Source organism: Mangifera indica, chromosome 11 (assembly GCF_011075055.1).
Source record: "Mangifera indica cultivar Alphonso chromosome 11, CATAS_Mindica_2.1, whole genome shotgun sequence".
Classification (NCBI taxonomy): domain Eukaryota; kingdom Viridiplantae; phylum Streptophyta; class Magnoliopsida; order Sapindales; family Anacardiaceae; genus Mangifera; species Mangifera indica.
This window is the reverse complement of record NC_058147.1, coordinates 10,717,166-10,861,344: the sequence shown is the minus strand read 5'-3', so window position 1 is coordinate 10,861,344 and position 144,179 is coordinate 10,717,166. Positions and strand designations below refer to the sequence as shown.

General features: G+C 32.5%; 7 protein-coding genes and 1 long non-coding RNA gene across 23 annotated transcripts in view; 1 reads left to right on the top strand and 7 right to left on the bottom strand.

Annotated features, from left to right (window-relative positions):
* The window catches only part of LOC123229593 (protein ABHD11), a 10,993-nt gene extending 7,579 nt beyond the window's left edge, over positions 1-3,414 (bottom strand). For all 3 annotated transcript variants that reach the window (XM_044655516.1, XM_044655515.1, XM_044655514.1), the window contains exons 1-6: positions 3,108-3,414; positions 2,339-2,473; positions 2,094-2,120; positions 1,145-1,235; positions 313-356; positions 1-19 (exon numbers count right to left, since the gene is read on the bottom strand). The exon at positions 1-19 is cut by the window's left edge and continues 80 nt beyond it. In XM_044655516.1, coding sequence (XP_044511451.1) covers positions 1-19; positions 313-356; positions 1,145-1,235; positions 2,094-2,120; positions 2,339-2,473; positions 3,108-3,221 — 430 coding nt within the window. In that variant the 5' untranslated portion in view covers positions 3,222-3,414. The remainder of the gene's footprint in view (positions 20-312; positions 357-1,144; positions 1,236-2,093; positions 2,121-2,338; positions 2,474-3,107) is intronic.
* Positions 3,415-16,185: 12,771 nt separating this feature from the next.
* Positions 16,186-18,218, bottom strand: LOC123228704 (probably inactive leucine-rich repeat receptor-like protein kinase At5g48380). Its single transcript, XM_044654175.1, has 3 exons — positions 17,418-18,218; positions 16,950-17,081; positions 16,186-16,857 (listed from the first exon to the last, which is right to left on the bottom strand). Exons 1-3 carry the CDS (start codon positions 18,216-18,218, stop codon positions 16,186-16,188), a joined length of 1,605 nt encoding a protein of 534 aa, XP_044510110.1.
* Positions 18,219-60,791: 42,573 nt separating this feature from the next.
* LOC123229013 lies at positions 60,792-63,145 on the bottom strand. Of its 2 annotated transcripts, none has more exons than XM_044654566.1 (5): positions 62,693-63,145; positions 61,797-61,911; positions 61,419-61,500; positions 61,185-61,236; positions 60,792-61,087 (listed from the first exon to the last, which is right to left on the bottom strand). In XM_044654566.1, exons 1-5 carry the CDS (start codon positions 63,014-63,016, stop codon positions 60,989-60,991), a joined length of 672 nt encoding a protein of 223 aa, XP_044510501.1. In that variant the 5' UTR covers positions 63,017-63,145; the 3' UTR covers positions 60,792-60,988. The 2 variants fall into 2 exon arrangements, with proteins under 2 accessions (XP_044510501.1, XP_044510502.1); XM_044654567.1 differs by having other exon boundaries at positions 60,792-61,051; positions 62,693-63,143.
* An 8,415-nt stretch (positions 63,146-71,560) lies between these two features.
* Positions 71,561-73,008, bottom strand: LOC123230207. Of its 2 annotated transcripts, XR_006505029.1 has the most exons (3): positions 72,571-73,008; positions 71,949-72,113; positions 71,561-71,810 (listed from the first exon to the last, which is right to left on the bottom strand). It is a non-coding gene; the product is annotated as an uncharacterized LOC123230207 (long non-coding RNA). The 2 variants fall into 2 exon arrangements; XR_006505030.1 differs by having other exon boundaries at positions 71,561-72,113.
* A 2,689-nt stretch (positions 73,009-75,697) lies between these two features.
* Positions 75,698-80,626, bottom strand: LOC123228820 (pentatricopeptide repeat-containing protein At1g71490-like). 6 transcript variants are annotated; one of them, XM_044654277.1, is made up of 4 exons: positions 80,506-80,626; positions 76,744-79,465; positions 76,225-76,313; positions 75,698-76,144 (listed from the first exon to the last, which is right to left on the bottom strand). In XM_044654277.1, the coding sequence occupies exon 2, from the start codon at positions 79,190-79,192 to the stop codon at positions 77,018-77,020; it is 2,175 nt and encodes a 724-aa protein (XP_044510212.1). In that variant the 5' UTR covers positions 79,193-79,465; positions 80,506-80,626; the 3' UTR covers positions 75,698-76,144; positions 76,225-76,313; positions 76,744-77,017. The 6 variants fall into 6 exon arrangements, with proteins under 6 accessions (XP_044510212.1, XP_044510211.1, XP_044510213.1 ...); XM_044654276.1 differs by having other exon boundaries at positions 75,698-75,976; XM_044654278.1 differs by having other exon boundaries at positions 75,698-75,953.
* A 640-nt stretch (positions 80,627-81,266) lies between these two features.
* On the bottom strand, positions 81,267-95,361 carry LOC123228819 (phospholipase SGR2). Of its 5 annotated transcripts, XR_006504755.1 has the most exons (22): positions 94,991-95,358; positions 93,839-93,939; positions 93,335-93,526; positions 92,835-92,990; positions 91,673-91,744; positions 91,431-91,583; positions 91,089-91,139; positions 89,994-90,164; positions 89,558-89,707; positions 88,823-88,888; positions 88,210-88,752; positions 87,990-88,044; positions 87,749-87,870; positions 87,594-87,666; positions 86,860-86,962; positions 85,574-85,667; positions 85,391-85,453; positions 84,807-84,855; positions 84,488-84,588; positions 83,680-83,726; positions 82,223-82,527; positions 81,267-81,535 (listed from the first exon to the last, which is right to left on the bottom strand). XR_006504755.1 is itself a non-coding variant. In XM_044654272.1 (21 exons), the coding sequence occupies exons 1-21, from the start codon at positions 95,172-95,174 to the stop codon at positions 82,287-82,289; spliced, it is 2,787 nt and encodes a 928-aa protein (XP_044510207.1). In that variant the 5' UTR covers positions 95,175-95,358; the 3' UTR covers positions 81,918-82,286. The 5 variants fall into 5 exon arrangements, 4 of the variants coding, with proteins under 4 accessions (XP_044510207.1, XP_044510208.1, XP_044510209.1 ...); XM_044654272.1 differs by lacking the exon at positions 81,267-81,535 and having other exon boundaries at positions 81,918-82,527; XM_044654273.1 differs by lacking the exon at positions 81,267-81,535 and having other exon boundaries at positions 81,918-82,527; positions 87,996-88,044.
* A 10,525-nt stretch (positions 95,362-105,886) lies between these two features.
* LOC123229353 (far upstream element-binding protein 2) lies at positions 105,887-111,895 on the top strand. Of its 2 annotated transcripts, none has more exons than XM_044655121.1 (7): positions 105,887-106,316; positions 106,627-107,015; positions 107,165-107,350; positions 107,519-107,620; positions 107,701-107,775; positions 107,890-108,006; positions 110,378-111,895. In XM_044655121.1, exons 1-7 carry the CDS (start codon positions 106,106-106,108, stop codon positions 111,656-111,658), a joined length of 2,361 nt encoding a protein of 786 aa, XP_044511056.1. In that variant the 5' UTR covers positions 105,887-106,105; the 3' UTR covers positions 111,659-111,895. The 2 variants fall into 2 exon arrangements, with proteins under 2 accessions (XP_044511056.1, XP_044511057.1); XM_044655122.1 differs by having other exon boundaries at positions 105,888-106,316; positions 107,701-107,772.
* A 3,038-nt stretch (positions 111,896-114,933) lies between these two features.
* LOC123228913 (non-lysosomal glucosylceramidase-like) lies at positions 114,934-123,266 on the bottom strand. Of its 2 annotated transcripts, XM_044654406.1 has the most exons (21): positions 123,161-123,234; positions 122,577-122,740; positions 122,018-122,076; positions 121,455-121,559; positions 120,341-120,397; positions 120,160-120,230; positions 119,937-120,036; positions 119,710-119,780; positions 119,498-119,598; positions 119,308-119,411; positions 119,159-119,212; positions 118,791-118,846; positions 118,632-118,670; positions 118,395-118,539; positions 117,964-118,139; positions 117,803-117,870; positions 117,631-117,703; positions 117,488-117,549; positions 116,476-117,403; positions 115,509-115,799; positions 114,934-115,402 (listed from the first exon to the last, which is right to left on the bottom strand). In XM_044654406.1, the coding sequence occupies exons 3-21, from the start codon at positions 122,069-122,071 to the stop codon at positions 115,120-115,122; spliced, it is 2,838 nt and encodes a 945-aa protein (XP_044510341.1). In that variant the 5' UTR covers positions 122,072-122,076; positions 122,577-122,740; positions 123,161-123,234; the 3' UTR covers positions 114,934-115,119. The 2 variants fall into 2 exon arrangements, with proteins under 2 accessions (XP_044510341.1, XP_044510340.1); XM_044654405.1 differs by lacking the exon at positions 122,577-122,740 and having other exon boundaries at positions 123,161-123,266.
* Positions 123,267-144,179: the final 20,913 nt, after the last annotated feature.

Below are 144,179 nucleotides of genomic sequence, written 5' to 3'. Positions count from 1 at the left end.
TCAGGTCCACCAGGAGGAACTGTGTCGATTAAGTCCATAAGGAACAGTTAGGATTATCAACATGTTCTAAAGTCTAAATTCTTTTATGTAATTCCGATGAAATAATAACTCCACAAGACGTTACACATTAAAAATAACACAATATATTCAAACTAAGGTATAAAAGCAGTTTTAGAAGTTGACAAAAAGACTATCCTGCAAAGGAGAGAGTAATACAGAATATAATTTTTTATTCATACAAAAACACACAAATATTCAAAATAAGCAGAAGTACTATAATTTAGAAAGAAAAAGATGTTCAACCAGGAATACCTGCCATGTTGGAAAAGCCTGGGCCAGTCTTCGAGCAAAAGTTCCTGTACTTTCAATATTCATAAATAATATTCAAACCAGCTATTCACAAACAAATGCACACTAACATACAATCTTCTAGCTATTTATTATGAGAAATATTGTAGAACAGATCATGAACAAAGATGAAAAAGGAAAGAACACATTGCTCCATCAGGACCAAGGAAAGAATGCAGTATATTCAAATTAGCACAACCAATTTCGACTACTGGATAAATGTTTAAGACAAACTACAGCACACCCAAAATATGGTCTGCACATTTTTTTACTTTATTTTATTTTTTGTAATAAACAGAAGAAAAAAATTATTAATTGGAGAAATTAAATCACTGCTAAAATGAATGAAAGGTCCAGTAAAACAAATAGAAAAACAGAAACAGCCTAACATCTAGGCTAGTAGAAAACAAAAAAAAAAAAAGTCACTTGGGCATCTAAAATCAAGAAGAATTTAACACATACTTTCCCAGAAAAAAGGGACTTTAAAAAAAGATACTTCAGATCTTAGAATAAGGTGGACTGCAACATCAAAGAGTTAAGGAACTGCATTTGTTGTTCACAACTAGTGAAATTACAACCAAGTGTGTAAAAACTGATAATCATTGCTGCCTTTATATGTTGGATGACCCAGAATGACATTGTGCAATGACATTTCAAAGTATTAACCAAATTAAACATCCTAAGAAAAGGATCCCTTCTTCCATTAATCCACAAAACAACTATCATGCAATTTATGTTTCCAAATTTCATATAAGTACATGAAACCAACAGTGCTCATACAGATCATATTACATACCCCAGTTCTTCCTGCTACCTAGAATGCCATGAAGGAGAATGGCAGTTGGTGGTTCAGGTACTGATTTGTCCATCATAGAACTCCATTTTACCTATGGACAACATTATATTAAATACATAAGTCTGTCTGATAAAAAGAACGAAATAGAAATTTTTTCTTTTAAATTATTCAGCAGTGTATCACTCCATGAGTAGTCATATCTTAAGTAAAAAATCTTCAGTCTAGACAGCTACACTGGAAATTACATGATATGGACTCATAAAGTACAAAGTTAAAATAATGAGCACTCTGTCAGCAGGAGAGACCAGATTTCAAAGCAAGTTAAGCAAGAATTAAGGGAAAAAAATATTCTACATATTATTCACACTTTGCTTCATCTGTGACCTAAAACTAGAAATTAACTCTGTGTGTGTGTGTGTATTAGTTCAACAGTTCTACTTGAACAAGTAAACGATTACAGTGAGGTAAATTCACCCCACGATATCAATTAGCATGATAAATTAACAATCAAAACTTGATGAAATCACAAGTATTGCTTTTCAACTTCACAAAATAGTAACAAATTCTTCATTGAAGGACACCATATGTTGATGAAATTTGATGAAATTAAATTCCAAGAAATAAGACATGATAATAACTTTCATGAGCTACAGTTTGCAAATTGTTCAGCATCCATTATTTCTAACCACTAAAGCTAAAAGGAAATTACGGAGTAAATAATTGTTGGTCGTTTCATATGGATAAAAATGACCAAGTCACCCTATTTTACTGTTTAAGACATTAAATGTGGAGAATTTAAGTTCCTTATACAAGAACTCTTTGTCAAATAAACCCTAGTACTGATTGAGTAACCCTAGTTCCAAATGCTTAAACTCCTAGGGAGGGGAACCAATAATATCATAAACTCTAAAATATCTAATTAGCAGATTGACAGATTTATAGAACTTACAAGTGCACCTTGAACAAGCTCATATGCCTGCAAATAAAAATCACAATAATCAGTCATCATGTTCCAAACTAGGATGCTCTACTCCTACCTGAATGCAAAACATTTTTTGTTTACCACTTTTGATCATTTAGGGTAAGGTTTATCAAAAAGTCTATGAAAAGAATTAATCACTAAGCAATTGAGAAAAAAATTCCTTATGTCCCACAATTCATTGATCTTTTATCAAACTATAGCAGGGGTCTTACCAGGACTCCTGATGGATCAGCTGTGCCTCTGCCACGAGCAAGCCTCTCGTCCACTAATGCCATACGTACACTTGGATATTTAGCAGCTCGACTTGATTGACCAACAGCTAATTTAGAGACACTAAATGCACCATTCTAAAACCAAGGAAAAATAAAAATAAGTTACCAAATGTCTGAACCTGTGATGTCCTCTTCTCCTAAACACATAACAAGCAAAACACCCATGCTCAGAAAATATTAACATGAATTTGCATCCAAGCAACCATAAATTATGAAATACAGTAAAAAAAACCAACCCAAAAACTTTAACATCATCACTCAACAATTAATATTCTATAATTGCAAATGTTATTTAATTACATATTTTGCATAATAAACAATCTCCACTGATCAAACTGAAAAGTTTTACGTTAATACGGACCCCCATAAACTTATCTTAGATGACTAAAACAATTTTAGAAACAAAACAAGAAGAAACTTAAAAAAAAATTGATAGCTTTTCCGAAAACAGGAAAGCATCACGTCACGTGTAATAAATATAATTCCGGAGCAATTTACATTAAAAAAAAAAAAATTCAAACTTCAACTTCCTCTTCCGACCGTAAGTCGACATTATGCATGGTAGACCATCTCTACAAATGAAATTGGATGCTTAACCTCCCTTAATGGCCACGTAACGTTACTCCGGTAACATTAACGTAATTGCAACATAAAATACGTTTATAACAGGTTGGCTAATGGTACTGAGCAATTACTTAGTGCTGGTTACCTGGTAAGGCCTAGGAATCTTCAAATTAGCTCTATTCATCAAATTGAACTTAAGCTTCCTTTCGGCAAAAGTAACGGCAGTGTGGCTCGCCGTGAGATTCGAGATGACCGACATTCTGATTCAAATACGGAAAACAAGACGACAGCGAAAAAGAATTTAAGGAGGTGGTCCGAACTGTTATATTATGAGATAGATCGGTAGAAATGGGAGGCGGAGACACCAAGGAATGCGGTGTCTCAGAGCCTCCCTTCGTGTAATTCAATGACAAAAGAGTTCTCTCTCACGCCAGGTACTGGGGCGTGGGAGAGCCCTACATATTTAGTGACAAATAACTTTGAACCCCCCAAAGATTTAGTGTCGTACTGGATTTGAAACTTTTATAATGAATCTCATAATTTGCTAAGAATGACCCTTTAACCCAATATAAATGAGCACAACATAATATTTTGATAATGTCATTTAGCTAATTTATGGTATTTCTTCATTAAAATTACAACAATCTTGCATTTATAGCTCACATGTTGAGTTTCTTTAGTTAAATTATATGATTTGAATTAATAAAATTTGATAAATACTGTTATATATACATACTTTTAAATATATAAATAGATATATATATATATAATATGTTTTTATATAATTAAGTATTCTTTTATTTTTAATTGTTTGTTAAATCATAAAGGGTAATTTTAATACTATTAGAACTTGAAGGGATGAATGAGAAATAAAGCTATTATGTATACAGGACATAGGAAGCCACGTCACGTGAAGAAACATGTGGTTTGCGTGATATTGATGGTGTGGACAAGTTGGCGGGCGGGTTCGGTGACGCGGATTGAGTGGTTCACCGTCCACCTAACTTTAATGGACACATTCTTTTTTTGAATTTTTTTTGTAAATAGAAAAGTTGAGAGAGATTGAAATATGAATGGTTGGATTAAGTGGTAATTGCTTTGAAGTTTTACAATGAAAAAGGAAGAGATATGTCTCTCTCAAACAACGGGCAAGGGATATTTATAGTGTGAAGCCAGTATCTAGTCATAAATGTGTTGTCTAACTATTAGAGTGGTTACATTATTTTCATTTGGTGAAAAACCTATCATTATGCTTTCATTAATTCATATTATCATCTAAGTCCTTAAACCATGGCCAGCCACCCAAGCATTTATTGATTACATTTGATAGAAAGCTATCAAATACATAATTCTCTTTTGAATTTTCACTATTTATAAATAATTATATTAATCATGCTAAGAAAAATTCTAATAGGATGAAAAACCAAAACAAATAAACTTAATTATTTAATATCATATAAAGTGGAATTGAATGTGCTTAAACTATCTCATTAAAAACTTTACTAAAAAAACCCTGTGAAACAAAATCCAATGAAGAAGAAAAGTATACAGTGCACATTTTGTCTAATATATTACACACTTCAAAAATTTGTTCATCTTAATAAATGTTCTCCTTGATGAATGCTCCCCCTATTTATAGTAAAATTGGTTTTAGTAAATTTCGTTGCATGTTAAACCACTACATACTGATGTTGTATATTAACTTTTCAAATATTGATGTTGATAGTGTTTTGGTGAATAAGTCTACAAAGTTGTCATTAGATCGTATTTATTTGACATCAATATTTTAGCTCTTTTGAGTGTAAAAGAACTTTGATGAGATATATTTTATTTTGTTTTATTTAATGCATTCACCTTTAATTTTGGTAATATAGATTGTATTGTCTTCATATAATATGAAAGAAGTTGTATGTATTTCAAATCTGATGGATAACAGATCATAACTATATGCATTTTAGGCTAGCTTCATGGAAAGCTAAAATCTCTAAATAATTTGATGTTGCAATCAAGGTTTATTTGGTGGAGCAACATGATATTATTGTATCATTATAAATAAAAACATATCTCATCTATGAGCAGGTCTTATGAAGGTTAAAAAGATAACTGCATCTGCATATACAGCTAAATTAGGATTTTTAAGGGATTTGACAAACTAGAATAATCTCAAATCTCTGGTTTCACATAAGTAATGAAATATATGTTTGATTTCATTCTAACGGCAACGAGTTGGTGTAGAGTTAAATAGAGTCAATAAATTCGTTGTAAAGGATAGATTTAATTTAGTGTATTAGGTCAAATATTATAGGGCACAAATGACATTAAAATAAGGTACTTCGAGACCAAACATCTTTTCACCTTCTTCTTTAAGATGAAATGGATTTTTTTTAAGATTAAGAAACTGAATAGTTATTGGGGTACTCAAAAGAAAAGTCTTATCCATATTAAAGCATTTTAACAATTTTTCAATATATACTAATTGATAAATAAGTATTTTATTTGAATTATACTCAATCTACAAGGTGAGACAATATTTTGTTTTTTCTAAATCTTTCATCTCAAATTCTTTTTTCAAGTATTCAACAGTTTTTTAAAGTTTTTCAAAAGTTTCAATTAAATTAATGTCATCAACATGTATTGTTATGATAACAAATCCTGATTCTGACTTTTTTATAAAAACATGTGAGCATATAAGGTCATTCACATAGCCATTTTTCATCAAGTATTCACTAAAATAATTGTACCACATTCTTTCTTATTGTTTCAATTTGTACAATGATCTTTTTAATTTGATTGAGCACGTCTCTTGATTGATTTTTTTTCTTTTAGGTAATTTAAATTCTTTTGGGAAATTTCATATAGATTTCAGTATTTAAATTTTCATACAAGTAAATAGTAGCTATATTTATTAGACGCATATCAAGTCTTTTAAAGACTGTTAAACTAATCAAATATCTGAATATAATTATATTTATCATAGGTGCGTATGTTTTATCAAAATCTATATCCAACCTTTGGGAAAAGCCTTTGGTCATAAGTCTTACTTTATATCTAGCAATCTTATTTTTCTCACAAATATTAATTTGTATCCAGCGGGTTGTACAAGTCCAAATACTTGATATTTTACCAGAAAAACTAATTTTGCCTAAATTGTTTCTTCTCATTTAGGTCTTTCATATCTTTGTATGTATTCGTCCATAATGCGTGGTTTAAAATCATCACCATTCATAATTTTGATAGCAACTATGAATGAGAATATATCATTAATGTTAACCATTTCATGGTTCCACTTCTCTCTTATATAAGCATAATTTATAGAGGTTTATGTATTCTTATTTTCCTATATTTTGGGAGTTTTTTCTAATTCAGAAGCTTTAGTCTCTTCAGAGACCATAATTTTTTTTGGAGATATATTAACAAGTGTAGATTTTTTAGTTGTTTTAGGATCATTATAATTGATATATGTTTGATTTTTTGTCTTTCATTTTTGAGAAACAACGCTATTTGATCTAATAAGTCTACCACGTTTTTAGCATGTACTGGATTGATCAATCACAACTTAAATAGACTGTTCAGTAGTCACATTAATTCTTGTTAATGCATTGGTAGATGATATATATGATCTTATCACTTTTGTCATATCCACAAAAGCATCGACACTTGGTTGACAATAAATTGAGAATGAACTATCTTTTGCATTTCAGTTTCACCTTGAGACGTGGGAAGATTTAGATGAGACATAATAGGTATTTGCCAAATAAGTTTATGTCTAACTTCAGGAGACATTTTCTTTTCCCTAGAGGTGGGAATATGGTCTTATCAAAGTGACAATATGCAAAGTATACAATAAAAAGATCACATATCAATAGTTTAAGAAATCGATAATAGATGATAAATTATATTCAACATAAATTCCCAAACGATATTGGGTTTCATTTTTATGTGTTAAGGAGATGCAATAGAGAGATATATAACATAACAAAATATTCTCAAATGGGATATATTAGGGTTATGATCAAGAATCAATTATAGAAAAGAATATTGATGATAATAAGAAGGTCATAAGCGAATTATTGTTATAACATTTAATATACCATGTCCCCACATAAAAATTGGTAATTGAGTTCTCAGTAATAAAGTATATACAATTACTTAAAATCATTTGATAAGAGACTTAGCTCATCCATTCTAAGTATAGACATGCATGACTGGATATTCAACATCAATTTTTATAGACATGTAATAATCATTATCTTGGATATAAATTCACAGGCATTATACAGTCGCATTTTAATATTCTTCTCCAGGTACAAACCTTCTATAGAATATAATCCAAAGAGATGTGTACTACTTGATTGCTTAATTAAAAATAGTAGAAATTAAATGCATGATATTTAATATTTATCTGTATAAAAAGGTGTAAACTAGATAAATACTTTAAAAGTAATAAAATTCTTCATTATTACAATTCAAATGTTTGGAAGTAATTGAGAATCCATGTAGTGCATAAATGAAAACAAATACATGAACAACATAGAAAAATCTTGAAATGATAGTCTTACCCCTTACCTTTATGTAGTTGGTTGATTGAACTACTAGTTCCGCCACATACTTTGTTACTCACCTTTACATATAAACAATAGAAAAAGAATGCATGAGTGAAAACACTCAGTAAGATAATGCCTTTAATCACCTTGCACAAAACATAAAACTGGAAATCTAGCGTTTCTTTAATGAAAGTCAATATGGTCACAACTTGGCACTCTCGTGACCTAACATAGGCCATCCACAAAGGTACTAAGGTCAAAGTTGATCTTTGCATATTTGATGCCCTGGTGAACGCATATGACACCTTGCACATTTACTCATTATCATGTCTTGTGCACATGGCATACGGTTTATTAAACTAGCTAACTATAATACTTTGGTCACACAAGAAAAATCTAGTCATATTCCCTCCCTTACCACATATGCTATTTATGGAACTATTATCTGAAAACCATCATTGGATAACCCCTACCACAAGTGCATATGTGATGTATCTCGCTTACCACATGAGAAACTAGCAAAAAAAAAACTGTTTCCTTTACCGTGCACACCTAAATTGAGTTGAACTGTATGGCTAATACGTCTTGGCATCAAGTGCATGATGCATCTCATAGGCAATTATCTCTCATATAGCCCTATTATTTTGACATGTCTAGCCATTTATACACACAATTGATAGTTATCTAGATGTATATCATTTTTCTCAATTTTAATGATTTTTTACCTAAATTAAACTCAGTTAGGGTTTGTGTTGTCATCCATATAATTTGGCACATTTTCTATGTTTGATTAACTTATCTTATTTTTCTAATTACCTTTAATTTCTTTATTTCTCTTTCCTCTTCCTTGCACTTAGCCTAGCAACAAAATAGTTTTTTTTCTAATTCTTAGTGTCTACACGGGAGTGTACTAAAGTTGCACTTCCATGTACTTTTATATAATCATACACAGGTGTGTCGCATTGGTTACACCCATTTGTAGTTGTTAACACTAATACACAAGTGTGTTAAATCATAAACACAACATCCACTTTTGGAAAGCCACACATGGCGTGTATCCCATAGCTGCATATATCCCATACCAAACAGGTGTGTGTGCCTCTCCTCAAGACAAATGTGAAAAGAAGAAATTGCCTATTTTATGCAAATGAAACACAGATGTTATGATGCCATACACAACCATGCATTGTAATTTGGAGAACGCAAACCTTTTGGTTCTATGTCTTTTTTGGCTATCTTCTAGCAATTCAATCAATCAACACATATACAACAGTTTCTAAACATCCTAATATCTTCATACATTTGCCAAACAATAATAATGACTGATCAAACAAATCATGACAATTATCCATATGAATTCTTATTCTAATCACAAACAACATAACCATTAACACATATTTAGATTAATCTTAAGGCATCAACATTGATGATTTTATTATCATAATCATCCTAGAACATTTAACAATCATAGTTTAAGAATACAGACCATAGAAAAATATGTTATCCATTAACTGAAATCTAAAGAGGACACTATACTTGTCTTCCAATGTTCAAGTGATCCTTCACATGGCTATAAAAATTTTTAGCAATCGATAACTTTCTTCGATGACCAAAATTTCTCCTCACTCTTTTCTCTCTTTTGGTGTGCAGTTGGATGCATAAAAAAAATATTGAAAATTAGGTTTACACCTCTTTTTCATTTTTCCTTCTAGACATGACACACGCCCATGTGTCATAGCGTCCAACTAAAGCACCGTCTGATTTTGCCATCGTGTGTAGGCTACATTCCGAGTTGATAATAAACAAATATGAGACCATCATACAAATGCATTAATTAAAACTATAAAATAATGAAATAACCTACTTGGTAGATGAATGAGTTCACATATATCCCCTTGGATTCTATGTAGGAATAATAGGGATTTGACTCCAATTTTAAAGGGAGATAGTTTTATTACTAATTTACCTTTTGAATAAGTAGTACATAATTTCTTATTAGACAATAAAATCTTATGATTATTTAATGTATATCCATGTAAATTTCCAATAATCCTACGCATCATTGTAGATATTGAGTGACCTAGATGGTTATGGCAAACCATAAAAATCTTTGGGATGACGAAGAATCAAACAATGAAGGATTAAGTTCCACAGTCGATTTTGCCCAAAACAATGAGGATGACTATTCTGGAATCCTCTAATATTTTCAAAATGGTGTAATCAAGACAAATAACCTCAAAAGCCAATGGTTCAAGATCTTGGTGCAATGTAAAATCTCTCTCCAGTTATATATCCTTACACAGAAATGCACTCAAAGAGACGTGTCCAGTTAAAACTTTGTTTGCACAAAATTTATACCAAAAACATGCATTAATAAATTACAACCCATAATCTCAAAAGTGTATTTATGATTTAATAAATCAAAATTGAAGAGTCTAGAAACCTAAGTTAAAAATCCAATGTGCAAAAAGAAATGTAAACAACTCAAAATACATCAACAAGTCTAATAATGAAAAATATCGTTACTCTTATGCGTTGCCACAAGCTAACTTGTTGACTCCCTTACTACCACTTCACTACTCTTTAACCTTACCTGCAACACCATATAAAAAAACACGAGTGAAACACACTCAATAAGTGAGTGCTCTCATCACACCTAAAAAATATATATACATCACAATTAATTAGATAGTCGTATGTCTTTTACTAATCTCCATGTGATATTACGGATGTTTTTCTAATATCTCAGATGTCTATTTAGATTACATCGACACCCAATGCTCTATCCCTAATAACGGTATCATCCCAAATGACTAGTGCCAATAATATATGTCGACATTCCAAACATATGATGAAAGTATGAGACATTTTATATATCAATCATAAAATACACAGAGTGCACATATTAGTCAGGTTTTGGGCTAAAGATACCATATCGTGAAAGCAATGAGACCATGAGCCTCTTTCGCTATCACATATGCATCCCAAATGCTAAGACACCCAATGTCAATGCATACTTAGCCAAAGGTATCACAGTCACACAAACTGATCTATTGCTTTCATGATCATATTGTATATAACTCAATGGTTCAAACTAATATGATACATTGTTTTTAATATTTGACATGAAATTGTTTTGGTTAGGGTTTGTATTGTCATCCTCATAGTTAGACACACTCATACTGATTTTCATCAACTATTGCCTTCATTAGGGCCTTATCCATTTTCCTTCTCATATCGCCTCATAATCTTCTCTTATAGGGGTAAAATGATCATTTTCATACCTATATACAAATGTTGAAACTTTATGTACTCTTTGTATACCCCATACGTCTTTATTCCTAAGTTTCTCTAAATGTACACAAATGTGTATCCCTCATACATAGGGGTGCATTACTTAATCCACACAACATATAACCTAGGCACACAAGTGTGCAACTTTAAGGAAAGGCACACAGTTTTACATCTCATACCATATGAGTGTGTATCTATTCCCAAATTCACACTCTTATGGCTTCATCTTAGTATAGGAAAAATTTTGCCCAAAAGTACATGGGTGTGTGTCATGGGACACATAGGTGTGTAGTGTAATTTGCTACATTTTAAATTGAACTTTACTCATATTTTCCAACCCTCTAACCTTAATCCAACAAATCCAAAATACACTACTATAGTCATAAATATATGAGATGTGTTTCTACATCACCAATAAGACTTGTAATGATCATGAATCACCTATGGCATATGTAACATCCCTCTCTAAAAACACTACCCATCAAAGGAGAAATGTTACGAATTAATATCCGGAGCATCTATATATATATATTTTTTAAATACTTTAAAATAAACACATCACTAAAAGTGTTTAGAAAATATTCTAAGAAAACTAAAAGTCTGGAAGCGAACAAAAAATATATATACTCATATGAAAACTCATCTGGAAACATATGAAAATGTGAAGTAATCATATATAATTGTACTATCATCTCAAAAAGGTCTAAAAGCAACAAGAACATGTGACTGTATGCATGTAATACAAAACAAAGATAACTTGCTCCAGTTAGATCTATCTTCGCTGACCTGACCCTGCCTCGTAGCTACCTCGATCACCTATACCTGCAATCATAAAAGAAAATGAAGTGAGTGATAAGAACACTCAATAAGGGGAAATAATTTAGTAAATTATCTCATTTCTTGTTCTAACTCACTCTCGAGACTCAACCTCCCTAAGAAATCGAGAGGATAATTTAGTTCATTTTTTACTATTTGAGTCATACTTTGTCCCATCTGGTGTCTATTTAATACTTTCTGAAAACTGACTATAGGGATTTGGCACTTTTCTAAGCTCGAACTCTTTTTCTTTCTCTCACTACACCATTTTTGAATCTGAATTGTGTTCTACTACGAGCATGCTCTACTACGAACAAACCTTACTGTGGGTTTATGTCCTACTACGGACATGCCCTACTACGAGTAGTGTAGTGTAAAGTGCCCCCTCATAGTTTATAGCATGCATGCGGACCTTATATCTTACTAATTTTGCTTTCATCTAAATTTATTCATAACTCACTAGACTATACTCTTGGGACAACCCCTGAATCTTGAGCCTCAAATTCTTTTTCTTGCTTTTCTTTCTTTTTTTCTTTTTTTCTTTTTTTCTCTCATTTCTTTCCTTTCCTTTCCTTTCCTTTCCTTTCCTTTCTTTTCTTTCTTTTCCTTTCCAAAACTGCAAAACACTGTTCACAACCCTGTTCATTTGACAGAGTAGCCTTATTTTTCATAAAGTTTCATAGTCCAAATGGTTTCTAATTCATACAAGCTATATATCATTGAAAAGAGTATTCAAAGAGCTTTCCAATAAGCTATAATAGCACTTATAATTCATTAGATAAGATAGTCAAAACGTGAGATGAAATCAATAGAAAAAAATTGACTCCTTTGTTTATTTGGTAAAATAGCCCTTGTGGTTCATATAATATTTAATAGTCCAAATGATCCCCAATTTATACAAGTTATATATCACTGAACAGAGAATTCAAAGAGCTTTCCAAAACGATATAATAGCACTCATAACTTATTAGATAATGCAGTCAAAATGTGAGATGAAATCAGTGGCAAAACTTGTCTCCTCTGTTAATTTGGTAAAGCAGTCTTTATGGTTCATACCATATTTATCAGTCCAAATGATCTCTAATTTATACAAGTTATATATCATTGGAAAGAGAATTCAAAGAGCTTTCCAACAAGATATAATAGCACTCATAATTCATCAGGTAAGGCTGCCTAAACGAGGGACGAATTCACTGGTAAAATTGTAAATATTATGTAACTTTCTGCCATAGACAAAATCACACATATAGACATTCCAAATGGCAAAACAACATTTCTCAACTTCAAAATCATTATTTATAACATAGATCCAAGGAACCAAAAGCCTAAAACATACAACATATCAAGGATGATACCCCTTATCTTTTTTCAAGTCAAATCTTTGCAAGTTGGCTTCCTTCTCTTTGTTTGGTTTCCTTTAACACCAAAATCACCTTAAATCAACACCAAAACATACTAACATATTCATATAACATACATCCAATATATATATAAACATAGGAAAAGGGAAAAAGAAAGAGATCTTTTGGTTACCAAGCTCCAAAAGTGTTTCCTCTTCTTTTCTTTCCTTACTCTTCTTTCAAACTTTTCCAGGCATCCAATTTCCTTCTAAAAAATGAAGAAAACAAGCATGAAGGGGCTGATTTTTCTGGAAGGGTGGAGGAGACGATGGAAAAATGGAATTGCCTTTTTGGTTTTTGACTTTTCTCTTTTTATAAATATCTTTATCTTTTTCTCTTTATTTTTTTATTTTTTTTCTTTTATATATATCTATATATATATATAAACACACACATATATGTTATTATATATATCTATATTTAAAATTGGAAATATCTCCAAACATGGTCAAAAGATGTAATTGCCCCTAGAACATACCTGATGATATTACAACATATCTTTCTATAAACCATGTTTATATAAATTTGTACATAGCCATTTAAGTCTGTTTTAACCTTTCTAACAACACAAATTATTAACCAACATCCAATACCATCTCTATGAAGCTATTAAAGAATTTTAACAATCAATTTAACCAAGTTACAATCACTAGTCATTACCACATCAAACTGTAGCATACAACATAATTTTTATAAAGTTATCGTCAATCCATCAATCCTTTTATCAATATACTATCACCAATCCATCATTCCTCATACATAATCACAAAATCATTCATTTATAAATGATCATATTAATATATAATAGACACAACATATTTTCATGGAAAAACATGTTTAAGTAATCATCTCAAATCATCAATTACATCATCAGGCATAAATCGACTGAAGACATAATCAATCATCATACATATACATAGATTCTTACATAAAAACACTTCATCAGCTACTAGGAATAATAATCTCAATAGGAAAATGTTCAAGATCAATAAAGAAAGAAAACATCATACTTCTCCCTCGTTCAACAATAAACTAGTCTTCTTGTTGGAAGAATTTCCTCCGTTAATGCTTCTTCTTGTGTCCAAGGCTCCAAGTCACCTCAAAACTCTCTCTTCTCTTTGTTTTCTCTAGAAATATTTGTGTAAAATATCTTAGCCAATGTGTTTGCAACTCTTTTTATTTTTCAAAAGTAACTTCACACGATGGTGTATAGTATTCATACATGAGTGTGCATACTAATACACATTAATAGCAGTTTTCGAAATCATTGCAAAATTGCTCCTTATCTAAAATTCAAATGCACTAATCATGCACGGATGTGCATACCTTCATACATGAGCGTGCATGTCATTCAAACTTAGACAATTATCATGCATCAAGCAAAAAAAATACTATTTTACCCTTTTTTATCACATACAAGGCATGCGGTCTTCCCACATGGTTGTGCATCTCCAATTTCACACATAATAATAATAATTAATCAAAAACAAAGCCAAAAGATCAAAATAACCTTGGACATACATACAAGTGTTATATGCAAGCAATTGCTCAAACAAAATATCAAGTTCGGAATCCTTATAAATTTTCAAAGATTTGATGAATATTTAGCATTAAGAGAATTGTCCAAAAATCCATCGCCATTTGAACTTATCCAAATGATACCCATTGTGTCAAAATCATTATCAAAATCACTCAAAGAATGTGACATCAAGAGAGATAAGAAAAAAGGACAAGATTCCTTGAAAAAAAAAACATATTTCATGAAAGAAAGCAAGATGCAAAATAAAGCATTCTTATTGCCATAGTTAAATCAAAGCAAGTTGATGAAATGAATTCTCCTGCAAAGCTCTTGTAGTGACCACAAAATGTCAAAAGATTCTCTGGCATAAGAGGCCAATTTTCAAAGGCAAGACTTGCAAAGTTGAAGATTCCTAGCAAAACCAAAGATTTTTCTACAAAATCAATGATTTTTTGCAAATATTCATTTGCAAAGTTACACAAAAGGATTCTTTATTTCAAGATCCCCTGCAAATCTGCAAAATTTATGCAATAATTCTTACAAAGAAATCAAAAATTATAATAACCATGTTTCAAAACTAGTTCAAACGTTGGAGACAGTGTGTGTGTGTATATATATTCAGAGTCATTAAATGTCAGTTGACCCCTCAGTCCATTGCGATGATTTCCCTTGTCCAACCTATAACCAAAATCAACAAAAAGAATACTCTCAAAAAATTATTAGTTTTATTATTATTATTGGGGTTTAGGAATACAACTAGAAGATTGAGCTACAAAAATGATACAACTTGCAAAGGCTTGTTGTGAGTGTTTTAGATTTGAATGTGAGTTTGTTAATAATTTATCTTTACCTGTAATAGATTTTGCTTTGATTCCATGGCCACATAAATCAGTCAAATATCATAGATTTTGTTTTGTTTTCATAGCTGCATAAATCAAGCTAATATCTTTACCTGACATATTTCAAACAATAAAACTATGTGTACCCATTTTTGGTACACAAATATATACACATTTATATGTATCATCATGTGATTGGATGATTTTGAATTAAGAATAAAACAATAACCAATCATATGATGACACATATAAGTGTGTATACATTTATGTACCCAAGATGGGTACTCATAGTATTACTCTATGTCAAAATCTAAACTTGTATACAATGCAATGGGGACATTTGATTCAAGAATTCAAAAATTACTCTGTAATCTATCATTTATTATTGATAATATTTTTTATTATGGATAATCTGACATTCATCTCTATCTTAAGTGTTAAAATATTAACAAAATAATCTTAATTTTATTATAATTATATCACTTCTTATTAATTTCAAAAATACATTCATTTGTAATTAATATAACAATTATAACATGAAGAATACTTTTTAATAATAATACTTAAGTACATTTAAATAAAATAATAATTTGATATTATTTAATTACATATAATCGAATACAAAAATTATTTTTATATATCAGTTTTTTATTAAATATAATAATAATTATTAGTTAACAATTTTTTAAGTAATTTAACTTTATAATAGTATTTATTTTTAGTAATAGAAGATTAACATTCAATTTTTATAAAATAAGAAAGTTCATGGTGTCATTGTATTAATACATAGATACTTTTTGGTCCTCCATTTTCAGTATGGCACTTCTGTTATTTCATTCACTTCAACGCATTCATCTCCAGCGGCTGGTGCAGTAATTTCAGCTGGCATAATCATTATCTCTGGAGTATCAACAAGGCCATAACTTTTGGCAACGCCACAAAGTTTTTTGTACACTTGAAGCATTGTTGGCCTCTGATCCGACGATTCCTGAACACACTGACATGCAACTCTAAGGAACAGAAAGATCTCTCCATCAAATCCTTTACCAATTAGAGACTTATCGATGGTATCATCAGAATACATAGAAAATCTCTCTGATAAATGAGATATCTCAATTGTACTTGGCTCCTTACCACTGATGAGCTCAAGAAGCACTACTCCAAAGCTGTAGACATCCTCCTTATTAAAAGCCGACTGCATGGCCTGCTTCAAATTTGATAACTTGGGCTCCAAATTATGATCAATTAAGATGCACTTGGAGCTTATGTCAAAATGGAATATTCCAAAGTTGTTGAGAGAAACCAAAGCTCTTGCCACTCCTGTTGCGATTTTCACCCTCGAGGGCCACTCCAGTCTATGACTTGGCCCATCATCTGTTGGATGAAGCCATTCATAAAGGTTTCCATTTGATAAATATTCGTATACAAGAAATCTTTCCATTGATTCCACACAGAAACCCCGGAGTCCAACTATGTTGATTTGCTGTCTCAGTTTAACCAGAGTCTTTAATTCAAACATAAATTGCTCTCCTAATGATCTGACGTAATGAAACTTCTTCACTGCAACAAACTCACCATTGGGGAGTGTTGCTTGTGCACTGTCCCTGTTTGTCCCGTCCCAATTACATTATTTTGGCTAAAATTGTTGGTTGCCTTTTTGATATCTTCTAATTTCAGGCTTGTAATCTGTTCCTCCCAAGGATGAATCTGGACATGTATAAAGAAAATTGATTGAGTATGCACCTTGAGGCTTCAATCAAGTAAACATATTTTTGAAGAATATGAGAGATAGCGGTTTGCGGAAATAAGTTATGATTTGGGTAAATAGAATCAATACGGGCTTTTTAAGGTTTATTATCCATGGTAAGTTTACGTCCTAAAATCCTAACCCAACAATTTTACCTATTGAAAGTCTTCAACGGATCACTGTAATATAGATTAATTTCAGAAAATTTATGGATTCAAATCGTAAGGCTCATCAAGTATTCCTGCAATCCAAGTTATTTTATGACATATAAAAATAAATATACAAAGAATACCTACCTTTTTGCACTTATCCTGAAGCGACGGGAGACGTGGTGGTGACTTGCTTACCCTATCAGCAACTGTTCTCTTGCTTTGAGTCCTCCATCTACTTATTATAATCTTCTTTACATGTAGCCAAGGGACACAATAGGACAAGAAAATAGTGATAACTGAAACTACAGAAGTCACATAACCAAGCACGAAACCACTTGTGAAAGAAAGGTCAAATTTCAATGGATTCCCGTGATTTCCACAAGGTTTAAGCGGCCCTCCGCAAAGTCCCTTGTTGTTGGTGTAGCTTTCCTTCGGTACAACTGCAACGGCAAAATCTGGCACGGGTCCTGACAACATATTGTTAGAGACACTAAATTTCCGGAGCCGTCGAAGCCAGCTAATTCTTGGGGGAATTTGACCCGTTAGCTGATTATTGTCTAGTAAAAGGATATTCAGATAACTGAGATCAGCAATGGCTGACGGGATTTCACCAGAAAAGCTGTTATTGGACAGGTCAAGTTCAACCAGATATGGTGATATTTGCTCAATATCCTGTGGGATTGGTCCGCTAAGGTGGTTACCTGAGAGGTCTAGACTCACTAAACTAGAGCAATCCTTGAGTCCCCGAGGAAACTGGCCTTTGAGCTCCATGTTCGTTAGATTAATATTTAGTATCTTGATTGTGCTTCCATCTATGCTCCAGCAAGTAACCCCAACAAAGCTACAAACAGAACTCGCTGTAATGGCATCAAAGCTCCACTTTAAGCGTTTTAGTGGGTCTTCCAGGGAAGTTTTAATAGATCTCAGGCAGTGAGTTTCTGCCATTTCATCATTGGTTAAGCCAAAAGTAGTCCTGCAAACAAGACTGTAGAAGAATATGAAGAAAATTAAGAGAACGAAAACTTTTGAACTCAAAACCATTTGCAGGTTTTTCTTTGAAGCAAACCGGCACAAAAAGAAAACTGATCTATGGTTTCCTTTCTTATCTGAAAAGCAATTTGAAGACGAGCATAAAGAGAGAGCCAAGTTTCTACAAATGAGGCTTATAAACTACACAGCTTTTGTAACTTGGCTTTCTACTCTTTTGATCTGGTGAACTTCTCTTCCACAAATTCTTGTGTGCTATTTTTCTTGTGGTTGTTTTGTCTTGTTGCCATTCACATAAATTTCTCAGCAGACTTGCTTAGAAATAAATTTCCAAGTCAAGGCCGTAAAGGAAACGCCATTTGAAGGCAAGCATGGAATGGAGTGACAACCAAGTTTTTGCCAGGACATCGATGCATGCATGCCTACAGCTCTCTAAAGTCAAGTCCTCGTAAACAGAGTATTAAGGATGGCTCGGCAACTTTCTAAGTCAAGTCTTCCGTAGATAACCAGTATGATATTCTAAAGCAAGAAAATATTTTAAAAAATGCCATAAAAAAAAAAAATCATACACGGTTACAAAGGTAGATTTTCCACCACGTGAGAAGAAATTTTGGCCAAAAGAGTGTGAAAGCGTTAAATTGTTTTTGCTTGACTTGAGTGTGAAAGCCATTTCTTTGACTTGAGGACGGTAAAGGTTCATAAATACGCCCCCTCCCTTTGTAATGGAAATATCCGGAAATCATATTTCCCTCAATTGCTTTTGCTCTCTTCTTCTCCTTTCTTCCCCTCAATTCTTCTTTAATCTATTTATCTTTTTATATTTATATATTATATTTATAACATATTATTAGTATGATCAGTTCAAGTATATCATAATTTTTCTATTATATTGTTATATTGTTTATCTATTATAAATACAGATATCCCAGTTGTGATGTCTCAATTATCTTTTAATTTTTGTTATGCTTTTATTTAATGTTTCATTTATAATTGTATCATATTTACAACCTGAAGTTTGCAAAATTGTAAATCTAGATCTGAAGTCCTGAAACCCTTGAATCTAGACTTGAAGTCTGGAATATCAAAAATCTAGACCCGAAGTCTTGGACATTATTTTTAACTTGAAGTTTACAAAATTATAAAGCTGGACCTACAGTCTTGGATATCATGAATCTGGATCTGAAATTCTGAATATCATTAGTAACCTGAAGTTTACAAAATCATTAATTTGTACCTGAAGCCCTGAATCTTATTTATAAGGGAAATTATTAAAAATAGGCAAAATTAAAGGGGTCCAAGCAAAATTGCCTAAAAAATTCAGGTTTAAGCAAAAATGCCCAGGTTTTGTGAAATGACGAAACTGCCCCCATATATAAACACAGCAAATTTTCACTGTGCAATTCAAAGAAAACCCCACCTCCCACGGCAATCCCGCGGCGAACGTCATTTCGGCCGATTTTCTTGCTTTCCGGCAACCGAAAATGGCAAAGAAGGTTAGTATATCTCCCGTAATCTTGTTTGGATCAAGTTATTGCTCATATTATTGAGATTTGATTGAGATTTTTGGGTTTGAAATTTTGGGGTTTACGATTTGAATAATGCTTAAAATGTTTTGATTTTTGGTTGTTTTCGTTGAATTGATTGAGGGGTTTTGTGTTATACAACGTGTAGATTTGATTTTCGTGAAAATCGGAGGCCGAAACGACCAAAATTTGGCTGAAAATGGCTGCCGAAAGGATCGGCAGTCTTGCCGTGGGAACAGCGTTTCCCACGGCAAACGATTTATCCCATGGCCGCTGCATTGACCATGAGTTTGGGGGGGTAAAGTGGCTTTTTTAAAATATTGGGGTGTCGGGGAAATCATTAGCCCACATCGGGTTTTTATGAAATTTCCCACGTGGTCGTGGGAAAGGCAAAATGATGAAACTGCCCCTCTTTATAAGCACAGCAAAAAATTCATTTCTTCCCACGACAATTTTAATTTTCACTGTGCATTTCTACTGAAAATTCCAAAGCTTCCCACCTCCCACATCAATCCCACGGCAAACGTCATTTCCGCCGATTTTCTTGCTTTCCGGCAATCGCAAATGGCAAAGAAGGTTAGTATATCTCCCGTAATCTTGTTTAGATCAAGTTATTACTCATATTATTGAGATTTGGTTGAGATTTTTGGGTTTGAAATTTTAGTGTTTCGGTTTGAACAATGCTTAAAATGTTTCGATTTTTAGTTATTTTTGTTGAATTGATTGAGGGGTTTTGTGTTATACAACGTGTAGATTTGATTTATGTGAAAATCGGAGATCGAAACGACCAAAATTTGGCCGAAAATGGCTGTCGAATGGATCGACAGTCTTGCAGTGGGAACAGCGTTTCCCACGACAAACGATTTATCCCACGTCAGCGTATTGAGCATGGGTTAGTGGGGGGGTAAAGTGGCTTTTTTAAAATTTTGGGGAGCCGGATGAGATTCGTTAGAACACAACAGTTTTTTTGGAAATTTGTCATATAACAGTGGACCTTTTCAATTAAGGAATATTCATGAGGGGATAAATTGAGAATTTTTTTATCTAGGGTTTCTGATCGTGTTTTTTTTGAATTTTATATCCGTTTTTTCTGTTTTAGGGTTTTTCCATATGTATTTTTCAAATTTGAAATTCGAGTTTTCGAATTTTGATGCGTTTTGACACAATTTATGATGTAATGACGTAATTACAACTTAATTTTTTGATTTTTTCGTTTATAGGATATATTGATTCGTGTTTTTGAATTTCAGTTGCGTTTTTCCATATTTTGTCTTTTGATGATATATCGATTCGTTTTTTCAAATGATTTTTTGGTTAGTGACATTCATAGGTATTTCAACTGATAGAGTTAGAATTTCAAATCCAGTTTTTCGAGTTTCCCCGTGTTAGGATAAATCGAGTCTTCTTTTCAAATTATCTAATGAGTTTTTGATTGTTCACATTCTATGTTATTTTATCGTATAGATTTCGAATTTCATTTTCGTTTTATCAAATTTCGCCGTTTCAACTTCTAAAATTCGAATTTCAGTTCTGTTTTTTCGAATTTCACAATTTCAGGATATATCTATTCGTATTTTCAAGATTTCCGAACGATTTTTCGATTACCGTCACTTTAAAGTATTTCAACATATAGAATTTGAATTTCAGTTCCGTTTTTTCGAATTTCACCATTTTAGGATATATCGATTTGTATTTTTAAAATTTTCGAATGATTTTCCGATTATCGTCACTTTAAGGTATTTCAACTTCTTGAATTCGAATTTCAGTTCCATTTTTTTAAATTTCACAATTTCAGGATATATCGATTCGTATTTTCAAGATTTTCGATCGATTTTTCGATTATCATCACTTTAAGGTATTTCAATGTATAGAATTCAAATTTCAGTTCCGTTTTTCCGAATTTCACCATTTTAGGATATATCGATTCGTATTTTTAAGATTTTCGAACGATTTTCTGATTATCCTCATTTTAAGGTATTTCAACTTCTTGAATTCGAATTTCAGTTCCGTTTTTTCGAATTTCACAATTTCAGGATATATCGATTCGTATTTTCAAGATTTTCGATCGATTTTTCGATTATCGTCACTTTAAGGTATTTCAACGTATAGAATTCGAATTTCAGTTTTGTTTTTCCGAATTTCACCATTTTAGGATATATCGATTCGTATTTTTAAGATTTCCAAATGATTTTTCGATTATCGTCACTTTAAGGTATTTCAACTTCTAGAATTCGAATTTCAGTTCCGTTTTTTTGAATTTCACAATTTCAGGATATATCGATTCATATGTTCAAGATTTTCAATCGATTTTTCGATTATCGTCACTTTAAGGTATTTCAACTTCTTGAATTCGAATTTCAGTTCCGTTTTTCCTAATTTCACCATTTGAGGATATATCAATTCGTATTTTTAAGATTTCTGAATGATTTTTCAATTATCGTGACTTTAAGGTATTTCAACATATAGAATTTGAATTTCAGTTCTGTTTTTTCGAATTTCACCATTTTAGGATATATCAATTCGTATTTTCAAGATTTCTGAATGATTTTTGGATTATCGTGACTTTAAGGTATTTCAACGTATAGAATTCAAATTTCAATTCCGTTTTTCCGAATTTCACCATTTTAGGATATATCAATTCGTATTTTCAAGATTTCTGAATGATTTTTCGATTATCGTGACTTTAAGGTATTTCAACGTATAGAATTCAAATTTTAATTCCGTTTTTTCGAATTTCACTATTTTAGGATATATCGATTCGTATTTTCAAGATCTCCTAACGATTTTTCAATTATCGTCACTTTAAGGTATTTCACCGTATAGAATTCGAATTTCAATTTCGTTTTTTCTAATTTCACCATTTTAGGATATATCGATTCGTATTTTCAAGATTTTCGAATGATTTTTTGATTATCGTGACTTTAAGGTATTTCAACGTATAGAATTCGAATTTCAATTCTGTTTTTCTGAATTTCACCATTTCAGGATATATCGATTCGTATTTTCAAGATTTTCGAACGATTTTTTGATTATCGTCACTTTAAGGTATTTTAACATATAGAATTCGAATTTCGATTTCGTTTTTTCGAATTTCACCCTTTTAGGATATATTGATTCATATTTTCAGGATTTTTGAACGATTTTTTGATTATCGTTACTTTAAGGTATTTCAACGTATTGATTTGAATTTCAGTTCAATTTTTCTGAATTTTTCGAATTTCATCATTTCAAGATATATCGATTCGTATTTTCAAGATTTTCATTCGATTTTTTGATTATCGTCACTTTAAGGTGTTTCAACGTATAGAATTTGAATTTCAGTTCAATTTTTCTGAATTTTACCATTTCAGGATATATCGATTCGTATTTTCAAGATTTCCATTCGATTTTTCGATTATCGTCACTTTAAGGTGTTTCAATGTATAGAATTCGAATTTTAATTCCGTTTTTCCGAATTTCACAATTTTAGGATATATCGATTCATATTTTCATGATTTCCATAAGGGATTTTCCGATTATCGTCAATTTAAGATATTTCAACGTATAAAATTCAAATTTCAGTTCTGTTTTTTTAAATTTCACCATTTTAGGATATATCGATTCATATTTTCAAGATTTTCAAACAATTTTTCGAGTATCGTCACTTTAAGGTATTTCAACGTATAAATTTCGAATTTCAGTTTGGTTTTTCCTATTTTTCGTCATTTCAGGATAACTTGATTCATATTTTGTTAACATTCTAGGGTATTTGAACGTATAGAACTCGAATTTCAGTTCTTATTTGTTAAGTTTTGTCATTTTCTTTTTGATTATTTGGTATTTCTCATCTTTTTATGTTTTTTCCACTAATATATTTGTTTACATATTTATTTTTATGAATGTCTAACAAATTTTTAAAATTATTACTGGATATTTCTCGCAAAAGAAGACGGGTTGACAGCGAGCTATGCATTCCCGATGAGTCCAGACACTTCTGGGCAGATGTGATATCTCGTGCACAGCGTACTGCATTATCTCAGATTTCTTCTACATTGACCCTGGGTCAGCTGCGACTATTTGAGAGGACATGTTTCAGGTCTCTCCTTCGTTTACCCAAAACCAAATTCGTCAGGATATTGGTTCATGCATTTCTACTATGACAGCTACATCCATCCTTTGCCAGAGACGAGTTTTGGTTTAGGGTTAGCGGGGTTGATGTGAGATTTAGCCCGTTTGAGTTTGCGTTGGTGACAGGGCTTTCGTTTAGCCGACGGACTGATGTTTCTTCATATATTCCTCACTCCTTCGACATAGGATCAGGGATACGTACTTTCACGATTGTCCGAAGGTGTAGTATCACGACATAGAGCGTGTCTTCTTGTCGAGGCCATGGGGGGATGACGATATTGACGCTGTCAAGATGGCCTTGTTGTATATTCTTCACATGGTTTTGTTGAGGAATGATCGACGAAAGAAGGTGTCCACGGATTACTTACAGTTAGTTGATCATTTGGACGGGTTTAATTCCTACATCTAGGGCATTGTTGTGTGGTAGATGACATACGATTCTATGTCACAGGCGAGTGAGAGTCTGTTCTGGACGAATGCCTGAAATCCGTAAATACGACCTTTACGGATTTCCTTTCGCATTTCAGGTAAGTTTTATATTATTATTTATATTTATTAATTGACAAAAATATAAATTGATTTATTTACATCGTAAATGATTATATTACAGTACTGGATATATGAGACTCTAGAGACGTTACACGATTGGATTGACCTTGTCCATCCCTATTCGTCCCCACGGATGTTAAGGTGGCATACGCGAGACGTCCCTAGTTGGACTCATATAGGTCGTATTTTCACTGGTGATCCGGTATGTACTAATTAATTAATAAGTCGATTAATTCATTATATGTTACAATTATTTTGACTTATATATCTTCATCATTAGGAGGATGTCACATTCCCTCTGCGTCCATCATCGATCGAGGAGGGTTTATCGTGGTACACTAAGATTCGTGAGTACACCGGTTTACCCAATACTGATTCCTCCTCATCTTCTTCGATTTCGATCGCAACTAGAGACGGGGCTTATCCATCCTCAGGACCTTCAAATGTACCCGTCGAGACTTTTGAGACATATGAAGAGCCTATTCAGCCTCCTGTTATGGACCATCCTGGAGTGGAAGACCACCCTAGCGTGGAGGAGCACCTTGGAGGGGAGGATTGCACTACCTATCATGCCACCAAGCAGTGTCCCCCATTCGTATCACCTAGTATTTCTACATCAGATGCTACATTAGCGCACTGGGGTGCTACGATTTTACGTGAGATATCGAGTTTTCATGACGATATCTCTTCTCAGATGTCTCAATTACGTGATGATATCTCTTTCCAGATGACTCAATTAGAGGATCGTATGACTCGTTTGGAGGACATCATCACGCGTACATATCCAGCCCCTGTCGCTGAGGTTGTAAAACTACTTCTAATTTATTACTTATATAAAATATCTACAATGTTATTATTCTGACAACTATTATTACATTCGTACAAGAGAGGGACGACGTTATTGGGATGACCTCCCCTATTGATACCGCAATACCATCCCATCAGTCACATGAGGTACGTATGTAATATCGTTATATATAAAATGTCACTGAATAGATTTAATATTACTATTATCTTAGGGTAGTCGACAGGATGGGGCACCGGTTGACCCTTCGGTGACTTCACCGATCCGATCTGAGGTATGTCACTTATCATTATAACTTAATTTTTAATACTATTTTGTTATCGATTAATTCATGGTATATATTTGTATAGGGTCTTCGTCATGAAGGTCAACCGATCGGATCTCCTATCGCTTTAGATCATCCACTGGAGGTATGAAAATTATTGTTCATATGATATTTTATATTAAATATCATTAACCATTTTTTCCTTTTGATGCATATAGGGACTCAACATTGATATATTATCAATCGAGGGTTATCTCTGAACACCTTCCCCAGAAGTTCAAGTTATGGGGATTTACGAAATATCATTAATCAATTTGTCTTTAATATTATATTTTTTTTTAAATGATGTTTTGTCTCTTTTTCAGGACGAGCGACTATGGTTACTTGCTGATATCCCGAGCTCGACCAAAAAGCTTGTGGATATTAGTTCACAAGAGGAGGACTTCCAAGAGGATGTTTTTAAGACCGTTCACATTGAGGTTTGTCAATTATAATTACTAAATAAATATAATTGATAAATATATGTCACTAAGATATTTTAATATATAATTATGCAATCTGTCGATGGAGCACGCGCTGTTGACTTGACCGTGATTCAGGATTCTCCGGTTAAACCTCCTCCCACATACATAGAGAAGGTAACATAAATCGAATAATGTGTATGTTTTTGTTGAATGAAATAATGAATTAATAGTTTTTTGTAACATGCAGTTGGTTCGTACAGCACGTGGTCAGATCGTCCGGAAGGGTCCACTAATTCGCACCCCGTATACAAATCCACTCAGAGGGAGGGTGAAATGGTAACTCACAACGATTCCATCCTCTACGTCAGACCGTGAGGAATCTTTCCTTACATGGTATACCAGAGCTGCGGCTTCTGACACACATGATGTGTACTTCATAGGATCAAAGTCGAAGGACAACTTTTGGAGGCTTGTTGTAGAGTTGTGCGAGTGGTTGACCGACGATGTAAGTTGACTATACTATATAATTTGGTAAAAAGTTAGATATATTTATTAATAACTAACACGTGAACTTGTTTATACAATTTTAGCATGTGGATTCTTTTTTGGCTTTATTACGTCAGCAGCAGGACGATCATCAGTCGACTATCTCACAGTGTTGGACGACTACCCACACATTCTTTGGAGGCCATATTGAGATGGCCTGGAAGAGTTGGTAGACCACACCGATTGGCGAGTTTGAGTTTTCGGGGCTCTTCACGAGGATGGTTGATGCAGCGTACACCCCGGGATTGTTGTACAAACCATGGGGGATGGTCGATCAGGTAGAGTTTATATATATTTCTATTACATTCAATTGGTTAATGACAACGATAAGTAACTAAAATGTCTCACTGTTTATAGGTTTTCATCCCTATAAACTTCGAGAACGCACATTGGGTCGCCGGAGTTATAGATTTCTGTGAGTGGTCGATTACGGTATACGATTCAGAGATTTCATATTCAGGGAATATAGGGGCTCTGGAGCAGCGCATGCGACCGTACATGACCTTTATTCCCGCGTTATTAGAGGCGACAAGTTTTTGGACAGCTTCTAGGAGGACTCCACGACGTGATCCCCTCACTTTGCATCGAGCGTCGGATGTCCCTTAGCAGGGATTAGGCTCCGGTGACTGTGGCGTGTTTATGTTACAATTTTTTGAGTGTTTGGCATTGTCACGGAGCTACGTTTTTTCTCAAGAGTCGTCTACTGCTATGCGTTGACGATTAGCGACGCAGTTGTATTTTCACTGTATCGAGTAGCTCACGGATGTATATTTATCGTTATTCCTATGTTTAGATGTATATATTTATTGTATGTGCATATGTGTATGATATACTTTATTTGTGGTTATATATGGATATGTATCGTATTTGATTTCATTTTTTAAATAATCTTGTCATGAAAAAACAATAAAAACGTATGATTACTCAAACATTTACTCACTTGAAACAATTACAGGAAATAAAGTAATACTGAAATAACTCATACGAAACACTAAATTTATTACATCAAATGACAATACAATTACACGTTTGAAACAATAATAAAAATACATCGGTTACATAAAACTGAAGTACAACAATGAAGAATCATATAACAAACAAAATTGAGTATAAACATGTCAAGATCTCGTTCCTTTGCCTTTTGTAGATGAACGCTGCGGGGCAGAGCTCAGGACCGGTGTTGGGGATTTACATTGGGTTCGTGTATGCCCCGGTTCATGGCAACGACTGCAAATCCTCGGTGTAACAATTTTTCCTTGTGATGGACGTCGATTTCTGTTGGATGGATGACCTGGACGACGACTGTCGAGGACGAGGGGCAACATAACTTTGTCTTCTAGTGAGTGTAACCAATCACATTGATTTTCAAGAGGATTGATCGGTTCCTGATATATTGCACAGTAAATGTCAGTGCAGAAGAATGGATGAACCCATGTATGCACATTCGTGAGTCTCATATGTCGTGCAATGGTAATGACATGCATGCATGGAATACGTCAAAGCTGAAACTTTCTACACATGCAAGACATGTCACCAAAGTCCACAATACCCATGAATCCACCAAATCCAACAACCTGATACCGAGTAGGTGTAATCGGTCGAACATCCAAACTTGCAAACTTTGATTGACGATTGCTGATCTTATCTTCCGCCCAAGGGGTGAGAAAGTTATGACATTCATCTGTAATTTGAAAAAAATATTAAGAACACATTTGGTAATATGATTAACAAAGTGGAAAAAAGTACATGAGACAACTTTTAATTAATATCGATTTGATACTTACTTGCATGGGTTCTCCTCTCGTAAAGCCATCGTTGCATGGTACCACGAATAAACTCCAAGAGCATGGTTATAGAGAGGCCCCGTGCATGTCTGACAAGGGCATTAAATGACTCAGCAATATTTGTGGTCATGATGTTGTATCGATGTCCTAGAAAGTATGCTCTACTCCAACGCTCAAATTCGACATCCCGTAGATAAGCTCCAGCTTAGGGGTTCATTGAGTCAAGGGATTGCATTATCGAACAAAATTCAGATTCTGTGTATGATTTTGCGGCTTTCCAATATGCACCCGTAACCTGTAAAATGGTAAAAAATATGAAAACTCAGTATAAGCAAAATGTATGAAAAGGATAAACTATTATAAATTTAAATACTTATTTACACTATACCTTTGAGTCTCGTTTATACTTTGCCCGCATGTTACACAGAAGATGATGACAACAACATCCATGGTGGACATCTGGAAAGACTTCAGCCATTGTCGAGTAGATAGCATGATGTCGATCTAAGATTATTGCAAGCTCAGAGAGATTAGGGATGCATTCTTTAATTCTCATAAGAAACCAACACCACGTGTGGTGATCTTCTTTTTTGTCGACACTGAAACCAATAGGATATATCTAATTATTACCATCAAAAGCCACCGCAATAAATAAATGCCCCAGATATCGACCTTTAAGGAAAGCAGCGTCAATGCAAATAATAGGGCGAAGATATTCTCTGAATGCATGAACGGAACATCCTAACGCCATGAAAAAATTCGTAAACCGATGGTCATCATCTGTTTCAATAGCAGTAACGGTGCCCGGATTAGTACGTTGTAGATTGTAGCAATAATCTGGTAAAAGCATAAATGATTCCTCCGGTGAACCCCTCAATGAATTGATAGCCCAATTTCTTGCTCGCTAAGCCTGTGAGTAGGAAATATCAATTTTATATTGATCAGCGATGTCTACAATTATTTCTTTAGGCCGATAAATTCGATTAATCATCACAAACTTTGATCTCATTAATTGACCTAAAGCTCGGGCCCCAGCTTGTCTATGATGTGACATGATTTGATCAACTAAACATATGTAGGTAGGATTCATATAGTTGATCCCCCACACATCACCGACAGTGGACTTGGTTGCATGTATATACCACTTACAATTTTCAGTCTTGCACTTAATTTCCCACCGTTTCTTGTCAAACTTTTTGACACCAAATTGAAATCCTTTAAGTAAAGCGAATTGCGTCACGGCATCTTTCAATTGGACTTTATTATGAAAAATATCACCAATCTTGACATCATTCTCCTCTCGGATTGATCTGGAACCATTTGATGATGCTGATGGCTGTGGAGGAAAATCAGGAAGCCACCAAAATGGATCAATGGGGACATTGTCAAAAAATGGCCCAAAATAATTTCCATCACCTGAAATAGGATCTTCAAGCTGCAAACTATCCATACCCTCGGTAACTGATGCCATATACTTAGGCTCTACATCTTCTGAAGGAATGTCAGACATATCATTTTCATCAAAGTCACCCCAATAGGGAACTATATCGTTTTCTCCATGAGCCCATGAGTTTGCAATATACAACAGGTCATTACTAAAATCAATCAACTTTTCCAAATCGTATTCATTTTTGACCCAACTACTTTCTTTTTCATCTTCTTCCTTCTGCCCTTCAATTGGGGTACATGTAACAAAAACAGGAATACATTCCTGAAAGTACTGGGACATATCAAGAAGACCCTGGACATCTTCATCATTTTGGATCTGGATGGGGCAGTCGAGCTCAATTTTTCTTGGCTTCATTGATACTTGAATGTAGTTTTTCATTGGATCAATACTGCAAGACTCCGTCAAAAGCTCAATAAATCCCTCGAATGTTATTCTATAAGGGATTTTAATCAATTGTTTGGCTCCTCCAACATATTTCATTGTGTTGTTGCGACCTTGAATCCATTCTCCCTAGTAATGAACCGATGCATAACCATCCATTTTAATTATCAATCCTGCAATGACAAGTTTTTGAAGATAATTATTCATTTATAATAAAAAAAATCAATAATAACTATGTAAAACAGTCGTACAATTATTAATAATTAAAAAAACTCCTCATATTTTTTTAATATTTTATTTATCCCCCTATAATTATTTAACAATTTATATAACACTTTCGTATGTTATCTTATATCAAAATGCATCTATCTGTTTGTAATGTTCCATTTAAAACGTTTTTATAATATCTATACTTTGAAATAGATATTCAAATTCTATACTTTGAAATACTTTAAAATGTCAATAATAAAAAATTTCTCCAAAAATCTGGAAAATACTAGTGGATATATCCTAAAACGATAAAATTCAAAAAAACAGAACTGAAATTCGAATTCTAAAAGTTGAAATACCCTAGAATGGTAATAATCGAACAATTCTACGAAAATCTGAAAAATACGAGTTGATATATCCTAAAACGGTGAAATTCAAAAAAATAGAACTGAAATTTGAATCCTAAAAGTTGAAATACCATAGAATGACAATAATCAAAAAATTCTTCAGAAATCTGAAAAATATGAATCAATATATCCTAAAGCGATGAAATTCGAAATAACGGAACTGAAATTCGGAATCTAAAAGTTGAAATACCTAGTATGGCAATAATCGAAAAATTCTTCAGAAATCTGGAAAATGTGCATTGATATATCCTAAAGCGGTGAAACTCGAAAAAACCTATAATTTCAATTATAATGCGCCTACAATGTTTAATATGAAAATGCACCCTAATTTTAATAACATTTCATTTGACCCTTGTATGTTATCTTGTATCAAAGCAATACCTATCTATTTTTAACATGTTATATAAATCCTGTATATATTGTAAAATATCCAAAACCCTCCATATTTATCTAAAATATCCAAAACCCCCCATATTTACCCTAAATTACTTTAAACCCCATACTTGTCAATCATTACATTTAACCCCCATATTATGACATAAAAACTAGACTTAATAAATAAAATTAAGTTTTAGGCTAAGATTGACATAAATACCTTTTTTTGATAAATAGTATTTTTTCGAGTCGAATTCAAAAATACGAACTTCTTTTGTCCGAACGAATCCCTACTAATTGATGTTGAATAAAAATGAAAGTGAGAGTGAGTGTTTGAGTGATATGAGAAGTGTGTGTAAATAAAATGAGTGAGGAAGGTTTATATAGATGAGAGGAAGGGTAATTTTGACATTTTAGAAAAAGTAATGAAATAAATAAATAAATATCAAAATGCCTTTACAATGTAAAATATCCAAAAACCCCCTATATTTACCCTAAATTAATTTAACCCCTCATACTTGTCAAACATTGCATTTAACCCCTATATTATGAATAAAAACTAAACTTAACAAATAAAATTAAGTTTTAGGCTAAGATTGACATAAATACCTTTTTTCGATAAATAGTATTTTTTCGAGTCGAATTCAGAAATATGAACTTCTTCCGTCTGAACGAATCCCTACTAATTGATGTTGAATAAAAATAAAAGTGAGAGTGAGTGTAAATAAAGTGAGTGAGGAGGGTTTATATAGATGCAGGGAAGGGTAATTTTGACATTTTAGAAAAAGTTTGAAATAAATAAATAAATATCAAAATGCCTTTACAATGTAAAATATCCAAAAACCCTCTATATTTATCTAAAATTACATTTAACCCCATAGTGAGTGAGGAGAGTTATATAAATGAGGGGAAGGGTAATTTTGATATTTTAGAAAAAGTTTGAAATAAATAAATAAATATCAAAATGTCTTTATAATGTAAAATATCCAAAAACCCCCCATATTTATCTAAAATTATATTTAACCCCCATAATGAGTGAGGAGAGTTATATAAATATGAGGGGAAGGGTAATTTTGGTATTCTGAAAAAAGTCATGGGCATTTTTGCTTAGGAATAGTGAATTTGGGCATTTTGGCTTGGAAATAGTGATTTTGGACATTTTTGCTTAATGGGAGGGCATTTTGGCCATTTTTTAAAATTTCCCTATTTATAACCTGAAGTTTATAAAAACATAAATCTGGACCAGAAATCATGAGTATTATCTGAATTTTTATTTATTTAGATCTTTATTTTTATTATAATAATTGTATCCGATTTACAACCTGAATAGTGTAAAATCGTGTGAATATATATATATATATATGAGCCCGAAGTCCCAAGTTTCATCAAAGTCTTTTTTTTAGAATAATTATATCACCTTTACAACCTGAAGTTTGCATAAAGTGTGAAAAATATGGATTTGAAGTCCAAAAATATAATCAGAATACATATTAGAATATTCTGAATACTAATTACAAAATCAGAAGTTTTGTAAATATGGAATAACATATGAACTTGAAGTTTCTAAAAATCAGTTCCAATATTTCTCCTATAAAATTAGTTATTTTGTAAATATGAGATAATATTTGAACCTAAAGTTTTAAAGAGTAACTCATATATATTGTCTATGAAACCAGAAGTTTCATAAATATGATAATATTTGGATCTGAAGTTCCTAAAATTGGATGGATAATATTAAATGGATTTAAAAATTGAAGTGTTGACTTCAAAAGCAGATGAGGGAGACATATGTTTGGTGGATAGTGCAACAACGCACACAATTCTCAAGGAAAAACAGTTTTTCTTGACTTTAACATTGATTAAAGCTAAAATAAATATTATATCATGATCAATCAATCTGATTGAAGGCTCCAGAAGAGCTACAATTGTATTGAAAAATGGGACCAATTTAAGCATCAATGATGCATTATATTCAAATAAATCAAGAAGAAATCTACTAAGTTTTAAAGATATAAGAAAAAATGGTTATCATCTTGAAACCATGAGTGAAAATGGTACAGAATTCATCTGTATAACTAGTCATGCCTCTAGACAAAGGGTTATACTAGAAAAATTGTTTGTTTTATCATCTGGATTGTATTATACAATCATAAAGGCAATTGAAACCTACACAGTATCGAACTAGAAGTTTGTTGATCCAAAATCATTTATGCTTTGGCATGATCGTTTAGGCCACCCAGGATCTACAATGATGCATAAGATTATTGAAAATTCACATGGACATGCATTAAAGAATCATAAAATTTTATTATCCAATGAAAAATTCTACACCGCCTATTCTCAAAGCAAATTAGTGATAAGACCATCTCCCTCCAAAATTGGAGGTGAATCTCCATCATTCCTGCAAAGGATTCAAAGGGATATATGTGGACCTATTCATCTACCAAATAGGTCATTTCGTTATTTTATGGTCTTAATTGATGCATTTGCATGATGGTCTCATGTTTGTTTATTATCTACTCGAAATATTGCATTTTCTAAATTGTTAGCACAAATTATCAAATTAAAGACATATTTCACAGATTATTCGATCAAGTCAATACAGTTTGAAGATGCTGGTGAATTTACATCCAAAACATTTGATGATTATTGCATATCTATAGGGATTGAGGTTAAACATCCAGTCTCGCGTGTCCACACACAAAATGGATTAGTTGAGTCTCTTATAAAACGACTCCAAGTAATTATACGTACCTTATTACTAAAAAGTCAATTACCTACTTCTATATGGGGACATGTTATATTACATGTTGCAACGATAATTCGCTTACGACCTTCTTCTTATCATCAATATTCTCCCCTACAATTGGTCCTTAGTTACTAACCTGATGTATCTTATTTGAGAATATTTGGTTGTGTTATATATGTCCCTACTGTATCTCTTTAACGCATAAAAATGGGATCACAACATCGTTTGGGAATATATATTGAATATAATTCACCATCCATTATCAAGTACTTGAAACCATTAATAGGGGATATTTTTACTGCACGATTTATAAATTGTCACTTTGATGAGACAATTTTCCCATCTTTAAGGGAAAAAAAATGCCCCCTAAAGTTAGACATAAACTTACTTTGTATGTACCTACCATGTCTCATTTAGATCCTTGCACATCCCAAAGTGAAACTAAAGTGCAAAAGATAGTGCGTTTACAAATTATTGTCAACCAAATGTCTGATGCATTTATAGATATAGCAAAAGTGACAAGATCACATGTTCCAGCTACTAATGCACCAATAAGAATCAATGTGACTGCTGAACAGTGCATTCGTGTAGTAACTGATCAATCTACTGCACGTCAGAAGTGTGGTAGACCTATTGGATCAAAAGACACAATTCCTAGAAAAAAAAAGGAAAATAATCAAACAAATACCAATCATAATGATCATAAGATAAATGAAAAATCTACACTCTCTAATATTCCTCCAGAAGAGGTTATAGTTCCTGAAGAGACTCAAACCCCTGAAGTGACACAAAATCCTAAAGAATAGAAAAATGAGAATATTGAAATATCTTTAAATTATACTCATACATGAGAGATGTGGAATCGTGAAACAATTATAATTAATTATATATTCTCATTTGCAGTAGCTACTGAAATTTTGAATGATGATTTTGAACCACATACTGTGGTTGAGCGTGAATAAAGACATGTTGGCCTAAATGGGAAGAAGCAATTCGAACAGAATTAGCCTCTCTAGCAAAACGTCAAGTGTTTGGGTCTGTAATTCCAATACCTCAAGATGTATAACCCGTTGGATATAAATGAGTATTTGTGAGAAAAAAATAAAAAAAATGAAATTGTTAGATATAAAGTCAGGCTTGTAGCCCAAGGCTTTTCCCAAATGCTCGGTATAGACTTTGATAAAACATATACACCTGTGATGGATATAATTATATTCAGATATTCAATCAGTTTAACAGTCTCTAAAGGACTGGATATGCGTCTAATGGATGCAGTTATTGTCTATTTGTATAGAAATTTAGACACTGAAATTTATATGAAACTCCATGAAGGATATAAATTGCCTAAAGTAAAAATGGTCAATTTAAGAGGCATGTACTCAATTAAATTGCAATGATCATTGTACGGATTAAAATAATTCGGATGTTTGTGATACAATCATCTAAGTGAATATTTGAAAAATAGGGCTATGTGAATGACCCTATATATCCATGTGTCTTTATCAAAAGGTCAGAATCAGGATTTGCTATTGTAACAGTTTATGTTGATGACATGAATTTAATTGGGTTTCTTAAAGAGCTCTCAAAAACTGTTGAATATCTGAAAAAAGAATTTGAAATGAAGGATTAAGGGAAAACAAAATATTGTCTCAGCTTGTAGATTGAGCACAATTCAAATGGAATACTTATCCATCAATCTGCGTATATTGAAAAATTATTAAAACGCTTTAATATGGACAAGGCTTATCCTTTGAGCACACCAATGGCTGTTCGGTCTTTTGATCCGAAAAAAAACCTATTTCATCCTAAAGAAGTAGATAAAAAAATATTTGATCCTAAAGTACCACATATTAATGTCATTGGGGTTTTATTGTATTTGGCCCAATGCACGAGACTGAATATATCCTTCGCAGTTAATTTATTGACCCGATTCAGCTCTGCACCAACCCCTCATCACTGGAACGGAATCAAACATATACTTATTTACCTATGTGGAACTAGAAATTTGAGATTATTCTATTCTGTCAAATCCCCTAAAATCCTAGTTTAGTTGGATATGCAGATGCTGATTATCTTTCTGATCTCCATAAGGTCCGTTCACAGACGGGACATGTTTTCACTTATAATGACACAACAATATCATGACGCTTCACTAAACAGACCTTGATTGCAATTTCTTCAAATCATTCAGAAATTTTAGCTCTCCATAAAGCCAACTGAGAATGCATATGGTTATAGTCTGTTATCCATCATATCCGGAATGCATATAGTCTTCCTTCTACAACGAATACTCTTTCCATATTATATGAAGACAATGCAACATGCATTGACCAAATTAGAGGTGGATACATAAAAGGAGACAAAACCAAACATATCTCACCGAAGTTCTTTTACACTCATGAGCTTCAGCAGAGCAAAAAGATTAATGTCAAGCAAATAAGATTTAATGAGAATCTTACAGATTTGTTCACTTAGACAATACCGACATCAACATTTGAGAAATTAATATATAACATCGGTATGCGACAGCTCAACAAGCAACCAAATTAATCCTACTACAAAAAGGGGGAGTATTTGTGAGGCAAATATTTAAAGTTTATCACATATTAGACAAAAGATGTGCAGTACTCTTTTTTCCTTCACTAGGTTTTGTCCCACTGGGTTTTCCTAGTAAGGTTTTTAATGAGGTAGTTCAAGCACATCCAACACCAACTTACAAGACATTAAATAATTATATTCCTTTGCTTTGGTTTTTATCCTACTAGGTTTTCCTTAACAAAGTTAATATAATTATATATAAATGATGAAAATTCAAGAGGGAGTGTTACAGAAAGTAGATTTTCCACCATGTGAGAAGAAACTTTGGCCAAAAGAGTGTGAAAGCATTAAATTGCTTTTGCTTGACTTGAGTGTGAAAGCCATTTTCCTTGACTTGAGGGAGGTGAAGGTTTATAAATACACCCCCCTCCCTTTGTTATGGAAATATCCGGAAATCATATTTCTCTCAATTGTTTTTACTCTCTTTTTCTCCTTTCTTCTCAATTCTTCTTTAATCTATTTATCTTCTTTATATTTGTGTATTATATTTACAACATATACTACAGATGTCATGGCACAAAGGAAAAACAAACAAACAATGTAATGCATAAATACTCTCAACAAAAACAAAAGATTTATAGAAAAATGCCATGGTATAAAAATGAAGGAAATTTCATTATGAATGAACATTACACGAAAAATAAAAGATTGTTGTTATTATTATTATTGCTCTTTTGATTCCGGCCCTTTCAATCACACACTTCATATACAATTTAATACAACTTTTATATACAAATCTCATTTGATAGATACTAGACATATATCCGTAAAAAATAACAACTTAATTCTAGAATAACTCGACTTATATATTCATATCAATTTAAACTAGGCTTATTTTATGAAAACAAACCTTATCATTAGCTCGTATTCAGTTTGTTCAATCAAAGTTTGAATTCTAGTTCGGACATCTTATATCAAATTCAACCCCAAATTAATTAATAGTTGACCTTTCAACCACTATGATACTAAAGAATAAATTGAAATTATATCTCATAAAAGTTTTGAATTCCTTGTAACAGACTAGAGATAAGACTTACGAATGTTGAATAAAAATATAATAAAGGAAGATCAATGAAAAAGTAACGAAATTTAAAAGGGGTCAATAGCAAATTTATCATGTTGTATTGATATTTTTTACATATATATAACTAACAAATTTTCGAAGTCAATGGGTTAGATGACCCCTTTTAGCCCGCCATTGCATTTTCACTTATCAACCCATGATCAAAATGAACAATAAGAATGCTATCAAAAAATCGTTAGTTTTATTATTATTGCTAATAGAAGTGGAATACAACACAAAGACTAGGAAAAAAAAATGACAATGATATATGTACCTTGTTTTGAATATTTAATAAGGTATCCAGATGATGTATTATTATATGATTAAATCATGTGAATACCAAACTAAGTACTGAACTAGATAAACATAGTTTTATTGTAAAATTATTCCTTGGAAACTAAAACTACTTGTTTTTGCAACAACAGTAGGAACCTCTTCAATGCTTGTAAAAATGTCTTTAACATAAATAATCTTCTCTTCTCAAATCAGAGGCAACACATCATCTAAAATCAATAACACGAATCCTTACATATAAATCTACTTATGATCGATTAATCTCATATTCTAGACACATTTAGGCTCTTTAAGATTGTGCCCTATGCTCATTCCACAAACAACGATTCGATTATTAAGTCTCACATTTAGAAGCACTGCATCCTATATTTTTCCCCTAACATTTTCAACGTAAATGGCAATGCCTTCATGAAAGCACTTGGAAAAAAATGGAAGTTTCATACGAGTGTATAGTTTGAAGGGCAATTAAAAGTGGATGTTAGTCAAGCCAAGTCCATCGCATTGTAGTTGAGTTTTAAGATGGATGAGCTTGAGTTCAAGCTCGTCAAGATAGAGGAAGTTTAAGCTTGTCTACCATGATCTTATTTCGAGTTTGAACTAGCTTAATTCTAATTCACCCTAAAGGACAGTGACGCTACTTGCATATCTTTTATTCTTAAATCTTACCTTTTCAAAGTTGCATCCAAATCTTTTTCCTTCTTAGAGTTGAAAGCATCATTAAATCCTAACTTATTCTTCAAAATTTCAACCTAAATATTTTGTAAGAGAAAAAATTAAATACAGGGATAAATTAGATTACAAGGTATTATGAAACTTAAAAAGGCAAAACTAAAATCTAAAACATAGGAACATAAGTTTTTATATGGAAAATTTTGGGAAAAACCACAAACGATGGAGAATAATTCTACCATGAATGAATAAGATTATAAATGAAGAAATATATTTTATCCATTTTGTCTACGCTCTTAAGCTTAGCTTATTCTAATTTTTTATAACCGTACTCACCCTCTTTATACATTCAAGTTAACACATCCTTTTTATACAAACCCTAGTAGATAGATACTTAACACATGTATTCACTTGTCGTATGCGCACAACAAGCCATACTTGCACTACAACAAGTTGGTTTAGTTCATAAGTCGTATGCATTTTATTCAACTAAATGAACGAGAAGTAGAGTCCTAATTGTTGTATTTACTCGAGTGACTATAAGAGTAAAACTCCTATACACTATATGAGATTAGTGGTAAGCAATGAGATTAGGCATATCTCCTCTATCATAATAGATTTCCTTGAAAATTCCAAATTTGGGTAATCCCTTATAGAATATAGGTCACTGTTATACAATAAATAGAATCACAAGTGTTCTAGAACTTAAAGAGACATGACAACTTAAATTCATGAAACAATCCCCATGATGATTTGAGTTCCTATGTGCTCTTGAACTTTCTCCTTCTAATCAACTCACAAAGTTGGTTTGTGAAATCACCTTTGTGTTAAAGATTAAATCTACCAATTAACTTTTTGATTTCATCCTTCAAATCTTTCATCAATTCTTGCTATCATCATTCGGAATCTGTAACTTAAAAGAATTATAAAGTAGGCTGCAAACTAAATGAGTATTATTGATAAAATAATGTACAATTTATATTATTATAGTGCAGTATAAAAAAAAGGGAAAAGGACTATTTCCCGCCCAACTTTTGATGCGTTCTCAAAATGCCACCCACGACAGATGGAAATCCACTTTTCCTACCCATGACCAAACTGTCGTCCAATTTTTCAGTTAGCGACAAGGGCAAAATCGTTATTTTACTTTTAAAACCTTAAAACTTTAAAATTTTCCCGTTTTCCCCCCCCCCCAGGTTTTAAAAATTAATAACTAACCCATCCTCAAAGTTTGAAAAGTTTAGATTTCACCCCTAGGGTTTGCTTCCTTCTTCGGCCACCACCGACGGCCTACTCATTCGATTGATCTCTCATCTCCAACTATAAAGGATGATGAAGGATGACCCTTCGTAGCCCAAATCTGGACGACAAAGCATCGTCCAGATCTAGAAAAACAGATGAAGGACGACGCTTCATCGTCCTTCGTCGTCGCATCTGGATGACGCGACGAGCGACGAAGGACAGCGAAGCGTCATCCTTCATCGTTTGGGTGAAGCAATGAAGAGAGTCACACGGTGGTGCGACGAAGAGATCTTCGTCTCTTCGTCGCACTGTGCAAAGAGGCGATGAAGATCTCTTCATCGCACCACTGTGCGACGAAGAGGTCTTTCTTCGTCGTTCCACCGCCGTTGCACCAAGAGAAGGAGGAGGTCGGTGATGACGTTGGAGACGACGTCAGGAGATGAAGTTAAAGAATGAGGGTGAAACTTCTAGTTTTGAAAGTTATGGAAGGTGGCTGCATTTTGAAAAATATAGAAACCCTAGGTTTGGGGGTGAAAATGTTAGTTTTCAAAGTTTAAAAACTTTATATAAGGTGAAATGTTAGTTTCTAAAACCTAAGGAGGGTGAATGGTAAAATCTTTATGTCAATTTTAGGAAGAATTTGGTAGATTAAATGAGGTGTATTTTTGTCATTTCATCTAACAAGGGTAAAATGGATATTTTACCCTTATGCAAATGGATATCATCTATATTAACGGCTTATGGATGGGAAAAGTGAATTTTCATCTGTCGTGGGTGGGATTTTGAGAACGCATCAAAAGTTAGGTGGGAAATAGTCCCTCTCCCAAAAAAAAAAATCTAATCCTAGACAACAGGAAAAACAATATACACCAAATTAAAATAATATCAAATTAGAATCAAATCGAATTGAATCAAATCAATCAAAATTAAATCTAATCAAAATCAAACCAAATGGGAAAGTATATATTATTTTACATAGCTTATGAATCTACAATTGAAAACACAAGGAGAAAACGCTCACAAGATAATCTTTTGGTAAAGATATCAGCACACTTAAAAATTATAGGGTCATTTCAGAGTCGAATAACCCTATAAGAAATTAACCTGCAGATGAAGTGGAGGTTAATGTCGATATATCAAGTGCGAGCATGAAACACTATATTAGCAGTCATGTGTAAAGTAGACTGATTCTCACAAAGCACAAGTAGAGATGAATGTAGTGGAATGTCAAACTCTCGTAAAAGATAACAAAACCACCGAACATCAACAATCACATATGCGAGTGCCCAGTACTCTTAACTCTGCACTAGAGCAAAATATAGCAGCTTGTTTCTTAGCAGTCCAACAAACAAGGTTGTGGCCTAAAAAAACACAATTACTAGTGATAGAGCATCATATAAAAACATCACAAGCCTAATTAGCATCTAAATAAGAAATGAGATGAGAATTAAAGTCACGATGAAATGTGAGGCCATGAAATAAAGTGCCTTTTATACAGTGAAAAATGTGTTTGACTACATACATCTCTGAGTAAAAACAGATAGGCACTAACTGACTTAATTCATAATAAAGGCAAAATCAGGCTAAGTGAGTGTAAGATACTGGAGGCCATTTACCATGCTATAGTAAAGTGTAGTGTCTAAAAATGGAATATCATCAACAGATGGTGATGTCTTGGATGAACAAAAAGGGTAACACAATGAGTACATGAGTCAAATGAGAAGTGTCGAAGTAGATTGCATCAAAACTAATAATAACCAAATCATCTACATAAACAAGCAAAAGCATAACTAAGGTAAATATACAATGAATGAACAATGAAAGATTAGATCGATTATTGACAAACCCAAAGTCAAGTAGATTTGCATACAATCAATGATACCACACTCGAGATTTCTGTTTAAGGTCATATATAGCCTTAACAAGGTGATAAACATGAGATGGGCGAACAAGGTCTAAAACTGGGAGGTTGCTTCGTAAATACTTCGTCAAAAAGATATCCTTGAAAAAAAGGTATTCTTAACATCAAATTGATATAATGATTAATCATACATGGTGGCGAGAGTAAGAATCATACAGATAATGATTGACTTGATAACAAAACTGAATGTTTATATAGAATCCATACCAACCTACTAGTGAAAACCCTTAGCAACCAAACGAGCCTTATATTTAACTTAATTGACCTATCAACATGATGTTTGACCTTGTAGATTCACCAACAACCCATCGAATTCTATTGAGGAAATGGTGGAACAAAAACCCAAGTGTTATTTCTTATAAAGACATCATATTCCTCTTTCATTGTCTAACACCAATATGGAAAGAACAAGGCCTTCTTGAATATGGTTGGCTCATAGAATACAGGACTGAGTGCTTTGACAGTAAGAGCTTGAGGAATCATATAAGGAGAGGAAATCATAATCTCATTGATGCTTCAAAAAAGGTGGTGTTTCAAATCTAGTAGAAATAGAGGTATCCAAAGAGACAAGAGCAACTAAGTGTGAACTATAAGAACCAACAATCTTTGGTAGTCATTGAGAATTGTTGTTAGGCTACACAAACTCAGATGGTCCAATAAGCAGACGAGAGAGATGTGGGTTGATCATATTAGAAATCTAAAAAGTGGCAAAAGGAACAAAGAACAAGTGAAACCTTAAAGGAGGCTTCAAGGAAAGAGGATCAATAACATATCCAAGAAATATAGTCTCATGAAATAGCACATGGTGGGAGACATAAACACAACCAATCAGTATATAGAGACACTAATACCTATGATATGAAGCATTATACCTAAAAATAAATAAAAATTAGACTAATGAGATAGTTTATGTAGAGTCATAGAGTGAATAGGGGATAGTAAACATAGTTACAAGTCTGTAAAACACCAATCTTAGGAGAACTAAAGAAAAACTTCAAAGGGACTTATATTCTTAAGAAGTGGTATGGGCAACCTATTAATAAAAAACACAACAGTAGAAAATACCTCCACCCAAAAGGTAAAGGGTAGGTTAGCTTGTAATAAAAGACAACGACCTTTTTCCACAATGTCATGGTATTTCCTTTCAACAACACCATTTTGGGTAGAAGTGTAACGACAAGACAATTGATGTGTAATACTGTATGACTCAAGGAATGAACATAATAATTTGTTATCAAATTCACCACCACCATTAGAACGAATAATTTGAATAAGACAAGAAAAAAGTCTTTTTATCATTAATTTAAATTTTGCAAATATAACAATAACATCAGACTTCCTAAACATAGTATATAACCATGTATACAGCTAAAATCATTAACAATAGACAAATAATACTGAAAAGATGACAATGATGAGACAAGAACAAGACCCTCGACATCGAGGTGAAGAAGCTTAAAAGGGCGACAAGCAATATAGTATATTTAGTAAAAGAGAGGTAATGACCTTTACTAAGAAGACATACTTTACAAATAGATGAGGGATCATACAAATGACAAACTAGATTAGACACGAGGGTAAGTACTATTTTGATGGATGACAAAGACAACAATGATAAAGACATCAAACAAGACACAAATAAATGATAAGCGACAACGATAAGAGGAAACAACTAAGAGAGGTTGTTACTACTACGACAAGAGAGAAGAATTTGTCTTGTCTGTTTGTCCTTAATTACAAAGGTAGATGAGTCAAGAAGATAAACATAATTAGTATTAGAGGTAAACTTGTAGATTGACCTCAAATTTATATACAGTACAGAAACACACAAGACATCAAATAAGATAACCGAAGAATGAAGAGATTTAGATGACAAACTAATCCATGATATGAAATTGATAATGAATGACCTAACAACAATCACAGAAGACATACCAGTGCGAGGTTGAGGAAAAGACAAGACCGAAGTATTAGTATAATACCCCCAGGTATGTTCAAGTTTATTGTTCATCTTTTCGCTTAGGATGCATGTAATTAATGTGTGAAACTATCAACACACAACTGTATGGGTAGGCTACACACTCATATGTTGTTAAAAGGGCAAACTCATGTTTTTTTGGTGGCTTTATGAGGTTTGGCAAAGTTTAGTGATCTACATACCCATGTATGATAGTATACATGCCCCGTGTGGTGAACGCATTTAAATTTTGGATAAGGATATGTTTCATAGGAATTTCAAAACGTGCCTTTAATGCGTAACGACACACACACCCATGTGCCTTAAGTACATGCCCATATACTACTGCATGGTGAGAAAATAAAAAAGGATCGAAAACACATTTGGCTAAAAAATTTTACCTTACTTTTTACAAAGAATTCAAAGAGGAAAGGTGAGATTTAAGTGCTTTAAAGGTAAAGGATGCATAAGAAGATTGGAAGGGACTACTCAAAGCTACGTGAAGACCTTTGTAGGTAGTCTTTTGACTCCGTTAGTTTATTTAAATTATCTCTTGATACTTTATGTGTGAAAGTTAGCTAATGAACAATATGTTTAATGAACTTGAGGTGTTTTCATGCATAAATAAGAGAATATTTATGTTAATAATGATCTAGAATGTGTTTGATATATGCATAATGGTGTGACGAAGAGTTTAGATTATTGATTATTCTGATTTGTTATGAGAATAGACTGATCATGCAAGAAAATTTCCTCTGATATGCATTAGAATCCTATTTTGCAGTTAAATATGCAATATGATGATTTAGGGTTAGTATGAGGGTAAGAGGATTAATTAATTGTTAATAACCTTGCATGAATTGGAGTTATATCATGAATTAAAGTATGATCTATCTTGGAGTAACTTCTTGGTTAAATTAATCAATTGAGTTCCCTTAATCAACATAAGAGTAATGTTGAAAAGTTTAGGCAATGATATTACTGTTATTAAAAGAAGTAAATAAGGAGAAGAGAGTTAAGTCAAAAACCTTGTGAACATGACTTAGAGATAGGGTATTGGGTGCGATTTATGTTGTTTTTATGTGTATTGTTGTTGAATGATGGTTGTATTGTATGGCTAGAATGTGGTATTGTATGTTGGAAACATTGGTAGAGGGTTAGAAGGTTGAGAAGATATAGAGAAGGATTACTAAATTATAGAGATAAAGATGCCACACTCCCGTGTGTCAATTGACACACTCTCGTGTGTCTCTAAAAAGGATTTTCCCCATATTAGAGTAAGCCATAAAAGTATGGATTTGGGAACAGGTACATGCCCGTGTGGTATAAGACACATGACCCTATGTTTTACCCAAAGATACATACCCATGTGAATAAGTTTAAAACTGTGTGAATTAAAGATATATACACTCGTGTAATGGATACATATCCATGTACAATTAAAGAAAATTGGGAATAAAGGTATAATGAGCTAGTAAGAGTTTATAGAGTTTTGAACTAGATGCATAACTTAAAAATGACTATTCTACCTCTATAAGGGAAGATTTTGAAGCATTAAGGTACAAGACCCTAACAAAGACTATTATGGGCTTGTTTGATTGTGTGGACAATAGCATAGACCCCAATCATAGTGGTTTCAAGTCGAAACCTAAAAATGATGTATTGCATGTTTAGAACCACCAAGCTAAGTGCAGTGTGGTAGTGAAAACATCGAAACAAGTTTATGTGACGATGATACCTTTGGATGATTTTACACCAATGATAAGCGTGTAAAACCCTTTTTTTAGATACATACCATTAGATGGAATAAGGACCTGAAAAGACATGGTGGATTAAAACTTTCGCACATAAACAATCAATTCAAACATGCAATAATACTAAACATTATCCCACATCCCAAAAGTGTATTCATCATTATTCAAATCTACATGATAAAAGTTTGTATCATGATGATAATTTATACATAATAAAAAACTGATGTATATAAATACCAAATACATCATAAAATAAATGAAATAAAAGTCAATCATACTAAATGACAATAATGCCTTTGTCCTTATACGCCTCTACGAGTTGACCTATTAGCTTCCTTACTACTACCTTGTTGTTTCATGACTTAACCTACAGAACCATAAAAACAAAACATGAGTATAACACACTCAGTAAGTAGACAATCTTATATATCATTATCTAATTATCAAGTGTCTTGTGTTTAACGTTCTTGTGTTATAACGTATGTTTTTCTAGCATCCCCAATGCCTATCCTAAATATCACGATGTCTAGTGCCTAATCCCATAATAGTGGTCTCATCCTAGATGACTAATACCATACGAGTTATACTAGTATCTCGAATGTTTGGTGAAGGTATAAGACATCTTAGATATTGATCATAAAGTATACCTATTACATATGTTGGTTGGACTTAACACTATGGATACGATATCATGAGGTAGTGAGACCCCAGGCCTCCTCTACTATCACACATGCATTCCAGATGCTTCGACGTCTATCATCAGTGTTATATCATATAAAGGTATCAATGTCATACAAACTCACCCTGATGCTTTTACCATCAGACTACATACAGCTCGGTATTTTTAAATATGTGATACATTATTTCTAATTTCGACTCAAAACCATTTTAGTTGGGGCCTATGTTGTTGTATACAAAGTCAAGTACACCCAAATTAGCCTTATAAGGGTAGAATAGTCATTTCTAAACTTATACTCTTTACTTTAAAACTCTATAAACTCGTTACTAATTCTTTATATCATTATTCTCAATTTTTCCCAAATGCACACGGGTGTATATCATTCACACACAGGTGTGTATATCTTTAATTCACATGGCTTGAAATCTACACACATGGACGTGTACCTTTAAGGTGGGGCACATGCTTGTATGTCTTATACCACACGAGCATGTACTTATTCTCAAATCCATACTCTCTTGACTTGCTCTAACATGGAGAGAAAAATCTCTGATTATACATAGCTTTGTGTCATATGACATGTGGGTATGTAGTACTAAATTTCAAGAATGTTGTCGCACCTCTCATGAGTTCCTAGTATTCTAATCTCAACCTAATCATTCCAAAGCACACAAACACACTTCTAACTACACATTATAGACTTTAACATCACCAACAACGCATTATCGAACTCAAAATCATGATATAACAAAATATGACATACAATTCTATAAAATGCATTCATCCAACAACGTTCATCAACATTTTATCCTTACAATGACATACAAGAGCAATCATATTAATTTGACTAATGCGAATCCTTTATATTCATCACTCTATCAATAAATGATACTTCATGGCTAATACAACAATAACATAAAATCTTTGCTTCAAAGCATCAAAATAAAGTCAAGCATGCATGCATACATTTATACATGTAATATATATAAATTAACTTCAAATGATTTTAGTGAATCAATAAATACATCTTTTCAGTTTTCTAATATATCCACGTAAAAATTTCATAATCATAAGATCAAACAATTACAAATTATACATGATACCTAAAAATGGGAATAAGGTTCGCCTACTTACCTTTCTCCGAAGGAACAAGAGTTCTTCTCATAGATTGATTGTTTTTCCTCAACTTCCTTTCCACATCCTAGGCTCCAAGACTCACTAAAATCCTTTCACATACTCTAATATTTCCAAAAATAATCAGGTAAAAGTGAGTCAAACATGTCTGTGATTATTTTTATTTTCACTCTATATAGTGATACTGATATGTGTATGAAATACATATAAATAGGGTTATAATAGTATGTTTTTAAAGTAAATTTTGATACATTTTGTCAAATTCTTTAAGTTTTATTTATTTTTTATAGTTTAATCTGATTTTACATTTTGAATTATATTTTTAGATGTTTTAGAGATATTCAAACTCTTTCGGAGTGAAAATGAAAGCTTAAGGAAACAAATTAAGAGACTTTATATCAGAAGGCAAAGTGCAACTATGGGTAGTCTTATGGCCATATTTGGTGCCCATAATTGCTGGGCATAAATAATATTTAAAAAAATATAAAATAAGGTTAAATAGTAGATATAAAAAGAAAGTTTTATCTTCTCCACTTTTCTATCACCAAGATACAATAGTCTAAATGATTTTTAGAGAGATAAAGTTCCAGGAAACAAGCAGAAGAGTGAAAATTCAAGATTAAAGATAGAAAACCCAAGAGAATCAAAATTTGAAGACCTTAGAGTTTTTCTTATCTCTTTTATTATCTTCTTTTATTGATTCAAAATGTCTTTCTCTTCAACTTTATCTTATAATTTGAACTTTATAGTCATGAATAGCTAATTTCTTTTGTTAGGGTTTATGATGAATCTATAAATTCTCAAAAATTATGTAATGAGTTTTGATTTTTAATTAATTATGATAAATGTTTGATTTAGTAATTGTGATTTTAGTTTCTTGCTTGGTATTAGGGCCCAATACCATGCTTGCTTGTAGATTAGAATGTGATATTGAGAAATACATACCAATTAATTCATGTATTTGCTAAACCTAGAGTTTATATTTATAGATAAATATAAATTCTTTGTGGGTAAATTAATTTAATGGGTTTTGATTAATATCATACCACAAAAGTAGGTAAACTTTTAATCTTAACACTCCTAATTAACCATGAGAGGGGAATTGGGTAAAATAGGATAATCAACTATCAACAATTCATCTTATCATTGATTTTAATTGGATTCTTTACTAGTTTTCGAGTAATTGATAGTGAAATCGTAACCTCTAGGCTTATTTATATTGGTATTTCACTTTTAATTTGTTAGATGTTTATTTTCTTTCATTAATTTCGACTTAATTAGTTTGCATTTTAATTCATTTTAATTCAATTTTCATCCATAGTATTTCATTTTTCTAGCTAATTTAAATTACAAAACAAACTAGTACTCGACAATCAATCATTGTGGGACCGACAGCTTTCTATATTACTTGATTGAATTGTATACTTACGAGCTATTGGCAACAAATATACAGGTATGTCTGCCATTATGCAATTAAAGCCATATTTTGAAATCCCCACGAAATGCATCTTTGTCCTCGAATTCAAACTAACCGATGATATAAGGTGTGCATATGTCATGCACGAGTGTGTATCGTGTCTAGACTTGGTCAAATAAGATGTATCTTCTAGAAAAGACCATTTTACCCTTTGTCATGACGCATATGGCGTGTAGCCTCCCTTTACAACTGTGCATAACCTTAGCATACCTTGAGTGAAATGACAAAAATAACCTTGAACATACCTACGGGTGTTACATTTCTTCCCTCCTTAAAAAGATTTCGTCTCTGAAATTCACTCAAACAACCATAGAAACCTTTTTTCTCATGTCCTACTCCACCTCCAGGTGGTTTCCTTAATCAGATGATTCCGCTATAGTACTTTAACTAGTGATTTTTAGCTACTTTACTAGTCTATCTAATATCTGAACTGCGCACTCCTCATAAACCAAATTATTTGTGAGCTTCATATCCATCATTAACAATACATGAGTCGAGCACTGATATACTTATGCAATAATGACACATTGAACAAATTATGAATCCAATCCATTCTTATTGGCAACGCAAGTCTATAAGTAATCTTACTCATATGCTCTAAAATTTTGAATGGTCCTATAAATCTCGAAGTCAATTTACCATTTTGTCCAAATCTCATCACATGATGGTAAGGGGCAACTCTAACAAAAACTTATATCACTCATATCAAACTCTAAGTCTCATCTCTTTTGATCAACATAACTTTTTTGACAATCCTAGGCTTGTTTCATCCTCTCCCTAATTACTCATATCCTCAATCATTTTCTAGGTCATTTCTAACCCTAAAGTCTATGTCAAGACATCTCTCTTGCCTATCTCATCTCAATGAAGCAGTTATATCTATTTTATCCCATAAATTGCCTCACAAGGAGTTATCTAAATAGTTGTCTAATAACTGTTATTATAAACAAATTCCATAAGTAGCAACACCTCTAACTAATTTGCTTCCTGATCCCAGCAACATGCCTTCAATATATCATCAATCACCTAGTTTAACCTTTCAGTCTATCTATCAGTCTGAGGATGATAAGCAATGCTAAAAGCTAACCTCGTACCCATAGATCTCTATAAACTCTGTCAAAATGCTAAAACAAATCACATGTCCCTATCTGACATAATCTTCTTGAGTACTTTATGGAGCCTCATTACCACTTTAACATGTACCTGACCCAACTTATTGGTACTCGTATAGTCGTACTATCTTTAACCAAGATAAAGTATGTCAACTTTATCAATTTATCGACTATAACCCACAAAGCATGATAACACCCTTTAACTCTTAACAAGCCAACCAAAAAATCTTTTGAAATGTGCTCTTTTTCCATTCAGGAATAGTTAGTAGCTGCAATAACCCGATGGCCTCTGATTTTTAACCTTAACTTGCTAATACACCAAACACTTGACAATAAAATCTATCACACCCTTCTTCATACCAAGCCACCAAAAAGATATCCTCAAAAATTGGTACATCTTTACACTTTTTAAGGTGGGCAGTGTAAAAGGAACTGTAATTCTCTACTAAAATATTATTTCTCAACTTAACCATATCAAGAACACAAACTTGGCTTCTAAATCTCAAAACATCATCAGTAACCCTGAAGTTTGACTCAACTCCTTTGAAAACTTTTTACCTTATCTAAACATACCAATCATTGGATGACTACGCTACATGAATTTAATCCAGTAGAGTTAACAGAATCTTCAACCTAGCTAATAATCCAAAAATCAATTCTATTTGATTTTTCTCCATTCCCCATTGTAACTCTTGACAAGTTATGGTCTAAGACAACATCACTATTCTATTCAAGGTGTCAGCTACTATGTTAACCACATTTTCTATCTCATATTTAATTCTTTTTGGGTGAAGAAATATTTTAAACTCTTATGATCTGTGTTGATGTTACACTTAACTCTATATAGATGGTGTGACCAGATTTTTAAAGCAAAGCCAACCACAATCAACTCTATATCATAGGTAGGGTATCTCTTCTTATAATCCTTGTCTATCAAGAAACATATGTAATCACCTTTCCTTTCTATATCAATATAACTCCCAAATTCTAGTGGGAAGTATTTATATATAGATTATAATCTTCACCTTCAGTCGACAATGCTAAAATTGGTGTCGAAGTCAATCTCTCGTTTAGCTTCTAAAAACCCCTCTCATAGTCATCCAACCATCTAAAAGGAATATTATTTCGAGTCAACTCAATCAATGGTCGAGCTAATTTAGTAAATTGCTCCATAAATCATCTATAATATCCTACTAATCCTAAAAAACTTTGTATCTCTTTAACTATCTTAGGCCTCTACCACTCTATCATTGCCTCTATCTTACTTAGATTTATCGAGATACCATCAACTGGCATAACATGTCCCAGAAAAGCCACACAGTCTAACAACAACTCACATTTATAAAATTTGGCATACAATTATTAGTCTCTTAGCCTTTGCAACATAAATCTCAAATACTGCTTATGTTACTTTCGAGCCTTGGAATACACCAAAGTGCATTCATCATTATTCAAATTTAAATAATAAAAATTTGTATCAAGATAATAATTCATACATAATCAAAAACCAATACGCATAAATAACAAATACATCATAAAATAGATTAAATAAAAGTCAATCATAAGAAATGACAATAATGTCCCTACCCTTATGCATCTTTGAGAGCTAACTCGTTGGCTCTCTCACTGTCACCCTGTTGCTTTATGACTCTACTAGCAAAACCACAAGAACAAAATATGTGAGTCAAACATACTCAGTAAATAAATACTCTCATAAATTATTACCCAATTATCAGTGTCCTTTGTTTAATGTTCTTATGTCAGTATGGATATTAATCTAGTATCTTTGATGCCCAACCTTAATATCATAATGCCTAGCGCCTAATCCCATAGTAATTGTGTCATCCCATATGACTAATACCATATAAGGTATAAGACATCCCAAATGTCAATTATAAAATGCATCTATTGCACATGTCAATCGAATTTGGGGCTATGGATACCATATCATAAAGAAATGAGACCCCGAGCTTCTCCTGTTATAGTACATGCATATTAAATACTTCAACGCCCATCGTTGGTCCTAGATTATCTAAAGGTATCAATGTCACACAAACTCACCCTAATGTTTTCACCACCACACTACACATAGTTTGGTGGTTCTAAATATATAATACATCATTTTTTGATTTTAACTCAGAACCACTCTAGTTGGCGTCCATATCGTTGTCCATATAGTTAAGCACACCTAGATTAGCCTTTATTAGGGCATTGAATAATCTTTCAATGAAATCCTTCCTTATAAGGGTAGAATAGTCATTTCTAAGCTCATATGCTTACTTTGAAACTCTATAAAATCTTCACTAAATCTTTATATCTTTATTCCTAATTTTCCTCGAGTACCCGCAAATGTGTATCATTCACACATAGGTTTGTATACCTTTAAATTCACACAGCTTGAAACCTAAGCAAATGAGTGTGCACCTATTCCCAAATCCATATAATCATGGCTTGCTCTAACACGATAATAAAAATCCACAATTATACACAATCGTGTGTCATATGACAGATAGGAGTTTAGCACTAAATTTCCAAAATTTTGTCGCAACTCTCCAATGTTCCTAATATTCTAATATCAACTCGATCATTCCAGAGCATATAAACAAATTCTTGTCTACACACCATAGGCTTCAACATCACCAACAGTGCATTACCAAACTCAAAATCATGATATAACAAAATATCACATGCAATTCTATAAGATGTATTCATCTAACAACACTCATCAACATTTCATCCTTACAATCACATACAAGAATGACCATATTAATTTGACTAATGCGAATCCTTTATATTCATCATTCCATTAATAAACAATACTTCATGGCTAATGCAACAGTAACAGAAAATCTTTTCTTCAAACCATCAAAATAAAGTCAAGCATGCAAACATACACTTATACATGTAATATATATAAATCAACTTCAAATGATTTTATTGAATCAATAAATACATCTTTTCAATTCTCTAACATACCCATATAAAAATTTCATCATCACAAGATCAATCAATCACAAATTATACATGAAATACCTAAAGATAGTAATAGGGTTCACCTATTTACCTTTCTCTAGAGGAATAAGAGTTCTTCTCGTAGCTTGATTATTTTCGCTTGACTTCCTTTCGTATCTTAAGCTCTAAGACTCACCAAAATCCTTTCAGACGCTTTGATCTTTCTAAAAATATTTGGGTAAAAGTGAGTCAAACACGTTTGCAATTGTTTTTATTTCCACTCTAGATAGTGATACACGGGTGTGTACTTAAGACATACAGACATGTATACTGTTGCACAATTAAAGTCACATTCAAAAATCCTTGTGAAACGCATCCATATTCTCATATTCAAACTTGCTAACGATACACGACTATGCATACCCTATGCATGGGCATGTATTATGTCTAGACTTGGTCAAATAACATGCATATCCTTAAAAAGACCATTTTACGATTTTCCATGGCACGCATAAGTGTGTAGCCTCCCTACATGAGCGTGCATCTCATATTTCATGTGTAATAAATAAATTTCACACATAATTACTTAATTTATGTAAAAAGACAAAAATAACTTTAAGCATACCTAAGGGTGTTACAGGGCATCGAAGCATCTAGGATGCATGTACGATAGTAGAAGAGACCCAGGGTCTCTCTACCTTTATGATGTGGTTTTTATAGCCTTAAGTCTGGCGACATGTGTATTTGATGTACTTTATAAGTGACACCTAAGATGTCTAATACTTTCACCAAGTATCTGAGACACTGATATACATCATATGACATAAGTCATCTGAGATGATATTGTCACCATGGATTAGAAACTGGGCACTAAGATGTTTCGGATGGGCATTAAGGATGCAAGTAAACATTTGTACAATGGATTGAAAAATCAAATTAAACTAGTCGGTTCATCTGATCAGACCATAAACTGACATTGTAGACAGGTACTGTAGAAGGTAGAACTGCTTTAAGTTTGAAATTAGATTGAACCACGGTCAAACCATCCTGGTTTGCTAGGTTCTCGATTCAAGGTTTCATATAAAATAAATTTTATTTTGTTTGTCTGGGCAATCTGAAATCTTTCTCCTGTCAAATCAAGCATTAAATTGCACCAATAAAGTTTTTCTTTGGGTTAAAGGTTTATTTAATAGATCTTTAATATTGTTTCTTCTTCCTTGCTCCAAACGTAGAGGGAGATTTGCTACAGGCGATAATTTATTTTGCTGCTTAGAAGTTCAAAGTATGTTCACTGATCTTTTATCGACGATGGTTTATAGACATCCATCGACGACGACGCCGTCAAAGGTATTGGTTTCAATTGCAAGCTCACAATTTGCACCAATAAAAAACCCAATTCGTAGTGAAAAGAAGAGGTATACTGACAGAGAGGGAGAGTACCTTTTGTGAAAATTTTGAAGTAGAATTATATAGGTTCAGAGAAGAAGTTTAATTGGTAACAAGTCTCAGAGTGAAAGTGATGGTCTGATCACATTAATTTTGATAGAATTCTCATAAACCCTAACTTTACCGGTTTAACCTTTTAAATTAACAACAACTACAACAATAACCATGGATTGAAAATAATAATTATATAATATAATAAAGGTATACACATTTATTTGTATAGGCGATATTTATTATTTATTTTGTTCATATACACAGATATTTTATTTCGCAATTCAAACATTACAAATACGAATTATTAAAATTTTTTATTTTTAATGCTTAGTATATATTTAATGAATATATATATACATAAATATATATATTAATTAATCAGTATTCTGATTTTATTGTTATTTTTATATGCAACAGATAGATAAAGTGGAAGTATGTCATCATCTAGATCCAAGGCTTCTTTAACACCATGTCAAGTGAAAGGTGATATTACTTAAACACATGTTTCTAAGAGTGGAGATGAGAATGAGAGGAAGATGTTGAATTGTTTATATTGTGATAAAACAACTAGAAGAGATGGTATATATCGAATGAAGCAACATTTGGCCAGGAAAAAAGGGGATGCTAGTCTATGCACTCAAATTCCTCAAGATGTTAGATATCAAATGGTGAATATATTAGATGAGATTACAGTAAAAAAAAAAAAGAAAGACAAGAATTTCGTAGGCATGCAACTTCTTTTGGTGCTACTATACCTCCAGCTGAGGGTGATATTACAGTTGAAGAATTTGAAGAGTTGTTTCCTCTTATGAACATAACTGAAGACAATACTAGCATTAAGTCTTCTAAAAAACAAATTAGACTTACAAATGATTTAAAAAGAAAAAAATCGATTGGGATTGGTGATTTTTTTGCTCCAAGGACTACTAGTGGGGCCCAACCTTTAATAATGAGTGTTTTGGTTAGAAAAAAAGCCAAATGGAAAGTTGGCATGGCCGTTGTGAGGTTTTTATATGATGTTTGCATACCTTTTAATGCATTAAATTTTATTTATTTTCAACCTATGCTAGATGCCATAACTGCAATTGGGTCTAGATATAAGCACTCGACATATTATGAAGCATGAGTGAATTTGTTAAACAATTCAAAGAAGGAAGTTCAATTACTTATTGATAGTTATAGAAAATATTATGGGTTGAGCCTAAGAGCATTGCCATTTTGTGACTGATAATGGAGTTAATTATAAAGTAACTGGAGGATTATTGTTTGAAAAATATAAACATATTACTTGGTCACCTTGTGCAGCACACTGTATCAATTTGATTTTGAAAGATATTAGTGAAATAGATCACATTGTTAGAATTTCCAAATGCACATCTCTTGTGACAAAATTTATTTATAATCATACATTATTGATAGCTTGGCTGAGAAAGAGAGAAGGATGGAGAGAAATTATACGCCTGGTACAACCTGGTTTGCGACGACTTTCATTGCATTGCAAAGTCTTTTTGAGCATAAGCATGACTAACAAGCGATGGTCACTGACAAGTTTTTTATTGATTCCAGATATGCAAAGAGTAATTACGGCAAAGAGGTTGTGACCATAATTCTGAATAATGATTTTTGGAACGAAATGGGTGTAATTGTAAAAGTCGTGGGTCTTCTAATGCATTTGTTTCGTATTGTGGACTCGGATGAGAAACCTTTATTAGGATATGTCTATGATGGAATGTATAGAGCTAGGTTGGGGATAAAGAAGTTGTTCAAGAATAAAAATAAATTTTATAAGCCTTATACTCAAATAATCAAGTTGAGGTGGGATAGGACATTATGTCAAGGTATTCATACAGCTACGTATTACTTGAATCCTGCCTTTCAGTATGAGCATGAATCTTTTTGCACAAAACCAAAGGCACTGCAGGGTTTTCTAGATGTTGTTGAGAGTAAAACACGTATGTTTAATGTTAGTAAAGCAAAGTTAGTGGAAGAGAGTCGAATGTTTTACGATCGTGAGGGGAGTTTCTCACGTCAGCTTGCTATTGAAACATGCAAAACCACACTACCTGGTATGAATTTAATTTATATGTTTTTTATGTCTCAATTCCTTTTTTAATTTATGAAATTCTATTACATAATTATTTATTACATGTTATATTGTATCAGATGAATGGTGGAGAATATATGGATACAGTACTCCCAATTTACAAAAGTTTACAATCAAAATTCTCAGTCAAACTTCAACATCTTCAGGCTATGAGCGTAATTAGAGTGTTTTTGAACACATACATACTGAGAAGAGAAATATATTAGAGTATCAATGTGTAAATGATTTTGTTTTTATTTATTATAACTTACGATTAGAAAATAGGTAACACAATTGTTATTTATGCATCGTTACATTTTTTAATGTTTTTATTACAAGTATTTTATCACGTTGATTGATTATTATTTACAAATTTATATATGATTTACTTTGTTTAATAGCTAGTGGTATATTGTTTTTTAATATTTTAATTTTTTACTTCTTCTCATTTTACTATTTAGGTTATGTTACAAGAAATCAAATTTTGATCCAACTGATTATAAAAGTATCGATAAAACCCACTTCTAGATAGTAGACGAGAAAGAGGAGTTCAGTGGACTTAATGCAAATGAATTGGATCAAATGTTTTATGGACAGGGATCTATTCCCATCAATAATGATCAAACAATTTATGATTTTTCATATAATTTTTTAGGTAAAAACATTTTTTTTGGCACTTATACAAATATTTACATACTTGCATAAATGATTAATTTTTAAGGTGAAAGAAAATAAAAAATTCAACTATAAATTTTGTAGATAATGCTATTGAAAAAGATGTTGTAGAAGTTGCACACATGATGAAGGGTGCAACAGGAGCGATGACAAAATCTTTTACCATTAGTGATGATGAAGAATAATCAATTACTTATTTATTAAACTTTATGTTAGACGAATTATATTTTTTATATGTTTTGTTAAATGTTAAATTTAATATTATTTGTTCAATAATTTTTATATTGGTTGATTGGTGTTATATTTTATTTAATGCATATATTAGATTTGTATTTTGTTTGGGTGTTCAATAATAAATATGTTTGTTGAATTGAATTTTGTTAATGCATATTTTTTGTTTTGATGCAAAGTTAATGGTATTACTTATTAAATTAATGTTCAATAATATATATATTTTGTTAATTGTGAAAAGTATGCATAACATAAAATTTAGTATATAATGCACATGTAATTAGATATAATTTTTATATGTTATTACATAATAAAACTAGAATTCCGGTCGATCCAAACGGTTCGACCAAAACCAGTACTTAAAATGGTTTTTACTCCGGTCCGGTTTTAAAAACCTTGATTTGTACTGATATGTGGATTATGAAAGCCAGACATGATTTTTATGATTATTCGAATATATATATTGGGACATTATAAGATTTTCTACTTACTAAGTATGTTTCACTTGTTCTATTCATGTGGTTTTGCAAGTAGAATCATAAAGTAGCGGGGTGCCAATAAGAGAGCGAGTAGGTTAGCTTATGAAGGCACATGAGGATAGGGGCAATAATGTTATTTTCCTTGATTGAATTTTTAATAATTCTAAATGAAAGTTTTAATTTGATACATCTTTTTATGTGCATATTCCATGTAAGGATATGTATCTAGAGACAGATGTTACAATTAGGTGAAATATGATTATAGCACCAAAGTCCATAATCCAGTTTGAGTCAAAGAGATCACACTTGGACATAACGGTAAAAGGAGTAGTTACTAAATCAACTGTGTAGATAAAATTTGCTCGTTGTAGGCAAACACAAGTAAAGTGCCCTTGTTTATCATAAATCTGGCAAACACCTTGAGGAAGAACATTAGTCGAAGTCAGAAGCGAAGGAAGTTGATATGAAGGTTGTGATTGTTGGCAAGGAGTAAAATGACCAGCACTCCCTCAACCACACCTTTTTTTTTTTAACCATGAAAGTAGTACTTGTCAGAAGATTTGGACCAACTCGATAATTATGGGGAGGATCGAGCAGCAGCCATAGCTACAACAAGAGTAAACATACCAGAGTGTTCTTTTTTTTTTTTAAGTGCTCTTCTAGAAGGAAAAGATCATACAATTCATCAAAACAATGAATGGAGGAAAATGTAGTAAAGTGATGAAAGATTGGTACTCGAGACTTAAGCCATCAACAATACACTCCACAAAATCAAAGTCCAAAATAGAAACCTGACTATAGCAAGTAAGTCAAATATAGACTTAGCATCAACTTCTCATGGATGGATCAAAGATGAACCTAGAAACTGGATTGACATGTCGATCAAGCAGAGACCAAGCTTCAACAACTGTGACACAGGGCAACAAGAAAGCCTAAACAATCGTCAGAGAAATTGTCGATTTAATCTAAGTCCAAATTAATTTGTCAACTCATAACCAATGTGAATGAGTCAAATTAGGAGTATCATGGGGAAAGAAGGGCAGTGGAGAACGCGCATCACTAACAATTATATTTTGTATATCATGAATGGCAAGAACATCTAGAAATTAGAACTTACACGTTCGATAAGTATTATGCACCATGAGAGAGGAAAAATAACTGCCAATGTTGACCGTTGTAGGCAGTGGAGGGAACAAAGAAGAGGACCCTATAATGAAAGAATTAGCCACCATGGTAGGAAAGCATGATGGTGTCATAACTGGTGGAGATCCAAAAGTGGTGGTCATTAGCAATGGAAATCCAAGAGGTGGACTATTAGAAGCTACTATAATGGGAGGAGTTTGGGAATATGCCATTAGAAGAGCAAGACACGTTGCTCAAAGAGCTAGTTGTGTCAACGGAGAAGGAGTAATAGGAAAAGAAACTCAACCACTTGAGAGGGAAGGCAAAACTACAATGTAACAAGAAGAAAGACTTGTGTCAGCAACGATGAGTACAAACGAATGCTCGATCTCAAAGGAAAGGCCTATGACTCTTGGGAGGAGAAGAAAGTCATGGCGATGACGACAAAAATGAAGGAAGGATCACATCATGAGGAAGTTGTCAAGAAGAGAAAGCATCGATGACGAAGGGAAGGATCAATTTTAGCTTGATCTCAAGCGTAAAGAGTTGTCGAAGATGAAGGAAGAAAATAGCCAGACATGAGTAGCAATCTAAGGAAAAGAAGGGCGTTGTAAAGCTACAAATATGGGGGTGGCAATTAGGAGTTTGAAAAATATGAGGGGTCAACTTAAATTTGCCAAAAGTGTAAAGAGAAAACCCTAAAACAAGGGCTGGTGTAGGGGGGGGGGGGGGGGGAGAGAGAGGGTGGGAGGATGCAAATTTTAAAATTGAACATTATGGGAGAATTTTAGCCGTTTTGATACCATGAAAGAGTTATAAAGTAGAATGCAAACTGATGAATGTTACTGACAAAATAATGTACAATTTGTAGTATTATAATGTTGTCTGAAAGAGAGATCTAATCTTACGAAACAAGAAAAACAATATTTACCAAATCAGAATCAGATTGAATTCAAGGGCCGGTGTAGGGGGGGGGGGGGGGGGGGGGGGGAGAGAGGGTGGGGGGATGCAAATTTTAAAATTGAACATTATGGGAGAATTTTAGCCGTTTTGATACCATGAAAGAGTTATAAAGTAGAATGTAAACTAATGAATGTTACTGACAAAATAATGTACAATTTGTAGTATTATAATGTTGTCTGAAAGAGAGATCTAATCTTACGAAACAAGAAAAACAATATATACCAAATCAGAATCAGATTGAATTCAATTAATCATAATCAGATCCAATCAAACTCAAACTAAATGGAAAAATATATATTATTTAATATAACCAATTGCAAAACCATCTGAGTCAATTCCTATCGCAACTCCTGAGCACAAGTTTCCTCTTTCATGTCAAAAGATTATTGCTTTGTACCACCTATGTGTTGCTTAATTAAATTGATTGATTAAATCAGTAAACGAGGATTTAGAGTAATGAAAAAACAATAACATATTAGAGAAAAGATGAGAGAATGTGTGTAATTAATTAATAAAACTTTTCCCGTTTTATCTTTTAAACAAAAATTTGACCAATTCCTTGACTACTATATATCAGCCATTTAAATTCAGCGTAACTGATACAAAACATCGCCATTTAGGTATAGCCTTCCTTTTTATACTATTTCAATTTAGCTAAACAAGGATGTAATACTCTAATTATTTACATAAAACGCGCGTTTTATGTAAACCGCTCAAATTCATCAGCTTCACCTCTGTTTCCAGTTCATATCACATTTATATATAGATAATAACTTGTTCATTAAATTGGATTTCTCTGAAATATAATCCTTAAATTTTCACATCAGAATAGGGAGAGGATTAATTGAAAGTAAATTCTCTAAGCTTATGAATTGAGGATATTTCCAACATAGACTGGATTGACTTGACCTTTTTGTTCACAACATTATAAAGCAAGACAAGGATAATTTCATTGATTCTTCTCTTGTTCATCTTCTTCAAAGAGATGAGATCACAAGGTTTCACATTACACATTTATTATTTCTGCTTAAAATTATACAAATATGCTAATATCTTAATGACGAGTAGAAATTCACAATATGATCTAAATTAGCTGAATTCAGTATTAATACAAACTGAAATTAAGGAACGTTAGATGCACTATACTACTATATATATAAACAATATGAAATGTAGATTTAGTCTTTCAGGACTTCACAATCTATTGATTCAAGAATTTAGCAATTTTTCCTTTGAAATTTACTTCATCTGATGCACAGCCTTTTTCATCAAAGCCTGTCTGCTAGTTGAGGAAATTGTTGCAGCAACCAAGTTACTGCCCTGATAATACCCTGAATACTCCCGAAGAAATTTTGAATGATCAAGACCTTATATGTGCAAGTAAAATGATTATATTGTTATATTGGCGAGACAGATATCATATGGTGAGATTACAACAATAAAATGAAGGGGTGATGTACATACTAATGCTGATTTCCCAGGCTTAATTGCAGGCTCAACAATGTCTCTTCCATATCTGTTCATGGAACACAATATTAATGTCAGTTTCAACTTGGAATAGATTCAAGTTGACAAAACTTAAATTATTAATAAGAAGATTCCTATTACATTCTCTATATAAGAAAAGCAAATTAAGAACTCATACTACTAAGATGTTCAACACAATCGATGGTTAACAAAATTAGAAACCTCACTTACATTATCTGTTTCTTGCCATTCACACCCTCCAGCTGATAAAAGCTGCAACCTTTGCTGAAGGGAAATTGCTTTCCTTTCCATTCTGTCAGAATGTCCATTGATAATTAGATTCTTTAGGGAAAAAGTAACAGCAAAGGAGGAAAATGGTATCCACTTAGAAGGGCTGAAATCGAAACCAGAAAACGAATAAATTTCAAGAGTAAATTATATGTGAACGTTCACGTAGTCACAAACCTGGAGTTGAAACTCTATGCATACAGAATTGTTAAAAGAGAACTAAATATTCAACTGTCACATATATTATAGAGCTTCTGATATGAATTTTGAAGAAATGCAGATGTTCGAATCGAGGTAAGGATTCATTACACTTCACTGTACCTAAATGCCATGTAACACCAACTGCAGAGGAATCTTCAGTAGAGATGTCATCAATAACAAACTGGAGATCAGTGCTAATGGAATCACTGAAATTCTTAAAGAACTCTAGGATTGCCTGCATATGGATTGAAGATCAAATACATTGTGATTAGTCAGAAAGAACAAATACACTACCAAGCCATTCTACTTATGCTTATTGCATTCTGCTTTTGAGCCTTATATATTGAATTTTTACACTTTCAACTTCAATTTCTTTTCTTATTTACCTTCGCTATTGATATTCCTCATTATTGCTATGTCAACGTTAACTAATTTTGTTTTAGTAAACAACACCCAAAAAAAAAAAAATCAAAAACTCTGTTAGAACTTCAAGGCACATCAGGATTTAAGAAGTATTATAAATCCCTTCATCATTGTGTAAAAAGTATACATTTAAGATTATCAAAATCTGTTATTGACTGTCATATTCTACTAGAAAAAAAAAGGAAATGTGAAAGTGTTCTAAGTTCAAATGATGAAAGATGGTTGCTTGAGTTTAACGACAAAAGTCCCTAGCTTTCAAGTGGGATCTTGCAGCCATAAACAAACAATGAGAGAGGGAGTGTGCGTAATCAGATGGAGGGAATAGAATAAAAGTGAAGAAAGAAGTCTAGCTCTTTCTCTCTTTCTGCCTTTCAGACTCTTTCAACTCCAATAATTCCTCTTAGACTGCTAATTAGCTTTAAAAAAAACAGCTAACTTGTGCCAGATTTGATCTAAACTTCAATTACACATCTTTTAATTAAACAAATGTTCTAGTTTTTGTGCTTACCGTCTGAACCCAGCCGAACCATAAGGGCCTCTTGGCGGGCTAAATTTCATAAGGATCATAAGGCGAGAGGATAAGATAACGTTACCTTACGACCAGTAAAGGGTTGAGGAAAGATGAGGTCCTCGTACACACAATTATCCGCAATGAGCTTCTCCACCGAGCCAAAATCACGGCTGTTGATTCCTTGGTAAAACCTTCTCACAACATCCGCTGCACCGCCTCCATTTGTTTCCGGTGTTGAAGCAACGTCCACCACTGTCTTATAGCTCTCTGATGATGAGACCCTCAGCCGTGTTTTTCTACCGATTGGTATCGCCGCTGCAGGAATAAACTGAAATGTTTCATTGAAGTGAAGGGGAGGGAGACGAGGCGGCAGAGATAGTGATGATGTGGTGGAGATCTTCAGCATGGTTGATGATAGTATGGCGCTGACGATTAATGAGAAATGGATATTGTTAATAGGCCAAAAGACTTAATCCTACCCGAGTTATGGTGAAATACCAAACTCCTCTCTTCCCTCAACCCTCAACCCCGCCCTCATCCCCCCTCGCCTCACCCCCTCCCTATCTCTCAAATTTTCAAAAACTTAAACACTTATTCATTAATAAATTTTCGATAAAATTATAAATTAAAAATAGAAGTAAAACCATCATTTACTAAAAATATTAATATTTTATCATATTTTTTATTTCATATTTAAAAATCTTATATTTCCCTTAGTTCAAAGTTTAAAAAGTGACAGATACCGTTGTAAGGTTTGTTCCTCTTTCTCTGGCTCCAATTTCTCTATCTTTCGTCATCGATTGTCCTTCCTCCCCCTTTATCTCTCCCTTATCCCTTTGACTATCTTTGATCAAAGACAAAAACGATGAGGCTTTGTTTGAGAGATAAAGACAACATGTCTTTGTCTTAGAGGAAGACCGTTCATCTTCATCTTCATCTCTAACCGAAGATAGTCAGAGAGGTAAGGGGGAGAGAATAGTGCAACTCGGTTGAATAGTGCCTTGGGTGAATAATACAAATAAGTATTTTGGCTTTGTGCAAATAATATTGGGTATTTTTATTTTTGGCATATGAATTTACGTCATTTAATTTATTTTTTCTTTTTAAAATATCATCCATATTAATAATATATTAGGATTTTGTTTATACTATTAAATTATTTTTTAATTGTCATTTTATTTTAAAATATTTTTCATATTAATTATTATTTTATTTAAAAATTCAAGTTATTTTTTCTTAAATTTTTAATAAGATAAAATAATAATAAAATCAAAATTTCTTTAATAATCTTATATAGATAATAATCGTATTATCTTCTATATAATATATCACATCATTATTAATAATAAAATATTATTAAAATTATAAATATAGTAATAAAAGATAAATTATTAAGATAATCATATATTATTAAGGGAAATTAAAATAATTACCCTTTTTTTGGGTAATAAACAAATTTACCTCTAATTTTGGAGTTTAAACTAAAATACCCATACTTTAAAGGATTTAAATGAAAATACCCTAAATATCCAAAAAATACCAAAACGACCCTTTCTTTATTTTATATTTAGGAAAATTAATTAAATTACCCTTTGTTTAAAGGTAATAAAAAATTTACCTCTAATTTTGGGGTTTAAACAAAATAGTCATATTTTAAAGGATTTAAACAAAAATGTCCCAAAATAATACTAAAACTATCATTTCTTTATTTTTGTATAAACGATATCTCTTCTTTTATCTTTAACATATACAATTTTATTCATTATTTGAGAGAGATTTTTGGAGAGAGAGAAAAAGTTCGTGATCAGGAGTTCGAGCAAAAGAAAAAAGTTTGTGATATTGAGGTATTTATATTTGCTATAACTTCAGTCATTATTGTTTTATTAATAATGCAATTATATGTGGTGTTTTATATAATAAATTAGAGTTGTGTGTAAAAAATAAATTAATAAAAATTATAGGCGGTACTTTGTAATTATTATAGTAGTATGAGGTGAAATGATATTTTACAATAAATGATGTTAGAGGATTAGATTAGATAATATTTTAGGGTAAAATGATATTTTACAATGAAGGGTGTTAGAGATATATTAGATAATATTTAAGGGTAAAATGATAATTTATAATATAGGGGTAAAGTGATATTTTCACAAATTATTATCACATTAATTAAAGTATATTAATAGTCACAATATGCAATCGAATTATGGAATAGGTATAATTATGCAATAGAAATAAAAACACGAAATTCAAACTTAATAATAAAATGATGTAAAATAAATTTGTAAATAGTATTTTTGTTCATATTATTTATGTTGATTATATATTTTATTGTAAGACTAATCTAAATGGTTGGATATGCTTCAATTAGATACAGGGGGAAATGGAAAGAAATAGGTGACAACGTAATAAAATATGTTGAAGGTAACAGGAAATTGATTAAAATTCCAGAACACATGATATTCAAGAGATTAATCTAAATGGTGAGTGATAAATGTATCGAAGGATATTTAATATTCAGATAAGCACAAAACCAAAGCATCTTGACGATAACATCCTTGTTGAAATTTCAAATGATGAAGATGTTGAGGTTTTTAATAGTTTGTCTAACCTCTTTAAAGAATATGTTTTAGTTTTTGTAACAATTACAATTAATGATGATAATTATGAAGTTTAACAAGCAAATGAGAGTTTACAAGTTGATGAGCCGAGTAGTTATCCAAAAGATCAAGAGATTGGTTTAGGAGGGATTCAAAATATTGGGATCAATCCAAAACAAGAATTTTATGAGGAAGACTTTGCATACTTAAATGATATTGATGTTGATGTACTGTATAGTGCAAAAGAATTTCTTCCTGGTGACGAAGAAAATTTTCCAGATTAGAGTGAATTTGAAGGGAAGATTATGCATGATATTCCTATCAAGAAATCGGAAGTTGAAGAGAAAACATATGTTAATGAAGATATTGGAGGTACAAGTAGTTTTCCACAAACAAATTCTGATGGTGGGAATGTTAGTATTGATATATTTCACTAGTTACCACATGTTCCTGGTCAACCATCTATATCTAAAACCCTAGGAGTGCAAAAAGTTAGTGATTCTCTACAAATTGATACATTATTTTCAAATAAAAAACATGTTATTAATGTAATAAGTCAAGATGCTCTAGAGAAAGAATATCAATCGAGATGCTTTTCTCATATGATAGAGTGATTTGACATTCATATATATAGCCATTTTAAGTAGAGATTTTTAACTTTTTTCAGTTTAAGATAGAGATTTTTCCCAATTTCCTTGGTCAAACTTCCAAGACTTTTGGAGCTTCTCCTTTTTTTTTTTTTTCAAATATGAAAAATTAATTAAATATATTAATTTTAATATGTACAAATATGTCTTTTTCCTTTGTTGGGTATCTAAATATTTAACGAATTGAACATAAAGCACAGTGTCATGAAACAAAGTAAACAATACAATTTATAATTCAAAGGTGATGGACCAATAGACCAAAATTAAAATAAGAAGTGGAATTAGATGTAGAAGATCTCAATTTTGCCGCAACAAATTCCTTAGCAGCGTAAAGTAAACGAAATATTGCATTTGGCAGGTAGCTTCAAGGCCAATTTCCAATCCGTATTAAGATATTTAAGTCACCTGGCCGAGTCCTTGAAGTCGCAAAAGCTCCTTCGAAAGGGCCAAGCAACAATAAAGAAAATGAATCATTTAAAAATTTTTAAGGTAATATGTATAATAAAAAAGCTATCATAGCCATTTTTCAAGTGTTCATCAATGAAACAAATGTGTATGTTTATGTCAAACATCAGTGAGATTGCAAGGAACCAAAAAATCCCAGATCACTATAAATGAATGCAATAAAATTACATGTATAAATAATATATATAAATAATAATATATTATTATGTAATTGAGTATTATTTTATCTCGGTGTTCTGCGAATGAAAAAAGAGGCTGGTATTCTCTTGTCAAGAGAGGGCTGGCAACCTCTCCAGGCTAAAGAAGTTGTTGGGAATGACCTTGTTAAGTGTAATTGGAGGCTGTCTGCATTTTTTATGACCCCTGAAGCTGCTGCTGGTGTCTGGTTTCCAGGCGCCCTGTTTTCTCTTACTGTGTGCTGTTTTGCAGGGTTTTCTGGTGCTCCTTGCTGTCTGTTATGGTCCTGGTTTGTTCCTTTCCGGATTGGCTGCTGGGTGCTGTGTCTGGGCCTCCTTTTCTTGTCTCGGAAATTTTTACTCCTGGTGGCTTTTCATTCCTAGGCTTCTTGTTTTCTGTCCCCAGATTTCTGCTGCTATGTTCTTCCTTTCTGGCTGCTGGATGCTTCTGCTGGCGCTGGTTGTGTTGGTGAGCCCTGATGTGGTTGCCTGTATCTGCTCCTGGTGCTGCTGCTCCCCCTGGCTTCCTTTCCTTTCTTCTTGCTGTCTTCTCTGATTCCTGGAACCTGACAGATCTGTGTCTGCTTCCTTGCTTTGGAATTTTCCTTCTGCTGGTGCTGGAGTCGCCTGGTGTTCCTTGCTGCGGTGTTCCTGATGTGCTGCTGGAGTAGCTTGCTTCCTTGGCTTTTCTCTACTATCTGCCTTTAGTCGTGGATGTGGATTGGGTTGTGTGCTCCTCCATTTGGTTCCTCTGTTGTTGCTTTGTTGCTTCTTTTCTTCTTAGAATGTTTTGGTTTCCTTTTCCTTTTCCCGTCTTACGTTTTCTTGAACTCTATCTTTGGGTTTTTTAATAGTTTCCAAGAAAATAGCAAGTCTAAAAGACTTGTCCTATGATACTACTTTTGTTTAGTTATTGTTACTTTTACTGGTTGTGACTTAAACGAATTTTAGTTGTGCAGGTCGGTTCGACTTTTTTTGTTGTCTATTTATGCTTACCAAAAAAATAAAAAATAAAAATTATCAAATCACATAATTACATATTATTGTTTATGCATGTAACACAACTCAAATAAATATGACAATGTCACTCTCTGCACAGAAAGAAGAAATGTGGCTCTTTTTTTCAGATATCCTGCAGTGAGTAAAAAGCCCACCTGATTGGCTTATACTGTCATCTTTGATGGATTCTATCCTGAGCCTGTCACTTCACAATTGGTTTCACCAAGGATCCATCAGTAAAACCTACATAGGAATGAAAAATGAAGCCATTGTTCAGAACAACAGACCAAAAGCTTAAAAGCTGCAAGAAATTGAGAAGCTCATGACATGAGGGCCATCAAATTAAAGTGGTTTGGCAAAAAATAGAGTTGATTGTTTCAGCTTCAGCCGACATCCTGTTATCTACCACGGATGAATCAAGTATGAAGGATATAAAAAGAGGACATAATAAGTTAGACAAACATGAAAGAAAATTTTATTCAAAAGTTCACTTCCACAATATTTCCAATGCGATGAATCAGGCCTCTAAAAGAAATTAAAATCAAATTTCTTCAAAGAAAGGGCTTTTGTCAATACAAATAGAAAAATATCAGTAAAAGTTTCAGGTTTAGTTTCCACAAGAAATTTGGATGAAAATTTTAGCTTTTGAATAAAATCAAATGAAATAACCCATCCCTACTAGATAAAATGGTGTACACATGAAAGAGTATCCTCACAAGAATTTATAGTTTATTTCAGATTGTAAAGGTCAAAAATAAGTTGTACTGACAAATATAGATGCCTTGTAAAAGTGATTTCAAGGATAGCAAAAGAAGCATGTGCATACAGAATAGAATTGGCAACAGATCCAAGACAAAGAAGTGTCAGCTCACATTTTCTCCAAAGTCGAAGCAACAATGAGCACCTACTCAGTGCCAAGATATCCCACTGATGAGCACCAAGGTTTCTGTAAACATGTATTCTTTGATGCCAAATAATTCACTCTGGCCCCCCAAGAACATTTAACAACGATAAACATGGTGAGTGAGTTGCCGATCCAGAGAATCATACAACTCACAATATTAAAGAACAACAATCTTGGAATTCGAATATCCATTTTCATCCTGTTCTTTCAATAACTTCATCATCAGAACTCAGTTCCTCTCCAGAATATCCAGCGCCTTTCATTAGCTCAGTCAATCCATCTAATAAAGGATAAATCTTTTTTGCCTAGAGGTTTGATGTATCCCCCAACAAAAAGGAAGAAAAACCAGAGCCCACATCAACCCAAGGACAGCCTGGAGCTTTTCTCACACCCAAGTCCCTCATGAAAGTCCTCACTTTTGCAAGCTTGTTCCAACTACCAGGAGCAGCATACATATGTGCAATCAATACATAATAGCCTGAATATTCTGTCCTTGTTTCTAACAGTTTCTCAGCTGCACATTCTCCAATATTTGTATTTCCATGTATACAATAATTTGGATATGGTTTGATGCTTTCACTATTTTAGTTCATCATGTATAATAATTTTATCCGGGCATAATAATTTTTACGGGTATACGTGGAAAGATCCGACCTGTTCGCATAACCATTTTCTAAGCAAATGCCCACAAGTATTGGTGAATAAACCCGTTTGTCGGGTCTTAACATGAAATAGCACATCTTTGCCATCATAGTATTATATTAGGTTTTCTACCTTAATATGTGTGGTGAATTGATTAAATTACTCTCTCATAATTAATTTTTAATGTTTCAATTACCCATAAAATATGGTTTTTCTAAATCAAAAGGGAAAAATGTCAATTCATAATAAATTAAGGTAGAGATGTCAACAGACCGAATTATATTATATTGTGTTAGTGGGTTGTACCAAGCTAAAGACTGTTATAGTTATGGTTTGTGGGTTGAGTCAACCCACCAACTTATGAGGGCTCGTGACACGCCTTACAACATAATAGATCATGTTGTGTTGAGCCCTTATCAAACCAATCGGGTTTTTTAGTTATAAATTATTAAATTTTATTAATTTATATTCACTTTCAAATTGATATAATTGAGGATAGTATTTTGAAAATGGTGGGTCCACCCTCTAAATTATGTTTTTTATTTATTTTCAAATAATATAAAATCATTTGTATATTTTATTACTTAAATTTATATTCTAATTAAATAAAACTCTAAAATTTTACCCAAAAATCCCTCGTTTTTTTATAACTTCAAACTTTCTTCAATCTCAAATTCTCTCAATCAAATTTTAATTATATCTAATAACTTGATTTTCATTTTGTTTTTACCTTTTTATTAGTATTTTAATCATGTCTATCAACCACTATCTCACATGTGTACTCACTTCATAAATCATTCTCACACAATCCCCCATACACCAACTTTCCTCATTATTTCAAATCCACCAAACTCTCAAAACTTACTCACAAATTCACCTTCAAGAGCGATGGTGGTGAGGGAAGCGTCTTCGCCAATTTTGAATATGGAGAATTAGTGTATTGCCTGTGGAGAAAATCTTGAGTTACAACTTTAGAAACAAACAACTTCTAGAAGAAGCTTTGACACTCTTCGTACATTGATGTAGCGTCATATTAATAGCTAGAGTTTATTTGTACCATTGTATTGGGACTTGTTTTCTCTAATTACATTTTTTTAGCTTACCCGATGTTTGATCCGAGATAGTTATTACTCATATGCTCCGTTAACATAAATATTGATAAACTTTTGTGTGTGGCTATCAAATAGTGTCACTTCTTGTTTTTGTTTTATCAGCTACTTCATATTTTTCATCCCAATTATAAGAATACATTTTTCGTATATAACATATTAAGTTTTCTTATTATTAAAGTATTCAAAATAAAAAATAATAATTGAAAAAAATACAAAATTACAAAATAAACATAAACTAAGTTGTTAGACAAAATTAAAAATAAATTAAGTTTAAGGGAGTTTGAGATTGAAAGATCGAAAAAAATGTAGAGAGAGAGTTTGAAAAATTATGTTCTAGAGAGAGGGGACCGAGTATATACCCAAAAAAAAATAAAAAAGATTTTGGCAATGGCTAGTCAATAGTCGTTGCCAAATTTTACTTAATATTTTTTTCATTTTTACATGGTATGCTACAATAGTGAGGTGGCTTGAGTGGGTTGTAGGTTTGCTTTTCAAACCCTAACATGGCCTAAAAGGCCCGCGTGTCGTGCCTCTATGAGATGGACCAAAGAAGGGGGTCCAGGTTAGACCGATCTCGTGCCCGGTTAACATCTTTAGATTAAGGTCAAAATCATTTTGTGAAATTCAATTTTTGTTTTTTTCTTTAATTTAATAGGAAAAAGTGTTTTGGTAACATTTTGTACTGTAATTAATCAATAATGAATTTTTTTTAATTATCATTGACAACAAAATATTTTTTTATATACTGTCGGGTTTTGGGTGTACAATCAAATACATAAATGATATATTGTCATATGATTAAATGACTTTCGATTAAAGATAAAGTAACATCGAAGCACATAATAATACGTAAGTATATACTCAATTATATACATAAAAATATATACACATAATATTACTATATTAGTAATTATAAACAACAGAAGTCATTTACTCTTATATTACATTTCTGAATCTAGCAAAGAACCAGTAAGATAGATAAAAACCAACGTAGTAGATTTACAAATTACAAGCCAAGTCCGCTTGACGATAGGTAATTACATTATGATTCACATTAGAGATTATATATAGCCTTAAGTTCATCTAGAAAATATTTATTAATAAACTAATTCTAATATATTATAATTTAAATTCAAATTTATCCAACTTTTAATAGGAAACTTCTTCTACTACTACTACTATTGTTATTATTATAAATTCTGGTTTCCCAATCCTTTAAAATTAAGGGTTTATAAACCTTTTAGCAACAGGAAACCTAATTCTAATTCTTCTCCATTTAGGTTTAGGATATTCATTAACATCTATATATTCACATGTCCAACTATACACTATTTTCTCAACTTGCTTTTATTCTCTTTCAAAATTTTTCTTTATGGCTTCTTCAAACTCCCAAATTGCTTATGCCTATGAAATACACCAAGTCAATGATGAAATATTATTGGAAGATTGTGATTGTTTCATCTCACCTGATGTTCTATACAAGTTTCGTTACACTAGACTACATGTCACCAATCATTCAGCCGACTCAATTCACCACCTTGTTTCCTCTTTCATGCATAATATTTTGTTCAAAACTATTGACCCTCCTACGATTCTTGGTCGCAAGACAAATTTTGAATCACAACACTCCTTCTTGCTCTCCAAAGCTGAACCCCCTGAAGACCAAAAAGGCAAATTGCAAGATGACATTACCAACTTTGTCAAGGCTGCCGTCAGAGATACCAACAACGAGAACCATCAAGCTAATCAAATACAAGTGATTTTGAAGGTTCACAAACTACCAAAAAATCTACCTGAAAAGAACACTGAAGAACATGAATGTGTCATATGCATTGAACCATTAAAGGAGGAGGATGGCAATATTAAACTCCTACCATGTCTTCATGTCTTCCATGAAGATTGCTATCAAAAATGGTGGTGGAAAAGTCGTTTTTGTCCACTATGTCGTTCTCCATTGCCTGTAAATTTATTTGTTTAAATTTATAGTAAAGAAATTGTAAATTGTTTGGTGATATAATTTTGTTTCTATTCATGATATTTTTTTCATCAATTTGCTGTCATCATTTATGATATTATGCCTTTTCCTCTCATAAACATACAACTGACAAACCCAACGAATCTTACAAAGCTTTTATTGCATTCTATCTACACCTCCACTTTCACAACACAACTTATGTTACAAGCAAAATACTTTCTACATCGTAAATTGATTTGGTGGGTGTGCCTGCCTATGTGCATCAACAATTGGGAAACAAAGCATCTACTGTGTCAAAAAACTACATTTTACAAACACTTGCAAACCATCATCTATTTATCCAGAGATAAGTTTTACTAGTCGATAACTTTATGCAATTTCCAAGCAATAAAAACTCCACATTATCTTGATTAATATCCCAAATACATGAATGCTATTACCTTCAATGTTGTGGCATCGTCAATAATTGCAAAGGTTAACGACAGAGGTTGAGTTTGCATATAATCAGTGCTTCATCATAAACCTCTTAGCCTTCCTCGAGAAGTTTCTAACCATCATTTTGCCTGAGAATGTCTGAGGAAGTTCTTCTTCCGCTCTTTGATCGGACCAACCAGTGGAAGCAGTCTCACTCTTTGAGTTGCCTTCGCCTGAAGATGCAGATGAACTGGGGTCCTCAGGTATGTCTCGATACAAGTGTCTCAAAATGAAAAGGGCAGCATCGCGATCCCTCCAATAATTTCTGTGCACAGACTCGAATCAAACATAAAAAATCATACTGATGCAAATTCACATGTACTTCAACAAAATTTAGCAACATCATCACATACAAACTATAGACATAATAAACAGATAGGATCAAGTGCTGTTGTTTTAGAAACATTTAAGCCAAAATGGTGTAGTCATCCTTTCCAGCATTACTTTCTTCATCAAACTTACGAAATCATTATACATGAATGATAATAAGATGCACGGTTGATAAGTTTGTATGATTATGATTAACACTACGGAAGCACATCAAGTAAAAAGGATAATTCTATGATTTCTAATGGAAAACATATTTTATGCCTTCATGCAAACTCATTTGCCATCCAGAAGCAAAAGAGCACAGTTGCTCCCACCAGTTGTAAACTGTTGAGATTGGGGAGTTGAAAAGAATATATAAATCCTGATTCAAAGAACTAAATATGACATCTTTAGAATACTTTTTCCAACTGAATAATTCTGGAAGTTGTACGATTACAACAGTAAAGGCTAATACATTAAATGCTCTCCATGTCACAGAAAGATAAATGCCAAAGATTTAATTAATATGCTTCATATAAAATATCAAACATTCATGACAAGCTCCCCTGAAGGAACTAATCCACATTTTGTTGGATAAAAAGCATGGTGTTATCAAAATGTATAGAAGAAGATTGAATCACAGTCTTGAAGTACATAAAAGATTAAATATTTTGGTTCAAACCCTTGTTAGTAAATCACTATAATGCAAATGCACATGTACTCCAACAAGATCAGAGCTTCGACGCTCACATATTATTAGAAAACCAAGGCCAAAACATTTACATGATAAGACCACATAGAATTAAGAACTCCAGGTCAAATACCCATAAGCGATATTATATATACACATATTGATGTGTCATCATTGATTAAATATTATTTTATTGTTAATTTAAAATTAATCAATCACATAATGACACATCTATATATATATATATTTGTGTATAAAAAATATGTACGCAGTTTTATTGAATAACTGTTTGCATAAATGTTATAGTTACATAGTAACAAATATAAGAGTAATGTTATGTATATCTATTTTTGATACATAATTTATGTATACAGTGATGTGTTATTATATAATTAGGTGATTTTAAAATATGTGTCATCATATGATAAAGAAATATCAAATTATATGATAATATCTTATCTATGTATATAAATTATGTATCAAAAATAGATATACATAGTTTTATTGCAAATATAAATGAATAGCTTCTGAGTTGGAATTTCATTGACTGCAAATGAAAAGAACCACTCTCTTATATACATAGCTGAAACTGAAAAAAAAATGACACTCTGACATGTAGGTTAGTGTTAGGATTAGAATACTTGTTCGTTCTCGATAGTTTTATCCTAAATGAGGTATTTAAGTTTTAAAAGAAAAATGAGAAAAAATATAAATATTAGCGATTAGGTTTCGAGGGCAACTACTTCTCATTGATTTAGAGAAGTCTCCGATGTCTCAAACGGTCAGAAAAAGAAAAGCCCCAAACACTTCAAATTTTTTGAAATCAGAGGTCTTGGACTTATTAAATTGCTCAATTTATCTTTGTAATTTTTTTATTAATAAAATAATTTTTATTTTGTTATGTTTTCGTATTTTAATTTTCTGTTTTATTTGAGTAAGAGTTGAATCTCTAACTAATGGTATAAGAGCAATAGATTGGAAGGGGGAGACATGTTGCCGACCAAACAAGTGAAGAGCTACCGGAATCAACGCTAAAAATGCGGCTGAGAAAAAAGAAGACAGAAGAAGAAGCAGAACAAAAGAGAGCAACATCAAAAAGAAAAATCTGAACGCGACAACTGATTCGTGATAAAAGTCAGGTCGGTTGGGGAAGAAAGTCTGCCATAGGTGGAAGAAGAAAAAAAATAATACAGAGGAGAAGAAGAGAAAAGACGATGAGAAACCAGAGGAGAGAGAGAAAATCAAAAGAAAAAGGAGAGACAACTGTGACAGAAGCAGGAAGAGAAAAAATAAATAAATAAAATAATATTTAATCATAAAATAATATATTTTTTAAATATTTAATTTGGTTACGTTATGATACACAAGGCCAGAATAGATTATTGGGGTTTATCTAAATTGTCTACTTATCATTTAGAGTTTCAAATTGTCATCTACTCTCAATCGACCAATATGTCTCGCAATGACTAAAATAAAGTATCTCAACAATCAACGTCCGTTACATGAGCAATCTCAGTCCTGTGACATATGCATACTATATATACGGATGTTTTTCTCATATTATGGAGTGATTTGACATTCATATATATGACTACGACTAGATTTAAATTGAGTTTACGCTTATTTAAACTCAATTCACGCATAGCTTAACTCATATTCGAGTTCAAACTCATCGAACTCTTAAAAGTCAAGCTTAAACTCTGTTCGACTCGTTATTCGTTATTAAAACAATATCGTTTTAATACATATTAATCAAAACGAAGTCGTTTTGTATCAAAATTTTTAATTAAAAAATCTGACGAATAACTCGAGCCCGAGTTTGAGCTCAATTAGGGTTGACTCATTTCAGACTTATTCGAGCCAAACTCATACTCAAATTCGAACGAGCTCGATTCAAATCCAACAAAGTTTCTTTTTTTTTTTTTTTCGGTTTAAGATATAGATTTTCCCAATTTCCTTGGTCAAAGCTTTTGGAGCTTCTCCTTTTTCAAAAAATATGAAAATAATTAAAAATATTAAGTTTGTACAAATATGTTTTTTTTTTTAATTTTTTTTTTTTTGGGTATCTAATATACGTGTATGGATTTAAAGAATTGAACATTAAAACACAGTTTCATGAAACAAAGTAAACAATGCAATACAGTTATGTAATTCTTAAGTGATTGAACCAATAAATTAAAATTAAACAAGATGTACAATTCGGAGTACAAGATTTCAATTTTGCCACAACAAATTTCCCAATTCTCAACGGCTTAGCAATGGAAAGAAACTGAAATGTTGCGTATAACAGCTAGGTTCCGCATAAATATTTAAGTAACCCCAGCCAAGTCCTTGAAGTCGCAAAAGCCCCTTCAAAAGAGCCGAGCAACAAGCTGATAAAGGAAATGAACAATTCAACAATGCTTAAGGTACTATCTACAATAAAAGCGCTATCATAGCCATTTGTTAAGCGTTCATCAATGAAACAAATGTGTATGTTTATGTCAAGAATGTAAGTAAACCTTAAGGACCAACCTTACGACCAAACAAATCCCATATCACTACAAATGAATATGACAATGTTAGAAAAAAGAAATGTGGCTCATGTTTTCAGACATCTTGCAGTAAGTAAAAGGCCCACCTGATCAGCTTATACTGTCACCTTTGATGGACTCTATCCTGCGCCTGTCACTTCACAGCTGGTTTCCACCAAGGATCCATCAGTAAAACCTATATAGGAGAAAAAAAAAAAAGCGAAGCCATTGTTTAGAACAGTAGACCTTAAGCTTAAAAACTACAAGAAATGGAGAAGCTCATGGCAAAAAGGCCATCAAATTAAAGAGTAGAATTGATTGTTTCAGCTTCATCCTACATCCTGTTATCTCCCACAGATGAATCCAGTATGAAGGAGATAAAAAGAGATAATAAGTTCAATAAAAATGAATGAAAATTTTATTACAAGTTCACTTCCACAATATTTCAAATGTGATGAACCAGGCTTATAAAAGAAATTAAAAACGAATTTCTTGAAGAGAGCGCTTTTGTCAGCACAAAAACATACCAATATCAGTAATTCTTGTAAAAACTAGAAGTTTCAGGTTTTGTTTACTAGAAAATTGGATGTAAATTTGAGTTATTGAATAAAATCAAATAAACTAACCCGTCCTTGCCAGTCAAAAGCAGCATGTGCATACAGAATAGAATTGGCAACAGATCCAAGACAAGGAAGTGTCAGCTCACATTTTCTCTAAAGTTGAAGCGACAAGGAACACCTACTCAGTGCCAAGATATCCCCCTGATGAGCGCTAAGTTATCTGTAAACATATATTCTTCCTGCCAAATAATTCACTTTGGCTCCACAAGAATATATGAAATCAACTATGTACAACTCATAATGCTAAAGAACAAGAATCTTGGAATTGGAATATCCATTTTCATCCTATTCCTTCAATAGCATCATCATCAGAAGTAAGTTCCTCTCCAGAATATCCAACATCTTTCATTAGCCCAGTCAATCCATCTAATAAAGGATAAATCTCTTTTGCCTTGAGGTTTGATGTATCCCCCACCAAAAAGGAAGAAAAACCAGAGCCCACATCAACCCAAGCAATGCCTGGAGCTTTTCTCACACCCAAGTCCCTCATGAAAGTCCTCACTTTTGCAAGCTTGTTCCAACTACCAGCAGCAGCATACATATTAGCAATCAATACATAATAACCTGAATTTTCTGTCCTCGTTTCTAACAATTTCTCAGCTGCCCATTCTCCAATATTTGTATTTCCATGTATACGACAAGCTCCTAACAGAGTAGCCCACATGGCAGGTGTAGGTTTGTAAGGCATTTTGTTTATGATTTCTTTTGCTTTATTCAACAAACCAGCTCTCCCAAAGAGATCAACCATACAAGCAAAGTGCTCTAGACGAGGTGATATACCATAAATAGTCAACATCTCTTCAAACAACCTTTGACCTTCAACTACTAAACCTGAATGGCTACAAGCTGATAGAACTGCAACCATGGTAACATGGTCCGGTTTGATTTGAAACTTGTTCATCTCTTCAAATAGTTTTAGTGCAACTTGCCCCTCTCCCTGAATCCCATATCCAGCAATCAAGGAAGTATAAGTCACTTCATCTCGTGTGCACATCAAATCAAATACTCTTTTAGCTTCCACAACTTTTCCAGATCTTGCATACATGTCCACAAGAGAATTCCATGGTAACAGATAGTCCTTAAAGATTTCACGCCTCATAAGGTAGCAATGGAACTCCTTGCCATGTTGTAGATTAGCAACTCTAGCACAAAGAGGAAGAATGCTTGCAATTGTCACATAATTTGGTTCAATCTCAGAAAGCAGCATCTCTCTAAATATGAAGGAAGCTTCCTCAGATCTGTCCATGTGAGCATAACCAGAAAGCAATGAGTTCCAAGTAATAATACTTTTTGTTTCTATCAACTGAAATATTGTATAGGCATGCCTAAGGTCTCTACACCTTGTATACATAGTAATCAATGCATTTCTAAAATTATCAAACTCATCACAACTACATCGAATAGCAGAACCATGAATCTCTTTACCCAATTTAATGGCACCAATGTGGGAACAAGCCCCTAAGCCGATAATCATGGCAACTGAATCCAAATGAGCACCATGAGTTCTGATCTGGGAGAGCAACTCAAGAGCTCCCTTGAAATTGCCTGTCCGCAAACAACCACCAGCTATAGTATTCCAAGTTATAATATTCAATTCAATACCCTCCTTCTGCATTTTCTCAAAAAGCTCAAAAGCCTCCTCCCACATGCCCCTGGAAGCATAGCAAGAGATCATGGTGTTCCAAGTAACAGCATCCCTCTCAAGCATTTCATCAAATAACCGGCGTGCAACCCCAAATTCACCAAATTTCCCATACATGGAAACCAATGCATTATTAACAAACAAACTCTGTTCATCACAAGAATTAATAGACTTGTGGACCTCCCTTCCAAATCCCAAGTCCATCATTTCACCACAAGCCTTGAGAACAGATGGGTATGTAAAACTATCAGCTCTAACCCCCCTACTTCCCATTTGTTTATAAGCACCCAAAGCCTCCGCAAATAACCCATTTCTAACATACAAAGATATAAGAATATTCCATGGTAAAGGGTGCAATATGCTTGAATGGTCAACAACAACATGAGCATCTATAACTAAATTAAACGTCGAGTAAAAAGTAACCATCTTTGGAACCAAAATGGGATGTTGTTCTAACCCCAATGAGAATACACAACCATGAAGTTGTTTACCCTGCCTGAGTGCTTTAACCTTATTACAACATAATAAAAGTGAAGAAATAGAAAGTAAAATATTGAAATAGCTATCTCTAGAGGAAGCATGAAGACGTATAAGAGAAAAAGTTTTGAATGCTTTACCCAAAAGTCCTTGGCTTGAAAAGTCCTTCAGCGATGCAACAAGGTCATCCATCATATATTCATCACCGGAAATACATGGGCATTTGTTTGGAACATCCAGTCGTTTAAAACTTTCTTTCCATTTATTAGGCATACATTTTTGGGTTAGAAACAAAATTCTCCTCAAGCTCACACTGTCTTTGGGAATCCCATTCATAACTTTTCCATATGTTACTAATTTTGCCCACACTTGTATGCCTAAACATAATTATCACTTAAAATCGCACATAAAGCACTCTCTGTTCAATTTACTCCAAACAGATCAAAATTCAAGTCAATTTTATAACCCTAGAGTAAAATTCTCATAATGGATTCTGATATATGACAAAGTTTCAATCTACTTCTAGGCCATAACATTTATTCAGTTTCCTTGGCTTCTGCATAAATTAACCAACTTTAATGTACCTAATTTAAACTGTTGAAAATGAGCCTGCAAGTAAAACAAAAAAGACAAATTAAGATGTCAAACCACTCATAATAATCTCATCAAAAACAATTTCATAATACAAACCTTAATAAATAATTGATCAAACCAAACAAATCAATCAAAAATAATAAATACAAAACTTTTGCTTAACAAAATAACCATCCAATAACCATAGAATAAAAAACAAAAGATAACAATTCAAATAACATAAAACACTAGAATAAACAATAGTTTCTACATAACAATAAAATTCATTCAAAAGACACAAAATATTTTCGTGTGTGCAAAATGTTTACAACTTCATCTGACACTTGAAACACCATTTTAGAAATATTAATAGATCCACAAGCAACACATGATAATTGATTTGATTTAATTATCAGGATGTGGTGGCAAAGATTGTTTTTTATGAAAAAAAAAAATACAAAATGTAGTTTCAAAATCAACCAATAATAGTGGCCCATTAATGGTTAAAAGAGCCCACAAAGGTCTAATTTATCTACAAATTTATCTATAAGTTAGCAGATATTTTAAGACCACAAACACGATCCTAGTTTCGTGAACAAACATGAAAATACAATGTTTCAGGATGCACATGGAATCGTACTGGAGTGACCAAACTAAGCCTCACGGCTTGCATACCATCACAATATTAAGTAGAATCAAGTTAAACCATCAGATACGCTAATGCATAAAATAAAATAAAAAATTAAAAAAATCAATTCACAGGGATTAAATGAATATTTTTCATTACTTTACCGAAAATATACACCCTCAAAATTTCATTAAAGAGTTTTTACAAACAGATGGTGACCATTCTGAAAACAACACGAGATGTTCAAAAAATTTTAAAACCATTTACCCACACACACAAAATGCATAATAAATACCCAAAGAACAATTTAAACCAAACCCAGAAACCAATTTGTTTCATATTTGGCAGAAATTGAATGGCGCTCAAGGAATAGCGAGCATTGATTGGAATGATAAAACTATGAATAAAATAGACAAAATTAAGCAAAAAGTTGATAGAAAATGCACACCAAAGGAAACGAGAACGTGCAAGAGAGGAAGTGAGGCGGTCCTGTCCTGTGTTGGGTTTTTCAATTTTAGAAATTATTATTTTTAACTTATTCAATTATTCGCAGCGGTATTCAGTGCCTCTACCCAACCGTTGAGATTAAACATCAAATTAACCCCCCTAATCCTTAACAATAATTTTTGTAGCCCTTAATTTTGAAAATTTATATTACCCCTATTTTTTTACCATAGGCAATAAAATAAATACAGTCAATTATTTATATATAGTTTTATATATACAAATAATGATGTATTACCATATGATTAGATAGTTAAAAATTAAATATAAAATAACTTTTAATCATACATAATATATTATTATTTGTATATATAATTTTATTAATTATTTATTAATAAAATAGAATTAAATTTCTAATATATTATAATTCAAATTCAAATTTATTGATTACGAAATCTTAAATTAATATTTGTGCAAGTAATAATTGGTCCAACTTTCGGTAGAAAATTATTTCTATTTTTGTCATTATTATTATTATTATTATTATTATTATTGTTGTTGTTATTAATTATAATATGAAATGATTCAAAAAATTTCTAAGTACTAGGAGACCCAAATCTATTTCCATTTAGGTTTAGGATATTCATTAACAACATGTATATTAAAACATGCCCAACTATACTATTTTCTCATCCTCTCTTTCTTAACTTGTTTTTATTCCCTTTCAAATTCTTTCTTTATGGGTTCTTCTGATTCCGAAATCACTTACAGCTATGAAATACACCAAGTCATTATTAATATTTCATTACTACAAGATGGTGATTATTTCATCTCACCAGACCAGATAGACTATACAAGTTTCATTACATCATAATACATGTCACCAATCACTCTATAGACTGATTCACTTCAACACCTTGTTTCCTCGTTCTTACATAATATTTTCTTCAAAAATATTAACCCTCCTACGATTCTTGGTTGCAAGACACAATTTGAATCACAACACTCCTACTTACTTTCCAAAGTTGAAACCCCTGAAGACCAAAAAAGCATATTGCAATATGACATTACCAACTTTATCAAGGCTGCCCTCGGAGATGCTACCAGTGAGAACCGTCAAACTATTAAAATACAAGTGATTTTGAAGGTTCACAAGCTACAACAAAAATCACCATGAAAGGTTGGCACAATTAAACTCCTACCATGTCTTCACATCTTTCCATGATGATTGCTATAAAAAATGGTGGTGGAGTAATTTTTAAGTACAAATTTTTTGTAAAGCAATTGTTAATTATTTGGTGATATAGTTTTGCTTCTATTTATGATATTATTTTTTTCATCAATTTGTTGCCATCATAGTTAAAAAACCAAATATTACACCTTTTACTCTAATAAACATGGTTTACAATTGACAAATCCAAAAAATCTTAGAAGCTTTTATTGTATTCTATCTACACCTCAACTTTTACAACACAACTTACGTTACAAGCAACACATTTTCTACACAGTAAGTTCAATTGGTGCGTGTGCCTACCTATGTGCATAAACAACTGAGAAACAATGCATCTACTGTGTCACAAAACTACATATTACAAACACTTGCAAACTATCATCTATTTATCAAGCGGTAAGTTTTACCAGTAGATGACTTCATGCAATTTTTGTGGGACAAAAATTCCACATTATGTTGATTAATATCGCAAATGCATGAATGCTATTACCTTCAATGTTTTGGCATCATCAATGATTGCAAAGGTAAAATACAGCGGTTGAGTTCGGATATAATCAGTGCTTCTTCATAAACTTCTTAGCCTTCCTTGAGAAGTTTCTAACCATCATTCTGTCGGAGAATGTCAGAGGAAGTTCTTCTTCTGCTGTCTGTCTTTGATCGGACCAACCGGTGGAAGCAGTCTCACTCTTTGAGTTGCCTTCGCCTGAAGATGTAGATGAATTGGGGTCTTCAGGTATATCTCGATACAAGTGTTTCAATATGAAAAGGGCAGTATCATGATCCCTCCAATAATTTCTGTACACAGAGACTCAATTAAACAAAAAAAATCATACTAATGCAAATGCACATGTACTTCAACAAAATTTAGCAACATCACATACACATTATAGCCATCACAACCAAATATATAGTAATTAAGTTATAAACAGATAGAGTCAAGTTGTTAAGATCTCAAGTGCAAGGTCTGGGACTTGGATCCCACATTGGAAAGTATGGGCAACTAATGTGGGGTTTATATGGTCTTGGACTCTCCCATCTCAATAGCTAACTTTTGAGGTGTGGTTCTTCTAAGGTTCGTATCATTTGGTATCAGAGCCATCAGCATATCTCCCAGTCGCAATCGTGCGGCGCGGGTGGTGACGCCGACATTGCAGTGTTCGCCCGGGGCTAGCAGGGAGCTAGCGCACAACCAACCCGCGTGGGCGTCGGGGCTGCGAAGCGTGGTGGTATGTTAAGATCCCAAGTGCAAGGTATGGGACTTGAATCCCACATTGGAAAGTATGGACAACTAATGTGGGGTTTATATGGTCTTGGGCTCTCCCATCTCAATAGCTAGCTTTTGAAGTGTGGTTCTCCTAAGGTTCGTATCACAAGTGCTGTTGTTTTAAAAACATTTAAGCCAAAATGGTTTAATCATCCTTTCCAGAGTCACTTTCTCCATCAAACTTAAAACTCATTACACATAAATGCCAATAAGATGCAAGGTTGATAAATTTGTATGATTATGATTTAACACTACACAACCACATCAAGTAAAAAGGGTAATTCTATGATTTCTAATGAAAAACATATTTTCATTAGAAACATCAAAGTAAAAAGGGACATTCAACAAAGTCTCTTAAGACTTAAGAGAATAGTAAACATCAAGTAAAAAGGGTAATCAGGTAAATGCTCCCCATATCACAGAAAGATGCATGTCAAAGATTTAATTAATATGCTTCATATAAATCAAAAACATTCATGCCAAGCTACCTTGAGGCAACTAATGAGATACCGCATTTTGTTGGGTAAAATGAATGGAATTATCAAAATGTATGCAAGAAGACTGCATAAAAGCCTTGAAGTATATAGAAGATTAAATATTTTGGTTCACACCAAGAAGACTGCATAAAAGCCTTGAAGTATATAGAAGATTAAATATTTTGGTTCACACTAAAAAGCACTCACGTATGGGATCCAATAGCTTGTAAATAAGGGTGTTCAAAGGTTTTATCCTGCATTATAAAATATAAACATAAGGAGAAATCAACAGATGAACTTGCAGTGACGGTATATAAAACAAAACTAAAATATCATGTCTATTATTAATAAGAAGGAACATTCAGGCAAAATGCTCAACAGTGCAAACTCGATATCCTTAATGTACTTAATAAGCATCTTGTACTGTATGCATCACCTTTTGGACATTCTTCTTATGACCATTGGCAAATACTTATGTTCACATAGTATTTAGTAAATTTATGGTAGCAAAGGGCTACAATGCCAACAACTGACAAACAATAAGACACCACAATTCCCAAATCCCAACACTACCCTCATTGCCCACCAAACTAACTACTTGGGTCTTAAGACATGATTCATCTATGATACTGGAGCTATAGCATTCCGATGACAACAATACTCAGAAAGCTCCTGAGAAATAATTCAGAGGACAACAACCTTGCAAGTAGTCACCTTCCATGCAGAATCTATAGCTTGTTGCTTTTTCATCTAAATTTAGTAAGAGGAAGATATCCTTTAAATCAGATTATATTTCATTTAACTAAGATTATCAACTCATTCCAAATGGCTAATCAGTGTTAAACATTAAGACTTTCAGGAGGGAAAACAATGGGTCAAATTTGTCACATAGAGTACGCATCAATGGAGGGTAACAGGTATCAACTTAACAACACAATATCAGTTGTATAGACACTAAAAGATTTGCAATAACATGATATAGCAGTAAATGCAAGCATCAAACAGCACTACAAACCTGAAGCATGTGATCTATCCGTCCTTCAGCACTTCCAGTTAACCTCTCCATCATCATAACACCATAGGTCCTTTCTTCTTTCTCTTCGGCATTTTCAGCCTCTATAACATACACAAAAGGTTATTGAGTGAATTCAGAAAAAATATGGAAATCAATATGGATCAAGTAAATTTCATTTTTTTCCCCACTGAACAATGAAGGGGAGGGTAGGTATAAGGGAGGCGGGTAACTTCAGTAATTGCTATTTGTATGAACAAAAGGAGAACAGCATAAAGAAACAGAAAAGCAATAAAGCAATAATTTTAGAAGACTAGATTACCTTCAAGGGCATCTGCATTTCTGGATTGACAAACTGTAAGTACTTTAGCCTGTCTCAATAGCAATAGAACACAGAGCGTCAACGCACACATGATCAGAAACCAAACACAAAAAGGTTAACATGATAATACCACATAAAATTAAGAACTTCAGATCAAATAACTATATGCATAAATGTTATATTTACAACAGAGTTGAACCCCATACGAATTTAATCATCATAAAAAATATTCTCAGAAAAGAATTCCAACTTCCAAGAGTGAAATAAGGACCAACACTTTGACTTTCAATTCTTAAGCAAATAAAATACTAAGTCTAAATTGAAAGTGGTTATCGTAGAGTCACTGTGCATGCATATACTGACATAAATAATTAGTCTGAGAAGGAGAGCCAAAGCATAATCAACTGAGTTTCTAAAAAAGTTAGCATAGCCTACATTTAAGTTGAGAAATGAAAAACCGACCTTGTTCATGTTCTCTACTAAGTGTAAAGAAACAAGATAAGCCCAACAGAGAACTAGAAATATTTTATGCATGTGACAAAGTTCAAAAGAAAAATTAACAATGAATAGTATCAGAACCTTACCCTTACAGAGTTGAACTGATCCACTATTGCCTGAGATCGAGTAGCTAAATCTTCTGTAAATTCCTAAATCACATATATAAGGATATATTACAAAATGGGAAAGTTTTGTTTAAACAAAAAATGCTCCTCAGGGAGGAAAAGGTAGATTATAACCTTAATTGTGTGTTGCTATAGGGAGTTTACCTGAATTCCAATATGCAGTCTCTTTCCACCTCTATGGTAAGGGATAATAACTGGGCGTAAGGGGAAGAATTCTTTACAAACAAGTGGTTCTACTCTGTGTAAGAAACCCCAACAAAACATCCATACATTTTCCAGATTTATAAAATATTAAAAACAAAGCATAAAATAAAACACACATGCATATATAAGCTATACATGTCTTCACATGAAAATAGGCAATTCAAGAGCATCATAATCACATTGGTTTTGCTCCGAGTCAAGAAACGTACATACACGTATAACATGACCAACTGAAATATTTTCACCTTGTGAAAGACTTTGTGGCATTTAATTAAAGACTCAAATGTGCAAACTTTTGAACCATATAATTGTTTTTCTATTTAATTCAACATGAAGATGTAAGCAGAGGTAAGATGGTAGGAAGAAAAAACCATAAACTTACAAGAGATCTAGAGAGATAAGAAACCGGGAGAAATAGCAGATGACAAAATTTTTCTCCAATATTATTAATTTTTGTTCATTCTATCGTTACGCTATTACCATAGGGACGCCTTAATAGGTGTTAGCAAGCTTGAAGTACAAGAACAACATCACTTTGGATAGAAATATTCCTAGATTGTGAAACAATGAAAAATTCCAAATTTGTACTTATGGTGTTTACACAGAAAAAACTTCAATAAATTAAATATCATGTAATTCTTTAATATATACATTTAAAATGTTCAAATGAAGTTTCTTATTAACATCATGATCACATAAACAAAAAAAAAACAATTGAACAAACAGATGCTGATTTATTTTATAAGAAACCAATAAGTATTAGGAAAACATGAATTACATTGGTGGACAAGCTGTCAGCAAAAGATCAGGGTAGGGGCAACAAATCTATGAAAGATAATAAAATAAAATCTAGGCAATGATAACTTCCTCATCCTGAACCAAATGGAACCAAACTATACATATTAACCCAAACCCCTTCCCAACAAAGATATATCAACAAAAAGAACAATCTTATTCCGGGAGAGAAGTTAAATAGGCAAAATCTATCACATAATTCCCATTGTTATTTATCTTTACATAGCAAAACCAATGGTGATCTTAAAACTACATATATGATGGTCCCTCTTTGCATTGACAGACTTTAAGAATCATAAGTCAGGAAGCTCATGTATGACAACATGCCATTATTGCAGCATTTTATGCTGAATAGCAGTCCACTACTTCTGAGGTCAGAATAAAATAAATAAAGCATGCTGCAGCAATAAAATGGATGTGCAAAGACAAACCTATATGCTACAGGATCGTATGGGTGAAAAATGTTGAACATCTGACGACATGCTGGCATCTCTTCGCTTATATTTTCTTCATCCCAATAATCTTGTCCTTTTCCTGAACAGAGAAGGAAAAAAAACTAAAAAAATGGATTTCCACATATTCAAGAATGGAACCACATACAACATAAGTTCTGAAGCAAAAAAGCCAAAATTAAAATTTAAAAAAAAAAAAGCAAAAGATGAAGAATTTTAAAGGAGGGCTGGAAATACATATCTCAAGTGTTGAGAAAGTATGACTGATTGGACAAGCATCACAATACAAAATTATTTATTACATATTGCATAATTATGAGCTTTTCAAAAACATTTAAATGCTAACTAACAAAAACTGCCCACATTACAATTTTACACTGATTAAAAATATATAGGCAAAGTCATCAAAAGCAAATTCTTCATATTGATCAAAATTTATCAAGAATTTCCCACTCAAATTGATGTACACTCAAGTCCACTAACCAAAATATGAAAAATTTTAAAATTCAATAATGACCACACAGTTTCGAAATTCTAAAGATGAAAACAATTCCCAAAACTATGAGGAACAAAAGAAATACTTCATTGTGCAGACCCAAAATTAAACCATATATATATTTAGAAATATTGAAATATTTCTCTTAATGCCATGCCCCAAAAATTAGAAAATTCACTCATCAAAATTTCAATCATACAAGTGTATTGAGGGCTACCAATTCCAATACGGATATTACGGAGGCAAAGAAAGACACCAAGAGGTGATCCAACAGCAAAAAATGTGTCAACCTGATACGTAAGAATTGATGTCAAATCAGTATTAAGATTCATCATGTCGCATATATAGCTCATTAGAAGTTCCATTTCTGACCTTGAATTCAAGCTTTTTGTACTTTATATAAGGGGTATAATTCTTTGGCTCATCATCTGGCACAGTTTTAAGCTTCTCAGATATGGGTTGCTTTGGCTCAATTAGAAGTACCTCCTTGGTATCTGTTAATGCAACCAATAAAACCCAGAGGTATTAACACATATGAGCCCGTTCCATCATACAGCACCAAAAAAAGAAAATGAAGATCAGAGATTAACACAATGCATATCTCAAGTTGTACCTCTACCTTGATTCCGTGATTCCAATTCTGCAATTTTGGCTTTCAGACAATCAATCTAAAAACAGAAAATTTCAATATAAGTGCTGTTGTTATTATTAAACATAATTTTCACAAATGCATATAGTGTTCAAATGCTTATAGACAAATGCATACTTGGGCATATTAGACAAATGCATATAGTGTTCAAAAAAGCCATTAACAAAACAGTACAAATCTGCACCTCTTTCTCCAGAAGATCAATTGTGTTGTTGTCATTATCACAAGTATCTTTGCTCCCTTCCTCAGCCGCTTTCTCCAGAAAGCCATCCAAGCCAGCACCATTCATGTGGTTAGCTTCATTGAAGCCACCATTATCTGAAGAAACTATGTCACTAGAACTTTGAATAAATTCATGAACATCTTCTTTAGCTGTTTGCTCCATAGCTTTTGCTGTACCCAACATGACAGTATCCACAGGGGCGGAAAAATCTTCACCAGGTGCTTCCTCATGTTCCAGTAGAGTTGATTGCACACTCATCCTGTCCTCATCAGCAGACCCTACCTTATCCACAGTTTCAATCATCTCAGCGGAGCTTGTACCCTTCAAATTGGTCAAAGAGTCACCAATAGAAGTTTGATTGTTCATTGCATGTGAAGATTCCTCGATGGCATCTTTGTGTTCCTTGTACATCCAATCCATTGGAAACGGGGATGATAGATTATCTTGATGGCAGAGGATGTCATACGAGAGGACACTTCCCAAGGAATGGCCATATATGGAAACCTACAGAAATGCTAATATAAGCCAAAATATCACTTGATCATTACAACAAACAAAGATACCAACTGCATACCTTTCCATCATAACCAGGATTTCGTTTAAGAAATTTCAGATATAACCGATTTAATTGATTTGAAACCTGGAGGAGCAGAAGTGCATCTTCATCAGTTCCACCTTCAAATAAATTTCAAATTCCAACCTAAATGGATGCAAATCATGAATTTAAAAACCCTACAATAAGAAAATTACATTTTTCTATTAAGACTACAATGAACTATAACATAAATAATACTATTGGAATATATTGGTCCCATATTAGAGGGAAAAAAATGAAAGGGTATATAATGTAATGGATGTCCAAGTAAGATTTGCTAAAGTCATTTTGACAATTGGAACCAAAACATGTTTAAAACTCATAATTAATAAAGATATTGACCTACAATGCAAGTTTAAAGCACCGGCATAGCTACCAGATACTATAAGCGGCTTTGCCAAAAGAAAATGTAACTGATTCATTCTCAAGATATCTCCAACAAAACAATGTCCCCTTTGGTGTGCATAGGATGAAGATACCATTTAGAACTTTTCTTATAGGAAATTTTGATATGTTCACTATGACAAAATAACCATCCAACTAGAATTGAAAGCTTTAGAAAGACTATCATGAAGCTTTGTAACCTATTGAGACAGATGTCATTCTAAAATAGGAACCTGGATTGAAATAAGCTTTATACTTGGATAATGAAACAGCTTATTCATTGGAAAATGGAAGATGAAAGAAGAGTGGAAAAATGGAAATAAGCAATACCGAGTTGATAATATCCTGACAATAGATAGGGCTCATGTAGTATAAAACATCATGAACTGTTGCACTAAGCGTGACACGCAAACCCCGCACACCATCCAAAGTAATCTTTTCAACTGTTGTTTCACCACTGAGCTTCAAACCTTTTCTCCACTGAAAGATACAGTGACATAATATACACGTCAGTATACCAAACGGCAATAATTTCAGAAAACAAAAGATGGAAGATTTTGCTACCAAAGCACAAACACATTGATAGAGAATACACACTAAAGCATACAGAATAACATTAATATCAGGCAAAAAATAGCCTAATTTCATCAAAACTGCAACAAACATTATGCATTTCCACATTCCACACAATCAAAGGTGGAATATTCACACAATGGAATCAAACTACATACAAACAGAGTTAGGAACAAAAGTACATTTTATTCACCTGGCATGGGATAAAAAGAACTCTCTGAGTGCCTCGTTGATGTGGAGTAAGGTGTTGTTCAGCAAGACTTGCTGTAATGTGGCGAAAGTTGCCAACATCATCGACCAAATTAGATTTCTCCAACCTTTGTCCAATACCATGTACCATAAAGACAAGGTGCTTAACTGGAACCTACATGCAATCAAAATACAAGATTAAAATCTACTCAAAACACATTATTTCAGTTTCAACAGAATTCTAAGGGCTTTTGAATGGATCCAAGAAACAACTCAATTAATTATATTGAGCACATCAAAGGACATGTTAGACCTTAAATATTACTGTACTTTAAAAATTAATTATTACCCAACAGAGACAGCAAATATTAGAAAAGATCAACAAATGGTGATTAAATACAAAAACTGAAGGACAAAAATAAAAAATTACAAAAATTGACAGACAAAAAAGGCAATGTGCAACTGAAAAATCATTATTAATAACTCAAGTTAGGTGCAGTATACATCTTTATGGCAAATACAGTGGCAGTGGATGCTAGCATCTAAGGGCACTGAATGCATAATTTAATTCAGAAAAAAAACTGAGAAACAGAGTTATCATTTCAGGGCCTACAAATATTCAAACACTTGCAGTGTTTTAATTGATGTAATGTTATTCAAGTCTATCACTTATGTTTTACTTTGCCATCATATATGCAACACTTAGATACAATGACCAGTTTTTTATAATACTAGACAGAGGTGAATCATGCATCCAAGTCAGTTTATGTATCCGAGTTAGTTTATATCAAGAGAATCTCCCCAATAAGGATAATATAGCTATTTGCCTATTCACTCAATGCACAATGCCTACCCAAGGACCATTGTCTACAAAAAGAGACCATGGCTTAACTTTCTTTACACAATTTTAGCAGGTCCAAAAAAGCTTCACAATTTTGTTAGGAAGAAATCTTGAATTTGTAAGATATTATTAAAATTAATAGAAGTTCAATAAAATAATAGTCAAATGCTTTTTACGGAAGCTAAATAATGGCATGCATAATTGTAATAGTGAAAACAAGAAAAATAAGAACAGGAAGCAGAATGCCAGATTCCATACCTGAGAACAATAATCATCTATTTCCTCTTCTTTCTGTTGACGCAATTCCTCCTGAATGTGTTTAGCATATCCATAAATAACATTACATCAATTCCGTAGCAAAATAATGTTCACCAATCAAAGTATTTTCAAATGAAAGCAAATTAATTTGACAAAAAGACAGAAAATTCTACCTGAAATTATTTAATCAAGCATAGATTACAAATAATACATTCCAAGACAAGAAATGCTATATAAATTCCTTAACCAGGATCTGATTACATATTCCTGAAGCACAAGGCACAAATGAAGATGCTAGAAGTTTTATGCTAAATAAACTTTAAAAAAGGAAAAATTAGAAACCTGGCTTGGTTTTTTGGCCTGGGAATGGGAATAACCACGCCTTAACTTAATTCCATTTCCACTGAAACTAATGATGCCAGAAAAACCAGAAGCATCAACATTGAGCCAAGACTCCCAGGTATCATCCTCACCAGTAAAAAGTGCATGAAGTCCCTACAAGCACAACCTCCAGATACATCAATATTTCCATATATATATGCAGCAGACATTGGAAAGTCCCATCCACAAAGCAATATACATACTGGGGTAGAGCCTTGCAAATCAACTCGAGCAGCAAATAGTCCAGAAGGTTGAAATCTTCTCCGGCGCCAAACCTACAAAAAGTCAAACTTCTTACTATTTCCATACAAAAATGGAAAACTAAAGCATAATGTTGAATTGAAGTTAATTAAAAGGAGAGAATTACAATATAATTAAGTTTAAAAACAAAACAAACTGCAGGTCACTATTGTCAGAAAGCCATACCATCCTAAAATTGCATAGATTAAAGAAGGTAATCAACCTACAATGCCTTGCCAATAAATATTTTCATAATGAGCTTCAGATAGAGCATTCTATATTAGGTGTGTGTACAGTCCGATTTGGTGAGGTTTAAGAGCTTTTTCAAACCAAACTAAAAAAACGATTTAAAAATTAACCAAACGAAACCGTTTTAAGTTTTAGACCAAACCAAACCAAATTGAAAAAATATTGTTCGATTTGGATTACAATTTAAATCATAGTTATCAAAATCCTATGATACACGATACATATCTTACGATACGATACAAGTGAAAAACCATACACATCTTAAGGTGTATCAAATTAACACGATACAGTAAACGTATCCTATAATAATATACATACTACCGATATAAATCGATACACTTTTTTAGAGAAAATGCTGATGTAGTAAGTGTGTTTATAAAATTTTTCAAATGTTAAAGGTATTTGTGATATTTTCCAAAATAATGACATGTCAATTATAATTTTTTTATTTTATTAATATTTTATTATTTCATTTTTTAAAAGACACATTATACAATACAATACATGATTCGACTACCATTGTTTAAATTTTTTAAAATAATTCATTTATATATATACACACACATATATATATTAAATAAATATGGTTAACGGTTTGGTTTAGTTTGAAAATCACTCAAACTGCAACAGAAACTGAAAATAACAGTTTGGGAATTTGTTAAATCAAACCAAACCATTTTACAAATCAAACCAAACCAAACCATAATTTTAAAACAATTCGATTCTGTTTTATGGTTTGAACCGAATTATGCACACCCTTATTCTATATATATAGATTATAGGCATATTGACATAAGAAACTGGGAAAGAGGTCTATATAGTTTCCACCTTGCCAAATAACATAATCATTAATAATTCAGATATTATGCAGCAAACCTTACTACAGTAAGCAATCTCTAACTGTTCAGCAACATCTTCACGAAGTGGAAGCCAATCAAGGCCCCCTTTACGAGCAAACCAATGACCTCTAAGAACACGACGATTGTCTCCATTCCAATAAACAGGGAAACAATGTCTCTTAGCCAAATCTACCTGCAAAATTTGTACGGATTTGATATTCAGAAGTATTCTCTGAGTTAAGTAATAGCCTAAGATGGTTCTTAAATATTAATAAATTTTTTTTTTTAAATCAGATTAAAATGTCTGCTCAAAACTTATTTAACAGACAGAAATATATAAATAACTGAAAAGGTCAATATATAAGTTTTTAAAATAACTAACTAATGGAATAAAGAAGACACAACATAGCATCCAGATCTACATGACAAAAACATACAGTAATAATAATAACATGTTAATAAATCATGTCATAAGCAATATTTAACCCTTACTCAACACAGAGAACAACCACAGTTGAAACCTCAGAAAAAGGTTACCTCATAAAGTCCTCCCTTTACAGGAACTCCAACCCTTTCTTCTTCTTCATATAGCTGGGCTGATAGAGTAATTTCTGAGGAAGTAAGACTTGGTTGCTTTTCCAACTTCATACTAGAACTAGGTTGCTCCTTAGGACCTTCACTACATTCTGCATACTCTTTCCACCAACTAGAGAGCAATTCTTCCTCTCTCTGTAAAGGTACATTCAACATATAAGCATTAGTCTTTTGCATTAGTAAGGAAGACCAGCATAACAGTCAGATGCAAATATTACTCAACAAAAGCTTCTTAAAGTTAGTACTAAAATCACTTCATATTGAATTGCCTATATTCATTGCTTTTTACCCCCTGTTGAATATCTTAAGGAAATTTATTCAAATCTTTCATCAGTAAAAGCATGAACTAACAGGAACTTATTTGTTATTCGAAAAAGTTTGATTGGTCTGAAGGCCAACCCAAAATCATAATAGAAATTGAAGGAAAAGCATAATCAGGTTACAGACCTGCAAGAAAGATGCCTCTATAGCAAGAGAATCTCTCATGCCAAAACGAAAGTACTCATTCTTTCCCACTATCTCAGTTCGTGGGAGTGAAGCAGCTGGCTCTGTAAAGTCACCAAAGGAGCAACATTTTGTGAAAATTCATGTGTATCTTTAATTTGATCATGTCTAAATCTATTCAAGAGAAATAAACCACAAATATTTGTGTTGTGGCAACTATTAATCAATTAATTGCTCACAATTGAACCCCCTCTTGGAGCAACTTTGACTTACTCTTCAACACTCTGATAGTACAACATTTATCAAATAAAATATTCCACATACTACTAACTTTAATAACTTATAACTAATAAGTAACATGCTTACTGAGCCAACAAAGATCAAACCACAGAGAAAAACTTGAAATGTCATACGGGTAGAACGAAGCAAAGTAACCTCGCAAAAGAACTCACTGCAGACCAGTACCCAGTTCTAAATCAAAACAATTAATAGAAATAAAACACTTGCTAACCCAACAAAGCTCAAACTCAATAGATAGCCACAAAAGTTTACAAGGGAAAAACCAAAAAAACCAATGCTATTAGGCCATTGGAAAGCAAAGAAAACCCAATGCTTACGTACCCACATCTGAATCATGGTAACCAATCTAACTGATGTGCTTGGGTAGCTAACAAAGCTCAAAATCCATAAAAGACCATAAAAATTAAAATATACACCATCAAAACCAAACCAAACACACAGGAATTCAATGCATTTTCACATCTAAATTAAAACAACTAATCACAGTAACAGTTCACCAGCACAAACTCTACAAATGCAATGAAATTAAATGAAGCCCATAAATTTTCAAATGGGTAGAACAAAACCAAAGCAAGTAAAGATTGTTCACCACAGAAGAAGGGGAATCAATACATGCCCACATCCAAAACGAAACAACTAATCACACTATCATCTCACTAACCTACCATGCTCAAAGTCAACAAAACGACACAAAATTTCACATGGATAAACCAAATTAACTATTAAAAGGCAAAGGAACTCAATGCATAATCACATCAAAATCAAAACAACCAATCACAGTAACAACTCGCTAACCCAACAAAGCTCAAACCCAGAAGAAAGAAACAAATTTCACATATTGAAAACAAAACTAACCATTGGGAAGCAAAGGGACTTTACAAAAGTACCACCGCACATCACCGCCATCAGAGGGACTCCGAGTCTGAGCCAAATACTTCTGCCTTCCTTTCGAATTCTCAATCACATCCTCCAATCTTGCAATATTGGAGGGCGTGTTCTTCAGCAAATCAGGACTCGTTTCCTCCTCCAAATCCCGCATTTTTCTCCACCAAAATTCTCTGTTTTTTGTCTCAGCTTCCCAATTTCTACAAGACCAACGAATAAAACCACAAAACAAGCATAAACCCACCTAGGCAATGATTGAAAATGGACGATTGAAGGGTAGATGGAACGTTGAATGTCAGGTGGAAACCATGAATTGATGAAAAGAACATTTTTATTCATGCCTTGGAGAAATGGCGGTTGCATACTTTATTCTATTTCTAGTTTAATTTTTTTAAAAGCCAAAACACTATTCCCACCCTCAATGTTTGAAAAACCCAAAGTCCACCCATGAGACGTTAAATTGAACGGAAAGTGTTAGTTTATGGTGTGCTAGTTAAATGACGAAAATACCCTCTAAGTTAAACTATTATTTTTCCTTTTTCAATAAAATGACAAAAATATCTTTTACTTTACATTATTAATTAAGTGTTTATAAATATTATACAATTTAAATTACCCATTTACCCTTAACCAAATTAATGCTCCTCTGATTACATTCTTTAATCTGATTTGCTCATTGTGATGATCATATTTTGTGTTCAATAAATTGCCTGTATTGAATATTTATATAACATGTTGCATATAACATAAATCTGGAAATCTGAAACTCCAGAATTCTGGTGTTTCAGACTTCAGGAATTCTGGAAGTTTATACCAAACTGGAATTATGTAGTATGAAACTCCAGAATTCCAGTTTTGTAACCAGATTTCTAGAGATTGAGACTGTAACATGATATCCTATATTGTTAAGATTGTTATCATTTTTGAAGTCGTTGTAAGCTCTCCAAACAGAGAATAAAACACACTGAAAAGTTTTCCTCTATCGTTAACATTGTTATCGTTGTGGTCGTGGTCATCGTCGTCACCGTAAATGATTCACTGATTTTTGCACAATTTTATGGATGAAAAGTTTCAGAGGAAAACTTTCTTAGATGGTCATCAAAATGAGATGAACACCCAATTTTTAATTCGTCAAGATTATTCAAATGTCCTCTTTAAATGAAAAAGAACCCTCCAAGTGTTGAAACTCTATTGGCTAAAGCATTCATGAGTGATATACAGCCATTGATTTTTGTCAAAATTTCTAACCATCGGTGGATAACTATGGAGCATCAAAGCCACCTAACACGAACTGTGTCCATGTCCATCAAGAAAAGTTTATATTTGAGTCTCTGTTACACTTATAAGATTTTGATTTATCTGATACAGTAATTATAAATTCAATCATTATACCTTAGAATTTACTTATTCAACCAAACCGGACAAAGTTTCCTAAGTATAAAAGAAAAATTCTCCGTAGGGATGAGGAAATGCTAAAGGATGACTTGGTAGGGCTTGTACGGTTTAATTTGCATGAGATTACCTAATAGTCCATTGGCTCCACGAAGCAAAGACTAAGAAAGGAGATAAAACAATAAGGGAACTGATGTTTGTTGTCTGGTATGGCACACAAGCTGATGAAGTTTAATCAAATCAATAAAAATGAACCAATTGACTAATATAACTTAAACAACTTGTAACATCCCACTCTGAAAGTGCTCTTCGAAGGAATGCTATAAATTTTTAACTAACCATGCATTTAAGGTAAATAGATATACATTAAAAAAAAATCTCAAATTATCAAAATACCCATATTATAAAAATAAATAAATAAATGGGAGAAGGACTATTTCCCACCCAACTTTAGATGCGTTCTCAAAATGATACCCACGGCAGATGAAAATCCAGTTTTCCCACCTATGAGCCGTTAACATGGATGGTTTCTGTTTGCATAAAGGTAAAATGTCCATTTTACCCTTGTTAGATGAAATGACAAAAATACCCCTTTGCAAAATTCATCCCAAATTTGATGTGAGGGTTTTCCTTCACCCCCCTTAGGTTTTAGAAACTAATATTTCACCTTACCTAAAGTTTTTAAACTTTGAAAACTAACATTTTCAACCCCCAAACCTAGGGTTTCCAAATTTTTCAAAAAACAGCCGCCCCCCATAACTTTCAAAACTAGCAGTTTCACCCCCATTCTTCATCTTCATCTCCCGACGTCTTCTCCGGCGTCGTCACCGGCCTCCTCCTTCTCCTGGTGCGACGGCGGTGGTGTGACGAAGAGATCTTCATCTCCTCGTCGCACGGTGCGACGAAGAGACGGAGATCTCTTCGTCGCACGATTCGACGAAGAGACTTCTCTTCGTCGCTCGTCGTCCAGATCTGGGAGATCATCGGATCGTCGCTCGTCGCTCTTCTTCTCTCTTCGACGGAGGTCTCTCTTCTTCTCTCTTCGTCGCTCGTCGGATCTGGAAGACGCGACGACGAAGGACGACGATCTGTTCTTCCAGATCTGGACGACGCTTCGTCGTCCAGATCTGGACGACGAAGCGTCGTCCTTCGTCGTCCTTTGTAGTCGGAGATGGGAGATCGGTCGAATGCGTCGACCGTCGACGGTGGCCGGAGAAGGAAGCAAACCCCAGGGGTGAAATCTAAACTTTTCAAACTTTTAGGATGGGTTAGTTATTATTTTTTAAAACCTGGAGGGGGGAAACGGTAAAATTTAAAAGTTTTAAGGTTTTAAATAGTAAATGACGATTTTGCCCCTATCCCTAACTGAAAAATTGGACGGCAGTTTGGTCACGGGTGGGAAAACTGGATTTTCATCTGCCGTGGGCTATAATCTGAGAATGCATCTAAAGTTGGGTGGGAAATAGTCCTTCTCCCTAAATAAATCTAGAAATAAATCCCCAAGGGTCATAAAAATAGTATCCAAATCAAATCATAGTAAATGTGTGTGTTCAAATCCAAATATCATAATAACAATGTTATGTTGGCAGAGAACGATAAGAGGTTTAGTATTTTTATACTCCATAGCCTTATTTGTTCGAAGAGTTTTTATGACACAAGAAAACTGAGTTTTGACAGAAGCAACAAATGGACATAAATTTCAAACAATTGAGAGAGATATTTCATAAAATATATCCAAATGAAGTGAGAAAAATTATCAGAAAAAAAAAAGTAGCAACTCCTATAGTAGCCATGAGAGATGGTCCCTAAATATCAGTTTGTATAAGAAACAAAATTGTTATCATTAAAGGGGAGAACATGATGTTTGTCAAGTTCACATGAAGCACAAACAAAAAATTCATTTTTAACATTATCTAAAATACCATTAGAGCATAAAGACTTTAATTGAAAGAATGAAACATTACTAAGACAAGAATGTCCAGTAAAATAAGACATAACAATGACACATTTTGCCATGTTAATTGTAATTTGGGAAGGTAGTTAAAGATACGTTAGCTCAAACAGACAATCAACCTTATGTTCAGTTTTAAAGATCTACCTCATCTACGAATCTTGCACAAAATAATCATGATAAGAAAAGTGTACATCAAAACCAAAATCACATAATTTACCAACAAAAATAAAGTTTAATGAGAGTTTAAGGACAAGAAATGCATTAAATAATGATAAAGCAAAAGTGAAGATATGACTAATAGATAAATTAGAGTTACATGTAATATGAATAACATGAGAAGAAGACATAATGTTTTTATATTTAAAAAGATGAGAATTAGCAATCATATAGTTACAATATGCGAAGTCAAAGTACCAAGAAGAAGTTTGCTTAAGGTGATAGATAAGATAGCAAAAGTGAAGGTGCCTTTCATAGATTGAGTTAACACTTGTTTTAAAGCATTGAATCTACCTAACTAAGAAGCTCGTCTATCACAGAAGAATGACTATAAGATGAACTCTTGATGGTAACAACAGATGTATTGTGAGCATATGTCTTACTAGACTTAGATTTGGCTTTGCATCATTTAGTGCCTTGTTTGGATTGCAACTTGAAACATTTAGAAATGATATGTCTTAGTTAGTGAAAATACTAAGACATCATTTTACATTGTGATGGTGAAGTAAGAGTAGCTATAACAATGTTAATGGATGAAATAGATTGACGAGACTTTAGAGCTTTTCAACACATAGTTTTGTAATTATTGTGTCAAATTGGAAAATGTATATCTATGCAATAAAGACGATCAAACTTATTCAAATTCATAGTAAATTGATAAACATGAAATTTGTCTCATTCATTTGCATAAAGTGAAGCATCACGATGATAATGTCAGTTTGGTTCAAACAATAATAACTGATCCAATAAAATAGTCACCTCAAAGAGAAATTCAAATATGCATTGATTGGGTTTTTTATGCATGCAACTAAGATTTTCATAAAGTTGAAATCAATGAATGATATTGGTAGTAGAGTATTACTTAGTAAGTAAATCCCAAACTTTTTTAGTAGTCTTGAGACGTTCCAAAATAAAGTTGAGGGATGAAACACAAGTATTATTGAACTAGATAATAATTTGATAGTTTTTGTTGTCCCATTCTCTAAGCATTGTAATATAATTAAATGCATATACGTCTTGTCTTTTGATTGGTTGAGATATATTACCAGTAACATAATGTTATAATTTTTTGTCTTTAAGAAAACAAAACATTTCTTGAGTCCAAATAATACAGTTCGCATTATTAAGAATGGTCTTGATAGAGTGCGAGATTTATATCTTTTTCACGGAATAAATAAGTCCAAATAATATCAACTTAATAAGATAAGCCCACTACAACGAATAGATATAATAGTAATTCAAACCCAACACAATCCAATAATCCAATAAATTCAATAATAAATCCAATAGCAAACCCAAGACAATCCAATTAATTCAATAACAAACCCAAAATAATGCAACACAACCCAACAATCCAATATTAGCTAACAATCGAATATATAGCCCAAAATAACACAAATAAATAGAAAAGACAAAATTGCAACCAAAAAAGCCAAAATTGAATTTCAATATACTCAACACAAAAACGACATCTCCAAATAAAAGTACCCAAATGTTTAAGGCAAAATGGAAAAAACTCATGGTTTTAGAAGTTGTCGGAGACTTGATCATAAAACCAAACGACTAATAGATTCATAATTCATCAAAGATCCTAGACATCAAAAAGAGTCATTAGTCAGCAAAAAAAATGGTGAAAGAGAGTACCAAAAACTTGGTTTAAAAAAAAAAGAAAAACTCCTATATTGGAAAATTCGTCTAAAATATAATCAGATGTCATTTATTGTTGGAATTAGATCATGTCGTTTATTGTTGGAGTTAGATTATCTGTAAGAAAGAACCCTTTAATGTGCCCATTGATCACTAGAAATTAGGGGAACAACCAAAAGGAAATAAAAATAGTAGGGAAAATGGAAACTCATAAAGCCCGTGTTGGTGGCCTAACCGAAAAATGAATAGAGAGGTTGGGAAGAGAATCTTCCTTTGTGTGGGGATCAAAGTGAAAGTTCTCAAACATAAGGTGTGGTTGTTGTGAAAAAAATGAGAACCATAATTTTAAGGGTGAAATAAGTTGTGTTTTAAACTAGTATTGGGTAAAAGGACAACACCATGTGAATATTTCAATTGAATAAAATTTTTGTATTTATTGTGTATTAATATATATGTGAACTTATATATAATGTCTTATACAAGAGAAGCATATAATTATAAAAATAATGTACAAAATAAAGTAAAGTTGAAAAATTATTATTCTAAATATATTCTAACAATAAATTAACCAAATTCTTTTGCATCATATATTAGAGTTAGTTTAGGATTTTTTTTTTTCTTAAATTTGTGTTCAAGAAGTTGGAAAAACAAAAAAGGTAATAACAAATATTAAAGTTTAATGATTAATTTGAAAAAACAATGAAATTGAACATTTTATTGTTCCGAAAAGTTGTAATTTAAATATGTTTAATGTATAAAATTTAAGTATTTTTTTTTTTTTGAAAATAAAGAAAAAAATCTTAGTCGATAATAATTGTAATATTGTAAAATTTAGTATAAAATTAGAAAATAAAAATATTAATTTAGTTCTTTCATTTTAATTCTTTTAAAATGAGAAAAAACCAAATTAATATTGAATAATTAATTTTAAATATTAAAATTTTTTAGATATTGCTAGAAGATGAGAACAATAAACAATTAATTTTCTCATCAAATGTTGGACGCAAAAACACATTTTTACTTCTTAATGATATAAATAACCTTTTTTTCACTCAAAACAGAACATTATATAACCGAAAATCTACAATAAAAATATAAAATTGTCATTTTCATTTTCTAGAATTTCAAAAAAATAACAAATGAAAAATAATTTTCTTATATTATTTTTCTTTTTATTTCTCAAATTCTTTATTCCCCGCCACCATCAAGCTTAGCAATTCTCAATTCAATTGTCTTTTGATCGAATTCATCAACTCCTCGATGATTACTTCTCTTTTCATGTCGACCCCAATGTATGAGCATGTATTTTCAATATAGATCTAGCTTTATTATTCATCTTGTTGCTGCATTTAACTTGAAGCACCAAAAACATTTTGCCACAATGCCAATCTACAACATCTTTTAAAGAAGATCATGGTTGCTAAGAATTTTGAAATGAAAAGCAAAATCCTCACCAAGATATTGTTTGCCACCTCGAAACCATATGTATCTTCTTCAACACTATTGTCAGTTGTCGATAGTGCTAAAACAGTTAAGCTCTTCATTTCATGTATTAGTAAATAAAATCAGTTGTCATTAAAATGAGCTCCTAATCCCTCCTATTAGATTTCTTGAAAGAAGATCAATAGGGATCAAAACAACATTGACTTTGATTGTCTTCACTTGATTTCTTCCCAACTGAAAAGATTGATGAGTGATTGCAATGCAACTTTTTGAGTTTGATGGGAGATTTGATCATGTAAAATTTGAAGGATTTTGATGAAGAATTGAAGGCCTAAGTTTATGAGTTGGGTTGGCGATTTAGTTTTCACAACTGATAGGCAAGATGATTTTGGACACAATAGGGAGGAGATTCAAAGGTGTTGTCCATTGGGGAACTTGTTGGAGTTGTAACATGTTTGTGGAGTGAACTTAGTGATTTAGATACAATGGTGGAAATGGTGGTGGCGATTAAAGAGTAAATGGGGGTTTTGGAGTGTGTATCAATTCAAACACAAATATCACTTTAGGGCAAAGTTTGACTCTTATTCAAAAAAGGAAATAAAAAGAGTTAGACAAGTCGATTAAAGGTTTACAGGTCTCTCAAGATATAGGTTTAGGTTTAAGCATAAGTAGATTATGAGCATTTTAAAATTACTTATTTTGGTTTGTTCTCCCAACATTTTTTTGAGAAGCAAAATGTAAAAATGCATTGGGCTTCTATAAGGGAGAAGAGGTGATAAATGTCGCAAAAGTAATAAAATAGGCATTGAGCAAAGAATAGAGATTTCAAAGGAAGAGAGGGTTTAAGAGAGATGAACAAAAGCCTTGAAGCACTTGTATCTTAGGCAGACATTAACACAACAACCATTAACATCGAGGATAAATGTAAAATTATGAATTATAAACACAAAGACAAACTTCAAAGAAACCCCAAAAAAATTCCAAAAAACCTAACAAATTGAAAGGAATGATTGTTTTACTACATAATTAGGGTATTAGTCATTCCACAAGCATATAAATAAATAATAATAAAAGTCAGTCTAGAAGGGTATTAGAAAAATTATAAATTTTAATATACTATTTGAGTAGAGATATGTGCACAGTTTTATGCACAAACAATAATGTGTCTTCATATAATTGGATAGTTAAAAATTAAAGATAAAACAATAGTCAATCACATGATGATACATTATTGTTTGTACACATAATTTTATTGATATTATTTTTATTAAGGCCAAAAGACTATTTCATACTCGAGTTTTAATACAAAGATAAATACACACCCATAGGGTTTCAAAAACCCAAACACCCACCCATGACTCAATATCATTTATTTAAAAAATTTAAAATTTTATCATATTTTCCTCCTTAAGTTTAAAAATCTTATAATTTTTCCCACCTAAAGTTTAAAAAGTGACAATTTCCCCCCTTGGATTTTTTCCTCTTCTCTTTAGTGATGATTTACTATCACTAGCCACTGGTTATCATTTCTCCCGCCTTATCTCTTCCTCACTATCAGAATGGTTTGCTAGTGCATGACAAAGCGATAAAGAGACTAAGATTTCTTTGTCGTATGACAAAGTGACGAAGAGACCAAGATCTCTTTGTTGCACAACAAAGAGACAAAAATCTTTTTGTTACTTCATCGTGCGTGAAAAGATCTCGATCTCTTCATCACTTTGTTATGTGACGAAAAGATCTTGGTCTCTTTATGTATCGACCAATCATTCAAATATTGAGGGAAAGATAAGGGAGGAGTGAGGATGGTGGACCGCCAGTGACAACAAAGCATAGTCAGAGAGAAGAGGAAAATACTCTAAGGGAAATTGTCACTTTTCAAACTTTGGGTAGGAGAAAATTATGAGATTTTTAAACCTAAGGAGGAATGATAAGACTTTAATTTTTTTAATAAATAATGGTTTATCTCTAATCCTAACTGAGATTTTTAACAGAAATTGGGTTATAAGTGGGTGATTGGGCTTTTGAAATCTAACAGATGTGCATTTATCTTTACATTAAAACTTGGGTGGGAAATAGTCTTTTGGCCTTTTATTATCAATGATAGGTTCTATGTGAAAATGTGTTATTTATCTAATCTTAAGGGTAAAAAAGGCTTTTAGCCAAAACTTAGATGAAAAAAATGTAATTCATTCTATTATAAAAGGGATAACATATTTAATATAATTGGGAAATAACCTATGTCATTCCTTTATAATTGAAATTAATTTTCACTTTTCTTATAACTAGACATATTGATTGGGCTAGCCCAAGTGGAGGCTCAACTCAAAGCTAGGAAATAAACACAACCTAACATTGTAGTGTGTCAAGTCTGACCCATAGGTCCTTTGAGCTGGGTTACGGGGCCTAGGTGTTAAGCCCATAGGTTGGGTCAAACTGACCTATTACTATTTAAACATTAAAAAAATAAAAAAAATTTATACGGCAATTCACTTCTGCAACAAGCAAAAGCCAATTGCCTTTTGTAGTTCTGCCTGTTGCATAAACTGTTGGCTTTTGTAGTAGGCAGAAACCGCACACAGGCAGAAGTCGTTCAACTGCTACCAGTCGCCATTTTTTTATTTATTTATTTCTTATTTTTTTCCTCCTATATAAACAACCCAAATTTTCTCCATTTTTCAATTTTATTTATAAATCTTTCAATTTGTCAATTTCAATTCTTTCATTATATTTTCAATATCATTTTTTCTCGTCAATTTTTTTTCAAAAACTGTTTAAATTCGCAAACAATAATTTTTTGTGTTTATAATTTTATTTTTATTTCAATTTTATCATTATAAAACAATTATAATAAAATGTTCTACATCACAAATGAAATATTATAAATAAAATGTTTGAACTACTATCCTCTGTTTTAATAATTAAAAAATAATTGTGTTTAAATTTTTTAATTAAATTTTTTTTCAAAAATTTGTTTAAATGGATTGGGCCTTAAAAATTTCATAGGCCAGCCCTATCGGAAGGCCTAAGAGCCGCCCAGCCTAGCCCAACCCATAGGCTGAGCCAAAGCCTGCTCAGCCTGACCCAACCCATGGACACCTTTACTTATAACCTTAAATTGGTTCTCATGTGTTTCATAAAAATTTCATTTAATTTGTAATAAAGTTCTAGTTTATTTATAATTATATATGTATATAGTTGTAAAGGCCAAAAAATTGTTTTCTATCTAAGTTTTAGTTCAATCTCAAAAATACACTCTTGATAGTTGAAAAACTAAAACACTTGTCTATAGGTTAACTACTATTGAAATTTTCAGTTAAATACAAAGATAAAATCGTCATTTTACCTTCTTGTCAAAAAATATATAATTTTATTTTATTTCTCTCCCAAATATTTAAAAGTAATATTTCATGTCACCTTAACTTTAAAAAAGCAACATTTCAACCTGCAAAACCTTAGGGTTTTTTGCTCTCTGACAATAGCGACAGTGATGATAATAACCACTATTCTCCTATTTTCTCTCTCTACCACCATCGACAATGTCTCATGATAGAGGAAGAAGTGCTAACGCAACAAATTGAAGAGAGTTGTTACGTTTTCCTTTAGCATCTGCTTTGATTTATGTCAAATCGACTCCAAACGAAGCTTTTGTCATGCAAATCAATGAAAACGAAGCCAGTGCTAAAGGAAAATGTGACAACCCTCTTAGATTTGAAGTGCCGACACTTCTTCCTCTTTGATTCATCATGTCAATGCTTCGTCATCTTTCGTGGTGGTGGGTGGCCATCTTTTGTGGCCAAATTTAGAAGATGAGTAGAAAGTGTCAACCGTCGGTTGAAATGGTAGTGACCAAAGAGGGGAAACAAAATTTAAAGGTGAAATCTAAATTTTTCAAATTTTGAAAATGGGGGTGAAGGTTAGTTTTAAAACCTAGGAGTAGAAATGTTATAAAATTTCAAGATTTTAGGATTTAGAGATAAAATGATGGTTTTACCCTTATATTTAATTAAAAATTTTAACGATAATTAGCCTATGAGTAAGTGTTTGAATTTTTTAATTATTGTGGATGTGCTTTATAAGTTGGCTAAAACTTGGATAGGAAATAGTCCTTTGGCCGTTTGTAAAATTATGTCTTTTTACCATATAATATAACTTAAAATTTTAAATTATATATCGAAGCTCATAAAAATTATCGGAGGAACCCTAAATTAGAGGCCGAAAAATATCTGACCTATCCGGGTCGCACTATATATATGCCTCAAAACCCTTCTTCTCCACATTTCTCTGGCTCTCACTCAATCTTTCTCCCACAACATCCCAAAAAAGAAGCACTAAATCAGTAACTGTACTTTAGTTTTTTCTCTTAAAATCAAAGTTTTGTTATTTTTAATTTTAATTTTTGAGGAAAAATAAGATTAGGGTTTTGTTAAAGCCGAATGGCGGAGGAAGAGGTCGTTGTGGCTCCGGCGGCGTCGGATCTCAAACGAAAGCTTAACGATTTCGACGCCGAAGCCCAGGAACCCTCCCAGCCAACCCCCAACCCCGCTGCTGTCGAGGGTGATGCCGATGGTGACGTGGCGGAAGCTGATGAATCAGAGCCGAAGCGCCCGAGACTCGACGAGGATAATGAAAAAGCTGATAGGATAGGTAATTTGTTTTATCTTTTTTAGGGTTTTGGTGATTTGGAGCTGACACTTGTTGCTTGCTGATTGGTTCACTCTGGAAGAAGATTCTTGATGATTTAATATATGAAATTTGTTTGAAATATTGGAATCTGTATTGTTTAGGTTAGGATTTGAGTTATTTCAATCTAATGCTGTATAGAATTTCAATTGCAAAATGAATGGGTGTGTTTTTGAAACTTATATGATGTTGAATAGTTTTTACTTCTTGTTTCATTCCTAATCGTTAGGTACATTGCAATCATATCTTAAATTTATGTTTGTGAATGTGACAGCTAGTGTTAATGGATTACAAGAAAGAATGTTGGATGAGGCTGGGGATACTGAGAACTTAGCCAAGGATTCTGCTAAAGAGGAGATGCAAGAAACTGTGGAAGTTAAGACGGAACTGGTGTCATCTGTTGAAGAGCAGGTTTCAGGTGACAATGAGCAAATCTCTGTTAAAGAGGAAACTAAAGAAGTATTGATTAGTGTTAAAGGGGAAACAGAAGAAGCCTCTGTTACTGTTAAAGATGAAACCAAAGAAGTCACTGTTGAAGGGGAAGAAAGTATAGAGCCCTCTGATGAGGGACCTCAGCGAGAGAGTGATAATTCTAAGGTTGATGAGCAAGCCTTAAATGATGGTTCAACTGTGACTCGCAGAATAGAGGTCCCTAATAACAAGGTATGTCAAATAGCTCGCTAATTTGTTGAAATTCATTTTTGGACAAGCTTGTAATGTTCAATGCTTGTTGTAACACTCTTACTAGGAATGTGTGTGTGTGTGTGTGTGATGGAACAAACAGATTTATTTTGGGATATATTATGGTTCAGGTTGGAGTTCTTATTGGCAAGGCTGGGGATACCATACGGTACCTGCAGTACAATTCGGGTGCAAAAATTCAAATTACAAGGGATGCTGAAGCAGACCCCTATTCTGCTACAAGACCTGTGGAATTAGTTGGGACTTTAAGTAATATAAACAAGGCTGAGAAGCTTATCAGTGCTGTCATAGCGGAGGTAATTAAATCTCTTTGTATTTGTGTTCTTTTTCCTTGACCTTGGAGCTTTAGCTGATATGGTACACAGTATGTGTTGCACATTTTAATATTTTTTGTCTATCCTTTTAGCAGTATACTTCCTTGCTTGCACTCATTTACCCAGTATGTTATTTGTCATCTGCTGTAGGCTGATGCAGGGGGTTCACCTTCCCTTGTAGCAAGGGGTCTTGCTACTGCACAGGCTGCTGGGATTGGAGAACAAGTTGAGATAAAAGTTCCAAATGAGAAGGTTATTGTTTTCACTGCTTTTGGCTTTAATATGCACTTTTATTGTCTCTCGTTTTATGCCTTACATGTTTTCTTGGCCAGGTTGGTTTAATCATTGGTAGAGGTGGAGAAACTATAAAAGGTCTGCAGACCAGATCTGGGGCACGAATCCAGGTAGTTGATACCGTGACCCTGTGCATTAACTTATATGATGGATTACATTTTTTTTCTTCTTTTATTGACTCACGAGTATACTCTGGTAATATTGATTTGAGTGTATTCTTTGTATAGCTGATACCTCAACATCTTCCTGAAGGAGATGGTTCCAAAGAGAGGACAGTGCGAGTTACTGGTGATATGAGACAGATTGAGATAGCTCAAGAAATGATTAAGGATGTTTTAAATCAGGTTTGTTTTTCTCTTTGTGTGCTTTCTTTTTCTTTATTTGTATAGTGTACTGCTGTTGGATTTTAAATTGTTTTGCATTAATTGTAACTGCTATGCTTCTATCTTACATCAAAACATTATCAATGTGGTCTGTAGATATGCTCTTTTAATTTTTTCTGGTCATAGTAAGGTGACAAGTTTAAAATAATTCTGTTATATCAATGGCTCTTGGCCTGTCTATATTTAATTTCTGTCCAGAAGATTTTTTTACTAGATTTATAACTTTGTAATTGTAAATGTGCAATGATGAATTGCACTTTTAAGTGTTTTGTTACTTGCAATGCCATGTCTTTTTTTGGCTGTTATCCAGGTTAGGGATGTGGTTCACTGGCATGCTAGTTGTCATATTGTAAATTTCAAATGAATTAGTAGGATTTCTAACACTGTTCTGCTAAGTTATTTATCTCCTGAAACTTATTTCTGTCCTTTAGCTCTTTGTCAGCATATATTTGATTTATTTCCCCTTGGTCACCTGAGCTATCAATGCTTATCTAGGAATTTAGGGACCACACTTTTCAATATTGCTTTGATCAAGAAATGTTTGACTGTTCCCCACAATTTTACATGTAGGACTTAAGGGTATTTTAGTTTCTGTAAGGTAGTGCCTTGTTGGGTAAATTGGTGTGTATGTTGCCTCTTCAATGAGGTTGTGGTAGTGGCTAATCTTTTTATTAATGATATGACAAGTGGATGTAACTGGTGTTATGCAATGCTCTTCTACATCATGTTGTCCTCTGGTAATGAAGTTTGCTAGGGTGAATTCTTGAATGTCTCACATGGACATCTATCTTGCCACACATATCATGTATATCAACCATGGTTCCTCAACTTTTGTAGTATTACTTCCATTACAAATATATGTCTAAGGAATGATATTGATGTCAATCAATATTTCTTGTTAATTAAATTGTGATGTCTTTGTATATTAGGATTTTAGCCATTATGTATTGCTTCAAGGTGCTAATGATTCATGTTTCTATGAGTTGGTACGAAAATGCCCTTTCTTGGATTGGTTGAGCAAAATTTCTGAATCTATTACATTTGTCAGTATAATAAAGTTTTAGTATGGTCATGACGTGATATTGTGCCATGGAAGTGAGAGCTTAATTACATTACACTTGTGAGAGTTTGCGGTATTGATGAATGAAGTATGCCGAGGTCACTTGAATGCAATTAGGAAGATAGTCATATATTCAATCCAAGATGTCGGTTGCCATGATTTATTTATGTTCAAGGTGCCAATTCGTATTGGTTGGCTTTAAAAATGCAGATTTGGCTATTCCTTTTCCATGGGTCAGCATTGCTTTCTTGGTGTAGCAATAGACAACCACTTATCACTCCCCTGAAGAGAGGTATTCTCGCAATTGCAGGTGTTACTAGTTGGTAAGATTACTTCAAGACTTGAAAGTTAAAAAATATGTAGTAAAGACATTGTATTAACCCTAGTGGTCTTCCATATCCCCATTTTCTATCTTCAGAAATGTATTTGAAGATAGTGCTGTACCTGGTGAAGATTGTGTTTTGAATTTGCATGGGATCGGCTCTCAAACTTGTATGTGATGCTTGCTGAAACATTTTGGAGAGTATATACCTGTCATTTTCATGTTTTTTTTTTTTTTTTGGGTGCTGTTCTCTTAATGTGGTAAACTCTGAACTTAAATTTTCTGAAAGCCTCTCATGAATGTTCAATCACTTAATCTTAGTTTGTGTCCTGTTAAGCCTGTTTAGATCATTATGCATTTTGGTGTTAATACTAGCTCATCTCACCTGATGGAGATCATTTAACTGTAGAGATTCTAAACCAAGGTGTTTCGAGAAAATCTTACATGTAGAGTCTAAACTTTCTTCTTTGATCTTCTGGGTTGAGAAGGGAAAGATTGTGATGCTGAGATGAGTTTGCTTAGGATTTTTGTTTTGTAGAAGTCTGAAGTTTATTGAATATATGCTGTTGTACCCAAGTTTAATTTTTTCAAGTACAGATCTTGCTTATTATCAAGTCCTATTCTAAGATACAATGTCTATGATAATTTCCTGCATTTCATGGTGCTAGCTTTTGTGAGGCTTCTGTAATGAAGATATATTCTTAAATATTTTATTCTTATGCTTTGATCCTCTTTGTTATGTTATGTTCTCGTCTTCTAACTATCTGGTGGTTTATTATCATGTTGATCCTTTATATCTTTGGTTCATGATGAACATGCCTTTTTGTGAATGATCTTTGTTTTTTTTTTTTTTAAATTTTCTATCAAGATCATGTTTTTTGATTTTATGTACTTTTTGAATGATGGTGCTCCTTGTTACTCATCTGATTAATGCAATTTGTGTTGAATAGACTGTGAGGCCATCACCTCTCTCTGGTGGTTTTAATCAGCAAGCCTATCGACCTCGTGGACCCTCTGGTCCACCTCAATGGGGTCCACGGGGTTCTCACCCATCACAGCCAATGGGATATGACTATCAACAACGGGGACCTTATCCATCCCAGAATTCTCAGTATCCACCTCCAACATATGGTGGTTACCCTTCTCAGCAAATGGGTCCAAGAAGTAATTTTGGTGGCCCTCCCAGTATGCATGGCCCTCCACATGGTGCTGCCGGTGGTTATGATTACTTTGGTGGGCAAGGGGGCCATGATCACCCAGGCTCTGTTGCACATTCAACTCCCAATCATGGGCATGGTCCTGGCCCTACCCCAGTTTCAGCAGGAGGTCCACCTCCATCCCAGGCAAATTACAACTATGGGCAGCCACAGCCACATGGTCACGATTATGGGCATCAACCTCCCTATGCCCAGACAGCTCCTCAGCAGGGTTATGGACATGGATACAATGAAGTGAAGTATGATAATCATGCTCAAATGCAGCATCCATACGGAGGACATGGAAACTCTCAGGCAGTTTACTCGCAGGGTAGCATGCAACCAGGTTATCCTCAACAACAGCAGTATGGTAAGCCACCATCATATAACATGCCTCCACAGGGACAACCACAACAATCTTATGGTCCTCCCCGGCCAGGTCAAGCAGGAGATATGCCTTACCAAGGTTCAGTTCCATCAGCCCAATCATATGGTGCTAATGTGCCACATCAACAGCAATATCCGTATGCAACAAGCGGAGCTATGCAGCAATGCTATCCTGCATATGGTGGTGCACCAGCTGCTGAGGGTTACAATATGCAAGCAGCTGCATCTGGTTCAGGCTATCCTCAACAAGGTGGGCAGTCTGTTTCCAGTTACACTCAGCTGCCTAGTGGGCAGCAAGCTGCTGGCTATGGGCAAGTTGCTGCTACTGGTGGTTATGCCTACACCAATTCACAACAAGGTTATTCTGAACAGCCAGCTACTACCAATGCAAGTTATGGTTATCAAGGGACTCAAGATCCTAATTATGGAGGTAGTGGTCCTGCTTCAGCGTATGCTGCACCAGCAAGCGGTCAGCAATCTTATGCACAACCAGCAGCAGCTCAACCTAGCTATGATCAGGCTGCTGCACAGCCAGCTTCATATGGGGTTGCTCAAGGGAGTGCACCAGTTGGTTATGGTAAAACCGTGTCACCGCAGCCTGGTTATCCACAATATGACACTACCCAGGTGTATGCTGCACCTCGTTGAAAAATCTTCTTGTAGCTTGTCTTTGATTAGTTAGCTGTAGCTTCAGCTAGGACTACTGCTTTGAATGCTGATATGAGTTTCAGTTTTTAGATTGTCACTTTCAGGTAGTGTCTGGAAATGATAGATCTCTTACATTACATGGTGCTAATATTTGTTGAGAATGTTGTTACGCTACTTTTCTTATGTATCCTCTGGATTATATGATCTCAATGACTCAATGCTATATTTTTTCCTTCATTGATAATCTGGGATGGTATTATATTCAGTGATGGATTTAGACAGATGATATAAATATATATCATATCTAAAAATATATAAATAAAAAATAAAAAATTATAAATAGATAATAATATTATTAAATTTAATATATTATCACAAGTATTACTCTTCCATTACTTCTAATTTTATACTTCAAAAGAGTTGAATTATCAGTATTTACCAATATATTTTTCAATATAAACTACTAAACAATTTATCCACTATTTGGTTACCTAATAGACCTTTGATAATATTTATTCTAGGAAAAACTTTTTTATAAAGTTTTAATTAGTTAGTTGAAAATTGAAATATGTAACATCGAAACTATTTTTATAAGATTTTTTTTCTTATAAGGACAATATTATTTGACAAATTTTAACCAATTAAATTCACTTTAAATTTATGATCTTTCAAGTTTAATACCTTTTTTTTAAAAATAATTTTAACTTGCTCATTAAACATATTTTGAATTCACTTACAATCATGATAATAATAATAATTAAATCCTAAAGAAACAATGATATGATTTAACTTTGCATGTTTTGAGACTTAACCAATTATAGATTCCAAGAAAAAGTGAATTATTTAAGGTCAAAGAACCAATTCCCACCCAAGGTTTGTTACATACTCACTAGTACTCGCTAAATATTGAAAACTCAAACTTCTACCTATAGTTTGTTAAAATTAACAAAACCAGTTAGTTTTAGGGTTAAAATTGTTATTTAACTATTAATTAATTAAAAAGAATAAAATATTCTTCATTTTCCCCTTAGGTTTATAAAACTATCAATTTCCCCTTTAGGGTTTTTTTTTTTTTTCTTTCTCCCCTTTTCCAACATCGTCCCTGGCCAAACTCTCTCTCCCTCCCTTTATTTGGTGCCTTCTCTAGATAAAGACGTCTTTGTCCAGAGAAGGCACCAAAAAAGGGGAGAGAGAGAGGGCTTAGTTAGAGACAGTGCTAAAAAAGGGAAGGGCGAGAGGGTTGGAGATAATGTCAAAAAACAAGAGAGAGAAAAGAAAAAAAATCTTAAGGGGGAAATGTAACATTTCAAAATTTAATCTTAGATAGAAATTATTAGTTTTCTAAATCTAAGGAGAAAATAAATAATATTTTATTATTTTTAAGATATTACTAGTTAAATAACGATTTTACCTTTAAAATTAACTGATATTGTTAATTTTAATAATTTATAAGTAAGAGTTTGAGTTTTCAATACTTAGTTGATACTAGTAATACTTAACAGACACCATTATCTTGAATTGTTCACTTTAAAATTCACAATTTTTCTATTCTTAGAAAGTTAGTTAAACAAACCCTAATTTTGTATAAAAAATTGAACCCAAAAAAACACAAATTTTCTATTCACGGAAAGTAAGTTAAACAAACCCTAGTTATGTAATAAAATTTGAACCCAAGAAATTAACAGTATGTCCCTTATTTTTTGTTGGTAGATCTTTCTCTTGGACAATAATTTTACATATTCATAACTATGCAACATCTAATTCATAAGTTAGTAATGTAACAAAATGAAATTACCCAAAAAAAAAAAAAACTCATCAATTAAATGAGTAACACATTTACACATAAATGAAAAGAATATAGTATTTGCATTAAACACTAAATTCATAATTTTACTAATAAAGCTAAATCTAAAAATTAAAGTTGAAAAAAAAGGAGAAATTGAAAAAATATAGTTTAAGATTGTCACCTAGGATTGGAAGCCGAAATTCACCATGAATTATAATAATTTTAGAGGAGACTAAGAGAAGATGTGTGACATTGTTTGGACATAAAATAATTTAGAAGAGACATTTGAATAGGCCAGTGTACTTATAAATGGAAAAAAATTTATTAATATTTAAGTTTAAAACAAGGCCAAAAGACTTATTCCCACCCAAGGTTAATTACATTCGTAATTGGTACCTATTAATTATTAAAAATCGAAACACCCACTTATAGACGGATAAAATTAACATAATCAATTAAATTCTAAAGATAAAATCATCATTTTATTAGTAATATATTAAAAATAATAAAACATTATTCATTTTTTCCTTAAGTTTAGAAAACAAATAATTTTTTCATAGGATTAAATTTTGAAATATTACATTTTTCTTATAAGGTTTCTTTCTTTTTTCTTTTCTTTTTCCAACATCATCATCGATTGACTTCTCTCTCCTCCTTTTTGGTGTCATCTTTAGACAAAGAATGTCATCTTCGTAAAAGACAGAGACGACATTGGAAAGGAAAGAGAGAGAAATGTTGGCCAGTGATGATGTCGAAACAGAGAGAGAGAAAAAAAGAAATCCTAGGGGAAAAATAATATTTTATTAGTAATATATAAAAAATAATAAAACATTATTAATTTTTTTCTTAAGTTTAGAAAACTAATAATTTTTTCACAAGATTAAATTTTGAAATATTACATTTTCCCTCTAAGGTTTCTTTCTTTTTTCCTTCCTTTTTCCAACATCATCATTAGTTGACTTCTCTCTCCTCCTTTTTGGTGTCTTCTTTAGACAAAGAATGTCAACTTCGTTAAAGACAAAGATGACATTGGAAAGGGAAGAGAGAGAAATATTGGCCAGTGATGATGTCGAAACAGAGAGAGAGAGAAAAAAAAACCCTAAGGGAAAAATAATATTTTAAAGTTTAATCTTGAAAAAAATCATTAGTTTTCTAAAATTAGGAGAGAAATAAATAATGTTAACTGATTCTGTTAATTTTAATCACTCATGGGTGGGTATTTGAGTTTTCAGTAATTAATGGGTACTAATTTGAGAGTTCAATAAACTTTGGGTGGTAATAAATCCTTTGGGCTTAAAAAATTATCTTTAATAAAATAATTAAAAGTTGTCCCATAAAAACAACCTTTAACAAAAGTTAGGGGACCCAAAAAACAAAAAAATTGTCCTAGAAACCAAACAATAAACTTAAATTTCAGGGATGCAATGATAATTTTAATGTAGGTCCCCGTGCATCCCTTGGCCCATATGTGATTATATTCTTCAACGAGTTCTTTCAATGCTAGTTTCCATTGGGTAGCTTCTTTCCATTTGATCAATGTATTTTGAAGATGGAATTGTTTGCACATACCATTTAATTAGCATTAACATTTAAGTTCCAATAATGTTCATCAAACATTAATCCTTTCGTCAACGAAAAGAATTGCTAAAATTCATATGCAGGATGTAAGAATTGGTTACCAAAGAATTCTCTTGCAGGTCAAATCATAAAGAAGTTGTAGCAAGCTTTTAGGAGGTTCCTCCTTTGGCAACTTTAGCAGGTTAGCAACTTTCAAAAATGCTGCATGTTGCTTCACATAGGAAGACTCTTCAACACTGCTCTCATGCTTTATCTCATCCTTGAACAGCTTAGGCTTTGACAATGCCCATTGCATTGCCCAGATGGCCAATGGTCTCATGTAACAAAGACTTCGAAACTCGTCGTCAGTGTTCCAGGCTTCTGGAGTCTGAAAATTATAACTGCAAACAGAAGCAGTTTTGATTAGTAATGAGGAATGAAACCTCTATATGACAAACGCAAGCCTGAAACTGAAGCTGATATAAAACCATCAAAAAACAAACTTACCCTAAACCTTTTTGGGACCAGGCAGTTTCATAGATCCCTGCTGCCGTTTCGAACGCCTTATCTGGCATGTCCTCTTGAATCATAGTAGCAGCAAGAGCATATGTAACCCCACTCCATATTTCGTTTGATTGCAAAGCTGACATATCAACTCTTCCATCTGGAAACATACCATTCACTGCCCCACGCTTTCCGTCTTTCAGCTTTAAGACATTGAATTTGTGAATTTTCTCAAGGGCATTCCTCACTTTATCCTCATCAGCAATTGGAGAAAGTCCACATGCTCTAGCATACCTAAAAATGTAACAAGCCACAAATCAACACAACATATCTCACTTTGAAATATAAAAAAGGATATGGCATTTAAGTAAAATGCATAAAAAGCATATCTGTTATATAGCTAGCGTTTCGAAATCTGTTCACAAAAAAATTGCTTTTAAAAGTGGTTCTGTATTAGTACTGTAAGTCTTTTACCTTGAAAATTTCCTTTCTAGAAAATATTTGGTCTTAGGAGCAAACACTGTAAGGGCTGCATCCCTTATTTCCTCTTATCTCTCGTTCAATTTAGTTAAAAAGGTAAACACAATCAACTTAATTAATGGGAAAAATACACTGGCAAAATATTATAATTGCAAGACTACACAACAAAAAGCCTAGCAGCTGTATGAAATTGCCAAGTTTTTTACTGCAAAATGTAGATAGGCAAGCGACAATATCGCAGTATCAGAGGTAAAATTTTTGTAACAGCCACTTTATTTGAACAAAAGCCCTAAATGTGTACTACTTAATGGCCACTGCACTGATTTGTGATACTTGGACTGATATGTAGGAACAGCAATTTAAACAATAAAAATGAGCCACAGAAGTGACAAAAATGTGATCATGTTGAATTTGTTATCCTCATATTCATCATATGATTTAATTCTTGAAATTGAAAAAGAAAAAAAAATTAAAATTTAATCTCACTCACCATTGTCCAGCCAATTGATCAGCTTGAATAGCTGCACTGGAACTGCCATTACTGTTGTCGTAGTTGAAGTAGGAACCATTCCATAAAGTGCCATAGACAGCTTTAGCCTTTTGATATTTAACCCAGAAGTAGCTAGCACATTCATGGTCATCAACTACATGTGCCAAGGCTGAAGCAGCCTGGAGAGCAGCCACCCACAGGCCACCACAATATGCACTGATACCACTGACAGACCATAGATCGTAAGTCTGATCAGGGAATCCCTCATTCTCAATCATTCCATCTCCATCCTTATCAAACTGATCCATAAAAGCCATTGCAACATAAACTGAAGGCCAAACAGCTTGTGCAAAATTTTTATCACCAGTAGCAATCACATCACGGTATATTTGGAGGACAAATTTTGGATTCAAGTCTTTCCAATGAGCCGTATTGTGGAGATTATAAGCATTTACTTCAAACCAGGGGTCATTGAGCCCAATATCATGGGGTACTGAGCCAAGAACTTTTCTAGGAACCCATTTTCCATCACTCATAATTTGCACCCTACCAGGATCATGTAACATTACTGCAGCTGCAAAGTCTCTTTGGACACTGAGTTCAAGTTTTGGGAATAGCATGAGTAATGCAAAAGATGAATAGAAATGAACATCGTAAGTATTCCACATGAGATATTCTCTCCCTTCAAGGTAGAGGAATTGACCAATGCTCTCTTCTTCATTCTGGAGTAATCGTGTTCCCAAAGCAGCATTTGACATTGCAGGAGTTTGTATGTCCTCTAATGTCGATGTCATCAATTTGAGGACTTCAACAGCAGTATGATTTACATTGTCATTATTGATTCTAGTCTTCAAATCTGACCTGGTTTTATCAATAAAAAATTTTCTTTCTCTAAATGCCACCAAATTTTGAAGCGGGGGTAATCCATCTATGCAAAATTAGAAAAAAAGAGTCATTATAGTATTAGATTAGAATTGGCTTCCTGCAAATAAACTTTAAGCTCCATGAATACCTGTCCAAATTGTTCCTCCAGCATTCAGATAATACAGCTCATTGAAGAGAGTAATGGGGTACCTGCATAAGAAATTCTCAATTTTGCTATCTTCAAAACAAAATTAGAAGAATTTGTATGCCAACAGGTTCCATTTATCTCACCATTCAGGAAACCTTTTGTCTTCAATAATTGGTCTTTGCCATGCTTCAATCTCAGATTCCCATTGAGCATGTTCTAGTTCCAATACATTAGAAAAACATTCAGTTAGCTGTGTTGGTAGAAATTGAAAATAAATGCTCATTCTAACAGTTGATACAATCATGCTGATATTACCTAGGATAGCATCATGTGCCATACTCTGGGCTGCATCCCCGAAAGTGCCATAAAATTTTGTATAACGCCTGAAATGAAAGATACTTTTACAATAAACTCTCAAAAAACTTAGGCACTATAGGCTTTACTATAAACAAGTATTGGGAGACTGGGGAAGCCACCTGTGGTATGTCTTCTCTTGAAATCTGACTTCTGGACTGTCCCATGCCAATGAAAATGTGACAGTGCGGACAGTGCCAGAAGGAACAGTCAAAGAGGCTGCAATAGCTGCTCCAATGGATGATCCCAGTTCTGATGGTGATGTTTCTATGCAGTCAAGGTGCTCAAATGATCCATTCTTTAATTACAAATAAAACAATCACAATTTTTTTCAAGTCAATAGCGGATTATGCTGCAAAATTATCACATGTGCAGATTTTGCTGACCTAAATTGAGTTCTCAAATTCATTAATGAATTTCATTAAACATTTTTTCTTAAAAACACTAGAAAATGATAGTTATGGCTAAATTAAGACCCTTTCTTTTATTTTTTTTAAGGCTTAAATTGCTGTATATTTTGGGGACATGGGAGAATGTAAAAGAGGTTAATTACCTTTTTAATTTCATTCCACATATCTTTAGCAGTGATTCCTTCAGAGTCACCAGTTATCACAAAGCAAGGACACTCGGTGACACGTACATTAGATGTTTCCTTTGCTGCAATGGCAAAAGTTATAGGAGGACGTCCATTTGCTGTTCTGCAATGTTTGCAGTTCACATTAGAGATATGATATGGCCTAGAATTTGAAATATTTATGAGGGTCAACATTATATCTGATTAATAAATTACTTGTGGTGTAAAGTTACTCCATGCACTCCTCCTTTTGTCCTGGAAAGCATCAAGAATCATTTAATGATTAAACAACTAACATTAACACGGAATACAGGCAGAATAATTAATCGTCAATAATTTTACAGATTGAATTAAGTCAAATGATAAAATCCTCACATCATCTTTGAGTTGAAGTGATCACCAGATAATGCAGAGGCTCCACCCACAGAGTTCTGAGAAATCATAAATACATAAATTAAGAGTAATATAAACAGTAGAAACCTGTTTACCATACAAATGAATCCTGGTGCAAGATTTTAAACTGAAGCTACCTCCCTACCTTCAACTTCATACAAGTTCATCATCTAACAGGAGAAATTGAAAAACTCGACATGTGACGGAACACAAAGCAATGTACTTGGTATTGATTGAGTAAATCAAAATATTTCATATTTCATTAGAGACTCATCGATAATGATCATGGTTATCAAGGACTTCATATAATAAATTGAAATGTGATGTGATGTATAAAATGCCGGACTTACAGCCCATGTAAAAAGCAAGGTGACCTCAGCAGGTGTCTGTCCAGAATTAGATAGCTGAAAGAAGCATAAAGCATCTACTAAGACACACAATCTAGAGTGACAAAACAGTATTTATATACAAATGAATTTGCTCACACGCCTTTTCATACCGTGAACGTAAATACTGATACAGGCAAACTGCTTTCTTTGTAATTGTTGGGAATAATAGGCGAAATTTGACGACAAACAATTTTCAGCTCCGGATCAGGTTCACCTGTTTTTGGAAATATTGATACCAAATGTAGGAAACTGCCGATGATAGAACATAAATTTACTGTTTTCAAGTTAAAACACTAATACCTTCATAGACTGTCCAGGCTCTTGGATACAAAGCATGATATGTACATTTCTCCCCCTTCAGATTCCAATCCCAAGATTTAATGCCTGAAGCTGAACCTTGCCTGTTCAGTAACTCAGACAAGTAAAAATAATGAGTTTATAAAGAACTATCAAATGATACTTTAGTTTCAGAAATTGAAGAAGTTGAATTCCTGGATGATCTTAATTCATACCTGGAAACCTCTGGACTCTTTGGACACAACACGGTGGAAAATTTTTTTCCACCCGGTCGTGAAACAAAAACCTGATCACTTAAATATATTAGAATTTTTGCAAGCTACAAGTTGGCATTATCATTATACAAGAAGTTAAATGGAAACAATGTGAGCATTTTAATTTTGTTTATCATCACTATAGATCAAGTAAAACTTTTTTACCAAAATATAAGAAGCAGACTTACAGAAAACTGATTTGCCAGAACTGGGCCTTCTTCACATGTTGTGGCAAACAATTTAAATTGCTGAAATTCACCTCTGTAACTTCTTCCGATGCTTCCTGCACTGAATTCATAATTTCAAAAATAACTTGAATTAAAACAACCTTGGCCAGGGTATTTTCTTATAAACTTACAAGAACATTGAAAATGTGCATTGTCACAGTTGTCAGCAATGATGAATACATACCCAATTCCACCTAAAGGAATGCCATGATCACTTGTAATAATATGTTTTCTGAAAATGTCAAATATTGATGCCTACAAACATGAAGAATATTTGGTTATAATTGAAATAAAAGGATTATAAACCAGATATGATATTCTAATCACAAAGCATCCATTTAGACAAAAACAGATGAAATCTTTACCCGCCCTTCTGCTGCTTCTCGTTTGGTATAACGATACAGTCGCAAACCCATTGGGGCCTTCCAACAGTAAAAAATAAGAAAATTGGAATGAGACTTAATAATATCTATCAAAATACATGAAGGGAAGGATAAAAGTGTCTGCCTCAGCCATTAGCAAGTCTCAGATACCAAAATTGTTAACTAGAGAATAAGTAAGTGCAGATTATAGAAAAAAAAATTAAACAGAACATTTATCCTGATCTTGAAACTGACTATATTCTCATCTTCTGAGATGAGTCTTGTCCTTAAAGCTGCATCTTCCTCCCTCCAGAAAAGGAAGAAAACACACAGCATAGAAGAATGTACAGATCAATTTTATATATCCTACCGAAAACTTAAAATTGGTACAGAATCTCTGTCAGTCAGTTTCATGACGAACCTTCTGATAGCATTAATGAATTAAGAGAGGTTTCAAGCTTCTACATAAATTAAATGTGTCAGAAAACCATATTGGGCACATTACCATTAGTTAAGAGTCCATTGTGAAGCTTGAAGAGCTCCTTCATAGTGGAGCTCATACGGGGGAGCAAATAAATGATACATTATGGTTGACATAAATGCTTTCCCCCGTTGATTACAAACTCTCAACTTTAGATGCAAAATCATTGCAAACAAAATAGATTACTAAACCAAATTTCATGTTCACTAATGACAAAGAAATGATCCAACTGGGATAATGATGAAGAGTGAAAAAAAGGGCAATCAGTTAGGGCAGCCCTATCATATCATTTAAACAAGGTATAATAGAAAAACAGATGTTGTATCTTATATAGAAACTTCATGTTTAGACATTCTGCTTTGAGCTTAAGCAACACCACATATATAAAGAAACAATTATGAGAAAGATCAATCCAAACTAATTCCTTAGAAAGGCAGAAGCTTTCAGACCATTCACGCTTGGATTAAGCGTTTTAATTCTCAGAATATACTCAAATGGAGGAGACTATATTGACTGCAGAAAAACTTAACTGTTTCTGGGCTTACAATTTATTGACTGAAATTGATTTCCATTTTAGTCTAGCCGGGAAAGAAACATGTCAAACTTTAAATGAATCATATATAGTTGTAAATTTACCAATTGCCTGATCTCTTGAAACTTCATAGTGAGCCCTACAGGGAGATTTAGTTTACTATCTAGTTGTCGTTGCCATGTTAGTGGGGCAGGTTTCCCTGGGTCAACCTGATGAAAGAACAAAAAAGAAATAAAAATGAAACAAGAATTTCAAGATGAAACAAAGAGTATGTCAGTCTTTGAAATGAATAATATGATTAACAAAATAGCTGTGAGGCTATAAACTCTCTAAAAGGTGACATATTCTCACCTCAGAACAGGTTTAATGAAAGCTAAATTCAGTGAGATAAGACTGGATATTTGACATTCTTCAGACTAAATTCGATTCGAAGTTCAGACTAGTCTAAGAGATTTACATTCATTACTTCAACCCCAAACTTTCACAACGCATGTATATTTTGACTGTCAATAAGAATGCATCAGTAAGCTGGTAACAAGTTAGAAGTTTTTCCATCATTAAAAGAAGTTCCGAACTGATTAAAAAATTTAGTATCCATGTGTCAGATATTGCTCTCTGAAGGAGAAAAGTCCACTCTGCTCTCTGCATAAAGGAGTGAACAGCATACCTTGTGGATTGAAGACATGCCTAATTCACCTTCTTCTTTCATGCTATTCTCCATATTCTCTGAAAAATAATATGAATAATTTAATCATGGTTTCAGATGCTATACTATTATTATTAAAGGAGTCAATAGTCAAACTCAATCTCGTAAGGAGGGACTTTCCGAATAATTTTAATATTAAATTTTGATGCTAGAAAAGTAAGCACAAAATGATTTTTCCTGGGACAATATTGTGTAAATGTAAAGTAAATCCCTTGACTAGTAACGGAGTGAATCAATCAAATTAGAAATTGCCAGTTCCTTTAAAGATGTGTTTGTAAAAGGTCCGCCAATTTCATCATCAGGATAAAGTTAAATATGACACTGCCATAAGAAATTCATTAGTACATGAGGGGTTTGATACAGAAACACAATGGGTCCATGAAGACCTCCATTGTTTTATGGAAATCTTTCCAATTCAAACTTTACCCGGAAAAAAGAAAACGCAAAACTCAATTTCTTCCCAAAAAAGAAACTTTCCCATGAATTTAACTAAAACAACCACTAAACAGCACACACTTACTAAAATTTCACAAGGATTTATGCTCTGGTTGATTGAATTATCCAGACAAAACAGATTCTTTGTAGGAACTGATTTGCTTCCAACCAAACACAATTCCTCTCAATTGCAAAGTATAAATGACGATGTTCCCATGTTCAGTTGAAACCCTCTTCCTTATAGTCACTCTACATAAACATGAATTATCATGACAACAATTCAAGGATCAAAAACTTCAATAAACTTGGACCCTTTGATCTTGACACAATAACAAGAATCAAATGCAACTCCAGAGTGACCATCTTCTTCAAATTCACTTCACACATAAATAAACAAACATGACCACACTTCAATGATCAAACTTGAAGAACTCAACTCAACACAAACACAAACATTAACCATTTGATCTCTTTCCAAATTCCAATGTAAAATCCAAATCAAACCCTTTTCTTCTAATCCTCTGTACACACAAACAAACAAACAAACAAACAAGCATGGCTAACTCTCCTTAAAAATCAAACTTCAAGATCATGACACAATAACATGAACACAAATGCAAGTGACAATAAAAAGTTAATCATGAAAATGAGCATGCAACGAAATCTGACCTTTGAAGGTAAACAAGCTTTGTGGTGTTGAAGGAAAGGTTGTTGAGAATTCTGTTACCATGTTGTCCAAGACTTTGGAAATCAAAGTATCTTTCAAGTTTATATAGCCTTGGCAGGCATGACATGTGTGACACTCGAAAGAAACTTTTGACATTTTTTTCACACGATCTTGTATATAGATGATGAATTAATGGGCACCACTATGTACATGAAACAATGATACAAACAATTATGTAATTTAATGTTATTTTATTTTTAATTTGAAGTTATTTAATCATATGATAATATATCATTATTTGTATGTAAATTTATATGTATTGTTTGCATATATAATTTATTATCTATAAGTAATTTTGAATATACAATTAAATATATAGATAATAGATTATTATATAATTAAATATTATTTTATTCATAATTCAAAATTTTTACTAACTTTTATTTTTATTTTTATGTTTTTTCAAAAACATTGTTCCCACCCAAAGTTTAGTGAAACTATGCGGGTGCCCTTGGTTTTACAAACCATCAACATTCCACTCAATTGTCTATTTTAACACTATAATTTAATGATAAAAGGGCATTTAGGACATTTTCTCTAACATATACAACAATTAGAGAGAATTAAATCTAAAGAAAAATGCTAATAAAACTCTTTCCATATTAATGTAGATAAATCTTAGTGATAATATCTCTTTTCTGAAATGATTTTGAGTTTCGTTTGATGATGTGAACATATGTATTGACAAATCTTAGAGATAAAATCATTTTTGAAACAAGGGTATTAGCCAATAGATTTTTCAAACCTTGAATAGAGAAAAAAATTCATTTTTTTTTTTAAAATAATACTATATATATATACTTTTAGATATATAATTAGATATATAGATGATATGTCATCATATAATTGATTAATTTTAAATTAGAAATAAAATAATATTTAATTATATAATGATATATTATTTTTATAAAAAGAAGTTTATACAGAGTTTTTTTTTTTTTAATATATAGTTAGACTGCATAAACTTGTATTTTCTACGCATGCAAAGTTTTACAAATAAAAATATTATTATTTTTTGGACATAAAGTGAAAATATTTTTTAAAATAAATCCATCGGCTCAAGAATGTTGATATTAGAATAAACCAATAAATAAATAATGTACACATATTTTTTTGGGTAAAGAACTATTCCACCCAAATTTTAGCTAAAATTCCAAATATACCTATGATAAATAAAAAATTCAAATACTCATCTATACATTAACTTTTATTAGAATTTTCTGTTAGAGATAGAGGTAAAACTGTTATTTTAATAATACTATTAAAAAATATATAATTTAATCTCATTCCCCCCTCCAAAGTTTTGAAAATTGACTTTCACCTCCAAACAACAACTTTGAAAAATCATCATTTCCTCTCTACGGTTGGAAATTTTTAAAGTTTTTTCTCTAACGATAGAAGCCAGTTTTCCCCACCCATCTTTCATTGATGATTGAAGAAGAAGAAAGAGTGACCACCCATCTTTCGTTCGACACTCAAAAGGCCACCCAATTATCACATTCGGACGACACTCAAGTGACATTGCATGATTCATCGATCTCAACCACGATGTTTGATTCAGCAATGATGACGACGAGATGATGTCGGACAACTACAAGAGACTGGGACAACAATGACAAACATTTGGACAACACCAAGGAGACGATTCACGCAAAAGAAGGGGAGACGATTCGCGTGAAAGATGAGGAGACGCTGGTTGAGATTAGTGCCTCCGAGCATCGAACAAAAGATGGATGGTTCGAAAGAAGGGATAGGGATGGCCGGATAGTGCCGATTGCTAGAAAGGGAGAGGTTCATCGGAAAATCAAAACCTTAGAGAGAAAAGTAAATTTTCTAAAACTTAATTCTGGGAAAAAATTATTAATTTTTAAACTAAAAGAGGGAAATTTGATAAATTTTTAGGGTTTTATAGTTTAAAGATAAAATGACAATTAACCCAAAATTTTAATAAAAATTATCCATAGGTGAGTGTTTGAGTTTTTCATTTATCATGGGTGTGTTATAATTTGGCTAAAACTTGGTTGGGAAATAATCCTTTACCATATTTTTATTGCTAATAAAAGGACATGCTTCTGTTCTCCTTCTGTAAGAATAATACTTTCTTGATTTATTATTCTCTTTTTCTCTGTCGGTCCAAACAGCAGAATTGAAATAAAGAAATTCACAATGTTCACGCTAGACCATTATAAGCAATATAGTGGGTGAGTGTTAACTATCACGTTTTGGTAGTTTAATATATGATAATTTGAGCACAAGTCCTTGGTTTAAGCAATTTAAAATCGCACATGATTTCGTGGCTAATTGTCTCAATTTTACTTCAAAAAACCCGCTGAAGATGTCACCACGATTTTGACTATACATCTAATAAACAATTTTATGCTACTGGATGGGGGATGGATACACGCTAAGCTAAACCTAAACACCTCTTAATTTGAGTTTAGTTTGAATAAGAAATAACTTGACTCAAGTTCGGTTTTAATTCGTCCAGCAAACATTAAGGGTTGTTTGAGTTTGGTTTGAATGAAAATAGTTGGGTTTGAGTTTGACTTGAATTTACGGCTCAAATTCATAGCTTAGATATGTGGCTTAAATTTTTGGTTTGAATCCATGGCTCATTAACAAAACAACGTCATTTAACAATTATTTAATATAATTCGAATCGAGTCCTGAGTCAAGTTCAAACCGAATCGAGCCATCTATCTAACTCGCTAGCCAAATCAAATTGAACTCTCTAACTCTCTATAGCTTGAGTTCGATTAGATTTTAAAATGAGTTAAACCTCTTCACTTGAACTCGATTCATATGCGAAGTATATGCATTCAAACTGAGTCTAATCGAGCCAAGTTAGCTTTCGAACCCAAGCCAGCTCGGTTTGGATCTAGCGCTAATTGAGATAACATTATTTTTAAGTAAATTCTGTAAAATAATGTCATTTTCAGCATATACATTTGTTGAAAATAAAATTATTTTTAAATTTTTATGCCTAAAATGCCATTTCTCCTGTTTAATTTCCTTCTACTTTGGTGATTATATAGAATTTTTTGGGTAGTCAAGGAAAATACATTTAAACCCTGACATCCAAATTGCACGTAAAATAAATTTTATCTTATTTTGGACAGTCTTGGTATGTTAAATTACTAATGACAGCATTAGATTTAAGACTATTAAATAAATTTCATCAGGTCGACTAGCGTTTATTTTTTTTCAAAAACATTGTTCGCACCCAAAGTTTTGTGAACTATGCAGGTACCCTTGGTTTTACAAACCATCAACATTCCACTCAATTTTCTATTTTAACACTATAATTCATTTTCTCTAACATATACAACAATTAGAAAGAATTAAACCTCAAGAAAAATGTTAATAAAGCTCTTTCCATATTAATGTAGATAAATCTTAGTGATAATATCTCTTCTCTGAAATGATTTTGAGTTTCGTCCGATGATGTGAACACATGCATTGACATACCCTAATAATGTTGTTGGATGCAATGTTGATCATTTTTGAAACAAGGGTATTAGCTTGTAGATTTTTCAAACATTGAATGGAGAAAAAAATTCAATTTTTTTCATCAGTTGACTAGCTTTTATTTTTATTCTTATTTTTTTTCAAAAACATTGTTCGTACCCAAAGTTTAGTGAAACTACGCAGGTACCCTTGGTTTTACAACCCATCAACATTCCATTCAATTTTCTATTTTAACACTATAATTTAATGTTAAAAGGGCATTTAGGTCATTTTCTCTAACATATACAACAATTAGAGAGAATTAAACCTGAAGAAAAATACTAATAAAGCTTTTTCCATATTAATGTAGATAAATCTTAGTGATAATATCTCTTCTCTGAAATGATTTCCAGTTTCGTTCGACGATGTGAACATATGCATTGACATACACTAATAATGTTGTTGGATGCAATGTTGATCATTTTTGAAACAAGGGTATTAGCTTGTAGATTTTTCAAACATTGAATGGAGAAAAAAATTCAATTTTTTCCGTAAGTTGACTAGTTTTATTTTTTATTTTTATTTTTTTTCAAAAACATTGTTCGCACCCAAAGTTTAGTGAAACTACGCAAGTACCCTTGGTTTTACAACCCATCAACATTCCATTCAATTTTCTATTTTAACACTATAATTTAATGTTAAAAGGGCATTTAGGTCATTTTCTCTAACATATACAACAATTAGAGAGAATTAAACCTAAAGAAAACTGCTAATAAAACTCTTTCCATATTAATGTAGATAAATCTTAGTGATAATATCTTTTCTCTAAAATGATTTTCAGTTTCGTCCGATGATGTGAACATATGCATTGACATACACTAATAATGTTGTTGGATGCAATGTTGATCATTTTTGAAACAAGGGTATTAGCTTGTAGATTTTTCAAACATTGAATGGAGAAAAAAATTCAATTTTTTTCAATAGTTGATTAAATTTTATTTTTATTTTTATTTTTGTTCAAAAACATTGTTCACACGCAAAGTTTAGTGAAACTATGTAGATACCCTTGGTTTTACAAACCATCAACATTCCACTCAATTTTCTATTTTAACACTATAATTTAATGTTAAAAGGGCATTTAGGTCATTTTCTCCAACATATACAACAATTAGAGAGAATTAAACCTGAAGAAAAATGCTAATAAAGCTCTTTCCATATTAATGTAGATAAATTTTAGTAATAATATCTCTTCTTTGAAATGATTTTGAGTTTCGTCCGATGATGTGAACATATGCATTGACATACACTAATAATGTTGTTGGATGCAATGTTGATTAGTGTTGAAACAAGGGTATTAGCTTGTAGATTTTTTAAACTTTGAATGGAGAAAAAAATTCAATTTTTTTCATCAGTTGACTACCTTTTATTTTTATTTTTTTTCAAAAACATTGTTGGCACCCAAAGTTTAGTGAAACTATGCAGGTACCATTGGTTTTACAATCCATCAACATTCCACTCAATTTTCTATTTTAACACTATAATTTAACGTTAAAAGGGCATTTAGGTCATTTTCTCTAACATATACAACAATTAGAGAGAATTGTTGACATGAATTGACATACACTAATAATGTTGTTGGATGCAATGTTGATCATTTTTGAAACAAGGCTATTAACTTGTAGATTTTTCAAACATTGAATGGAGAAAAAAATTCAATTTTTTTAAAAGTAATACTATACATACATACTTTTAGGTGCATAATTAGATATACAGATGATATATCATCATATAATTAATTAATTTTAAATTAAAAATAAAATAATACTAAAAAATATAATGATATATTATTTCTATAACAAAAAAGTTTACACAGTTTTATTGTTTTTTTAATATATGGTTAGACTGCATAAACTTGTTTTTTTTACGCACGCAAAGTTTTACAAATCAAAACTAATATTTTTTTTTTTGGACCTAAAGTGAAAATATGTTTTTAAAATAAATCCCAGGACTCGAGAATGTTGATATTAGAATAAACCTATAGATAAATAATGTACACATTTTTTTATGGGCAAAGCACTATTTTCCATCCAAGTTTTAGCTAAAATTTAAAAGTATACTTATGACAAATGAAAAACCTAAATATTCATCTATATTTTAACAATACTATTAAAAAATATATAACCCCCCCCCCCCCCCCAAAGGTTTGAAAATTGACTTTCACCATTTCCTCCCTATGGTTGAGAATTTTTAAGGTTTTTTCTCTAACGACCAGAGTCAACTTTCCCCACCCATCTTTCGTTGACAACTGAAGAAGAAAAGGCGACCACCCATCCTTCGTTCAACGCTCGAAAGGCCACCCAATTATCAGATTTGAACGACACTTGGGTAACGTTGCATGATTCATTGATCTTAGCCACGACACTTGATTCAGTAACGATGACGATGAGATAATGTCGAACGACTACAAGAGACATTGGGACGACAATGACAAACGCTTGGATGACACCAAGGAGTTGAATAAAGTGAAAGAAGGCGAGATGATTCGTGCGAAAGATGGGGAGACACTGGCTGAGATTAGTGCCTCCAAGTGTCAAACGAAAGATAGGTGATCAAAAAGAAGGGAGAGGGATGGTTGGACAGTGTCGATTGCTAGAAAGGGAGAGGTTTGGCCAGAAAATCGAAACTTTAGAGCAAAAAGTGAATTTTGTAAAACTTAATTCTGGGAACAATTATTAGTTTTTAAATTAAAAAAGGAAAATTTTAGAAATTTTTAGGGTTTTATAGTTTAAAAATAAAATAACAATTTTACCATTTTGTCTAACCCAAAATTTTAATAAAAATTAGTTCATGGGTAAGTATTTAGGTTTTTCATTTACCGTAAATGTTAAATTTTGGCTAAAGCTAGGCTGGGAAATAATCCCTTACCATATTTTTATTGCTAATAAAAGGACATGCTTCTTTTATCCTTCTGTAAAGAATATTACTTTCTTGGTTTATTATTCTCTTTTTCTCTGTCCATCCAAACAGCAGAATTGAAATAAAGAAATTCGCAATGCTCACGCTATACCATTATAAGCAATAGAGTAGGTGAGTGTTAAATATCAAGTTTTGGTAGCTTAATAATATATGATAATTTAACCACAAGCCTTTTGCTTTAAGCAATTTAAAATTGCACATGATTTCGTGCCTAATTGTCTCAATTTTACTACAGAAAACCAAGTGAAGATGACACCACGATTTTGACTATACATCTAATAAACAATTTTATGCCATTGGGATGAGGGATGCATACGCACGCACTGTACTAAACCTAAACACCATTTGGTTTGAATTTAGTTCGAATAAAAAATAACTTGACTCAAGTTTATTTCTAATTCGTTCAACCAACATTAAAGATTATTTAAGTTTGATTCGAATAAAAATAATTCAGTTTGAATTTAACTTGAATTTATAGCTCAAATTCATAGTTTGAATATGTGGCTTAAATTTGTAACTTAAATTTGTGGCTCATTGATAAAATAACGTCATTTAACAATTATTTAACATAATTTGAATCAAGTCATGAGTCAAATTCGAATCGAATTGACTCATTTATCTAGCTCGCTAGCCAATCAAGTTGAACTCTCTATAGCTAAAGTTCAATTCGATTTTAAAATAAGTTAAACCTCTTAATTTGAACTTGATTCATATGCAAAGTATATGAATTTAAACTAAGTTTAATCAAACCGAGTTAGCTTTTGAACCTAAGCCGGTTTGGTTTGGATCCACCCTTAATTGAGATAACAATATTTTTAAGAAAATTCTGTAAAATAATGTCATTTTCAAGCATATAAATTTGTTGAAAATAAAATTATTTTTAAATTTTATGCCTAAAATGCCATTTCTCCTATTTAATTTCCTTCTACTTTGGTGATTTTATATAATTTTTTGGGTAGTCAAAGAAAATACATTTAAACCCTGATTATTTTCAAACGAAAAATTGATTATGTGAAATCAAATCTCTCTCTCTCTCTCTCTCTCTCTCTCTCTTTTCTTTTTTTTTAAGAGATAAGGTTAGAAAATAGATAAAATCTAGGAGACGGTAAAACAGAAGTTTCAAGTCTTACCTACCCCATTATGTTTCAATTATTTTTTTGGCCAAAGTTTCCTGGTTAACTTCAAAAATTCTATTTATAAACTCATAACTGATTGAAATTAACAAAATTATAATCCCTAAAAAATTTATCTCATTTTCTCCCCTAAACCAAATTTTAAAAAATCACATTTCCCCCTCTAGGGTTTAGTTTCAATATCTGGTTACTCTCTCTAGCATCATCGTCGATTGTCTCTCCCTCTTGACGGTTCTTCTTCCATCGATGGGCTGTCTCAACGTCATCCCAACCCTTTTGATGTCCGAGGGACATCTTCTGGGAAAAGAAATTGTCTTCCTAGATGACAAAGACTAGATCGATCGATCTCATCTTTGTTATCTGGGAAGATAATTTCTCTTCTCAGACAATATCTTTCAGACATCGGAGGGGTTAGAGCAGAGTTGAGACAGGCCATCGGAGGGAGGGAACCATCAAGAGGGAGAGACGGTAGATGATGACACCGAAGAGAGTAATCGGATATTGAAACTAAAACCTAGGGGAAAAATATGATTGTTTCAAACTTGGTTTAGCGGAGAAAAGTTAGTTTTTTAAATTTAGGGGCAAAAATTGAAATCATATTTAAGTCTATTTTTAATATTAAATATAAAATGATAATTTTGTCCTTAAAATTAACATAATTAAATGGTTATGGGTGGGTAAATGAGATTTTCAAAGTTAACAAGAGAAATTTTGAGAAATCCACATACTTTGGGTGGGAAATAGTCCTTTGGCCTATTTTTTTTTTTTTAGATTAATCTAGGTAACACAATAAATAAAAATAAATTTAAAGGCCAAAAACTTATGGGAAATTAAATTAATTATCCAAAACATTAGAGTTCTAAAAAAATTATCCGAAAATTTTAACATTAAAGAAAAATACTTCATTAATTTGAAATAACAAAAATGTTCTCGTATATAAACAAAAAAAAATTCATATCTCTGATCATTTTTCTCCTGAGACTCTCACGGGTTTAGTGCCCATTAGATTTCTTTGGATTTTTTTGGTATTTTTCTTTTTTTTGACAATAAAAATGACAAAAAAATGAGTATATTGTAAATTATCTTATTTTAATTATTTTAAATTTAGATTTTGCTGATTTAATGAAAATTTTGAGCGTTGTTAGTTTAAAATTTTTGGTTTCAAATAATAAATTTTTTCAGTTGATTTTTAGTTATTTTAGTTGAATTTATTGAAGATTATTGTGTTATTATAAATATAGATTCTATTATTATTATTATTACAGGAGACTAAAATAATAATTTTGATAAAAAAAAATGATTAATTTGTTTGGCACGCAACCTCGGTGAAAGCTTGGGAATGAAGTAGACCATGAGTGGCAATAAGCGTTTTGGCGAAATTAAAAAATTGTGGAGTAGGTGGCTGAAAAGACAAAACATATCAATAGAAAATGAATAAATGGAAAAGTAGATGTCGCTTTTCATTTTCCATAGATCTGTAAGTGTCTTAGTTAGTAAATTATTTAAACATTAAATATATTTAAAAGAATTTTTGAATAAAAATATATTAAATACATATTTTATATTATTTTTATATTAAATATAAATTATATTTTATATTTTATATTTGTCATATTTTTAAATATTTGACTAAATTTAAAGTATAAAATTATTTTTTCTATTTTTAATTATTTATAAAAATACCATTACTATTTAAAAAAAAAACTTGAATAACATTTCTTTTTTAATTCACAACCCTAATTTCGTATTTTCTTCCCTTGTGGTCTGTATAAAAATTTATTCTGATCTAAAGTTTGAAATCGGAGTTGATTAATATTTGTTTGTTTTTCCTAATTGATTGATATGTTACTTATTATATAAAGAATTTTGATTATGTATTATGTTATATTAAAATAGTTATTTATTTTTATTGAAGTTAAATAATAGTTTATCCCCAAAATTTATATAGTTTTATCAATCATATGCGCAACTTCTTGGCATTGCCCTTGCTTAGTATCAACTCATATTGATCTATTAAATATTGTTTAGACAAGTACGTGTATGTCGCAAATGAGTGGTGCAAGACTAGGGGTTAGTGGATATTGGTGAGGTTGAAAATAATTGAGGTGAGAGCAACTATGAAATCGACTACTAACAACCAAACGATGATTGGGTCAACCAATTTAATGAAAAGAAGTTAATTTAGACCGTGACACAACGGTAACGATTTAGGCAATAATAATAAAATTTAGGTAAAAAACAAAAGGATAACAATAATAAAAAAATTACAATAAAAAATATGGCCTATATATATTATAAAGGATATAACTGATTTAATCCGATAAAAATACATTTTAACCCGTTAAAACTAATTTTGATTTTCATAGATGGAAAAGCAAATTATTTATATTTAAAGGGTTGAAAAATTATCTTTTCATCCAAGCTAGGGTGTAGTGGAGATTGGGCCATCACTCCATTATTAATAATCAATTCACTTGTAATCACTCCATTATCTTTTCATGCAGCGTCATGTATGACAACGATGCATCAATCTTCATTTTTATGCGATGTTGAAAAGATGTATTATTTTTTTATTTATTTATGTCGTCAAAAATATCTATTGGCTTTAGTGGTTGGTTGAGTTAGAAATGAATTGACGGTTGATCTTGAAAGAAAAACAACTTTCCCAGTGTCTGTAAGAATTTTATTAAATAATATTATTTAAAAATAAATGGTTTTAATATATTTAAATCATAATTTAAATTATATTTTTTTAAATTTAGTTTAATTTAAAAATTTTTTAAATTATTTTTTAATATATTTGGCAAAAATTAGAGTTGACAATTTTTAACATAATTTATTAATTGGATATGATATGATACAAAAAATATTGTATTAGGGTTAAGTTTTTTGATATAAAATTTATTTCGGATCAATCTGACGCTACTTAAAATTAAATTAGATAGTGTTGAGGTTTCCATGAAAGTAACCCAATACGATATGAATTAATTTGAATATTTTATAAAAATGTTATTATAATAGAATTTGTTAGAGATATATTATAGAAATTTTGAAAAATAATATCAACAACAGTTCAAATTTTTATAGATTGCATATAGTTTTATCTTTATATAATTATAATTACTCATTTATTTATTAATATTTAAATATTTTATTTTATTATTAAGAATTAAAAATTTAACTTAGTTAGTAAGATTATAAATGTATTTTAAAAGTTTTACTCATATTATAATTACATGTTGTATCTTTATAGTAAAATTTTTAAATATTTACAGATTACATATAGTTATATCTTTGTACAATTATAATTACTCGTATTATTTTTTTATTTAAATATTTTATTTTATTATTAAGTATTAAAAATTTAACTTAGTTAATAAGATTGTAAATGCATTTTAAAAGTTTTACTCATATTATAATTACATGTTGTATCTTTATAGTAAAAATTTTAAATATTTATAGATTACATATAGTTATATCTGTGTATAATTATAATTATTCGTATTATTTTTTTATTTAAATATTTTATTTTATTATTAAGTAGTAATAATTTGATATAATTAGTCAAATTATTGACGTGTTTTAAAAGTTTTAGTATATAAATTTTTAAAACATTTGTTAAAAAGACAAAACATTATATTGTATGTTTTATTAATAGTACGTTGAGATAATTTGGTGAAAAAATTAAAATGATAAAAACACTTAAATAATAGATAATTTTGAGTTAAGTAGAGTTTAGTTGAATCAATTCGAATATTAAAAGGTTAGGTTAAGATTAAAAATTTTTTATATAATTTTAAATGTGGTCGAGTTAGAATTGAAGGTTTTTGACACGAAACTCGAATTAACATAATATGAACATGATCCGATGATATGAACACCTAGGTCTAAAAAAAGTTCTCGAACTGCATCAAATCCAACCATGCACACCCTCATTAAATTTATTATAATATCAATATGTACATGATAGAATTTTATGGTATAATGTGGTGTGACAAACTGACTATCTACATAATGAAGAGTCATAAATGTAAATAAAGTTCCACATTTAGAAGGAGATGCAATAATTGTTCCATTCGATAATGCAGAAAATGCAACATTTCAGTACAAAATAATACAGAATGAAGGGTAGGAGAATGCCAAAAATGGTTTGACCAATGGTTCCTAAAATGTGACTACTGTTACACATGGTGTTTTGTTTCTAATTCTACTTCATTTGGGTAAGACTTGGTTGAACCTATTTGATTACTTCAAATACCCAACCACCAGAAATTAATAACGACTGTGACAATTCAATATTTGATGTCCACAGATCTTGGCCCAGGCAACGTGGAATCCTTACGAACAAGTGTGACAATGTTGGGAACCTGCTCAAATCACCCATACAACTTGCACAACCAGCACACACAAATATATGCAAACCAAATTGATTTCCAAGAGGTAAACCAGAACAACACTTAAAATGGAGTAACCTTTTACTATATTTTTATATATTATTAAATGGATAATTCCAACTATTTGACTATTTAAGACGTCATAATTCTATCTAATTTGTCTAGTTTTCAAGAGGGTAGACTCTCTCCCTTGATTGACCAACAACTACCTAAACAAAATCTAATTTCCCCTCTTTTCTCCTTCCCCAAATCTCCTTTTTTATGCTGCTCATTTCACGACTTCTCATACATGTTTTATAACTTTCAAACGACATTCATTTGCATCCACTTCAATCGTTCTATACAATTTTTGCATAAAACTTTCAAATGCAATCTGTTTCAGCACTTTCATTCCTCTATCAAAAACTTTTTGATGCAGGGTAACATTAATTATGGTTTTGGTTTAATAAAAATCGGATAATTAAATACTCCAATACTAGTTTAAAGATAAACTTATGTGCTCAATTTGGTTTGACCCAATACACTTAAAGGCTATAATTTGGGTAAACAATACAAATGTGGGTCTTAAGATTTATTGGATCTTGATGAGAGGTCAATTAACCTACTATAAATTGGTTAGGTTCTAACTCCAAAACCTAATGCAGTATAATTTACCCATTCGAATCTGTCATTCAGAAAGGTTTATGGAGTATAAGACTAAGTTATGTCGAGAGGTGATCTGGACAAATAATTTTAGGTGATTCATAAAGGTTTTATCGTTTCAGATTGCATGGAAATCTAAATATTTCTAAAACCCTAAAATTTAATTCAATATTTTATAATCTATGCACAGATCTTGAGATTATAGTTGAATGTTTTATCTTATTTTGTTTTTATAAAATAAGTCTTATATGTGGTATCATAGCAAATATGCATTAGGTTATGAAATCTGAATTTGAGAATTAAACTCTGAAATTATATTTTGAAAACCTTAAATCTAGCGTTTTAAAGTTTTTTTTAATTATTGTCTTTAATAATTCTATTTTTGAATTAGGGTTTTTTGACACAGGAGTAAGGCTTAATTTTTTTTTTTTAATTCGAGATTGATTAAAGGGAAATGATTAAAAATGGCCAAAATACCCTCCCACTAAGCAAAAATGCCCAAAGTCACTATTTTCAAGCAAAAATGCCCAAATTCACTATTCCTAACAAAAATGCCCATGACTTTTTTTAAAATGCCAAAATTACTCTTCCCTTCATTTATATAAACATCCTCACTCACTAGAAGGGGTTAAATGAAATTTTATTAAAATTAGGGGGGTATTTTGATATTAAACATTATAAAAACATTATAAATTTCTCAATGAAATTTTAGGAATAGATAATTGAGGGGTCAAATGAAATGTTATTAAAATTTGGGGGGGCATTGTATATCGACTCGTATTTTTCAGATTTCCGAACAATTTTTTAATTGTTTCCATTCTAGGTTATTTCAACTTTTAGAATTCAAATTTCAATTCCGTTTTTTCGAATTTCATCATTTTACGATGTATCGACTCGTATTTTTCAGATTTCTGAAGGATTTTTCGATTGTTGCCATTCTAGGTTTTTCAAGTTTTAGAATTCGAATTTCACCATTTTACGATATATCGACTCGTATTTTTCAGATTTCCAAAGGATTTTTCGATTGTTGTCATTATAGGGTTTTTCAACTTTTAGAATTCGAATTTTAGTTCCGTTTTTTTGAATTTCACCATTTTACGATATATCGACTCGTATTTTTCAGATTTTCGAAGAATTTTTTGATTGTTGCCATTCTACGGTTTTTCAACTTTTAGAATTCGAATCTCAGTTTTGTTTTTTCGAATTTCACCGTTTTACGATATATTGACTTGTATTTTTCAGATTTTCGAAGGATTTTTCAATTGTTGTCATTCTAGAGTTTTTCAACTTTTAGAATTCGAATTTCAATTCCGTTTTTTCGAATTTTACCGTTTTACTTTATAATCGACTCGTACTTTTCAAATTTTCGAAGAATTTCTCGATTGTTGCCATTCTAGGGTTTTTCAACTTTTAGAATTCGAATTTCAGTTTTGTTTTTTCGAATTCCACCATTTTACGATATGTCGACTTGTATTTTTCAGATTTCTGAAGAATTTCTCTATTGTTGTCATTCTAGGGTTTTTCAACTTTTAGAATTCAAATTTCAGTTCCGTTTTTTCGAATTTCACTATTTTACGATATATCGACTCGTATTTTTCAGATTTCTGAAGAATTTTTCGATTGTTACCATTCTAGGGTTTTTCAACTTTTGGAATTCGAATTTCAGTTCCGTTTTTTTGAATTTCACCGTTTTAAGATATAAGCGACTCGTATTTTTCAGATTTCTAAAGAATTTCTCGATTGTTGCCATTCTAGGGTTTTTCAACCTTTAGAATTCAAATTTCAGTTCTGTTTTTTCGAATTTCACCGTTTTATGATATATTGACTCATATTTTTCAGATTTTTGAAGAATTTCTCGATTTTTGTCATTCTAGGGTATTTCAACTTTTAGAATTTGAATTTGAATTTCGTTTTTTTTGAATTTCACCGTTTTATGATATATCGACTCGTATTTTTCAGATTTTCAAAGAATTTTTTGATTGTTGCCATTCTAGGGTTTTTGAACTTTTAGAATTCGAATTTCAGTTTCATTTTTTTGAATTTCATCGTTTTATGATATAATCGACTCATATTTTTTAGATTTCTGAAGAATTTCTCGATTGTTGCCATTCTAGGGTTTTTCAACCTTTAGAATTCGAATTTCAGTTTCATTTTTTCGAATTTCACCGTTTTACGATATATCGACTCGTATTTTTCAGATTTCTGAAGAATTTTATGATTGTTTTTATTCTAGGTTATTTTAACTTTTAGAATTCAAATTTCAGTTTTGTTTTTTCAGATTTCATCATTTTAGGATATATCAACTCATGCCTAATAGTAACATCACTCAAATCAAATATCCATATATAACCACAGATAAAGTATATCATACACATATGCACATACAATAAATATATACATCTAAACATATGAAGAACGAAAAATAAACAATAAGTCAACAAAATATACATCCGTGAGCTACTCGATATAGTGAAAATACAACTATGCTGCTAAACGTCGACGCATAGAGGTAGACGACTCTTGGGGAAAATCGTAGCTCCGTGACAACGCCAAACACTCAAAAAATTGTAACATAAACACGCCACAGTCACCGGAACCCAATCCCTGCTGAGGGACATCCGTCGCACGATGCAAAGTGAGGAAATCATGTCGTGGAGTCCTCCCAGAAGCTATCCAAAAACTCGTTGCCTCTAATAACATGGGAATGAATGTCATATACGGTCGCATGCGCTGCTCAAGAGTCCCCATATTCTCCAAATATGATACCTCTGAATCATATACCGTAATCGACCACTCACGGAAATCTATAACTCCGACGACCCAATGTGCGTTGTCAAATTTTATAGGGATGTAAACCTATAAACAGTGACAAATTTTAGTTAATTATCGTTCTCGTCAACCAATTCAGTGTAATAGAAATATATATATACTATACCTGATCGACCATCCCCCATGGTTTGTACAACAATCTCGGGGTGTACGATGCGTCAACCATCCTCGTGAAGAGCTCTGAAAACTCAAACTCGTCAATCGGTGTGGCCTGCCAACTCTTCCAAGCCATCTCAATATGGCCTCCGAAGAATGTGTGGGCAGTCATCCAACGCTGGGAAATAGTCGTACGGTGCTCGTCCTGGTGCCGACGTAATAAAGTCAAAAAAGAATCTACATGCTAAAATGGTATAAACAAGTTCACATGTGTTAGTTATTGGTAAATATATCAAACTGTTTTTCGAATTATATAGTATAGACAACTTACATCGTTGATCAGCCACAGGCGTAACTCTACCACAAACCGCCAAAAACTATCCTTTGACTTCGACCCGATGAAGTAGATATCATATGCATCGAAAGCTGCAGCTCTGGTGTACCACGTGAGGAAAGATTCCTCACGCTTTGAGGTAGAGGATGGAATGGTTCTAGGTTGCCGTTTCGCCCTCCCTTTGAGTGGATTCATATATCGGGTGCAAACCAGCAGACCCTTCCGAACGATCCGGCCACGTGCAGTACGGATCATCCGCATGATCACACTCAAATAATTAATTCATCATTCATCCTACGTAACAATTAGCATTAATCGATTTATTTTACCTTCTTCATGTATGCGGGAGGAGGTTTAGCTGGAGAATCCTGAATCACAGTCAAGTCCACCAAGCGTGCTCCCTCGGCAGACTAGAAAATTGTAATTTTGAACATCTCAGTGACCAATATATACGAATATTTATATACTAAGTATGATTGATATACCTCAATATGGATGGCCTCAAAATCATCCTCCTGGAAGTCCTCCTCCTGTGAACCAATATCTACTATCTTTTTGGTCGAGCTCGGGATATCAACAAGTAACCATAATCGCTCGTCCTAAAAAGAGTCAAAACATCATTAAATAAACAATATAATTGAAAAGACAGATCAATCAATGACAATTTTAAAAAAAAGTTAACCTCAACTTTCGGGGAAGGTGTTCGGGGAGAACCCTCGATCGATAATATATCAATACCCGTTCCCTATATGCATGAAAGGACAAAATGATAAATGATATTTCATATAAAATATAATATCACATCTAAGAGTCGATAAAATGTATAATAATTATCATACCTCAAGTGGAGGATCTGAAGAACCTATATGAGATCCGATCGGAATCGAGTCATGAGGAAGACCCTATACGAATATATATACCTTATATTAATCGATAACTGAACAATTATAAAAATAAAGTTCCATTGATAAGTGACATACCTCAGCTCGGACAAGTGATGTAATAGAAGGACTAACCGGTGCGTCCTCCTGGCGACTACCCTAAGATAATAGTAATAATAACTTAATTAGTGACATTTCATATATAACAATATTATAATATAATAATGACATTTAATAAGTTATATAAATTTGAAATATCATACGGACCTCGTGTGGGTGATGGGATGGTATTGCGGTGTCGATGGGGGATGACGGTCGGATATCCTTGTCCCTCTCCTGTACAAATGTAATAATAGTTGTCAGAATAATAACACTGTAGACATTTTATATAAGTAATAAATTAGAAGTGGTTTTACAACTTGAGCGACGGGGGCTGGATATGTACGCGTGACGATGTCCTCCAAACGAGTCATACGATCCTCTAATCGAGTCATATGGGAAGAGATATCGTCACGTAATTGAGTCATATGGGAAAAGATATCATCGTAAAAACTCAATATCTCACGTAAAATCGTAGCACCCCAGTGCGCTAATGTAGCATCTAATGTTGAAAAACTAGGTGATACGAATGGGGGACACTGCTCAGTGGCATGATGGGTAGAATCGTCCTCCAGTCCAGGATGGTCCTCCACTCTAGGGTGGTCCTCCACTGCAGGATGGTCTATCGTCTATGGGCTATGAACAACAGGGGAACATATTGGCTGATCCATAACAGGAGGCTGAATAGGCTCCTCATGTATCTCAAAAGTCTCGACGGGTACATCTAAAGGTCTTAAGGATGGAGAAGCCCCGTCTCTAGTCACGATCGGAACCGAAGAAGATGAGAAGGAATCAGCATCAGGTAAACCGGTGTACTCACGAATCTCAGTGTACCACGGTAAACCCTCCTCAATCGATGATGGATGAAGAGGGAATGTGACATCCTTCTAATGATGAAGATATATAAGTCAAAATAATTGTAACATATAATGAATTAATCGACTTATTAATTAACTAGTACATACCGGATCACCAGTGAAAATACGTCCTATATAAGTCCAACCAGGGACGTCTCGTGTACGCCACCTTAACATCTAGGGGGACGAATAGGGATTGACAAGGTCAATCCAATCGTGTAACGTCTCCAAAGTCTCATATATCAAATACTGTAATATAATCATTTACGATGTAAATAAATCAATTTATATTTTTGTCAATTAATATATATAAATAATAATATAAAACTTACCTGAAATGCGAAAGGAAATTCGTAAAGGTCGTATTTACGGATTTCAGGCATCTGTCCGGAACAGACTCTCTCACTCGCCTGTGACATAGAATTGTATGTTATCTACCACACAACAACGCCCCAGGGAAAGGAATTGAATCTGTTCAAATGATCAACTAATTGAAAGTAATCTGTGGACACCTTCTTTCGTCGATCATTCCCCAACAAAACAATGTGAAGAATATACAACAAGGCCATCTTGACAGCGTCAATATCGTCATCCCCTCATGGCCTTGACAAGAAAACACGCTCTAAGTCGTGGTACTGCACCATCAAAAAACCTCGAAAGTAAGTATCTCTGATCCTATGTCTGGAAGAGCGAGGCATATATAAAGAAATATCAGTCCGTCGACTAAACGAAAGACCTGTCACCAGCGCAAACTCAAACGGGCTAAATCTCACATCAACCCACTAACCCTGAACCAAAACTCGTCTCTGGCAGAGGGTCGATGTAGCTGTTGGAGTAGAAATGCATGAACCAACATCCCGAAGAATTTGGTTTCGGGTAAACGAAGGAGATACCTGAAACATGTCCTCTCAAATAGTCGTAGCTGATCTGGGGTCAATGTAGAAGTAATCCGAGATAATGCGACACACTGTGCACGACATATCGCATCTGCCTGAAAGTGTCTGGACTCGTCGGGGATTCACAGCTTGCTGTCAACCCGTTTTCTTTTGCGGGAAATATCCTGTAACAATATAAAAAATTCGTTAGACATTCATAAAAACAAATATGTAAACAAATGTATTTGTGGAAAAAACATAAAAAGATGAAAAATACCAAATAATCAAAAAGGAAATGACAAAACTTAAAAAATAAGATTTAAGTGTCTGATAACGGTAAAATTCGAAAAAATGAAACTGAAATTCAAATTCTACATGTTCAACTACCCTAGAATGTTAAGAAACAAAAAATCGATCGAAAATCTAGAAAATACGAGTTGATATAGCCAAAAAAGGTGAAATTCGGAAAAATTGCAATGAAATTTTATTTCTATAAGTTGAAATACTATAGAATGTTAACAATCAAAAAATCAACCGAAAATAAGAAAATATGAGTTGATATATCCTAAAATGGTGCAATTCAGAAAAACGAAACTAAAATTCAAATTCTATAAGTTAAAAAACCCTATAATGGCAACAATCGAAAAATCCTTCGAAAATCTGAAAAATACGAGTCTATATCTCGTAAAACGGTGAAATTTGAAAAAACAGAACTAAAATTCAAATTCTAAAAGTTAAAATACCCTAGAATGGCAACAATAAAAAAATTCTTCGAAAATCTAAAAAATACGAGTCGATATATCGTAAAACGGTGAAATTCAAAAAAAGGAACTGAAATTCGAATTCTAAAAGTTGAAATACCCTAGAATGGCAACAATCAAAAAATTCTTTAGAAATCTAAAAAATACAAGTCGATATATCGTAAAACGATATAATTCAAAAAAACGAAATTAAAATTCGAATTCTAAAAGTTGAAAAACCCTAGAATGGCAACAATCGAAAAATTCTTCAAAAATCTGAAAAATACTAGTCGATATCTCGTACAACGGTGAAATTTGAAAAAATGGAATTCAAATTCAAATTCTAAAAGTTGAAAAACCCTACAATGACAACAATCGAAAAATCCTTCGGAAATCTGAAAAATACGAGTCGATATCTCGTAAAACGATGAAATTCAAAAAAATGAAATTTAAATTCGAATTCTTAAAGTTGAAAAACCCTAGAATGGTAACAATCGAAAAATCTTTCAGAAATTTGAAAAATACGAGTCGATATATCGTAAAATAGTAAAATTTAAAAAAACGGAACTGAAATTCGAATTCTAAAAGTTGAAATACCCTAGAATGGGAATAATCAAAAAATTCTTCAGAAATCTGAAAAATACGAGTCTATATATCGTAAAACAGTGAAATTCGAAAAAATGTAATTGAAATTCGAATTCTAAAAGTTGAAAACCCTAGAATAGAGAAAACGAATATAAAATTCGAAAACTACACAATTATAAACCCTAGATAAGAAAATTCTCAATTTACCCCTCATGAAAACTCCTATTTTAAACAGGTCCACTGTTATATGACAAATTTCAGAAAAACCCGCTGTGTTCTAAGGAATCTCCTTGGCTTCCCAATATTTTAAAAAAGCTAATTTACCCCCCTAATAAATGGCCAATCTCTGCTGAACATAGGATGAACGCACTTGACGTGGGAAACACTGTTCCCACGTCAGACTGCTGATCTCTTCGGCAGCCATTTTCGGCTAAAATTTGGTTGTTTCGTCCTCCGATTTCCACATAAATTAAATTTACACGTTGTATAACATAAAACCCCTTAATCAATTCAACCAAAACAACTAAGAATCAAAACATTTTAAGCATTGTTCAAGATCGAAACCCTAAAATTTCAAACCGTAAAATCTCAATCAAATCTCAATAATATGAGCAATAACTTGATTCAAATAAGATTACGGGAGATATGCTAACCTTCTTTGCCATTTGCGGATGCGGGAAAGCAAGAAAATCGGTGGAAATTTGGTCGGCCGTGGGATGAACGTGGTGGCGTGGAAAGTTTTGAGATTTCTTAGAAATGCATAGTAAAATCGCAAAGATTACAGAGGGAAATGAGAAAATTTGGCTGTGCTTATATATAGGGGCATTTTCGTAATTTTGCCAAACTCACGTTGATGTGACAAATTTCAAAAAAACCCGGCATGGGCTAAGGACTCTCCCACGACGCCCCAATATTTTAAAAAAGCTAATTTACCCCCCTAAAAAACGGACAATGTCTTCTGAATGTGGGATGAACGTGCTTGACGTGGGAAACACTGTTCCCACGTCGGACTGCCGATCTCTTCGGCAGCCATTTTCGACCAAAATTTTGTTGTTTCAACCTCCGATTTTCAC

Coding starts and splice junctions, on each gene's coding strand:
- LOC123228704 (XM_044654175.1), bottom strand. CDS start 18,218: ATGGCAGAAACTCACTGCCTGAGATCTATTAAAACTTCCCTGGAAGAC. Junction 17,082..17,417: donor TTCAGGATAAGTGCAAAAAG/GTAGGTATTCTT, acceptor ATACATGTCCAG/ATTCATCCTTGGGAGGAACA. Junction 16,858..16,949: donor ACAAGCAACACTCCCCAATG/GTGAGTTTGTTG, acceptor AAACTGAGACAG/CAAATCAACATAGTTGGACT.
- LOC123229013 (XM_044654566.1), bottom strand. CDS start 63,016: ATGCTGAAGATCTCCACCACATCATCACTATCTCTGCCGCCTCGTCTC. Junction 61,912..62,692: donor AACCCTTTACTGGTCGTAAG/GTAACGTTATCT, acceptor ATCCATATGCAG/GCAATCCTAGAGTTCTTTAA. Junction 61,501..61,796: donor TGGTGTTACATGGCATTTAG/GTACAGTGAAGT, acceptor ACATTCTGACAG/AATGGAAAGGAAAGCAATTT.
- LOC123228820 (XM_044654277.1), bottom strand. CDS start 79,192: ATGAATGGGATTCCCAAAGACAGTGTGAGCTTGAGGAGAATTTTGTTT.
- LOC123228819 (XM_044654272.1), bottom strand. CDS start 95,174: ATGCGGGATTTGGAGGAGGAAACGAGTCCTGATTTGCTGAAGAACACG. Junction 91,584..91,672: donor ATTTGCAAGGCTCTACCCCA/GTATGTATATTG, acceptor TTGTGCTTGTAG/GGACTTCATGCACTTTTTAC. Junction 89,708..89,993: donor TTCTTTTTATCCCATGCCAG/GTGAATAAAATG, acceptor TGTATCTTTCAG/TGGAGAAAAGGTTTGAAGCT.
- LOC123229353 (XM_044655121.1), top strand. CDS start 106,106: ATGGCGGAGGAAGAGGTCGTTGTGGCTCCGGCGGCGTCGGATCTCAAA. Junction 107,621..107,700: donor TAAAAGTTCCAAATGAGAAG/GTTATTGTTTTC, acceptor TTTCTTGGCCAG/GTTGGTTTAATCATTGGTAG. Junction 108,007..110,377: donor TTAAGGATGTTTTAAATCAG/GTTTGTTTTTCT, acceptor TGTGTTGAATAG/ACTGTGAGGCCATCACCTCT.
- LOC123228913 (XM_044654405.1), bottom strand. CDS start 123,221: ATGGTAACAGAATTCTCAACAACCTTTCCTTCAACACCACAAAGCTTG. Junction 117,404..117,487: donor TGGAGGAACAATTTGGACAG/GTATTCATGGAG, acceptor AATTTTGCATAG/ATGGATTACCCCCGCTTCAA. Junction 115,403..115,508: donor TGGTCCCAAAAAGGTTTAGG/GTAAGTTTGTTT, acceptor TTCTGTTTGCAG/TTATAATTTTCAGACTCCAG.